Consider the following 144179-nt stretch of genomic DNA (forward strand, 5'->3'; position numbering starts at 1 on the left):
AAAAAACAAAACAAAAAACATCGAACAATTAAGTGTAAAAATGGCTGGAATCAATAACACAATTAATGACGTCATATTTTTAGACGTTACTCCATGTCAATTTGACGGCGCCATTTTGAATGGACATATCAACGCAATTTAAGCGTTTTCTGCTGTTATCGGAACATATCAACACAATTAAAGCGTTTTCTGCTGTTATCGGAGATTATATGGATGGATAGCTAACGTCAAGATAGTAATTTATCAAAAACTAGTCTGAACATTTCAGAAATACAGCAAAACACCAAATTTATCTATCTTCGCTTAGATAGGAAAAACTGGCAAGTTTCAATGAGGTGAATACAAAGGTTGGCTTCGGTTGATCAAAAACGAAAAACTTAATATTTTCAATTCCCATCGCTGCTATGAAACTATAATTTCATTAGTTTGATAAATGTCTATATTTCACTTGGAAAATTTCAATAAGAGTATTTATTAGAAATCTGACCACACAACATATAATATTAGCTTATTTTGTTTACATAGTATGGTGATAGCCCGCTGCTGTACTGTTTTGACACTACACGATTCAGAGTCAACGGATGGATGAAAAAGGCGCGAATTCTACTAAAGCATGACGCAAATAAAGACTTGAAAAATATGGTACTGATTTTCATATATTAATATATATATTTCTCGCTCGCTTCCCTTGCTTTGCTGAAAATTGAATTAGGTTTATTTGGCCCTGCCTATGACAAACTTAATCAACCTCGTTAACGTTTATTTGTTACAGCATAGCGAGATGGCGGTAGATCACTTGCACACCTTCCTACAAATTATTAGGAATGGCAAAACATTCGAAAATGAGATCCAGAACTCTGATGAACTTGCAGAAGCCTATCACCTGTATGACGTTCTCACTGAGGTAACCCTTTTTTGTTCAATAAAAACAGTAGTAGTAGTAGTAGTAGTAGTAGTAGTAGTAGTAGATGGAATTCAAATTTTACACAAATGATTGGGCCGACTCCCATGTGGCCTGATGAGCGGGGCCAAAAACTGTGTGCAAACTAAACAAGAGCCCCATGTGGCCTGTATCGCTCACCTTGTTGGATAAGACCAAATGGTAAAATAATGTTCATATTCATGTTCCATTCGTTTTCTTTGTCAATCTCAAACAATGCTATATATGTTTATGGTGTGGAGATCCAAACTGCTTTAAAGAAATAACGAAGTCAAGACTCTGTAAGGGTCTGAAAGACCTCAAGAATTGTTTTTAGAACATCCATTTATAACTTTATTGCTAGTAGCGATTTTAAAGAATAAACTCTATTTCCCTATGGGCCCCGCCCCTTTGGCCCCTCAGGGGTCAGAAACATCATTTATATAAAATCTGTTCCTCTTCCGCAATGATGTTTTTGACCAAATTTGGTTCAAATCCATTCATAACTTTATGACTAGTAGCAATTTGAAATAAGTACCTCTTTTTCCCCTATGGGACCCCTCCGATTCAGCCCCTCAGGGGTCAGAGTCACCATTTATGCAAAACCTGTTTCCCTTCCCCCAACTATGTTTCTGACCAAATTGGGTTCAAATCCATTCATAACTTTATGACTAGTAGTGACTTAAAGGAATAACCTCTATTTCCCATATAGGGCCCCGCCCCTTTGGCCCACGAGGGTCAGAGTCACCATTAATACAAAACTGATCCCCGTCCGCCAAAGATGTTTCTGGCCAAATTTGGTCAAACTCCAATAAGAACTTTTTTGACAAGTAGCGATTTTAAACAAATGTTCACGGACGACGGACGCCGCAACATGGCATAAGCTCACCAGACCTTAGGTCCAGGTGAGCTAAAAACAAATTTCCTTTCAAGAGGCTTGCCCGCAGAGAGATCAGAAAAATTGGCTAATAGAAACAGATTTTTTACACATGACAGATTGTTGGAATTGTTTAGTTTTTCATTTTATTTTCCTTATAAAACGCTGAAAAGTTATATCAAAACCTCATTTTTAAATATTATTTATTTAATCGCAACCCGCAATAAGTCTAATTTGATTGACACATCAAAGAAACAAGCACGTGCACAGTGCCGCACAGTGATAACTTCAAAGGCAGCGGCGATTTACAAAGAAGATTTGCCGTTATATCCCATACATTTCCCTCTCAGGTTGAGTTTTAAAACGTCTTTTAAATACATATTCTGTAATTGTTTTCAAGCAATAATTTTGTCACATAGAAACGTGAATGAAGTTTATTTAGTGATCGGAGATGTACCGTTTACCGGTCCGTCTGCGGGTAAGACTCTTTAAATAATCTTTTTAATTTGAAGGCTACGTGTTTATAATTTACATAACTGCATGTCAGCGTACTGTGATGACAGATCCAGCACTGGAAAAGTGTGTGATTTGTTTAAATTCAAGGTGAGCGATAGAGGCGGTGGGCTTCTTGTTTTAAACATTTGATTATTTTGTATTTCATAGTATAAAATCAGTCCTTGTCCCTGTCAAAATGTCAATCATTCTCTTGGTGCAGTTCGTTTAGAAAAGCGCCAAGTGGGGTTGGTTTGGTTTTGTTTTTAAGCCAACACAACAGTTAAGGTTATTAGGTCATCTGACCCCAAAGGTCAGGGACATATAGCCGTCGTGCTACGTCCGTCGTAATACGCCGTCCGTAAACTTCTACTGAAGTTCCAACAGTTGGATTGAGCTGAAACTTGCCAGAAATTATTCTGCGATGGTCCTGACCAAGTGTTATTATTTTTTAGACCGATCCGAAATCCAAGATGGCCGCCACCTGACATTGAGCTGAAACTTGCCTGAAATGATCCTGATATAACCTCGACCAAGTTTTTTTTATTTTTCGGACAAATCTTAAATCAAAGATGGCCGCCATTTTGAAAAAAAAAAACATTTTAAACTTCTTCCCCAGTTTAACTCGGGCCATTGAACTGGAAATTAGTGAGAATGTTAAGGTAGGGAGCCAAAGAAGTGTTGTTATTTTTCGGCCTCATGGTTTTCCTGAACAACACCTATTTCAAATTTCTTCTCATGTTCCATTAGTGGGATTCAAACTTATCTCAAATGACCCCGAGAATCAAAAATCCAAAATGGCCGCCATCTTGAAAAACACATTTTAAATTTCTTCTGAAGTTCCACTGGTGAACTGGAACAGGTGAGGATGTTAAGGAAGAGGGAGCCAACAAAGTGTTGTTATTTTTCGGCCTGGTGAAAACTTTGAAATGGCAGCCATGGCGGTCATTTCATAACACGATTGCGCAGTCATGGTTTTACTGAACAACAGCTAGTTCAAACTTCTTTCCTGAACACCTATTTCAAACTTCTCAAGTTCAACCATTGGGATTCAGCACTAACTTACCTGAAAATATCCTGATATGATTTTGACCAAGTGCTGTTATTTTTCGAATCTGTCTGAAATCGTAGATGTCCGTCATAGCCGCTATCTTGAAACACACGATTTAAACTTCTCCAGTCTCACTGGTTCCATTGAACTGAACATTGGTGAGAATGTTAAGGAAGGGAATCCAACTAAGTGTTTTTTTCATTACGTGTAAAAAGAAAATGTCAAACACACACTTTCACTTTCAAACATGTTGAAAAGACATCATCATAAGTATTGTTCACAATCATCATCACCATATCACCATCAGCATCTGAAATTCATCATCATCAAGATTTTTCGTTCATCATCGTTATCATCATCATCGAAATCATTAATCAACAATCATCAAAATCATAAATTAACAATCATAATGATCATCATCATCAACCAAATCATCATCATCAACGTCATCATAATCATCCTCTTCAAAATCATTAATCAACATCATGATCATCAATATCTTTCATCATTATCATCATCATCATCATCATCATCATGAATCAAATTGTTCATCATCTTCAAAATCATTATAAAACTTATCGTTATTGTCATCATTGTTATCATTCATCAACATTTCATCATCATTGAAACATTATATATAATCGCCATCCTCATCAATATCCTTCCACACATAGTCATGACAATTTACACCATCATCTTTACAATTCAAATCCAAAAAGGCCTAACAGCCATTGCCCTCATATCATTACATCAACACATTCCATTACTATCATCCTCATATACTCATCATCATAACGTATAATTTGATTCATTCGATAAAAACTCACACGCATACTTTCACAAGATATACAAGATAGGAATCTTTTCTACGAAAGCCGGTTGGGACCATTTTCGTAGAAGAAAATAAAAAAAAAATCGCGTTATTACGCGAAACTATCGCGTTATATCGCGAAACTTTCGCGTAATTACGCGAAACTAACGCATTATATCGCGAAACTAACGCGTATTAGGCTATGATATGACTGTGATATTCCCCCTTTCCTGATTGGCCAATTCTTAACATTCTCACTTTGCTCAAATATTATTATCAACCCCGAAGCCGTGCTACAGTGTAGGACAAGACACTCGACCCCGACCCCCATCCCCGGACTTTAGCCCGCCACCCCCGGACAAACGCCCCGTTTATATAAATTTAGTTGGTACACTTTATATACTATTAGTAAATCTGTATTTTTAATAGTAAACAGTTATGTTCTAATACAAGTAGTATTTCATCAATAATCGTCGATTACATGGTGCCAGCAGGTTCCTAAAACTTCTCCTTTTTCATCCGTATCTGTGTCTCAAATGATAATATAATGACCGCCTTACCCAGCATTATGCAATCCTTGACGTGAAATCCAGGGTGACATAACAATCCAACAACTCAATTACGCACCAAAATATAGTAACAAGGGAATTTCCAACTATCCATGTCGTCAAAAAGGTATGCTTACATGTACATGTAGGTATGTGCTCCCGGACAGAGTTTAATAGACTGAATTCTTGAATGTTTTAGCTTTTACATTTTGTTGAATTTAAGCAATAATAAATGATATAGTTAAAATTCATTGCTGACTTTGACTTATTAATTGTCATTTTGAACTTTTGTCCGGTTGATCACTCTTATTTTTTCAATCCTATGACAGGTAATGATAATCATTTTGTAATATAAAAATGTATCAGTTTTGTCATATAAAAGAGCAGTTATCTACCTGTTTTCAGATGAATACGATGACCTTTAGCCTCGGGAAATATTATTTTCTCGAGTTTATAAATCATAATATTCACCTGAAAACAAGTTGATAATTGTATAATATCACGAAGCGTTTGCTTTATTATGTGCAGCAGGTTATATAAGACGATGAAATGGTTTCAGAGTATCAGATACTGACTCTAAAGATGGAGGGCGAGAACGAAGTTGATCTTCTGTCCAGAATTTTGTAATTTATTGAGAATGAATAATGCAGCATCGGATATATCCGAGAACTCATTTCCTTATTGTTAAACACTTTCGTTTCAAATATCGTTTTAGTGTTGAATTGCTGAAAACAACACTATCCACTATTGTTAAAAAAACTCAAAATTTCAGCTTGGGATAGGCCAAGCTCAAAATAAAATCTCACTAAAATGTCGTGCCTCATGTCAATACTCTTCAAAAGTTGCCGATACATCTTATAGTTATCTATATATATTCGTGATATAACACGTTAGTTTCGCGTAATTATTTAAATTGTAGATAATCAGTTCCACAATTAGCCAACAAATCTTTATCTACATGTTTTTAAGATAGCTTGCCACTTCGATGAATTTTGAAAAACTCTGGTTATCTAACATACTTTGAGGGATTATATAAAGGCTTTAATATTTACCATTTTAAGTCCACCATAAGTGTAGTCTTGAATAACAATATCTCTCTTAACTTTATCTTTTTTACTATTCAAAAAAACTTATAAAGACTGGATTTCAGTTTAGAAAGAAATTTTTCATCTGGATTGGGTAGCAAGATTAACAGTTATGTGGATTCTACCAATTGGAGTTGATATTCTTCTATTCGATGATCCGATAAGTGACTTAAGTTTTATTAATTTTTGTCATAATTCAGCTTTGGTATCTTGTGTAAATTAACATGAATTTCTTTTCCCAGAAGTGTGAAATTTTCTCTACCCCATTGTAAGTTTAGTTCTGGAAGAAATTTATCTGTTACATTCTCTGGGCGATCTTTATGTACCATCTAGAGCAAGTGATAAGAGTATCGGACAGTTATCAACATCAATATTTTATCATTATGTCTCAATATAACAGCCAACATTTCTGTACATAGAATAAAGATATATGGTGCAATAGGATCTCCTTGATCCAACTAAGTGTTGTAACTTTTCGGCCTCGTAAAAACTTTGAAAAAGCAGTCACGGCAGCCATTTTGTAACATGATAGCACGATTATTGTTTCCTTGAACAACACATATTTGAAACTTCTTAACAAGTTTCCCTAGTTGGATTCAGCGCTAACTTATCTGAAATGGCTCTGAGATGGTCCCGTTCAAGTGTTGTTATTTTTCGGACCAGGCTTATTCCAGGATGGCTGTACTGGTCAACATTGCCACTGTACTTGCTATAGAGTATGTGTACTGCAAATAATAGTTTAAGGGTCATTAGAGTCAGATGACCGTTAAGGCCCATGGGCCTCTTGTTTCAGGAAGGCATCCCCTGTGTCACATAAACAATATTTAATATAACATTATTACACTCGGAATGAGGAATCCCAATTCGTGGAACAGACTCGTATGAGATTCTACTTTTCGCTAAATATAGCATTACGTAATCAATCTACACAATAATAACACACGCTTACAAAGGAGTAAGTGCAAAATTAACCTTAGTTTATAAAATAACACAATGATCACCAAAGGACGTTTCTTCCATGCATTCCGCACAAAAAAAAGTGTTTTATGAGTTTAACGTAAAGAAATGACAATGTAAATACGTCTTGGATTTGAAACAGAAACAAATTGGTATGAATATCCCTTCATTCACGTGATGAATTAATTTTGTATTTCTTAACGTCCTACAACACCTAAAGAACATTGATGCCGACTTTATAGTGATATCTCATTAAAGCATGACACAGTGTTGTTTTATACTTTAAGGTACCTGGGAGTGGAGAACAGTTATTGCTGGATGTTATACAGTCACTTGACAACGTCCAAACTCCACCGATGCATCATGGTCAACCATTGAGGGAAATGTGTGAATCTGCTTTGTTGGTATTGCGGAATCGGGTATGTCTTGATGTTTCTTCTATAATCAATGACATCTTGTGGAAATTATTTCATTTCGTGTTTTATTTCTTAACGTCTTTACATTGCTATGATCATTAAGGACTGTCCTCCCTATGTACGATTATATTTATTATTGAGAGTTGTGTTAGGTTTTGTATTTGTCTCCATGTGCGAACCTGATACCAAGTTCGTAGTGTTGCATACAAGAAGAATAGTGTCAAAGGTTGCTCCAGTTGTAAAACTATTAAATGCAGATGAAATTTTTTTGTTCCTATTATTAGCATGCCGTGGCGCGGCGTCCGTCGTCCGTCCGGCCGTCTGTCCGGCGTCGACTTTTCCATTCAAGCAACTTCTTCTCAATAACCAAAAGGCCAAGAGACCTAATATTGGGCCTGTAGCATGCTGGGGTGAAAGGCTACCAAGTTTGTTCAAATGAATAAAGTTTACCTTCATTCAAGGCCACAGGGGTCAAAAAGGCTAAACTCTTTAAACGACTTCTTCTCAATAACTAAGAGTCCCAGGGAGTTGATACTTGGATTGTAGCATGCTGGGGTGAATGGCTACCAAGTTTGTTCAAATGTATCTAACCTTGACTTTCATTCAAGGTCACAGGGGTAAAATATGATAAAAAAAATTCACGACATCTTCTAAATAGCCAAAAGACCCAGGGACTTGATGTTGGGTCTGTAGCATGCTGGGGTGAAGGGCTACCTAGTTTGTTCAAATGAATGACATTGGCCTTCACTCAAGGTCAAACGAGTCAAAAAGACTAAAATCTTAAAACGACTTCTCAATAACCAAGAGTCCCAGGGAGTTGATATTGGGTATGTAGAATGATGGGGTGAGGGCTACCTAGTTTGTTTAAATGAATGACCTTGAACTTCAAGGTCACGTCGATCAAGTATGCTTAAATCTTTATATGACTTTTAGTGAATAGCCAAAGTACAGAGAAACATTATATTAGTCCTGTAGCAGGCTTTCTAATAACTGCAGGATCCATATATGAAAAGATCACTGCATTGCAGGTGAGCGATTTGGGCCCATTAGGCCCTTGTGTTATAAATATAACACGCATTGATCGTTTAAATCGTGATTCATAAGTTAAAAGATTTATAATTGTGTCAGATTCTATGTAATACTGTATTTAATCAGTATAATCAGTGCATTCATAAAGTGCATTTAAAAACTTTTTTTTCAATTTTAGGATTGGAATTTACCATGGGAAATTTTGGATGGTAAGGAAAAGTATACAAATTCCTTTATCAAAGCGCGATATTTAGACAAAACTATAATAATAACTAAAAACAATGGAATAATAATAAGAGTTAAAATAATGTCGACCACAGAGAATATGTCAAGAGAATATGTCCAGGAGAGTAAGCGTCTTCTGCCTGATACAAATCTTGATGTAATCAAGTTTAAGTCACTATCACAAAATAAGGCAGTGATAAAATTAGAAAGTTTTTTGAAGACGTGTATTTCTTTGCTTGCATAAACAATTATGCATAGTTTAAAACCCATCGTGAACCCTACTTTGAGAGCGTGACACTACAGTATTTGACCTAGATCTATATGACAGGTGCCATCGTTGAAAACCTTTACCCTTTTCCTATCGCAAGGGGCTCTGTGAACCTCTAACTTTTATATCTTCTTATTCTAATCATTTTTAGGTAACTTTTTACCAAGTTTAGGTTAACTAGATTGTTCAGATGAATGGCACTGATCCCCATTCTAGGTTACAGAGGTCAAATAAGATAAAAGTATTAATTGACGTTTTCTTACGTATCTAGATGATACCTTATAACATGCTAGGTTGAAGAGCAGACAAGATTGTTCAAATTCATGAAATTAATTCACAGGTCAATAAACTTAATTTGATAAAAGACTAAGCAAGTGGCTCAAAGATTTGGTATTTGGCATTTAGCATATTTGGATGAATGACATAGAACTCAAATTCAAGGTCACTGGAATCGAATCATCCAAAATATGTCAAAACTCGGGGGACCGTTAAGGCACATGGGCCTCTTGTTAATGTTATGTTTCCTTTATTTTTAATAAAATGTAAGTATTTTAGAAGTTTCTTTTTGTTTAATATTCAAATACCATTTCAATATTTGGTTAATTTAGAGTATGCTTCAAAATTCAGTTCGATAATTATAAAAGAGGAACAATGGGGGAATACTATCATTTATATATTCGATTGTTTTACATTAAGGCGTTCCCAGCGAAATACGGCAGTTAGGATATATCACCGAGGATGCATTTCTACGCTCGCTTGAGACTAAACACGCACAGCCAAAATACATTCGATTGATGATTGTTGGAGACGTTGGTGTGGGTAAAACGTCACTCTGTTTGAACCTCATTGAAGAAGATAAAGAAGCTATCCCAACCGACGGAATAAACGTCTTCATCCAAAACTTCCTTGTTAATATGAAAACGGGAAAATGGCGAAAGCTTTCAGATGAAGACATTCAGAATCTACCTACGAAACTTTTATCGACTGTGTGTAGAGCTGAGAAAACATCAAAAAGAAAAAACCTGTCAGAAACAACCAGCGTAAAGGAGGAACTGAAGGACCGCGAGAAGGAAACAGAAGTGTTATACTCGAGTGTGCATCACGTACCACAGGAGCAAAGTAAGTATACTAAAATAGTATAGATATTCCGCAAAACTTTACGGTCACCTCGAAAACATTAATAATCTTACAGGCGAACGTAGAATTGGTATTTTCACGCCCATTTTCAAATCAACACTCACATAAAAAAAAAATGGCGATACTTTTAATTGCCTTTTCCAAAAGCAACATATTACATTTTTAACAGCCTATTTTCAAAGAAACATATGACATATTTCCGGTCGCCTGGCTCTTGAACTTTATTTTTGCAATATTTAGAATTATCAATGAGACATTTGATATTACGTATAGAAGATTGTGATAGTTACATAGGTTATATCAGCTTTATCATTGTATTTAGGTTATATCAGCTTTATCATTGTATTTTTTAAAATGTTTAAAGACTCGGAAATTGTTTAATTGTAAAACATACAACTTCAACTAAATCAGATTTCGATCCTAGAAAGACTAATAAAAAAAACATTGTAACGAAACATCCGATCGTTTCTGTTTTGCGTTTAAACGTAGCATTTATCATTTTATACGTCAGAGAGTTCATCCCCTCAAGTCAAAACGAGAAGGAATGATTCTGAAAAAACAAAGAGTAAACTGAAAGGAGTTAACGCCACTGGTATCCTGAGAGACGACGACGCTCTCCTGTCCGTGTGGGATTTTGCAGGTGACGAGATTTACGAGGCGACACACCACATCTTCCTGAGTCCTGACGCCGTATACATCATTGTTTTCAACGCAGATGCCTGCCTAAAAGATAAAAGCAACCTTGGTATTTACACTATTAATCAAATCAATCACAATGGATTTTGAAACTTTCTATTGGTCCTTAATTACTGTATTGATGTACTGTTAAACACTACAGAAATAATTGGTAAATGAATATAAAATAGTTGCTAAATAATTTTTTTTAATAATGCTGGTTTTTCTTTAAACTTTTCCGTCTGATGTAACGTTTAGGGTTTAGTTTATATGAAAGTTCACGTGTAGTTGTTTTTAACCCGCTATCATCCAGATGGGCTAATCAAATCGCCCTCCGTCCGTGGTTTGTCCGTCCGACCCTCCTTAATAGCAAATAAATCTTGATATAGCTATTTCTCAAAAAGCACTAAAGGGATCTTTTTCATATTTAATATGAAAGTTTCCCTTGGTCTGTAGACTGCACATTGCATTTTTGGGATTTTGACGATTGAAGTTTTAATCGCTATTTTCAGAAAGCACTAAAGGGATCTCTCTCAAATTTCATAGATCTCTCAAATTTCATAGGTTCCCCTAGGCGACCATCTTGGAATTTGACAACTGAAGATCCGCGGTGGCCGTTTGGGTTGGGTTGGTTAATTTTGTTTAACGTCCTGCCATTTAAGGACGGCCTCCCGTGCGTGCAACATGCATGCGTGTGGTGAGTGCGTATGTGTGTGTTGGGAGGGCTGCGGTATGTTCGTGTTAAGTCTCCTTGTGATAGACCGGAACGTTTGCCAATTTATAGTGCTACCTCATTAAAGCATACTGCCGTAGACACCAAGCAGCACACCCCACTCGGTCACATTATACTGACAACGGGCGAAGCAGTCGTTCCACTCCAAATATGCTGAGCGTTAGGCAGGAGTAGCAATTACAATTTTTAAAGACTCCGGTATGTCTCGGTCAGGGGACAAAATCCTAAGCCTTCCTCACTGGGACGAACGCTCAACTAAAGGCCAAAAGTGAGGCGTTGTCAAGGGAGACATTAGGAAGAAGAAAGCTGTTAAGAAAGAAGAGAAAATATTAGATCCCAAATGTATTCGCCTCTTACGATCATGCAATAGGGGCAGCAGGTACAATTCGTATGCCGTACCTGTAGGGCAGCCGCCATGGCCGAGTGGTTAAGGTGTCCCGACACTTTAACACTAGCCCTCTACCACTGGGTTGCGAGTTCGAAACCTACGTGGGGCAGTTGCCAGGTACTGTAGGTCGTAGGCCGGTGGTTTTTCTCCGGGTACTCCGGCTTTCCTCCACCACCAAAACCTGGCACGTCCTTAAATGACCCTGGCTGTTAATAAGACGTAAACTAAAATCAAACAAACCAATTGAAGATTTCTTTTTCTCCTTTATGGTATTACAAAATGTTATTAAACGTGTTTTGACTGATACGGACCATTCAATGGTGGGCCCCAGGATTTTCACTATTAATTTGGATTATTTTTAAATTTATCTTAGAAAAACTATACACCTGGCAAGAAGTGATCAGAACCTATTCCACGAAGTCCACGGAAAAGGGAACATCAAACAAGACGCCGCCAATCATACTTGTAGGATCCCATCTTGACAAGCTAGGGAAAACAGTATGTAGCATAATAATGTGTATTTGTTAACGTTCACGGGACTGTTTTTGAAGAATCTCATATTAACCATATTACTTACAGAATATAATATAAAATAACTAGCATTGCTCGAAATCACCTAGAAGTACTCACCCTGCATGTTGTGCCGGGGACCTGGTAAAGAATAGTAAGATGAAAGTTTAGACGGTCAGCTAAAGTAATGAAAACTGCCGATATTAACAGTTCCAATCCCAGCTGTGAAGAGAGCATGGCGATCAGAAAGAAAGAACGCGGGAAAAGAAATATGTCCAAAGCATTACACGCGAAGTGTTCGTGGTCAGTCAGTCTTGTCAACAGAACAACATGATTGACATCCCGAGAACAATGTACGGAGCGCGGAATAATATAACCGTGAAGTGAAGTAAACGGTGTGCTTCATAAATAAATCATGACACAAGTTTTAACGCACATTCCAGGGAGCACTGTAGACGGCGCGAAGAAAACCTTCCATAAAAAAACCTGTATTTGTTTAAAAGCACGTGATAAAAATTATCAAACATAGAAAACAAGGATAAATCAGCCCTCGTGTACGAGTTTGACTGGCCAGCACACGGCAAGCCCCGTGCTGACTGGCCAAACTCCTACATTAAGATTGAGATATCCCTGTCCACGGAACATACCCATGATTCTATTAATCCCGTGTTGTTTTACAGGAGTGCTTCAATTCGAATCAGTTATTTGTTACCTGTGCAGAACGGGTAAATAATATGCCTGCTGTATCTCATTGCATGTCGTAATAGGTTACTAATTGACGGGATCGTTTCTCATTTGTCTTCTGTTAGGGGGACATTGAAAACCACAAGACCCGCTGAATCACTCTGCATCATGATCGTAGACAGCCATTTACGTGGGCTTTCTGAAGAATCGGGGAATTTGCCTCCGTGACTTTTATCAAGGGTGAACAGAACAGACCAAAATATATACTTAAACCCCACTGCACCACTTGAAATCCGAGATTACCTTGATATCCGTCCTCATATGACCCTTTCTGTTACTAGGACGTTAAATCCCTTAAACAAACTTGTAACGTTATGTATGAACTGTTCTTTAAAATTTCAAACACTCGTGCTTTGAATGCTAAAGTTAGTTTCCTTGCTATTCAGACAGAAGAAATAGAGGAGAGCAAAGCCAAACTGTTTGACGTAATGGAACACATTTCTAGCGACAGTCAACTGTACTTCGTAGACAACACGAGCAATGATGACCCTGCTGTACACCGAATCAGAGATGAAATAGTGAAATTAGCACCATTTCAAAAAAATTGGAACAAGCCGATACCAGCAACGTGGATGAGCCTCGATATGGATCTACGAATGCTGAAACAACAGAAACGATACATTATACAATTTTCTGAAGTCATGGATATTGATAAAAGGAACGAAGTTTCCATTGGTGACTCAGAGGAAATAAAATTCTGTTTGAGGTAAGATTTACTGAATGGAGACGGCCATTGACATTACGAGGTATGTATAGCTTTATTTTTAGGTATAGACAAAGACCCTGGGGAAGGTTCATGGTCGACATCAAGATCTTATGGAGAAATATAATATTTCATTGTGTGATAAGAAGTCAGACGTCCTTTTATGTTTTTGATCATTTGCATGATGGTTGTCTGAATCACAAAGCGATTACACTTACTGAAACTCCTTGTTCTATTCTCCTTTTACTTTTTCAATAGTTTCCGTTTCTCTGTCGATTATGAGTATAACTTATGATTCCGTTGAATGGTCAATCAGATTCTTATCTTGCACGGTTTATGATGCAATAATCCAATTATTGAAGGTGTTTTGGTTACGATAGTAACACTCATCTTTAATATACGCATCCGTGTTTCAATTCAAAGGTATTAACCTTTGGACTGGTTATTTTAAATGATAAAATCATACGAGAATACTGAATTCTCGAATTTTATGCAGTCAGCATGTATTTGATAAAATAAATCAAGTTACCTTTATACCAACCCCTTTCACATTATTATCTTATCATACAAATAATTAAATGGAATAAAAAGAAAGGCAGCATTAACCTTTGGAATAGAATGTTTTAATTAACTTGGATATTGAGAAGGCAGCCCAGGTAGGGCGTAAGAATTGTAGCTGCTGTCCCCATTGCATGATCGTAAGAGGCGATTAAATTTGGGATCTTATATTTTCTCTTCTTTCTTACAAACTTTCTTCTTCCTAATGACTCCCTTGACAATGCCTCATTTTTGGCCTTTAGTTGAGCGTTCGACCCTGTGAGGAAGGCTTTCGGTTGTCCCCTGGCCGAGACACACCAGGGTCTTTAAAATGGTAGTTGCTACTCCTGCTTAGCGCTCAGCATATTTGGAGTGGGACAACTGGTTCGCCCGGTAGTATAATGTGACCGGGTGGGGTGTGCTGCTGGGTGTCTTTGGCAGTATGATTCAGTGAGATAGCACTATAAATCGGCAAAAGTCCCGGCCTACCACAAGGAGACTTCACACAAACATACCGCAGCCTCCCAAAACACACATACGCACTCGCCACAAACATGCATGTCGCACGCACGGTAGGTCGTCGTTAAATGAACTTAGCTGTTAATAGGACGCTAAACAAAATAAATCTGATACTGATTTTGATATTTCTTTCGACCTTTGAACTTTTTGCATTGCCTCCAAGTCAAACACTGATGAATACTTTTCGTTTAATTCATTTTTGGTCAACTGTATCTACCACAATTAATGGCGAATTGATATAAATCAAATTCCATGTGATATTTTTGCACCAACGTAAAAATCTAATATATTAAACGTTTTATTGTGTTTGCTTATAACAGGTACATGCACCTGACAGGCAGCATTTTGTTTTTTGAAAACGAAACGGATAGTGTAGATACCCAGGAGCCTCTAATCGTCACACATCCTCAATGGATAGTTGATGCATTTCGTTGTATTATCAAAGCAATGCGATTTATTGACACACATGAAGATGATAGTACACATCTACATATCAGGCAGTTTCTAAAATCAGGCATTCTGACTGTCGGATTACTGGAAAGACTTATGGAAAAATATCAGGACAACCAAGATGTTCTTATCCAAATAATGCAGCGCCTGCATCTGCTGGTCGTCGTCACAGAGAAGACGGATGAACATAAGTGGATAGTTCCAGCGCTACTTCCCCCAGGAGATGCTCCACTCTTCGTCATATCCCGTCGTCATGCGGTGACATCGAAAACCTTGTGCTTCGTGTTCAAATCGAAACTTCTCCCCGCCATTTATGACAAACTTTTAGCGTTATGCCTTTCATCAGTCCTTAGAATTGAAAAGGATGGGAAAGGAAATGCTATCATGAAAAGAGGATCTGCATGCTTTATAGTAAACCGGGCTTGTGATCTTCTTCTTAGTTGTACTGGAGCCGTTGTGAGCTGCACCCTTATCAATAAGAACGGGGACAGAGACTTCAAATGGAAATGCTCATTTGTACGATCATTATTGTGTGACTTTATAAAAGAGATTTCCACGCAGTTTCATCACGGGAACCTCGTATATGAACTGTGTTTACATTGTAAACACGAAATTTGCAGCGACTCCTGTCCAATTCCGATTTCGGACATCAGAACGGAAACGCGAGTGCGTTGTTGTGAGACCTCTTCTGACGATCTACATTGGCTCGATAAGTCGGAGGCAGAACCTTGGATGGAAAAGGTCAGAAACGTATAGTAAAAGTTTTCTTATTAAACTGTCTGATTTCATTACGCCGACGTTTCATTAAACACACTTAAGTTGTATACAGTGAAAAATTTAGCGCATTAGTTAATTTAAAAGGTTAGCGCAATGACGGATAGGCAATCAAACCTTATTTGTGATGAATATATAGCAAAATGCTTTCAGAAAATAAATACTAATCTAAGGAAGCAAATATTGGACGTTTAAGACATTTAAATGAATTGCTATAAGTGATTATGTGAACAAAGGTAAATTTTTAAACCATGCGGGGGGAAACAGAAGGATGAAGGCAAGTTTGGTTCAGTTTATTATTGGTAAAAGATCATTTAAGGACGGTCTTCCATGCGTGATGTGCTTTTTAGTTATATAATCCTTAAAGAACCGAAAAACAGCGAAATATTTGTCAATTTACCAGTATCTGATAATTATAACTGATACGATAAGCCTCGTATTATATATGAATCACATAAGATTCGTATTTCAGGGAGGACACTATTCATGTATGTTACATCTTCGCCATGCATTTTACTAGCAAATATGAATATTGTGTTTACAGAGAAACAGGGAACTGGGCAATGGTAAGTTTTGTTACTTTTGCTTTTGACTGGCCAAGGGGAAACCTCTAAGGCAGCTATGTTGTCTTTGTGTTTAATTTGCGTAAACTAAAAACATATAATTCTGCTGTTGCCACAAATGGCATCAAAAACAGGTATTTAATGGTATGGTTTTCAATGATATATACTGTAATAACCTTAGCTGTTTATATGGCATTCATTAAACCTAAACCAATGAATGAAATGTCGATTGGTACCATCAGGCCCCGGCTACATCAGCGTTCCTTTTCAACATTTTCAAGAAGAAAGCATTATTGGATTTGTTACAGGTGTGGGTTTATAAATTAACAAAAACCACTTCGTTGTTCATGATGCCTTTATTGTCCGTTAATAAAACCCTACAATTGCAAGAAATACTTATCATACACACATACATATTAAACTACAGACATGACAATCAAGGGACATAACTCTTACATGTAACATATTTGAAACGATAACAAAGCGATGGCACGAACGAAATATAATTTGATGATGATAAAATAGACGACGCACGGAAGCGAGATATTGCATCGAGCAATACAAGTAGCGAACCAAAACGGACCCCCCCCCCCCCCCCCCCCCCCCTCTTGATTCTAGATATGCAGTGGATCCCGATAGCAATGAATGGATTATCAAAACAATGAACAAATGTAATACAAAATGGTTAAGTCGCTGTCTCTAAATCGTAGTCATTTGTGTTAGGCAGCTTCCCTTTTAGTTGGGTGTCATTCGGTACGGATATTGTACCAACGGAAAAAAATCAACGAATAAACGCAAGTTTTCTTATCATTCCACTTACCTTTATTACGAATATATTCATCCCAAACACAAAATTTAAAAATCATCTTGGAACATTTGTCTCATGTCAGTAAACTGGTGAGATTTCGTGTAAACACACCGACAAACGTAAACTACATAGAATCTAGGCCTAGAACTCTATATTGCTCAACACTCCAGCTCGGTTTCCGAAATATTTGTTGAAATGCACGATGTCTTGTATGAATAAATCTCAGAATGAACATTTAACATCACAATATCTAGTAATAGCATACCTACGAAATCCAGGTAAGGACCGATAATTGAATCTGACAATGATTAGTCTAATATTCAGCGGTGACGTTCGACTTCGCGATGACGGTGTCGTCTTCGAATATATTTTGTCCCGTAGTGATTTGGTTCACGGAATTTAGTTGCTATGTTGGGAGAATTTGAACTTGACATGCTTACATTTGTCAGTAAAGAAGTTATGGGATAAACAAGTTCCCCTACTCGTGACGATTGTTTATTATTTTTATCCAACTCTCGTTAGTTAATTTTCTAATTCTGAAAAGACACTCGCTAAAGCTCGTGTCTTTTCAAAATTAGAAAATTAACTAACTCGAGTTGGATAAAAATGATAAACAATCTCCACTCGTTGGGGAACCTCTATATATCAAACTAGTTATTCACCCTATAGATACAATAGACGTAAAGTAATCACCAGCTGTAGTCAATGAATAATCTGGACTAATATATATACAAATAAAAAGATAATTTACAAAATATATTGTATTATGTTATTTACCAATTTCAATTAAACATACTCATAACTTCTGACAAAGCACCAGATAATGCTTTCCACCCAGATATTTTCAAGATACTTATTAAAACACAATATTACATGTTTTTTAATAATACAACATTAATACATACTTAACAAAATAGTATCAAATGCAAGTAAAACCTCACCAGATTTTCAATGTAATTTAAGCTCTGACTTCTAATATGTAGCATCAGCTAGAGTGCCAGAGGAGAAGTGATTTGAAATACTAAGACGATTAAAAACATCCAATACAGGTAAAAACTGCCCGATGAAATCATCCATGTCAGGTCACATGTCATATTAAGGTTGATCACTCCAAACAAATACCAAAAATACATTAAACAAGAAATATCTTTAAAAAAGATAAACGGCATAGTTTTAATGCTGGTGGTTATAATGTAAAACTATACTGGTGAAATATCTACATTTTAATTAATAAATATGTAGTTTCAACACGGATAACAAAATTATATCAGTTTGAATCATTTTTGGTGATAATAGGACTGCAAATGTGTCATTTGAATAGATGCATCCACTTATTCAACTTGCATTCAATTTAAAAGGGACATCATGGTAACAACGTTGCAATTTTCACTGAATGTACGCGTTTTGTTCCTTTCCAGTTATGTTTCTACATGTGCTGTCCCAATGTTCACAGTCAATCCCTATGTCCAGCTTGACCAATCGATTTAGTTGGGAATCCCCCTCTTAATTTAGAGCAGAGACATACTAAAGTATATAGGTCTCAGTTTAGAGCGAAAATTATTTTTAAATGATTACGTGACTGTTTTGAAATCGTGGCAACACAAACAGACGATAGTTTACAAGGCGATATCTACATTGTATATTCCGTCTGGGTTAGTTGGATAACGATATTATACAGTGGTTTAAATGTTAAATAACACGTTCTGTATATATTACGGCACACATATTTATGTGTAAATAAGTGTAAACACTGTTCATACAGTATAGTGACAGTAGCGATGTACTGGTACAGACTGTGTAAATATTACCGAGCTTGTGGAACTATTACAGAGTTTGTGTAAATATTACAGAGATTGTCATGACCTACTATCAAACAATCAAGCAGAATACGAGCGGCGTCCGCATTACTGCTGTTTTTATGTTTGAACTGTTACAGTCTATTGTACTGCTTCCCAAGTTTAATTTTAGGATTTGGTTTGACCAATTTCCCTATTATTCTCTTCATTGCGGAAGCTGTTATCGTTTCCAACCGCAGTCGATTCACAATGGAAGCCATTTTTTGTTTCCATGTGTTTTAGTTTGTTGTGCGCATGCGTTTATCGTATATGTCACAAAATTTGCATAGAGTGATAACCTTTTAATAATTGATAATGGATGTTTTTATGTACATACATCATCAAATTCGAATGGTTATTGTTCAGAAGGTTATTTTTTTAAAAGATATACCCAATAATATGATAGAAAATACAAAATAGATATTGGTTTACCGTGAGGTCCCTTTAACTTTGTTTCGTTTCAAACTGAATATCTGCATTTTGCATTGACCGCTACATTGACCAAACACGTACTTCATTTTGACAGAAACGCCACCTGTCACGTCATATCCGGGGCCAAAACAAAATTAGACGGCTATGCCGAAAAACACACTCCATGAAATATAACATATACTGATTTTACACACAATATAACCCTGTCACAGATTGAACGGGAAATGTTAATGAACATGTATTATCGCTGTAATCTCTCAGTGCTTTTCTTGCTTAAAGTATCACGCTTAATTATAATCTTAATTAAAGAGTAAATATGTTAATGTCTGATTATGGAGGAAACAACGTTGTTTTCTGTTTCCAGATTACAAGCTTCTTGTTGAAATCCTCGATTCACAACCCACTGAAAGGATGATGGCGTTATTAAGCCGGCGTCACATTGGTAGCCAGTATAAGCTTTTCTTCTCTTTTCTCGGATTAAAGCCGGCTACCATAAGCTCCCACACAACTCCGAACACTGAGCTACCGACTATCATTTTTCATCTCTTTGTGATCTGGAGAAATAAAAAGGACAAAGAGGCAACTGTCAGAGAAATTCTTAACGCTATGAAATTTGTGGAGCTTGATTTCATGGATGCTGCGGCTGAGCTTGATAAAGAATTTATGAGATCATCAAATTCGACATAAACCACACGCCATTATGTTATTGTGTGCAAAACAAGACTGTTTTAGAGGACTACCGGGGGGAAAATTACGTATGTGTTTCTTTTTGAACCATTTAATGTCTGTGATTTCAGATATTTTACCTTTAACATTTTGTTTGAGTTTGATGTGTTTTCTGTCAGTGCGTGTCATTTCAATATGTTTGGCTTTAAATAACTCAAAATGTCGTAGGGCGAAATGACAAAGTACAGATCAAGGGGTTGACAGATCGATAACTTGAAACGTTCTGTTTTTCATTGATTGATAAAAATACATATATGTAAGAACATTCAACAGTTGATGTACAATGGTACTACAATATGATTATCTATATCGATTTTAAATTTGAGAATCTGCCGGGAAAGGAAATACAATTCCGATCACATATCTGAGCCCACATTCATGAAACCATTATCATGCTCAAATACATACACATTTATGTTCCAATACTTTTTAGTGGTAAATGATCAATGTGATTAATGAATTCATGTCTCAATGATTTGAAGACATTTCGGGAAATTCCCAGTAAGATGTTTACTTTTGACTGTTAAACTACTATTTCCTGATATCAGCGCGACTTTCATTTGTAGCCCTCAATAGTTTTAGTTATCAATGTTAACTTATAATAGAACCTTTTTAGCATATGTAATATCAGATATCAAACTCTTGATAGTGATACCACACCCGCTCCCCCCTCATTTCCGAATTTTGCCGCTTCTGCTTATTTAAAGCCTCTTTACTGTTTTTTGTTTATTGCAAAACTTTACAGAAAGCTGTACTTCATTATCCCTTAATGTAATAAACATCTCAAATTAGAACGTAACGAATCCCTGCGCGCGCCAAATTACATCCCCGGATAATCAACAGAAAAAAGCAGGATTTGTTTATTACGGACACACTTCACTCAATGTCGTGGTTGATGTCGTGGTTTTGCCCTTTCTTTTCATTCACAGCAGTAACAACCAGAAAGACTGATATACTTTGGAATTCTGCTGTCATTTTTCAAAACAAATCAGTTTGGGTAAACGTATATAATATTTTCTGCGGCTCCTTTACACATCGAGGTGGTGCATCGCATTCGAGTTTCATTGTAATCAGCGGATAGTTTTCCGTTTTAAATTGCAATTTAAAAACTCTGGTATTTATTTTATGCAATATATCATCATTATGGTAGATTTGTTTAGATGTTAATAGGACGTTAAACAAATCAAACCAAACCAATCTGTCATGGCAACATTTTAGTTTTTTTTTTACTTTTGTCATAATTTATGTTTTGAAAACCTAGAGAATCTTTAGTAAAAGCAAACGAATTGTTGGTATTGTCTTACTGAAAATTGATTAAGATTGATTTACAAAGAGCCATTACAATTTCTCGATAGCGGATATGGATTTGCTTATTATTTTTACACATGCTGTCTTCGTATAAAAACGATATTTACTTGCGTAGAGATTTTGGAGGATTTGGTTTGGTTTGTTTTTGTTTACCGTCCTATTAACAGCCAGGCTCATTTAAGGACGTGCCAGATTTTTTGAGGTGGAGGAAGGCAGGAGTACCCGGAGAAAAAACACCGGCCTACGGTCAGTACCTAGCAACTGCCCCACGTAGGTTTCGTGCTCGCAACCCAGTGGTGGAGGGCTAGTGTTAAAGTGTCGGTACACCTTAACCACTCGGCCACCGCGGCCCCGAGTGATTTGGAGGAATTTACAGCAAATGTGGATGTTTTGTATATCTTACGGGGGAACGCAGGATAAAAACTCAATTATGTGCCGAGAACTGATCGGGACTGAAAGGGATGATATCAGATTTGTTTAATATATCTTCAAATATAATATATTAACAGGTATTTACAGCTGTATTATTTAATATGTTAGATTAAAAAATATATGTTCAACAGATGAAGATGCTCTATTCAACGGCTCCTTTATATATTTGCTCTCCCTCTATAGCAATGTTCTGTTCTTAGGTTTGTGCGAATTATTAAGATGCTTCATTGATAGCGCTGCGTTGTTTACATGTGTTTTATACGGAAATATATGTACAATATAGATATGCTCCATGTGTGCATATGTACTACATTTATAGATATTCCATTTGTATAATAATAAAATGGTAGTAAAGACTGCACTTAACCTATTATAGCAAACTATTTCCTTCTTAGACTTTTTATTTTCATATGAGGAAAGACTAACTTCATCGATAATCTAATCTGCCACCAAATACCTTGAACGTTTCTGACTTTCATTTAAAACTATTATTCTTTTTTATGAGATAATACGAAACGTATTGACCGTTAATATTTTTTTTCGTAGTATCACCATTCTGATATTAGAGTTCGACAGATGAAGGAAATATCAGGGATAAGGGTGTGGTGTACTGTTCAAAGTAAACTTGAAAACAATATTATTTACAACACTGGCGAAACGTTAACGAAACTCCAGTAGTCAGGCAGGTGACCCCATACCTTTCTTAGTCCGATCGGGTAAACCGAACCCTGGCCGCCTAGGTGAAAGGCAAGTAAGTTACCACAGTGACAACCGACAGCCCTTGTTTAAAGTCCTATCAACGACTGAGTTCTAGGTTGATTAGTTCAGTAAAGTATTGTTTAGAATCATAGCATCTACAATATTCATTTATGAAATGATTTCTATTTTTCGAGCAAAAAACCCTTACATTGAATATATACCATCAATAATGCATTACAGTAATTTACCAGATATTGATTATAGTTGCCGGATGGAAGAAACACGAAGCTGATTGGTCATGCATCGATGATATCACAGAAGCCAAAGCACAAACCTATAATTGTCAGCTAGATCAGTGCTCGTCATAAAGAATAGCCATCTACATAAAGCTTACATTGTTAAGAAACAAAGAAATATCTGCTAAGACCTTCATGATACGATACGGTGTTTGCCGATTATTTTTTTACACGGGACAACGTCTCAGTTGATCTATTGCGATTACCTTTGTCCGGCGCCGGTGTCGTGCGTCGTAAACAATTTACATTTCAACTTCTTCTCAATTACCAACAGGCCCAGATACCTGATATTGGGTATGTAGCATGCTTGGATGAAGGGCTCCAAGTTTTTTTTAAAATGGATGACCTTGACTTTCGTTCAAGATCACAGGGTCAAATATGTTTAAATCTTTAAACAACTTCTTAGTAACCAACAGGCCCAGAGACCCCAAAAGGGCTACACAATTTGTTCAAATGGATGACCATGACCTTCATTCAATGTAAAAGGGTTCAAATATGCTTTAACTTTAAACAAATTCTTGATAACCAAAATGCCTAGAGACCCAATATTAGGTCTGTAGTGTGCTTGGATAAAAGGTTTACCAAGTTTGTTGAAATGGATGACCTTGACAATTGTTTAATATTACAGGGGTAAAATATACAAAAATGTTTAAAAGACTTCTTTTTGATAACAAAAAGGCCCAGAGACCCAACATTAGGTCTGTAGTATGCTCTGATAAAGGGTTTACTGCGTTTGTTCAAATGGATGACCTTGTCCTTTATTGGAGGTCAAAGGGTTCAAATATGCTAAAATCTTTAAACGATTTCAGGCCTTGGCCTTCATTCAAGATATATCAAAACTCAGGTGACCGTTAAGGCCCATGGGCCTGTTTTAAATGAAAGATTCCAAGGTAGTCCGGATAATCTGGTTAATCCTTTACTAAAATGGACATGTGTATTACGAAAGTTTGTTTGGTTAAAGACATAAGCTGCATTGTTCTGTGTCGTTAATGTCAAATTTAGTTAAACAGGCAATCGGATAGACATACGATAACACAGAGATTTGTCAAACAACGAAACTAAAAAAAGTGATTATCTGTCACTTGCTGCGACTACTACCCTTTGGCCCCTGTGGGTCAGAGTCACCATTTATGCAATATCTGTTCCCCTTCCTTCAAGGAAATTCCTGACTAAATCGGGATGAAATCCATTCATAATTTCATGACTAGTAGCGATTTAAAGGCATTACCTCTAATTCCCTTATTCGGCCCCGCCCCTTTGGCCCCTGTGGGTCAGAGTCACTATTTATGCAATATCTGTTCCCCTTCCTTCAAGGAAATTCCTGACTAAATCGGGATGAGATCCATTCATAACTTGATGACTAGTAGCGATTTAAAGGAATTACCACTATTTCCCCTATTTGGTCCCACCCCTTTGGCCCCTTGAGGTTCAGAGTCACCATTTATGCTAAATCTGGTCCCCTTCCTATGCTTCTGATAAAATTGGATTCAAATCCATTGATAACTTTATGACTAGTAGCAATTTAAATGCATTACCTCTATTTCCCCTATTGGGCCCCGCCCCATTGGCCCCTCGGGGGTCAGAGTCCCCATTTATGCAAAATCTGTTCCCCTTCCCCTAAGGATTTTCCTGACTAAATTGGGTTCAAGTCCATTCATAACTTTTTGACAAGTAGCGATTTAAAGGAGTTACCTCTATTTCCCCTATCAGGACCCGCCCCTTTGGCCCCTTGGGGGTCAGAGTCTACATTTATGCAAAATCTGTTCCCTTTCCCCCAAAGATGTTTCTGACCGAATTGGGATGAAATTCATTCATAACTTTATGACAAGTAGCGATTTAAAGACATTACCTCTATTTCCCCTATTAGGTTTGGTTCGGTTTGGTTTATTTTGTTTAACGTCCTATTAACAGCTAAGGTCATTTAAGGACGGCCTCTTAGGCCCCGCCCCTTTGGCCCCTTGTGGGTCAAAGTCACCATTTATGCAAAATCTGTTCCCCTTCCCCCAAGGATGTTTCTGACCAAATTGGGATACAATCCATTGATAACTTTATGACTAGTAGCGATTTAAAGGTATTACCTCTATTTCCCCTATTGGGCCCCTCCCCATTGGCCCCTCGGGGGTCAGAGTCACCATTTATGCAAAATCTGTTCCCCTCTCCCAAGGATGTTCCTGACTAAATTGGGTTCAAATCCATTAATAACTTTATGACTAGGAGCGATTAAAGGAATTGCCTTCATTTGCCCTATTGGGCCACGCCCCTCCGGCCCTTTAGGGGTCAGAGTCACCATTTATGCAATATGCTGATTCCCTTCTGCAAAGGATGTTTCTGGCCAAATTTGGACAACATCCAATAAGAACTTTTTGACTAGTAGCAATTTGAAGCAAATGTTGACGGACGGACGACGGACGCTGCGCCATGACATAAGCTCGGTCCAGCCAGGTGAGCTAAACATGTAAACTTTATTTATTTTGCAACAATTACGAAACAAGTTATATCAACTTATATTAATCACGCTTGTTGAAAACCCACGTAGTCGGGCAGGTGACCTCAAACATTTTCACGTCCGATCGGGGAATCGAACCCCGGCCGCCTTGGTGAAAAGCAAGTGTGTTACCACTGTGCCACCCGACCACCCATTATATTATTAAAGGGTTATATAACTGACTATGGTATTGATATATTTTTTAAACGATATCATTGTTAAAATCGTTGACATTCGACAGGTTTTATATAATGATATCAGAGCTTATTGAGTGCATCATACCATGAAATCAACGCATTGTAGACAACGCTTTGATGCAACCCTATCCTTTACTGGCGTGTTATAATAACACTGTACACACTACAGCCGATGCACAATTAACGTGTGTATACCATTAACCAGGGCTGGTTTACCTCCCCGAGTATCACAGTTACGACATTACATGTGGTACACAATCAATAATTCATTGAATACAAATAGTCAGAATGAAATTCACTGAAAATGATAATCTTTATCTGGACCAATAATACTTGTGTTAAATTAAGGATTCATCATGTATGACTTCGACAACAGTGAGAATATACCTGCGTTTGGTGAGGTAAGTGAATATTTTGGGTTTGCCTAGAATTGTGTAATGTCCTTTCAACAACTATCGCTACCCAATGACTACCTCCCTGTGTACGAGATACGTGTGGTGTGTACGTGTTCGTTATCTGTCTACAGGTGTTTTTTCCTTGTGAGAGGTGTCCTTCTTCGAAATTATGGTTATGCTGTCAATTATACTGTCGTTACGTAATCAACATCATTTGTTCACTCTCACAAGCAGACAAACACGGAAATACCACAGCCATCCGCAACACACAGGTATGCAATACACGCATGTGTCTTGTACACTGTTGGGAGGGGGGGACCTGAGCATTCAGCAGGATACCTCATTGCGTCACATTATTCGGAAAAAAATATCAACCAAATCTTTGAAGTGTTTATTTCGTCAATGGGATCAGAAAAAGTAATTTTGATTTTTTTTTTATAATTAAAAGACTAAGACAACATGCATAACCAAGACGATGGCCTGTTTTTCATCGAAAAGACCTCGTTAGACAACAGCATAGTTAATTTGGGTATTGGTTAGAATAATTGAGTTGCTGTATGGCACATCTACATTTTAAAATAATGTATAATTTAAGTCAAAATATGGATTTCTGTAAATGTATTATGATGTCAAGGATGACTACCCGGCTAGTTTCTAGAGTTCAATGGCAAACGAACATTTGTTATTTTTCTAGTAGGGGTATTTACAATAAGACGTATACGGATACGAGTACGTATACGCATACGTATTTGGAGGGGAGCAATCTCCTTCGTGTTTTTTCTCTTACTCTTCTTTGTCTTTTTCTTTTCTTTCCCCAATCGCTTGTCGATATCTATCCGAATATCGTTCTCCGACAAGTCGCTGGTCTCACGCGTTCCGGGATTTGGATTCTTAGAAGGGTGATCCGGTTCTGTGGCTTTCGTACTGGTTACATTTTTTGTCTCAATCTTTTTTATATCTTCTACCTCTTTTCTGTCAGGTAAAAATAGTTATTCAAACATTAGTAAAATTGAAATGATGGATGGAGGGAGGGAGGGAGGGAGGACTTTTGTTCTTTAAATTATAAACGAGGGAGGGAGGGATGACTTTTGTTCTCTAAATTATAAACGGCGATAATAAATTAAATTAAATTCCGCGTATACCATATTTCTTCATCTTCTATTGACTTGTCCATTAGAAGACGGCCGATCTTTTCCCTGATCCTCTGTATGAGTTTCTTTTTTGGATGACCCTCATAGAAACTCTGTACATCTTTGGGTAGTAAATTAACATTTGCTAATACCTCATCCAGGATCCTGGATGAACCTGATACGACCTCAAGATTAATAAGGTTTCCATCTTGTGAATTCTAACTTTCTCCTTGGGCAGCTCTATTGAAACGAATGAAAAATAGCATAAATACTTATGTAGATATACAATTTCATTATCTTGGAAATATTAAAAACAATCTACTAAACAAGAGGCCCAATGGGCCTGTATCGCTCACCTGGCTCTACAGCAACTTTGAAGTTGATTGAGGTCATTTCTAAAGATACTATGTTGATTACCTATTTATTCAAATATCATTGTAAGCTAGTTTTATTCATATTAAAAAATTTCTAGTCCTTCATTCCAGCATTCTATTGGCCTAATATCAGGTCTTGGAGGCTCTTGGCTATCGCAAAATTATTGTTTACAGATTTAAGCCGATTTCACCCCTGTGACCTTGAATGTAGGTCAAGGTCATTTATTTGAACAAAATTGGTAGCCCTTCACCCCAGCATGCTACAGGCCCAATATCAAGTCCCTGGGCCTCTTGGTTATTGAGAAGAAGTTGTTTTAAGATTATAGCCTATTTGACCAATGTGACCTTGAATGAAGGTCAAGGTCATTTATTTGAACAAACTTTGTAGCCCTTCACCCCAGCATGCTACAGGCCCAATATCAAGTCCCTGGGCCTCTTGGTTATTGAGAAGAAGTTGTTTAAATGAAAAAGTTGACGCCGGACGGCCGGACGGACGGACGGACGGACGACGGACGCCGCACCATGGCATAAGCTCACTTGCCCTTCGGGCAGGTGAGCTAAAAATCAAATTATTTTCCTTTTGTTTATTGTCCACGTTTCGAACTAGTAACGCGATATCTCAAATAGAACACAGAAGATAACCTCATCACTACAAGCACGTGCAGTTCTTTGCTGACCACACTCTTACAGTGACATAACGAGTCATCACTGAAACAACCTTTTCAGCAATTTAGTACAGAAAACCATGGATATGGTATGTTATATTATCTTACAATTTTCCGATAAACATTTATATATATACAGGAGTTATGCAATTATAAAATAATACATGTATGTTAAGAAATTTACAAGAAACTAAATAACTTACCTTTACTGAGTCGAGGCATGGTGAGTGTTTATCGGCCACGTGATACGTATGGAAACGTATACGGGGCCTATTCAATTTACATGGAAAATGCAACATATATTGTTAATAGTTCACGGAAGGACGAGCCTTTTTTCACGAAAAAAAAATAGTAGTTTGCTACGTAATTTATTTTTAAAAGTAACGTCATCACTTTGTGCAAAGCAATATCAAAAAACATACGCTAGTACTGTATCAGTTTCTATGGACAGATAACTCTGCAAAATGAAATGACGCAATTTCCGCATTCGTGACGTAACGTCGTTATTCATATTATGACGTCAAAATGAAACTCCTCATCTACTCAACAGATCAAAGCTACTCGGGAAATATCACACTGCTACTGACTATATTGCAACCGCCGTTTCTGCGTGCAAGAGAAATGATCTTAATAGATGACGATCCAACTGATTACGTCGGAAGAAATGTTTGGGAAAGTCTCAGCCAACGTAGACGACAACTTTAAACAGTTACAGGAGACACCGGGAACTTTTCTGAGCTTATATGGAGATATTGTTCAAAATCTATGTCCACCTATTCGTAATACAGAGCGACGATGTATATCTAGAAGAAATATGCTTTTGATCACACTTATGTGGCTTAGGACATATCCTACTTACAATACGTTAGCAATAATATTTGAAATAAGTGACGTAACTGTAAATAATGTAGTCAATAGAGTTTGGCGTGTTTTACATACACACTACCGTGGTTTCATCACTTGGCCATCGCGACGGGAATGCCGCCAACAAAGGGGGAAGTGGCATCGGATACCGGAAGCAGTAGGATGTATAGACGGTACGTCACATGCAATTTACATGCCTTCTGAAAATCAACATTTGTATTTAAGCGGCCATAGAAGATACCACTGTATCCATACCCAGGTTATCATAGATAACGACCTAAATATTAGACCCTATAAATATAGCTCCAACTCTAGTGAATGGATTTATTTATTGACCAAACTAAAATTGTAACCAATACTTTACATAGACTTTGTTACAATTGCTTTATTCAACAGGGAATTAAATTATTAATATTTAGCAAATCAAGTACATGTGTCATTTTACTGAATCGCATTACGTACGAGCGTACAATTTTGCTACTAAGCCTATACACGTGGTGTAAAAGTTGACCGAGGTACGCCGATTGTAAAATAATATATTGATAAGTACGACGTGCGTTCGAGGTCAACCTGTAGGAATTGGGGGGTTGTTTACACAAAATAGATTCTAATAGCACGTGCTTCATTTGGGATTCGCTTAATTTAGATACAAAAGTAGAAATAACTGTTGCCATAGGTGAATAATGACCGCTCCCCTCCACATACATATGCGTATTCGTATTCGTATGCGTCTTATTGTAAATACCCCTAGTATTAACAATAGTCTCGGTTTTCCATCGTAACGCGTCGATGCACACATCAACGTTAAAGCACACCACCTATTAAATTATTTACGGGCGTTCTGCTGATCAAGGTAACTGCATATGTTTCCTTGTATGTACACCAAACAAATCATGCTCAACTCAATATCAAACGTACAAATCATGCTCAACTCCATATTAAACGTATTAATTACACTACTTAAATCTGAACATATATATTTTTCTGACACGTGTGGAAGTTTAGTGTCAGCTATACGGTTAATTTGATCTGCTCGGTAATCGATTGTTATGGTGAACACAATTAGTATATCGTATCTATCTGTGCAACGCCACTGCACACGAGTGAACACTCCACTAGCACAAAAGAAATAATCCATGTCTGCGCGTATACATGTACGTGTACTGTAAAATGACAATAGGATAGTGCATATACGCTATCATACTGCGTAATGTTTCTTCATTTAATCAAATTTCATTGAAAAAATGACATATCTGGTTAGACAAACAGTTAAGTCTACATAAATAATTTCTTGTCGTCAAAATGGCAAACGTAGAATAAACAATGAGGCATTATGTTAGAAAAGAGAAGAGTAAAGGGAGGTAACTCGCGAAGGAAATGCCGCAAAACACATATTAACAAGTACAAGCATCTTCATAGACCGATATTGGCAAATTTAGACCAAAACATATGTACATGGATTAGTCATAATCACAAGCATCTTCATAGACCGATATTGGCAGATTTAGACCAAAACATATGTAAATGGATTAGTCTTAGTCACATTAAACTAAAACACAGAATTTTGAATCAGAATGTTTAAGTATTAAAAGGGTTTTTACAACATTAAACAATGCACACCATCAAGCGTCCGTCTATAGTTTGGTTTGGTTTGGTTTATTTTGTTTAACGTCCTATTAACAACTAAGGTCATTTAAGGACGGCCTCCGTACGTGCGACATGCATGCGTGTGTTGAGTGCGTATGCGTGTTTTGGGAGGCTGCGGTATGTTCGTGTTAAGTCTCCTTATGATAGTCCGGAACTTAGTCGATTTATAGTGATATCTCACTGAAGCATACTGCCGAAGACACCCAGCAGATACCCAGCACAATAAAAATGTACTGGGGAAGAAAGTTCATATCAGTGTCATTGTAGTTGCCATAACTATTAAGTTATGATCACTACAGGGTAGCTCCTTGATAAATCCTTAGTTGTTGAGAGGTCGTTAAACAAATAATTCAAACCAAACCATGCTCTTTGATAAAATTAGAGTATTCACAAAAGTTTCATGTTCAACAGAGCATGAACAATCTGGACTATAAGGTGGTCATGGTGTTAGTCACAATTAAACTACAAGAATAATTGAAGTCAGCAAAAGCTGATCGAGATAAATCAAGACCGCACTTGATAAAGATCATATTAGTCATATGTTTTCCCATTATTTCACTGAAGCATGATGTAATTTGTCTGGAGTTGATTGCATTAACCATTGTTTGTTCCAGATATTAGGTATAATACCAGATACTAATGTGTTATTGAAATTATTGCGGGGACGTTTAACTTCTCAAAATGGGAAGTAGCATCAGAGGTAATTCAAGAGCAGCTCGAAGCATCAGAACAGGAGTTAATTAGTGTGGATATCATTAATTTGATCGAAAACATCTTCTTCAGTGATGTAGTTGTTATAACACATTATAGTGATATATTTACATTCTGTGTTACATTTGTCTATATGTCGTTTGTAAACCAAATTGTATTCATCAGAGTGTATACTATAATTTATAGTGATTCGGTCAGAGTAGGGATACAGCCCCAGGTGTTGCTAGTCAAAACAATGGTCCCCAGTTACATTCGGCCAGGAGAGATTTCGAATGCTAGCATTTATCTACGTAAACCACCACAAAAAAAGCAACGCAAGTTATAAGAGTAAAATTTAATAATAGAAAAAATGAAGTCGACCGACTCGACACAAAATTATTATAAGCTCTATTCCTGATCTATAGGAAGTAATCAAATTGTCACTGTCGTCACACAGGGGCTCGTTGTCGAATTGTCAGAAATGCTAGACACGACAACATTTAAAGTCCAGCATTTGAAAAAAAAATCTTGCGAAAAATCGGCAGTATCGACATGGTTTCTGGTTGTGTATGCATACTGAATTATATTTATGTGGTTATTCACTGATGTCAAAGGCCTACCTTACTCCAAAATCGAGCCCCTGTAGAGTTGAACATCGTCTGCTAAGTTAGCGACACTGATGTGACCGGTTAGACTGGATTCTGTTTCTAATGAAATATCCTTGGAATCGTTTTCACCTACTGTCAAGACGACGTTCATTTAGAATTTAAGAGATGATATTCCTCTGAAAATAACGTAAATCCAGTCGATAGAAACATAAGTGTTGCCGAGGAATCGAGTCTGTCCTGTGCAGTACCCATTCAACGCCGCTTCACTTCTAAATGTTAACCGTATATCATGCGCCGAAAAACGGCTTTATTTTTAAACAATCAGAAATTATGCAATTGTTAACAATTTGAAGATATCTACAAACGTTTATAAAATATAATATAAAGCCAAATTGTGCAAAAAACATTTCATGTGATTGCTATTGTTAACGACATGAGGGACTATATTATTCCTTCTGGAAATTTCGGCTGTTCCGGTATTTGAACTTGATGACGTCAGTGATAGGAGAAGCGGCAAATTTAAACGCGTCTTAAGCTACAGTAAATAAAATAAAATTATGAATGTAATAGAGTATTTACGGAGTTAACTATCTTTTAAATAATCATTAACATTATCATACATTTAAGCATTGAACTGTTACCAAATGGTAGTATACAGTCGATATGAATACAATTTGGGTGACAGATAAATATTTCATTCTATTTATCTGTCACCCAAATTGTATTCATATCGACTGTATACTACCATTTGGTAACAGTTCAATGCTTAAATGTATGATAATGTTAATGATTATTTAAAAGATAGTTAACTCCGTAAATACTCTATTGTATCTTAGTTCTCAGAATAAATATATACATTTATGGTAGAGAATAGGTGTTATATGATTTTGTCGACGGAAGTAATCCTTTGTAAGGTTTTGATGTTTGGATTTGTATTGATTAACGTCCTATCAACATCTATGGTCAATTGAGGGCGGCCTTCCCCGTGTGCGAGACGCATGTGATAAGTGTATGTGTGTTTCTGGAGGTTGCGTGTTTCTCTCCCTGTAATAGCGCGAAAAGGACTTTATAATGCTACCTTACTGAAGCATACAGCGGAAGACACCCAGCATCATACCCTACGCGGTCACATTATACTCAAAACGGGCGAACCATTCGTCACTGTCTCAAAATACTGAGCGTTAAGCAAATGCACTTTATTCGTTACAGTGGAGACCACAAAGGACAAAACGGCATAGCGTAATGTCTTGATATAGAAAGAAGCGTGCGCTTATCCCCGATGTGTAAGCATATGCTATATTTATATATATATATATATATAGTCTGTTCTCTGATACAGGAAGTACGTGATGCCATTGACAACGGGGATATAGTAGGACTAAGAAAGGCCCTGGATAAAGGAGCACGCATCAATATGAAGTTTGGAAAAGTATGTAAATATTTTATTACATGTTTATGTAGCATTTGCAATACTAAACCAAAACTGTCTATATGTATATATTTTCATCCTGTGTGGTATTTATTACAATGATACTGTACAATTAAATTTCCATTGAGTATATTAATACATCTAGAGGTTTCTAGGTAAATAAACATGGCCGCCGGTCACTTTCGGATATGTTCAAAGTCGTTAGCCTTTAGCTTTATACGCCATCAAGTGCAACTCAAGCAACCAATTATAATATTTTATATTTATTGTCACAAAACCTTTATCAGACGCCTTCTTTCTGACACTCAAATTATACTTATATCGAATGTATACTTCAATCTTGTAAAAGTTCAATTCTTAAGTACAAAAATTGGAGAGAATAATGTTCTTTTTATTCATGGCTGTTACTGCCGTTTCCAGATATGATATTTCAATCATGTTTGCAACCTTTATAAATCGTGAAGAAAATTGTAATACTTTGGGATTTTTAGGTCATCTGACCCGAAGGGTCATCATGCTTCGTCCGTCGTCGTGCGCCGTGCGCCGTGCGCCGTCCGCCGTGCGCCGTGCGTAAACTTTTCACATTTCAATCTTCTTCTCAAGTTCCACCAGTGGGATTAAGCTGACACTTGCCTGAAATGATCCTGAGATGGTCCTGACCAAGTTTTGTAATTTTTCGGGTCAGTCTGAAATCCAAGATGGCCGCCATAGCCACCATTTTGAAAACACATTTTAAACTTCTTCTCAAGTTCCACCAGTGCTATTGAGCTGAAACTTGCCTGAAATGATCCTGATATAATTGCGACCAAGTGTTGTTATTTTTCGGGTCGGTTCGAAATCCAAGATGGCCGCCGTAGCCGCCATCTTGAAAAACACATTTTAAACTTCTCCTCAAGTTCCACCATTGCTATTGAGCTGAAACTTGCCAGAAATGATCCTGAGATAATCCCGACCAAGTGTTGTTATTTTTTGGGTCGGTCCGAAATCCAAGATGGCCGCCATAGCCGCCATCTTGAAAATCACATTTTAAACTTCTTCTCAAGTTCCACCAGTGCTGTTTGGCTGAAACTTGCCAGAAATGATCCTGAGATGATCCTGACCAAGTGTTGTTATTTTTCGGGTCGGTCCAAAATCCAAGATGGCCGCCATAGCAGCCATCTTGAAAAATACATTTTAAACTTCTCAAGTTCTAACAGGCTATTGAGCTGAAACTTGCCTGAAATGATCCTGATATGATTGCGAACAAGTGTTGTTATTTTTCGGGTCGGTCCGAAATCCAAGATGGCCGCCATAACCGCCATCTTGAAAAACACATTTTAAACTTCTTCTCAAGTTCCACCAGTGCTGTTGGGCTGAAACTTGCCAGAAATGATCCTGAGATGATCCCGACCAAGTGTTGTTATTTTTCGGGTCGTTCCGAATTCCAAGATGGCCGCCATAACTGCCATCTTGAAAAATACATTTTAAACTTCTTCTCAAGTTCCAACAGTGCTATTGAGCTGAAACTTGCCTGAAATGATCCTGATATGATTGCGATCAAGTGTTGTTATTTTTCGGGTCGGTCCGAAATCCAAAATGGCCGCCATAACCGCCATCTTGAAAAACACATTTTAAACTTCTTCTCAAGTTCCACCAGTGCTGTTGGGCTGAAACTTGCCTGAATTGTTCCGGAGATGATCCCGACCAAGTGTTGTTATTTTTTAGATTGGTCTGAAATCCAAGATGGCCGCCATATCCGCAATCTTAAAAAACACATTTTAAACTTATTCTCCATTTCCACTGGTGTCATTGAGCTGGAAATTTGTGAGAATGTTAAGGAAGGAGGGCAAACTAAGTGGGTTTTTTTTTTTCGGCCTCGTAAAAACTTTGACATGGCAGCAATGGCGGCCATTTTGTAGCATGATTGCGCAATCATGGTTTTCATGAACAACACCTATTTCAAACTTCTTCTCAAATTCCACCGGTGGGATTCAGCTCTTACTTACCAGAAATTATCCTTAGATGGTCCAGACCAAGTGTTATTATTTATTGGGTCGGTCAGAAATCCAAGATGGCCACCATGGCCAACAGTGCCACTATATACTTGCTACAGAGAATGCATACTACAATAATATAAGGATTTTAATTTAGAGTCAGATGACCGTTAAGGCCCCTGGGCCTCTTGTTTCAGTATGAGACAACGCCAATACATTTCGCTAGCAAGAAACAAAATCTAGAAATCTTAGAGGAATTGATCAAAAGGGGTGCGGATATCAATGGAAGAGATGCCGTGAGTTTTTCGTAATATTTTCATCTGTGATCATGCCATCCATTTCAGTAAAACATCAAAATTCCAGTTAGGTTAACACTGGTCTAACTTTGTAGTTTTCTTTTTGTTTATTGTTTTAACGCCATAGTAACAGCCGAGGTCATATTGTCGTGAAAACATTTTACAGAGAGGTTGTGTTTATGGTGTGATCAGAAGGAACGTTTCAGATATATGCGTCTCTGGTGTCATGAAATTATATTAATAACTTCATCAATGTTTGCTGATATGTTTTGTAGGGACATTTGGAAGAAGAAACAAAAACATTTAAATTTAAACAAAGTTGGTTCATTTCTAGGCAAAACAATTCGAAAGTGAAATTACAAAATATTTTTGGCACTTTACGAACATTTGTCGACTTTTGTAGATAAATGACCGACCGTTGCATGAAGCAGCTCGGTTCGGATCAGAGTCCGTATTATCTTTCCTTTTGGAGAAGAATGCAGATCCCGACGTCACAAATAACGTAAGAAGTTGTTAAAACTGTACATCATGTTTGGTTTGGTTTATTTTGCTTAACGTCCTATTAACAGCTAAGGTCATTAGATTCTTCATATAAGTTCAATGGAAATCGATAATCTGTATGGTAATTATGGGATAAAAGCTACATTCTAGAACATTCTGATGAGACTTTGGTAACAATGAAATTATTAACCAAGCATGATTCTATTTATCTACCACCAAGATAGTATTGATATTGACAATAAATACCATCCGACTGCCAGCCTATGAATATTGTTTTCTTATATATATGAGATGATAATAAAGTTGTATTAATATCAAAATAGGTTTCTCATGCGATGATTATAAAGAAGATATCTAACAATGTATTTAGTAATAGCAAATATATTTCAGTCGTTTGGCTACGATTTGTGAAAAATATCGAAATCTAAGCCACACGAGTAAAATATATTTGGTGTAATTGAAGATACTGTTAGAAATTATGTATATTACAGTTGATAGCAAAATATGCTGAGGCAGCTCAGTCTTTCATTCATTCCAAATTTGTTGCAGATTCCCTCTCAACGACTCACAAATGTACGCCAAATCGTGACGTTATGTACCTTATTGTATTCTATCTGGTATTATGATGTAATATAACATGCCGGAGAGCTTTATGGAAATCTAAATTTTCACCATTGTCGCTTGAAAGCAGTGTAAATCAGAAGAAAGTGTTATTTTTCATAAGTGAATATTTGTTATGTAGATGAAATGAGAGAGTTTCGCCATTATAATTAAGATATGAAGGTGAGCGATATATGACCACAGGGTCTCTTGTGTAGTTTCTATCAAATATCAGGTGTAGAAAGTCAAAACTTCCAAGAAATATCATAACACAGCATATTCATATTTTCATATAGTATGGTAACAGCCCGTTGATGCACTGTTTTGACACTTCAAGATTTAGAGCAAATGGATGGACGAAAAAAGCACAGACTCTTCTGAAGCATGGCGCAAGGAAAGATATCAAAAATATGGTAAACATTTTCTTCTTTTATCATCTCCTATTTAATACAATTTTACTTTGCCATCTGAAATAATTCATATTTCTCGTGTATATTTTTCATATGCGGAAAAAGCATAAGATTAATCGATTTAAGGATTGGTTATCACAAACTGAATATATCTCTGAATGTGTATTTGTAACAGCATAGCCAAATGGCATTGGATCACTTGCAAAGTTTCCTGCAAGTTATTCGGAATGGCAAAAACATCGAAAGGGAGATCAGAAACACTGAAGAACTTGCGGAAGCCTATTACCTACATGACGTTCTCACTGAGGTAAATGATTGGTTAAGTGACCAAATTCCAACACAATCTTAACAATGATAGTATACAGGGCCCTTTGACTGAAGTGCTCAGAAAAGGTTGGTTTGGTTTCGCACTATTTTACACCAAATCAACAGTGGTAGCTAAGGATGGGATAACTTTCTCGTACAAGCAGGGGAGGAATCTGAAAAATTGTACCTGCTGCCCCCATTGCATGATCGTAAGAGGTGACTTAATCTGGGATCTTATCTTTTCTCTTCTTTTCTGAACAACTTTTTTCTTCCTAATGTCTCCCTTGGCACGGCCTCACTTTTGGCCTTTAGTTGAGCGTTCGCCCCTGTGAGGAAGGCTTTGGGTTCTGTTCCCTGGCCGAGACATACCAGAGTCTTTAAAAATGGTAGTTGGTGCTCCTGCTTAGCGCTCAGCAAATTAGGAGTGGGACGACTGATTCGCCCGTTGTCAGTATAATGTGACCGGGTGGGGTGTGCTGCTGGGTGTCTTATGCTTCAGTGAGGTAGCACTATAAATCGGCAAAAGTTCCGGCCTATCACAAGGAGACTTAACATGAACATACCGCGGCCTCCCAAAACACACATACGCACTCACCACATGCATGCATGTCGCACGCACGGGAGGCCGTCCTTAAATGACCTTAGCTGTTAATAGGACGTTAAATAAATAAACCAAACCAAACCAAAGAATGTGGAACACACGATAACGCTACTCACAATAGAACTGCGTCATAATCATGGGTGCAATTGTGTCGCTAATGTCGATGTTGCGAGGAATATGTCTCACAACAACTTAGTTTTTAAGAAAAATAATAAAATATTTGCCAGCAAGCCTCCGGCTGAACGGCAAAAGTCATGATATATCTCGTCCACGGAACAGACTCATATAAGGCTCTATTATTCAAGGAAACCCTAAATACGTTACACGTAAAATAACTACAAATCCACCACTCGCTTGCATCTATAACACATCAACCTTTTATTAATGACCTTAGGTAATGCGTTTCAAAGTACTAACCTAGAGAACTGTATTCACTGCATACACCACAGGGAAGCATTTATATCGGTTTGATGAATGTTCTGTCCCACATACCGGGGCTGATATTTCGACAGAAAGTATAACCAACTCATCACTTCTCATCTTCTCAACACTTGTATTTCCAAATGAATATGAATAACAATCAGTATCGAGCGTACGAGTGTGGGCGAGTGCGATGCGGTAAAAGGCTACACCAAACCAAAGTAAACATATTAAACTATTTCTCTATAAATGGACAGATACATGAACAAAAATGATTCGCGATATGGATTAAATTTAATTAATTAATATGTCAACAGTAAAAACTTACATTGTGGTAGGCCGCAGATTGCAGCAGTTTACACAACATAACCATGCTGCATGCCAAACGTATATGTTTTCGAACAGTAAAGAGTTCTGTAGCAAGGGCAGTAACTCTGCCCGACAAATAAAAATATTAAAGATGCATCGACATCACAATGAAATATATCCTTTTCTACAGCTCATATGATCTCGGTAACAATAATTGATGACGAAACACGTATTGAATTTAAAACAAAAAACAGTTTTTGATTTGCATTTTGGTGAATGAACATGTACGTTTTTCGAATTTCAGAAACCTGGGAGTGGAGAGCAGTTATTGCTTGATGTAATTGAGTCACTTGACAACCGCCAAGAGCAAACGCCAACGTGTCATGGTCAAAATTTTAAGGCAATGTGTGATTCTGCTTTGTCGGTATTGCGGAACCGGGTATGTCTTTCTATAACGAGAGCAATTTTATGTAAATTATTTAGTATTATATAATGTCCCAACTATGCTATACATTTTAATGACGGCCTTTCCTGTGTGCGATGTATGTGCTTTGGCAGGCTGTGTAATGATAATATTCGTGTTATCTCCTTGGGTTAATACGGAAATGATGCAGAGTTCCTAGTGTGGCACCATAGAAGTAAATTGTCGATGGTCGCAACAGTTGTCCACTTTCAAAATGTAGATAAATGCTTTATTTTTGTTGTTTTAATAACACGTTGAGATACTTATATCTAATCATGATTTTTAAGTTGAATTGTTAATCATGGCTGATTTTATGTTATTTCATACGGAAAGATCACTGCAGGAAGCTATAACTGAACTTAATTTTTATGCAACTATATCAGGATTAAAGATAAATATTTCAAAAACTCAAGTTGTTTGGATTGGCAATACAAAAATTAGCTCAGATAAATTTCTTCCAGAACTCGAGTTGCAATGGGGTACGGAAAACTTTACATTTCTTGGCATTGCATTTCATGTTAATGTACATCTTAATGTCAATCTATTTTTTAAAACATATGTTAACATATACATGTTGGCAAATTGTAGCTCAGACTATATAAAGCTATGTGAAAGTAAATGCAAAAACAAGTTTTGGATTGATGTGTTGAAAGCTTGTAAAACTAAATCTGACAAATGAAGTCAATAAATAAACAAAATTGAAACATACCTTAAGACCCCTTTATGGTTTAATGACAAAATTACTATTGATAGGTCAATTTTATGAAAGAGTGGTATAAATAGCGAGTAGTTAATATATGTGACCTATTCAAAGACTATAATTCAGTAACATTTTATACATTTCATGAGTTAACTGAAATCTATCAAATACGCAGACTAATTTTCTGCAATATCAGTGTTTTTTTCTTTAGTGAAACATTTCAACTGTAACCGAGATTTTTCTAAATCTGAATTAACATGACCCTTTATTCCTGTCAACATGGAATCATTCTTTAAACAGTCTAACGGTTCCAAACATTATCTTCTTAAAATAATGTACATGTAATTCCATCGGGTCAGAAGAAATGGAATGGAGTCTTTGATTTTAGTAACTTCTCTTTGCAACAGATATTTAAGTTTTTTTTTGCTAATAATACAATATCATTAAAATCGAGATGGTCATTTTCACTACGTTGCATGAACATGATGTTAGATATTCATGTAACGTAGTGAGAATGACCATCTAGATTTTAATTAGATTGCTAATAATATGAAATCAATTGAACCGATAATAATTGATGATGGTACGACTGATCAATTAATGATGATGATGAGTTCATCTATGGATGGTTTAAAGTTTTAATGTGATAATTGATCTTCTAGTACATGATGCTAGTAGTGGATTGGATGATGATGACGATGATGATGATTGTGGTGGTGATTTATTAAAAATGAAAATATCATAATTATGTGATAGGTCTGTGTGATCAATGTGTTTGATGATGATGATGATGATGATTATGATGGTGATGAGTGATTGGCCATCCTTTATGTTTCAGTATAAATGATAAAAAAATAATAATAAATTATTTCATACTTTTTTAGAATAATCAATGCATTAACAACTTTTCAATTCACCTGCTTTCAATTTTAGGACTGGAACCTACCTTGGGAAATTTTGGACGGTAAGGAAAACGTAACAATTCCTTAGCCAAGTTTATTGTGTCTTGCTAAATATTAATACTTATGTAGTGTCAATATGGCTCATCTACACAATATGTGTTGCTTTTATTTTAACAATTTTAGTAGTATTTACTTGTTAATTAAATAAATGCAAGAATATCTTGGATAATTATTAAACAACATCGTGGTAAAACGTTGATTTGTTTTATATTCAGATGTCCCAAACGAAATACGCCAACTAGGAACTGTCACGGAGGACACGTTTCTACGTTCGCTAGAGACGAAACACGCACAGCCGAAATATATTCGATTGATGATTGTTGGAGATGTTGGCGTGGGTAAAACGTCACTTTGTTTGAATCTCATTGACGAAGATAAAGAAGCTATCCCAACCGACGGAATAAACGTCTTCATCCAAAACTACCTTGTTGATATGAAAACGGGAAAATGGCGAAAGCTTCCAGATGAAGACATCCAAAATCTACCTACGAAACTTTTATCGACGGTTTGTAGAGCTGAGAAAATGTCACAAAGAAGGCTATCAGAAACAACCAGAATGAAGGAGATGGAGGGGGAGGTCAACGACGAGCAGGAAATAACAATGGTATACACGGATATGGGGCAAGGTTGGTATACTAAAATATAGACATATCGCAGTTCTTAGCTGTTACATTCCAAAGATACTAATCTTACAGGAGAACATAGGAATTTGTTTTTTTACGGATTTTCTTGACTGACATTCGGAATCCTTATTTATTTTCAAAATATAACCCGGGTTTAATTTCATTTACATTTAAGCTCCTTAACAACTTTTAGCGATTGCTTATAAAAAGTATATTAAATCTCGATTTAATTTTTCAAATTTTGAAAAGACACGAGCATTAACGAGTGTTTTTTTACATTTGAAAATTAACTGGACGAGATTAAGATACACAGGGTAAACAATCGCCACACGTTTGGTAGCATGTTTATGCAATAACTTGTTTTATCTACCAATGACGCGGGTTCAAATTCTCCTAACGTATCAACTTGTGGGCCGAATCACTACCCGACAAAATATGTGTAACATTGGTATTGCAATAAGTTCGTTCGCAGTTTTATTAACATAACACTTATTCAAATGATTCCGACCAAAGATGAAACTGCGAGGTCATCACTGTAAGATTCAAATATCGGTATTTCTCTCGAAATTGTAGGTATGCTGCCATTGTTTATAACGGTGAGACAATACGCATTTGAATAACTTTCGGAAACCGAACTGGAGTGTTGAGTAATGTGTGTATTTCACGTTTCTCTTTATCTGTTTGGGAAACAGAACGCTCGAGGCTTAGGCCTACGTTATCAAAATTCGATGCCGCATCCGCTTCATTCAAATTATTACGGTTACGAACCATTTGTCGACATTTATTATGTGTTGCTTTGATGATTCGTTCATGGATAGCGATGTCTACTGCGTATACGTATCGAAGATCACGTGGGGGGGTTCCGCTGCCGAGTAGTGTATTTTTACTTTTCGACAAAACACTCGCTTGATATTAGCTTTTTTTGTTGTACAGAGATAATCAGGTAAAAGGAGATTGCGTAGATCAGTCTTTTGAAAATGACGTCGTCTAGTTGACGATCCGGTAACGTCACAAAGAAACGACGTCATGATTATGTTACTGATTCCCGCTTTTTAATAAGTATCGCCGAGCCTTTTCTCACTGCTTTACGCTGATTTTAACGCAGACTTTACTAAATCTGAATGAGAGAGAGACGTAGATTTATATGTATAACACACATCGATGGAAATGATCAATATTGTATCTATTTATGTTTAAATCCAAGGAATATTACACAATATTGTACCAAATTTCTAATCGTTATTGTTACACATGTTATTCATCGAAGCAATCTGGTATTCTTTTTTAAGCATCAGAAGGTCCATCTCCACCTTCAAAACGGAGAAGGAATGATTCGGAGAAACTGAAGAGTACACTTAAAGAAGTTAACGCCACGGGCGTCCTGAGAGACGACGACGCTCTTTTGTCCGTGTGGGATTTCGCCGGCGACGAGATTTATGAGGCGACACACCACATCTTCATGAGTCCAGACGCCGTGTACATCATTGTTTTCAACGCAGATGCTTGTCTCCAAGATCAAAACAATCTAGGTATATTACATTTCATGAAAGTTTAAACTCACTTATTCACTAGCCCTAACGACTGTTACTTTCCTGTGAAGAAGCGCCCTTCTTTCTTCGTTGCCTCTTACTAATCTGACGACATAAACAAGTGGAACCAACATGTGAAGTTTGAGAAATCCCTCCAGTTCTTCCAAGAAATAGCAATACCAAACTGTCGGCCAATCCGTTTCGTTTTTCTGACCAAGGATCTAAATTGAATGGGCACAACTGAGTACTCCAAGGGGAACCTACCCATGACGTTTATGTAATTTCCCTTCTGATTTTTCAGAACAAGGAATGTTTACGGACAGACGGACCATAAACGCAGGACCAAAAAGGGTCAAATTGACAGAAATTGCAAAAATATCTAAAGATACAATTTTCTTCGTAGATGGATGGGTCTTTAAGGCGATTTTATAATAATGTAAAAACCATTGGGTCTCTATTAGGGAAGGGATAAACTTTGCTATAGTCAATATAAGGAAATCACCTTTTTGGTAATAGATTGTCTTTTTATCATTTGAAATAGTTAAAACTTTGTTAGAATTATCAATATGGGATGGAACTTTAATGGTATGCACATGTATGTCGGCCCCGACGGATCCCCAGGTGATGTTGTTTTAACAATTGTTTCCTCTTTAGACCCAGATATGTTAGAATCTAATATTCTTCCGAATGCGAAGACAGTGATATAATCATAATAGTTATAAATACATGTATATATATAAATAGTATCGATAGTATAACAAATGCTACGACAGAATATCCTTTTATGAGGGTGCTATATATTTTAACCAAAAATAATTTAATTGGTCTCTAATATGAACAGAAAAGCTGTACACCTGGCAAGAAGTGATCAGAACCTATACCACTGAACCCATGGAAAAGGGAACATCAAACAAGACGCCGCCAATCATACTTGTAGGATCCCATCTTGACAAGCTCGGGAAAACAGTATGTAGCATAATAATGTGTGCAGGGCAAATATTTGCATGAGTTACACGTTGATAGGACGTCATACAATACTAAACCAAAGCTAAGTTTTTAGTTTGATGCTTTATTTAATGATCACGAAAATAACGAATCCTACGCGTATTTCAAACTACACTTACGATAAAACAAAAAGCTTTATAGGTAAACTTTACACGAGACTCTCAAGTAACGCTCTCAATCTGAAATGTGTTCATATTTTCATTTTCAAATGTAGCCCTGCACATCTAACATTATGTTCGTATAGTGCCCTAATTAGTCGATTCGAGTTGGAATAATGATTTTTTTCTAGCGTAGCACCACTATGATAACCATCTTGTTACACCATTTGTCCGTTTTTGTCTGCCTCACCTTCTTGATTTGGGATCCCCCTGTATTGCTTTTTGTTCCTATTCGATTTCCGAGAAAGTTAGGGTTTTGTGTATGCATGACCGTTAGTATTGCCTAGATTTGCACGGCTGGTGTGGTTGCATGACCGTTAGTATTACCTAGATTTGCATGGCGGGTGTGGTCGATAAAGCAGAAAACGCTTACTCTTCAGGAACACCTGGTGCCTGTGTACTTTTGCTCTTAATCCAAACCTATATGTTTTGTTCATACTTTGCCCTCGTTTCGCCACATTTGGTAGGGGTTACTGTTTACTCATTTTTTCTTTCGTTTTAGGTGTATTGATTCGTTGTTTTGCTCCGGAATATCTACCGTTTATTTGTGTTTATGCATGTTTCCTTTAAATGCTTTTGGTTATTTAGAAAGAAGAAAGGAATGAAAGCAAAATCAAACTGTTTGACATAATGGAGAACATTTCTAGCGACAATCAACTGTATTTCGTAGACAACACAAACAAAGACGATTCTGCGCTCCAACGAATCAGAGACGAAATAGTGAAGCTAGCACCATTTCAAAAAAATTGGAACAAGTCGATACCAGCTACTTGGGTGAGCCTCGATATGGATCTTCGAATGCTGAAACAACAGAAACGATACATTTTACAATTTTCTGAAGTTCTGGATATTGACAAAAGGAACGAAGTGTCCGTTGGTGACTCAGAGGAAATAAAATGCTGTTTGAGGTAACATTTTCTGAATGGATTATATACACTACGGCGTACAACTTTGGGCGTCAATTATACTTGCTTTCATTTTGATTCACAGACAATTGATGGTCGATCATTAACTAAATACTTTATTTCCTTGTGCAAAATGAATATGTTCATGAAAGTTGAAATAACTTGCATTTTCACAAGCCTAGTTATTAGCAGAAGAATGTGACTTAATCCTAGATATGACGGTTGATGACGTAGTAAATGTTACTCACCTGGGTCACCTGGTCTTATTCAGCAAATACTTTTTGCTATTTATTTTTCCAGTTCATATTTTCCTTTCGTCAATTATGAGTGAACATTTCGATTTCGATTCAATGCAAGTTTTCTCGTCAGTTTGCCCAGGGAAGTTATTTTTCAGACATATCTTGCATGAAAACTGAACAGATATACGTATTGATTAATATTGTATATATTAATAAAAAAATTGAAACAAAATATACAAGCGTATACAAATCACGTGTTAAAAATGCGATGATTCATGTAATAAACTTGAGTACCCGGAGATAATTTACGTGGTTGAGCAGGTGACCCACATTCTTCTTTTTTATGTCCGATTCGGGTAACTGAATGACAAGTTCGTTAATTTATCACTGCGCCGCCCAAGACTTTGTAAATGAGACGATTAATTGACCCTGTAAAATAAGCATAAGTTGTTTTCTCGTTACACGAAAAATAGTGCAAAATAAAGCGGGAATAATAAATTTTCGAAATAATTTTATTTAAGCACCTCCAATGCTTTATTTATTTTTAAACCAAAAAGAAGAGAAGGATTCAATAAAACAGCTAGATTTTAAATGCCAATATTTCACGTAAGCTTAATCATATACACCTATGTTTGATATCGTTACTAATCCAATGTGAAGCTTATAAAATTTATAATTGATGGGTCAATTTTGATTTTTCTTCCTATCCTTTTTTATTTTTATCGCTTCAAATTCATCACCAACTAACAGCCCCTGACAGCTAAATGATAAATTATTGTTGTACGAAATAGTTGTGTGATGCAGTGTGATAAATAGTTTATTCCATTTTACCATTTCGCACTGAAATATATTAATATGTAAATGTTTATTGCAAGTTTAACAGATAAATATCACATTTCATTGTCTTACTGTTTAAACAGGTACATGCATTTGACGGGAAACATTCTGTTTTTTGAAAATGAACCAGAGGGTGGTGATAACCAGGAACCTTTCGTTGTTGCACATCCTCAATGGATAGTTGATGCACTTCGTTGTATCATCAAGGCAATGAGATTTATAGACACGCACGATGATGATAGTACAAAGCTACATATCAGACAATTTCAAAAGTCTGGCATTCTGACTTTGGGATTACTGGAAAGGCTCTGGGGAAGATACCGGGACCATCAAGATATTCTTATTGAGATTATGCAGCGCTTGCATCTGCTGGTTGCCGTGACAGAGAAGATAGAGATACGTAAATGGATAGTTCCAAGTTTGCTTCCGCCGACAGATCCTGCACTCTTCAAGGACACACTATCCCATCCACATGCAGTTACATCAAAAACCTTGTGCTTTGTGTTCAAATCAAAACTTCTTCCTGCCATCTATGACAAACTTTTAGCGATATGTCTTTCATCGGTCCTTAAAATTAAAAAGGATAAACGAGGGAAAGCTCTTATGCAAAGAGGATCTGCATGTTTTATGATTAACCGAGCGTGCGATCTTTTAATGAGCTGTACCGGAGCCGTTGTGAGCTGTACTCTTATCAACAAGAACGGGAAGACCGATTTCAAGAGAAAATGTTCATTTGTACGATCTTTATTAAGTGACCTGTTAAAGGAGATTTTTACACGGTTTCATCACGGAAGCATCGTATATGAACTGTGTTTACATTGTAAGCACGATGTTTGCAGCGACTCCTGTCCAGTCCCGATTTCAGACATCAGCACGGAAGGGCGTGTGCTTTGTTGTGAGAACTGTCCCGATGACCAACATTGGCTGGAAAGATCGGAGGCAGAACCTTGGATTGATCAGCAAAAGGTAAATCAAATACGGCAGTAGTATTTTAAAGCAAGACGTCTTTTATAAACATGCGTTTTATGATGGGTTGGTGTTGTAGATTGAATATAGTCCATTAAATTGCTTCCATAGGTCTATGTAGTAGCTATGTCATTAAGTCATTAAGTCCAATGTAGGAAAAGTGTAAACATGAAAAAATGGCATTTTTTTCTGACTAGGGCATGCTTGATTTTATATGGATATGATAAACTCTGAAGAGTATGATGCACATTTTATATTAACTACGTTTCTATTTGGAAATATACATGTATTTTAGTATCAGAAATGTTCGTAATAAGAAAATAACACAAGGAAAACACGAGGAAATTATTAACTTAATGCTTACCTCTTACTTCCTCACCATGCATTTCACTGACAACAAATCTCTTTACAGAGCAAGAACGATTCTGGTAAGTTCTTCTACTTCAAAATGTCATGTTTAACTTACTAAGGGAAATAATCGCTTTGACAATCTTTTTTATCGAAGTGATGATCAAACATAAACCTTCAACGAAAAGTCTACGAGTTCATCAGGCCCCGATTTCAATAATGTTCAAATATTCGAGCGTAAAGCATCATCGGATTAAAGGGGGAAACTAAATAAGGAACCTTTTTCGACTTTGAAATACTGCACTGTATTCCTCTTTAATTAAGGATAGTAAAATCTAGATTTTTTAACCATAAATGTAGTGTATCGCCACATAAATGTTACGAGAACTGTCGAGTAAAAAGTATAAAGCAAAGGTAATAATTTTATCCTTAGCGGTAAAATTTGAAGTAGGATTAAATATCAATGTAAATGTTATTGTAAAATTCAGAAATATAACACCGTCGGTAAAAATGAAGAGTAATCAACGAATGTTAAATATACCAAAAGGTTGATTTAAAGCGCAAAACAAATTATTTTAAACGTGCGTATATTTGTGTAGTCCTATTTGGTATATTTCGGAACTACACAATTCGTCTTAATCGTAATTGTTTGAATTACAATTTAAAGGGGCATTCCTTGGTTCAGAAATCTAAAAAAGCACTATGCCTTTTGATGAAATATATGTCTGATCGATGATTATTTAAGTGTTAGTGTCTACAAGTAATGAAATTAACGCCGAAATGTACAGCACAAAATGCGTATTGTAGACAATTAGCGATACTTCGGGTCGAATTAAGAATGTTCATTACTTAATAATTAAAGTAAATTTGTCGTATTAATGTCAAGATTATACCTTCTTACGACATGTACATAAAAAAATACATATTTCAAATAATAAATCGTCAAAATTAGTTGATTTACAGTATGGTTAATGGTGTTAAGTTATACATACAATATATCTGGTCCACTACGTTCGTTTATCCTGTTTCTTTTTAAACAGTAAACATGTTCCCTCCTGATTGTTCTTATCTAGTTATACAGTCACATTTTTGTTTCCAGATTACAAGCTTCCTGATGAAATCCTCGATTCACAACCCACTGAAAGGATGATGGCGTTGTTAAGCCAGCGTTACATTGGTAGCCAGTATGAACTTTTCTTCTCTTTTCTTGATTTAAAGGCGGCTATCATAAGCTCCCACAAGACTCCGAACACTGAGCTACCGACTATCATTTTTAATCTCTTTGTGATCTGGAGAAATAAAAAGGACAAAGAGGCAACTGTCAGAGAAATTCTTAACGGAATGGAATTTATGGAGATTGATTATATGGGTGCTGCAGATGAACTCGGTAAAGAATTTAGGAACAGATCAACAAATAGTACTTAAACTATACGTCATGAGTGCCAGGCAAGACTGTTATAGAGGACTACGGGATAAACGGTATATCAATTTAATTTATTAAATATGAATTTTGCATTTACTGATAGTAATATTCTTGTTTCCCGTTGTTTGTGGTACACACATTTTCGATTTAATACAATGTTTGAAAGTTGTTTACTCAAATATTATGACTTCATTTTTACATGTCAATTTCTGACAAATAAACTTACATCAAGAGAATGCTTATTTCGACTACATTCAATTGAGCTATATATACAGTATATAGAACCTGTGTTTCAACGGTACATAGCTGAGGAGTTTACAAGGGGTCGATAGATCTAGTAATTTGAAGCATGATTTACATTACTTGACATACAGAGGTTTTTGAACTTTATTTATTTGACAATTACGAAACGGGTTATAATAACTTATATAGATCACTCTTTGTCCGAATGGAAGCGCGCGAGAGGTCTTACTGCGGGAGGAAACTAAAGTACCCCGGTAAAACCCACGAAGTTGGGCAGATGACCCCCTACCTTTTCACGTCATATCGAGGATTCGAACCCTGATCGCCTAGGTTGAAGGCAAGTGCGTTAACACTGTGCCACCCTACAAATGTGAAACCACACTTAAGTATCTATTTAAATTCATTTATTTGATTTTATCTCTGCCATTCCGAAGTCATATTTGGGTCCATATTTACCAAATCGTAATGATAATCAAATACACATTTTGTTTCCCAGCTAAAATATCTTTGGTGATCATAAATGGGTAAATTAATTTGGTCAGAAGTATCATATGTGTAAGATGAATAATTTTGCAGAAATGGTGAATCTGGGCCCCCTTAGACTCTATGTACCAGGCCAAATAACTGAAATAGAGTAAAGTTCTTTTGAATCGCTGCAGGTAATGAGGCGTCAATAGATTTTAACCAAATGTAGTCAGTTGATCTTTTTCCTGACCAGTAGACGCTGAAGCCCAAGAATAACGCCAACTGCATGTACATCGTAGAAGACGACTTAACGTCGCCCCCCTGAAGAATGACATTGAAGAGACCAACATAAATCTCACTTCATCCCTCCCCCTCCAAATCGCATTGCATCACATGCAAACATAAAACGTTCTTTTCTTTTCTTAACCTTTGTAACGTCTTGACTTCCGTCCACATATGGTCCTGGCTATTCTATTGCGAGGACGTTAAAACCCCAAAATGTAAAAAAAAAAAAAAAAAAAAAAAACAAAAAAAAAAAAAAAACAAAACACACACACAACTATCACAGATATTTACTGTCTGAAAATATGATTTTATTTAAAATGTATACATATATATATATATATTACGCTGAGGTATTGACTACCCAGATGCAGGCTCCGAAATGTCCACATAGCGGATATCAATACCGGCGGAGTTTGACGCGTTACAGGAGTAATTTCCATAGTTTTCAGGAGTGACTCCAACGATGTAAACATCAGCTCCACCATTCCGTACCATGAAATTGTTAGGGAATTTATCTGTCGGGACCTGTACAGACAATGCTAGCATAAATTACAGACAGTGTTATCATAAAATACTGAACTCAAAAGCACAATCACTAGACAGACTGCTACTCGACCCTTCCTACACTCCATATGTGCGAGATGCATACCTGTGACGAGTGTTTTTGTGTTAGGAGGAAACGGAATATTTATCTCCTTGTCATATCGCAGAAAGATGCAGACGTTATAATATCACCTCAATGAAGTATACTGTCGAAGACGTTTAGTAAGACTTATTTACCTGTCAAATACAAATGGCAGTCGTCCAACCCCTATATTTGGTTTGGTTTGTTTTATTTAACGTCATATTATCAGCCAGGGTCAACCACCGCGGCCCCCCAACCCCTATATCACTGAAAACGCATTTACAAACTTTACATAAAGGTACTTACAAAAAAGTTCCATGAAATTGAAGGAGGTGGATTACCAGTTGCCCTACAGGTGAGGTGAAGCTGTGCTCCTAACATAACTGCATGGGATCTGGAGACGTACGTTATCACTGGTTTCGAGACTAAAATAGATTATAGTATAAACGGTTTTCATTAACTGTCGTCCATTTGATAATTTATTATGTAATCTAAATATCAACTTCATTTTAGTATCTCAGTATGACTTGTCGAAACCAACCCCTGTCTAATCCCGGCGTTATTGCTTCGTCCCGGTATTTTTAACTCCACTGGCCCGATATGGATTGGATATGTTTGACATGCTAACAAGTAATTTACCGGTTAATAATTTTCTTAAATAGATTCTGTAGAAAGTATAGATATATGGAAAGTTTTTTAAATGAGAATATAATATAGACCGTGATAACAACTATAATAATTTGAGTTCACAATATTGATTAATTTTCAATTTTGTAAAAACTTTGCCCGCTATTCTTACTAAATGTATCACTACGCTTACCTTATGTATGTCAATATGACATATTTGGTAAATTTATACACAGTTAACTGATAATTGATTTTTAAATCTATATTACTTGTGTATATTATTTACTTTTTTGTTAGGTTACACACTTCACTCAACATAGCGTTATACAAAGAGATCCACTACGACTATCGGTTGATATAATGATTAACCATTTATACGATTATGGTTTATTTTATATATCCATATACGGTGAAAAAAATCAAATGATTTGGAATTGGGGCCGGCGCTAATATTATATTTCCATAGGCGTTGACCCCATCTTTCATCAAATTCCACTCAGGCGTCCAGGACTACTACAGATTTAAGGGATTTATCTCACTTCCCCTTTATGGCCCACCCTCCGTTTATACATTGGATATGTTGCTTAGCGCTCAGCATATTTGCAGTGGGACGACTGGTTCGCCCGTTGTCGGTATAATGTGACCGGGTGAGGTATCCTGTTGGGTGTCATCGGCAGTATGCTTCCGTGAGGTAGCACTATACATCGGCAAAAGTTCCGGCCTATCACAAGGAGACATAACACAAACATACGGTCCTTAAATGACCTAAGCTGCTAATAGGACGTTAAAAAAATCAATCAAACCAAACATTGGATCTAATTTGCCTAATAATGCTCCAGACATAATGATTTAAAGGATTTACCTCAATTTCCGCTATTCAGCCCGACCCCTTCGGCATCGAGAGAGCCACATCCTCCATTTATACATTAGGTTTTATTTGCGCAATTATGCTCTGGACAAAATATTGAAATCAATTCCATCTTTAAGAACAAGCAGCAATATAAAAAATTTACCTCAATTTCTCCTATTTGGCCCACCCCTCTGGCCCCAGGGGAGCCACCTCCTCCGATTATACAATATAAGATCTTCTTTGCCAAATCATGCTCCAGACTCAAATTTATCTATCCCTCAGATGGTATACAACTATTCACAACATGATTTGGTTTGGTTTGGTTTATTTTGTTTAACGTCCTATTAGCAGCTTATGTCATTTAAGGACGGTTTCCCGTGCGTGCGACATGCATGCGTGTGGTGAGTGCGTATGTGTGTTTTGGGAGGTTGCGGTATGTTCGGGTTAAGTCTCCTTGTGATAGGCCGGAACTTTTGCCGATTTATAGTACTACCGCACTGAGGCATACTGCCGAAGACACCCAACAGCACACCCTACCCGGTCACATTATACTGACAACGGGCGAACCAGTCGTCCCACTCCAAATATAAAAAAAGAAAATCGTCACACATCGTGATTAAACAACGTGTCTTTGCAGCGTACAGTTGATACATAAAGCCTGGAGGTTGATAGTTGGGACCTAGAACATCTTAACATTTGTAAATATTACGTGCGATATCGAGGCAGTGTTAGAATCTGTGGAGACTTCCTAGGGTAGCTAAGCAAATGATACCGACTTTTACACTGCTAGACCGCCACGGCCATAACATACCGAAATCTGTTCTCGCATCATCATATAATATTCTCTGTTATTGTCTGCAGGGAATAAAGACGATTTTCGTATATGTAAAATCTGCTTCTGGCACACATACAACAATTTTTGGACAAAAGTTGAATTATTTCTTTCATAATGAGATCATACCTATAAATAATACATTCCGATCCTCAACCGACCTTTTTTTCTGCTGTAGTTTACAATTAACTCGCTGAAATGTCTTATTTTCTTTATGTCAATTTTTTCAGCTATTTTTTTCAGATTTTGATAATTACTGATCTCTACATCGATCGAACAGCGGTGTAAATCGGCCAAATATGCTGGTCCCAGTGACATCCGGTTTAGACAGGGTAAACTGTATCAAATACTCATTTTCATTTGAGTGATTTTTACAGGATGCTCATAGATTCACAAATCATTTGAAATCATTTCTCGAGAAATCAATAAATACATATAAAACCGAATCCGCATTCATAATGCAGAAGATGGCTACGTTTATAGCTTATAGTGAAGTTATTTGAATCTGAGTCTGCTATTTTAAGTGATGCCAATAAACGACAATTGAAGCCATGCTTGCTACAAGCCTCTGATGCTGCACATTTTTTTTAAAGAAACATTTTCTTACCGGGCACTTTAGTTGTTGCCGGTGCGGAAGTTGTGGTCGGACTCGCTATCGAGCAGTTGTTATTGCATAAATTGCTCGAGCAACACGTTGAGCAGATCACAGAGGACCGTTTCCTACCCACCACACCATCGATAGAAATACCTGTAGCTTTACAGTCCTATTAAAATGAAAACAATGTATTAATAATCATTACCTAACGGATACCGATGCATTACGTGAAAGATATTTCAGAAAAGCCGCTTTGTACGACATGCACGCATGACGATCGAGTCTCGTTCTGTTCCGCAGTTTCAGTACCAAAACTGCATCAGGAAAAAGTTGAACACTTGAAATTACATGATAATATTGAAATCTCAAATAATCGGGGCAATACCTGAGTGACGGTTAACGTAAAAATGACCCAGGAAGGCGGCTGAATGTGGGCTGAATAATCGATGTTTGTTCTCCGTATTTTCTAATATATCCTCTTTCCAAATTGCAAAAATGTGGAATCTTAAATCTACCTATCTTTCTTTACTTTTCTATCTTTCTTTGCTTTGTTAGTCTAGGTGTTTCATTAACTTCAAATGATCCTGGTTGTTGCAAATGGCGTTAGATCAATTTTTTAAACAAGAGGCCCCATGGGGCCTGTATCGCTCACCTGGTTGGATTTGACCAAATGTCAAAATAATGTTCAATACATGTTCAATTTGTTTTATTTGTCAATCTCAAAATAGCCTATAGATGGTTAAAGTGTGGGGATCCCAACTGCATTAAAGAAATAACAAAGTCCAGACTCTCTAAGGGTCTGAAAGACCTCAAAGATTGTTTTTACAACATGCATTCATAACTTTATGACTAGTACCAATGTAAAGGAATTACTTCTATTTCCCCTATGGGGCCCCACCCCTTTGGCCCATTGGGGATCAAAATCAGCATTAATGAAACACCTGTTTCGCTTTCGCCAAGGATGTTTCTGACCAAATTGGGTTCAAATCCATTCATAACTTTATGACCAGTAGCGATTTAGAGGAATTACATCTATTTCCCCTATTGGGCCCCGCCCCTTTGGCCCCTTTGGGGTCAGAGTCACTATTTATGCAAACTATGTTCCCCTTCCCCCAAGGATGTTTCTGACCAAATTGGGCTCAAATCCATTCATAACTTAATAACAAGTAGTGATTTAAAGAATTACCTCTATTTTCCCTATTAGGCCCTGCCCCTTGGGGTCAGAGTCACCTATTATGCAAAATCTATTCCCCTTACCCCAAGGATGTTTCTGACCAAATTGGGTTCAAATCCATTCATAACTTTATGACCAGTAGCGATTTAGAGGAATTACATCTATTTCCCCTATTGGGCCCCGCCCCTTTGGCCCCTTTGGGGTCAGAGTCACTATTTATGCAAACTATGTTCCCCTTCCCCCAAGGATGTTTCTGACCAAATTGGGCTCAAATCCATTCATAACTTAATAACAAGTAGTGATTTAAAGAATTACCTCTATTTTCCCTATTAGGCCCTGCCCCTTGGGGTCAGAGTCACCTATTATGCAAAATCTATTCCCCTTACCCCAAGGATATTTCTGACCAAATGGGGCTCAAATCCATTCATAACTTTATGACTAGTAGCGATTTAAAGGAATTACCTCTATTTCCCCTATTGGGCCCGCCCCTTTGGCCCCTCGGGGGTCAGAGTGACCATTTATGCAAAATCTGTTTTCCTTCCCCCAAGGATGTTTCTGACCAATTTTGGTTCAAATCCATTCATAACTTGATGACTAGTAGCAATTTAAAGGAATTACCTCTATTTCCCTCGGTCCAGGTGAGCTAAAAATGCAGTGAGCTACAAAAGTCATTAACGTTCCCCGCTCCAGCACTAGTGTTTTGGAGTATTCTTTACATTTCAAATCAAATTTCAAGAGTATACAGGTATGCTACAAAGAACACCCGGTTTGGATTCAATCGGGCCGTGGGTTTCCCCCTTTAAAACAATACTACCAATTATTTAATTGAAGTTTGATTTTGAATGAATGTCAAGGTCATTTATCTGAACAAACTTGGTAGCCATTTACCCTATCATGCTACAGGCCAAATCTCAACTCCCTGAGCCTCTTGGTTATTTAGAAGTTGTTTGAAGATTTTAGCATGACCCATGTGACCTTGAATGAACAGGACTAATATCAAGCCTCTGAGCCTCGTGGTTATGAGAAGTTGTTTAAATGAAAAAAAAGTTGACGCACGACGGCATAAGCTCACTTACTCTTTGGGCAGGTGAGCTAATTATGTAGTTTTAGAACGGTTTACCTCACTTCCGTGTCCACATCGACTTGTCCACAACACAGATCCAGATAAACCACTTGCTCTCCGTCCGATGAAGCATTGCTGATTAAATAAAGAATGGCAATGATTATAAGATATTTTCAATTTGATTTTTTTAAACACATAAACATGTATGCTATAATTTTAGTCTTTATAGTGTATAAAGAGCTTCCTTACATACTTAATTAGGGAATTGTATTCTTGTACATGTACATTTGTTATGTCAATAAAAGTTGATCGGCTGTTTCATTAATGATTTGAATTTATTAAATCTGTGGTGGGCTTAGAATGATAAGGGGAATATATATTTGTTATAATAGATGGAAGTAAATATTGATGTCGTGTAGTAGGCTTTTCCTTTCCCCAAGACTTTTTTTTAGTTCTGTCTCCAGACGGAGGAATACCAAGTTTAGAATTGGTAGTAAGGCGTTTTCTCGGACTGTCTGTGTCTCTCACCTCGTGTATTGGACAGGTCCTGACTCTGTCACACTGATCAGGGCTGTGCATGTAGTCACAGGTGTAACAGAGAACCCGTCCAGTCAAATCCAACGCTGCACGAAATATAGAACACTTTTCGGGTAATTACTGCAATTCATCCTTACTTAATGATAAATAATGTAATCCTAGTCGAGTGTCAAAAAAACGAAAGGCCAGTTTGTTGGTTCATACTCGGCATTATCACCTACAATTTAATAATTTTACTTACAAAATAACCATAACCAAAAACTGCACTACACGGATATATATGAAGCGACTCTTGTTTCAGTCCACCTTTATATTTGTTGAGTTAACGGAAATAAAGATACTGCCATGTCACATATTCCCTTACTTTGATTTGATTTTTAAAACTTGCATACTAAGAGCCTGGGCCAACCTGTTGTATGACATACATTTAAACCATGTCAGTTATTTTTATTGACGTGTCAATAACTGAAAATCTACGAAATTCGACCTTGACCTTTTGACCTTAGTGTATGTATTTTCGTAACATATACATCTTGACCAAACCTTATATAAATCGAATCATCAGCCGGGAATAAAATTTGTGGACCAACATGGATAAATATTTGTGTCATATTGGTTTGGTTTGGTTTATTTTGTTTAACATCCTATTAACATCTAAGTTCATTTAGCATGTTTACCGTAGAAGGCGACTTAAAGTGAACCGCCTGAAGAATCAAGGATTCTTATTTCTTCTATTTACGGGACATGAAAGACACCGAAATTAATATTCTAATTTTGTAATATTTCCCCTTGGGGTCCCGCTCCTACAGATCCCGGGAAGCCACACTCTACGTTTATATAATGCATACTTTCAATATGTCAAAATATTATTGGACATCAAGCTGGACATGTCAGTCCTTTCCAAATTCATACAATCAAAATTAATAGTTACGTGGGTTGTTTTGCAGTGTTATCCACTTTCACAAATAAGGGGATAGAACTCCAAATTAATTTTAGTACTATACAAATTTATTAATCAATTAGCATCATACCATTAATTTAGATTTACTTTTAAAGTGCCTCGTACGGATTCTGGAAACAGGTCATAAGTGCCTGTGTACAGACATATCGACCATATACCCATAACAGAGGCATCACAGTTCATCAGCAACACTGCATATTATGGAATTTCACACAAGAAGAGTTTACTCGTTGTTTTCAGTTCTCTCAGATAATATAATGAAAACAGTAAGATTATAAATAATTCTTAAAATGTGCAAAACACTAGTTCTTTCACATCATATTAATGTTGTTAATCATAATTTATATCATGATATATACAAAAATATTGTTTCACTCAAGCAGTAGTTGAGTGTTATCTTATGTTTATGTGGTGAGCAATATTACATTTCAACTATTTTTGTATATATATTCAGTAATAATTTGAAGAATAGAATTTTAGTGGTACATATTTTACATCCATTCAAAAGAGTTTGTAGAGGATAGTGCTCATGATTACATATTTGGATATAATGTGATGCGACTGTCTCCTGGTGTAAGTTTAAAGTTGGTATTCAAAGAAAAAAAATCATGATTACATCTATATGCGGGTGATTCACTCAAGTGATCAATGTATATATCAGAGTTTAGTTAGTTAGTTAAAATGCTTAACGGCCCATCAACACTATAAAGGTAATTCGGGCCAAAATAAGTGATCAAAAATACGAGCCATAAGGGCAAGAGACAAAATGACATAAATCAACGAAAAATGTAGATATATATTGGTTTAGGCTACTAACATTATGTCTGAGTTGACCGAGTAGCAAGTTATATTTTTTAAGTTCAACATATTTAAATACATTGGTAGTTTGTCTTGAGACTTAATGTGTGTTTTAAATATTACCCTAAAGAGTAAATGTTTGGAGCACCAAGTAAGAGTAGATTAAATTCTCCAGTTGGTGATGAACATAACTGTACGCATAATGTTCTGTTCTATATTATTGGGGATAGAATACTCAGCTATTTCTCAAAGGATATCTAGCATTAAGGACTAGTAGCGGATAATAAGGGAATATTGACGGACGAAGCTTTATTGCCTAATTCCATCGGCCCATCTGAGGTAACGAAACACGAAAATTATGCTGGCTATAAGCGACGTGAAGAAACAAGCGGCCCAGGGGCCTTAACGGTCATCTGACTCTAAATTAAAAACCTTCTATTATTGTAGTATGTATTCTCTGTAGCAAGTATATAGTGGCACTGTTGGCCATGGTGGCCATCTTGGATTTCTGACCGATCCAATAAATAACAACACTTGACCAGAACCATCTCAGGATCATTTCTGGTAAGTTACAGCTGAATCCCACTGATGGAATTTGAGAAGAAGTTTGAAATAGGTGTTGTTCAGGAAAAACCATGATTGCGCAATCATGTTACAAAATGGCCGCCGTGGCTACCATGTCGAAGCTTTTACGAAGCCAAAAAATAACCACACTTTGTTGCCTCTCCTTCCTTAACATCGTCACCAATTTCCAGCTCAATCGCACCAGTGGAACTGGAGAAGAAGTTTAAAACGTGTTTTTCAAGATGGTTGCCATGGCGGCCATCTTGGATTTCTGACCGACTTGAAAAATAACAACACTTGGTCAGGACCATCACAAAATCATTTCTGGTAAGTAAGAGCTCAATCCCACTGGTGAAATTTGAGAAGAAGTTTGATATAGGTGTTGTTTAGAAGAACCATGATTGCGCAATCATTTTACAAAATGGCTGCCGTGGCTGCAATGTCAAAGTTTTTACGAGGCCGAAAAAATAACAACACTTTATTGGCTCTCCTTCCTTAACATCCTCACCAATTTTCAGCTCAATCGCACCAGTGGAACTGGAGAAGAAGTTTAAAATGTGTTTTTCAAGATGGTTGCCATGGCGGCCATCTTGGATTTCTGACCGACTTGAAAAATAACAACACTTGGTCAAGACCATCTCAGGATCATTTCTGCTTAGTAAGAGCTGAATCCCACTGGTGGAATTTGAGAAGAAGTTTGATATAGGTGTTGTTTAGAAGAACCATGATTGCGCAATCATGTTACAAAATGGCTGCCGTGGCTGCCATGTCAAAGTTTTTACGAAGCCGAAAAATAACAAGACTTTATTGGCTCTCCTTCCTTAACATCCTCACCAATTTCCAGCTCAATCACACCAGTGGAACTGGAGAAGAAGTTTAAAATGTGTTTTTCAAGATGGTTGCCATGGCGGCCATCTTGGATTTCTGACCGACCTGAAAAATAACAACACTTCCTCAGGACCATCCCAGGATCATTTCAGGCAAGTTTCAGCTCAATCTCACCAGTGGAACTTGAGAAGAAGTTTCAAATGTGTTTTCAAAATGGCGGCAATTGCGGCCATCTTGGATTTCGGACCGACCCGAAAATTAACAACACTTGGTCAGGACCATCCCAGCATCATTTCAGGCAAGTTTCAGCTCAATCCTACTGGTGGAACTTGAGAAGAAGTTTAAAATGTGAAAAGTTTACGCACGGCGGACGGCGCACGGCGCACGGCGCACGACGACGGACGAAGCATGATGACTATAGGTCATCCTGACCCTTCGGGTCAGATGACCTAAAAATACCACAAGATATGTCACCCTAGATAAAGTCAATATGTATAGCACGTTACACAATGAATGGGTTACCTGGACTACTGCAATGTCCGCTAATGACGTTGCAAAGCTTGGTATCGTTACAACAGGAAGAACAAATCTGGATATCTGACAGGGAACGCTCATTTACATCTAGATCCCTTTTTCCGACGAGGGCCTGACAGGACTGAAAAGTAGCAACATAATATAGAGCCTCTCGAGCGTGAAACATTTTCGTGAACTCTCTTCCCAATAGGTTAATTTACTAATAACTAAAAGTTGCATTGCCATTGAATGTAAAGGAACACAAGTAACATAAAATTATTATATGAGTCGAAAACATCGGAGTTCAGTTTTCTCCGAGTGAGATGCATGCAGTGTGTGTTTTTGGAAGCTGCTGTATTATTGTATTTTTCTACTTTGACAGAGAAAAACTGAAGTCTTTGGATCTAAAAAGCACTTACAAAAGATGAGTGGCATCCCACATTATAAAATATGTGGCCAGCGACATTTACGTACTTCTGAACGATGCATTCCTGTAATAGATCGTATAGAAACTAGGTTACATTTGACAACCAAGACCCTTGCAGGTAGGAAAATATTCGTCCACCCGTCCTCCACCAAAATAAATGTATTACAGCATATAAATCATTATATACAGAATAAGTAAACGGTGATATAATGACGAAGACAATTCCGGGGAGGATATCCGAGTATTTACAAGCCCCAACTTTTTTGTAAGACAGTGTATCAATGGTTTATGGATGAATTACCTCATGGTCTCCACATTCGACGACTGTGTCGCAATCCCGTGGGTCGGCGATTTGTGTACAGGTTCCACATAGCTGTCCTCCCTCTGCATTGATATACATATGATTTTAAAATGCCTGCATTGCGGATTTTAATAAAAGTAATGTTCGATAAAGATAACATTGTAGTGGTATGTGTACATACAGGTAACATTGTATTATCTTATATAAGTAACTGTGTAGTAGTACGTGATATATTTGATAAAGGTAACATTGTATTAACTAATAGAAGTTAGGTAGTTATCTTATAGAAGTTAGTTAGTAAAAATGATTATTAACGGCCCATCATCACTATCATATCATAAGGGCAAAAAAGTGATTAAAATACGAGCAAAATGGGCCAGACAAAATGCAACGAAACATGTAAAAATGTAGAAATATATGTACACTCACGATAAGTATTAAATCAAAAAGTTGCTATGGTTAGTCATATTTGTTTGAAAGACCGATCACTTTCAGATAGTTCAAAATTTTGTATATACTATCAGACTCCAACAGAGTCTTCAGACTCGCCATGCTCTTGTAAAAGTAACATTGTAGTAGTAGTGATATGATTGATAAAGGTAACATTGTGTTATCTTATAGAAGTAGCTTTGTAGTAGTAGTGATATGTTTGATTTAGGTAACATTGTATTATCTTATAGAAGTAACCATGTATTGGTTAGGTTAGGTTTATTTTGTTTAACGTCCTATTAACAGCTAAGGTCATTTAAGGACGGCCTCCCGTGCGTGTGACATGCATGCGTGTGGCGAGTGCGTATGTGTGTTGGGAGGCTGCAGTTTGTTCGTGTTAAGTCTCCTTGTAATAGGCCGGAACTTTTGCCGATTTATAGTGCCACCTCACTGAAGCATACTGCCGAAAACACCCAACAGCACATGTAGTGGTACGCGATATATTTTATAAAGGTAACATTGTATTATCTTATATAAGTAACCTTGTAGTGGAACGTTGTATGTTTGATCAGGCAATATTGCATTACCTGATAACGGAACCACAAATGTAGCATTGTATTATCTGATAAAGGTAACATTGTAGTGGTAGTGATTGGTTTGATAAAGGTAACCTTGTAGTGGTAGCGATATGCTTGATATAGGTTAACTTGTGGTACGAAATGCAACACATTATTATCTGATAAAGTTTACCTTGTATTGTTACGTGATATGCTTGATAAATGTAACCCTGCGGTGGTACTGATATTTTTGAAAAATGTAAATTGTATTATCTAATTATAGTAACATTTTAGTGGTAGTGATATTTTTGACAACTGTAACATTTTATTATTGTTTTGGTACGTGATATGCTTTATATAGTCAATATTGTATTATCTGATAAAGGTAATATTGTATCATTAGTGATATGTTTGATAAATGTAACCTTGAAGTGGCACGTGGTATGTTTGATGAAGGTAATATTGTTATGTTTGATAAAGGTAACATTGTAGTGGTCATGCTATGTCTTTTAAAGGTAACACAGGTTCCCCAACGAGTGGAGATTGTTTGACATTTTTATCCAACTCGGGTTAGTTAATTTTCTAATTATGAAAAGACATGAGCTTATCGTCACGAGTATGGGAATTTGTTTATCCCATAACTTCTTTACTTACAAATGTAAGCTTGTCAAGTTCAAATTCTCCCAACGTAGCAACTAAATTCCGTGAACCAAATCACTACGCGCCAAAATATAGGTCGTTATGAACGAAAACTTATTATCTATTTTAGGTGACTCATATCTTCTGTACTATATTTGTAAATGATATTATTTTACAAAACAAAATATTAGTTTGACAATCCTTTGTGTCTGTGTGATTTATTAATAGGTAACTTGTTTAAATGATTCTGCTCAAAATATTCGAAAACGACACCGTCATTGCGAAGTCGAACGTCACCGCTGAATATTAGACTAATCATCGTAAGATTCAATTATCGGTTCTTTCCTTGATTTCGTAGGTATGCTATTACTAGTAATTGTGATGGTAAATGTTCATTCTGAAATTTATTCATTCAAGACACCGTGCATTTCAACAAATATTTCGGAAACCGAGCTGGAGTGCTGAACAATATGTATTTTACGTTTGTCAGTGTGTTTACATAAAAACTCATCAGTTTACTGACATGAGACAAATGTTCCAAGATGATTTTTACATTTTTGTGTTTGGGACAAATATATTCGTAATAAAGGTAAGCAGAATGATCAGAAAGTGTTTATTCATGGATTTGTTTTCCTGTGTCATTTTCTTACCGAAAGTTCGTTCATTTCAGAGCCAGAAAACGTCTAATTTGACACATGTACACACCTAGGATAACAAACAAAATTCCAGGCCCCTGTGCTGACGTAGATGGTACTGTTTCGGCGGTTGTGGTGTCTGACATGTTCTTCAACTTATCTATTTATGGCTTTAATTCAACTTCCTTTCATTACCCGGTGACTGTGTTTTCATGTTTTGTTTTAATGGCAAATGACCAACCTGCTGGGTAGACTAGTCTTCAGTACTGTAACAAGAGGCCTGTAGTTTCGCTCAGAAGAAATGTCTAATCGCTTTACCGTGTTGTCTTTCCAGTTTATTGCTGGTATTATACAGTACATATTTCTTTTATAGTTTAGTTCAACTTTTTAAACCTGACAATGAGGTCTAACAGATGTAAACAAAAGCAAACGACGTGGTAAGAGTTGTCCGCTCTGAAGCACAGGATAATGCTATGCGAGATAGATTTGTCTTACATAGACAAACTCGATCCAACATGGCGTGATATGAGAGAATTAGGCATTAACATCATCCCCGATTCAAACAAAAGAATGGAAATTCCATACAGGTTTGAATAGTGGTGTTTCCATCAGGACGTTAATATCTAAACGAACAAAATACAAGGAAGTCAATACAATTAATTACATCGATTCATGCTACGTTAAGTGACCTTAAACAGTTTTTAAGTTACTCCTCGGAAACGGTAATAATAAAGTTTAAAGAATTTGATTCAAGGATGTGAAACATATAATCATTACATACCAAAGGGCACCAAATACCATTTGGAATTTCGCTTCAAGCAAGGTAATATCTAAGTTTTAAACAATTTTGTTACAGGAAAATTGCGACAAAATAAATTGTGTAAACGGCACAAAGAGAATTCACTACAGGAACACAAGTTACAGCAAAGTCTTAGATTACATTAGATACAACGGATATTCAAACAACTTCATGCTATAACATATGAGGTCACACAGTTGTCTCTCACGACAATGTCTTCATCGCTACATAATCATATTCCTAGATGTTTCCTCGTAGTTACCCAAGTTACATAGGCCCTTTTATGATGCACGTGTATCAATTAAATACCATACAAATATCACAAATGGAACCGTGAGAACATCAACATTCAATGTTCTGGAATAAAATATATACGTACAATATATAAGAGACAATTCGATATTGATTTAATAAAACAATAGCAATGAAAACATTAAGGTCGTTTATATTTTGCATGCTGTTATCAAGATTGTTTTAGATGAAACACCCTGTCGACTGTTTACATGTACACACTAGTTCGATGATGCATTTAGATTCAATGACATGTTGTAATAGTTGTTCCATTGTACTTACCTGTTGTACGGAAGGTGACAATCAAGGCAACAGCAAGGAAACTTCAACAGACATATAATGAGACGTATATTGTGTCAACACTGTATAAAAACATTTTATATAAATGTGATTATTTTCCCCTGAACACATAATTATGATAACAATATACTATGACATCATGAATAATAATAAAAATTAAACAAGTCGTTTAGGTTGGTCCTGTTAGGCCTAGATAGTATAATGTCCTATCAACAGCATTGGCTATCTAAGGACGACCCTAATGCGTGTACGGTGTATGCGTTTGGTGTTTGTGTGCTTTATGAGGCTGTGGTATATGGTTCGTCTCCTTGTCATAGCGCAGTACTTTAATGTGCTATCTCTGATGAACACCATCGAATACACCCAGCAGGACACCAAACCGAGTCATATTACATGACACTGACAGGAGTCGAACCAGTTGTGACACTCAAAAAACGCTGAGCTTTAAGTAGTAGGCACTACCAATTATACATATTTTGCTGTCCATGTCGGACGAGTCGTCATAGAACAAATTCGTGTTTTAATTTGAAACCCGTCACCTATGCATAAATTTATATAAGTAGTGTAGAACCTTACTGATTCTTATCGGTTGATGATGAACGCTTTAATTTCTTTATCACATAACTTGCCCGTTCTTCCATGTCATCAATATCGTAAGACACATGTGTAAAACACTATTGTGACGTGATAATAAATATGTGACGTAAAATAAATATAAGACATCGCGCGATTATCTGAGTAGACGGAAATATACCATCCGGGCCGGAATTCGGCTGTCTTATATAGTAACGAATATCTGTATTTTTTTTGCTTATATTTTAATAAATAGTAGCTATGTAATAATAAAATCTTACACCTTTACCTCGTTTAAAAGGCTCGTGGCATATCAAATTATTGAACTAAATTCCAGAAATAGTCACTCATGTAAGATACTCTATTTTTTTGCATAACTAGTCTGAGATACAGAAATCCCATTATACATCTAAAGTATATACATTTTAACATACGTAAAATATCGTTATCTCGAAAACTGTTTTTCAAATATCAGTGAAGATACATTTAATGTTCTAATCGCTATTGCCATTTTTGTTTAACTAACGTTACATAGAAAACAAATCTTCAATGCATTTCAGTTTAAACTCTCCATATGACTTATAACACACCCTTAAATATTTCTGAAGTTCCACGTAAGTTGCTAACGCAATCAGTTATACTTTCCTTGCTTCAACAATAAGATGCAACAATTTCTGCAATTGGAGCGACATGAATTCGCGAATAAAGGTTACAATATTGATCGCCCGATTTCAATCAATGAGTTATATAATTATTATAAAAACTTTACTATAAGTATAAACAGGAGTATCACGGGTCAGAGCAATATTCACCTATTGAATCTCGTATAGTTTTATTTTCTATTTTGCATTAAAACATTTTTGGATGATGTGTAAAAGTGAAGCTAGCTGTCAATGTTGTAAATCTAAAATTTCATTACAAATTAAATGTTGAATTATTCAATAGTTTTTGGGGAAAATAATCAAAAATATCTCAACTAATCAAACAGAACTTGGCACCATGACTATAAAGTCTTCCCAGTTTTAAAATATTCGATATAAACTATGAAAGGAGATATCCGGTATCTCGATTACTAGAAATTAACAAAGAGTTATTACCTTTGCAAACAAATAGTTTTGCATGGAAACAACTGTATATCAGGAGTTTCATGTATTCAAAATGTCAACGAAAACGGCCGAACAGTGTAGATCTCCGAACAAAAATATAATACCAAAGGGAATAAAGGGACATGAAAAGTCCGATCGAACTTCTGTTCAAGTGAAAAAAAATTCATATCATGCATGTAATGTATACGACGAGATTGGTCAAACAATGTAGGATCAGATCTCCGGATAAAACTAACGTAAGGGCAATAATGTTTGCAAAATAAGTCTAATCGAAATTTTCTGGGCAAAACATCATAACAAATCTGACACAGTTTCAAAGAAATCGATTGAAAATGCAGGAGCTCTTCTCTGGACAAAACATCAAATGCTGGAATAAATGAAGGGAAATAACTGTTGACAAATAGTTGAATAAAAATTCTTCTCCGGCTAATCTACATATCATGATTATAACGTATACAAAGTTTTAACAAGATTGGTCTACCAACAATGTAGAAGGAGATTACCGGATAAACAAAAGTTTACGCGGAACACCAGACAACACTATACCATAATACTGCCGTTAGATACGAGAGGCGTATACAAAGAATAATGTTACAACTTTATATTTGTGAATAAAATAATATAAAATTCAAACCTACACTAAATTTGGATACGTACCAAGTGCCAGGTGACATGATTACAGGTTACGTCTGTAGTCGGACATGTGCGCGATAACAATCTGTAATGTTTCTTATCTGCAACCTTTATGACATCTATTCTTTCTACGACACAACAAAAGTATACATAACAGAAAATACCCAAACGTTAAAAACAATTACTGAACAACGTTCTTCGTCCTAATGTTTCCATTGATAATTTAGTTCGGCCATTTTTAGCTCACCTGGACCGAAGGTCCGGTGAGCTTATGTCATGGCGCAGCGTCCGTCGTCCGTCCGTCGTCCGTCCGTCCGTCCGTCAACATTTGCTTCAAATCGCTACTAGTCAAAAAGTTCTAATTGGATTTTGACCAAATTTGCCAAGAAACATCCTTGGCAGAAGAGGAACAGATTTTGCATAAATGGTGACTCTGACCCCTGAGGGGCCAAAGGGGCGGGGCCCAATAGGGGAATAGAGGTAATTCCTTTAAATCGCTACTTGTCATAAAGTTATGAATGGATTTGAACCCAATTTAGTCGGAAACATCCTTGGGGGAAGGGGAACAGATTTTACATAAATGGTGACTCTGACCCCCGAGGGGCCAAAGGGGTGGGGCCCAATAGGGGAAATAGAGGCAATTCCTTTAAATCGCTACTTGTCATAAAGTTATGAATGGATTTGAACCCAATTTAGTCGGAAACATCCTTGGGGGAAGGGGAACAGATTTTGCATAAATGGTGACTCTGACCCCCGAGGGGCCAAAGGGGTGGAGCCCAATAGGGGAAATAGAGGCAATTCCTTTAAATCGCTACTTGTCATAAAGTTATGAATGGATTTGTACCCAATTTAGTCAGACAAATCCTTGGGGGAAGGGGAACAGATTTTGCATAAATGGTGACTCTGACCCCCGAGGGGCCAAAGGGGTGGGGCCCAATAGGGGAAATAGAGGCAATTCCTTTAAATCGCTACTTGTCATGAAGTTATGAATGGATTTGTACCCAATTTAGTAAGACAAATCCTTGGGGGAAGGGGAACAGATTTTGCATAAATGGTGACTCTGACCCCTGAGGGGCCAAAGGGGCGGGGCCCAATAGGGGAATAGAGGTAATTCCTTTAAATCGCTACTTGTCATAAAGTTATGAATGGATTTGAACTAAATTTAGTCGGAAACATCCTTGGGGGAAGGGGAACAGATTTTGCATAAATGGTGACTCTGACCCCCGAGGGGCCAAAGGGGCGGGGCCCAATAGGGGAAATAGAGGTAATTCCTTTAAATCGCTACTAGTCATAAAGTTATGAATGGATTTGAACCCAATTTAGTCAGAAACATCCTTGGGGGAAGGGGAACAGATTTTGCATAAATGGTGACTCTGACCCCCGAGGGGCCAAAGGGGCGGGGCCCAATAGGGGAAATAGAGGTAATTCCTTTAAATCGCTACTAGTCATAAAGTTATGAATGGATTTGAACCCAATTTAGTCAGAAACATCCTTGGGGGAAGGGGAACAGATTTTGCATAAATGGTGGCTCTGACCCCCGAGGGGCCAAAGGGGCGGGGCCCAATAGGGGAAATAGAGGTAATTCCTTTAAATCGCTACTTGTCATAAAGTTATGAATGGATTTGAACCCAATTTAGTCAGAAACATCCTTGGGGGAAGGGGAACAGATTTTGCATAAATGGTGACTCTGACCCCCGAGGGGCCAAAGGGGCGGGGCCCAATAGGGGAAATAGAGGTAATTCCTTTAAATCGCTACTAGTCATAAAGTGATGAATGCATGTTCTAAAAACAATTCTTGAGGTATTTCAAACCTTAGAGAGTCTGGACTTCATTAATCTTTAAAGCAGTTCGGATTCCCACACTATAACCATATATAGCATTGTTTGAGATTTACAAATAAAACAAATTGAATATGAACAATATTTTGACATTTGGTCTAATCCAACCAGGTGAGCGATACAGGCCCCATGGGCCTCTTGTTTTAAATAGAATGGGACTAGATGAGGTGTCAAGCTGGATGTTTTGGCAGTATGCTTCAGTGAGGTCGCACTATATAAGAAAGAAACATGAATATAGCACAGCCTCCCAAAAAGGCACATGCACTGCCGCCCGCGCCTTGAATAATACTAAACCAAACCGAATTGAAAATAGATAAAATGAAGATACAAGAGGCCCATAGGGCCTGTATCGCTCACCTGGTTGGATAAGACCAAATGTCAAAATAATGTTCATGTTCAATTCGTTTTATTTGTCAATCTCAAACAATGCTATATATAATTATGGTGTGAGGATCCCAACTGCTTTAAAGGGTCTGAAAGACCTCAAGAATTGTTTTTAGAACATCCATTCATAACTTTATTACTAGTAGCGATTTAAAAGAATTACCTCTATTTCCCCTATGGGCCCCGCCCCTTTGGCCCCTCAGGGGTCAGAAACACCATTTATGCAAAATCTGTTCCCCTTCCCCCAATGATGTTTCTGACCAAATTGGGTTCAAATCCTTTCATAGCTTTATGACTAGTGATTTAAATGAATAACCTCTATTTCCCCTATGGGGCCCCGCCCCTTTGGCCCCTCGGGGGTCAGAGTCACCATTTATGCAAAATCTTTTCCTCTTCCCCCAAGGTTGTTTCTCACCAAATTGGATTCAAATCCATTAAAAACTTTATGACTAGTAGCGACTTGAAGGAATGACTGTTTTTTCCCTATGGGGCCCCGCCTATTTGGCCCCTCAGGGGTCAGAGTCACCATTTATGTAAAATCTGTTCCCCTTCCCCTAAGACTGTTTCTGACCAAATTTAGTTCAAATCCTTTAAGAACTTTATGACTAGTAGCGATTTAAAATAATTTCCTCTATTTCCCCTATGGGGCCCCGCCCATTTGACCCCTCAGGGGTCAGAGTCACCATTTATGCAAAATCTGTTCCCCTTCCCCCAAGATTGTTTCTGACCAAATTTGGTTCAAATGCATTGATCACTTTATGACTAGTAGCGATTTAAAGGAATTACCTCTATTTCCCCATTAGGCCCCGCCCCTTGGGCCCCTTGGGGGTCAGAGTCACCATTTATGCAAAATCTGTTCCCCTTCCCCCAATGATGTTTATGACCAAATAAGGTTCAAATCCTTTCATAACTTTATGACTAGTAGCGATTTAAAGAAATTTCCTCTATTTCCCCTATGGTGCCCACCAATTGGCCCCTCAGGGGTCAGAGTCACCATTTATGCAAAATCTGTTCCCCTTCCCCTAAGACTGTTTCTGACCAAATTTGTTTCAAATTCATTCATAACTTTATGACTAGTAGCGATTTAAAGGAATTGCCTCAATTTCCCCTATTGGGCCCCGCCCCTCAGGCCCCTTGGGGGTCAGAGTCACCATTTATGCAAAATCTGTTCCCCTTCCCCAAAGGATGTTTCTGACCAAATTTGGTTCAAATCCATTCATAACTTTATGACTAGTAGCGATCTAAAGGAATTGCCTCAATTTCCCCTATTGGGCCCCGCCCCTCAGGCCCCTTGGGGGTCAGAGTCACCATTTATGCAAAATCTGATCCCCTTCCACCAAGGATGTTTCTGATCAAATTTGGTCAAAATCCAATAGGAACTTTTTGACTAGTAGCGATTTGAAGCAAATGTTGACGGACGACGGACGACGGACGCCGCACCATGGCATAAGCTCACCGGACCTTCGGTCCAGGTGAGCTGAAAATGAACAAAATATATCACGGGGAGAACTCTGATATAATAATGAAGATATATTGCAGAAGACTAGGCATCTTATTGCCGCCTTGATCCCTTGATCAACTAAGCCTCCATCCAAACGTATTACTGCCATTATTAATACAATCAAATCAGACTGAATAACGATAGTAGATGTGAATAGGACCCAGAGAAAAAACAAGGAATCGTAAGAATGAGTTGGCTTTTTGTTATCCATCGCAGGGAGATATACAAATGGGTTGTGTCCTTGCGGATTCGCTTTCCGCATGATATCTTTTGAAAAAAAATGATCGAATGTTCATGAAACTTTCTTGGTAGACTAATTACCTAAATCCCTTGCTCAAGCTCGATTATCGTCATATTCCGCGCATATTAACCTGGCTGCTGTAATCTGATTGCTTTCTGCACAATATCTTTCGACAGAATGATAATATTTTAATGAAACTTGCTTGGTTGCCTCATTACATCAATCCCTGGCTCAAGTTCGATTTTCGCAACATGTAATGATTCTTAATGCTATGCCATGTATTTCATGTTTAATGCATGTTGCCCACTTTAATTTCATGTAATACAATATCATCATGACGGGAGGTTTTGCCGATTATGTGCTTGTTGTTTAGTGTTGTCCAACGTCATATCAAGAACTATGCAACTGGAGCAGCAGGTACAGTTTTATGCCCTACCTGCAGGGCATCAATATTATCACAAAGGTGAGACTATACCATAAAATATTAACACACATACTTACTTCCCTTGTCAGAAGATTTTACAGCCCCGCAGGTAGGGCATAAGAATTGTCCCTTAATTTGGGACCTTATCTTTTCTCTTCTTTCTTCTGAATGTCTTCCTTAACAATGCCTCACTTTTGGCCTTGAGATGAGCGTTCGCCCCTGTGAGGATGGCTTTGAGTTTTGTTCTCTAGCCGTCAGAGTCTTTAATAATGGTAACCGCTCAGCATATGAGGAGTTGGACGACTGGTTCGCCCGTTATCAGTGTAATGTGATCGGTTGGGGTGTCCTACTGGATGTCTTCGGCGGTATGTTTCAGTGAGGTAGCACTATAAATCGGCAAAAGTTTCGGACTATCACAGGAAGACTTAGCACGAACATACAGCAGCCTCCCAAAACACACATACGTACTCACCACACGCATGCATGTCGCATGCAGGGGAGGCCGTCCTTAAAAACAAAGTCAATCCAAACAGTAGATTACATCGATGTAAATGCAGGTATCCTTATAGTAAATATCTATTTATAAAACGTTAAACAATGTTAAAAGAAAAAGTCACTTAGGTATGTTTGATTACTATATTTCATGTCAGGAAGATGTTTCCAATAGACTAACTCCAAACCCATCTCGACTTTTATTGACGGGATTTTCATAAAGGAAATATGCTGAAATTGAAAACAGATTCTGACATATTGCGTCACAGCTAATCAATATATGCATGTCATGTGAAAAACTTGGTGTATAGAGAGCCAATCACTATACTCCCGATAGCGTTATGGCTATTCTAATTGACACCACTTCGCTTTGATACTATTAACATTTGTGCTATTTCAGGTTTTGAGTTTCAAATAAATTCTGCGTTGACCATATCACGCGTGCAGTTCCATGGAAACTATGCTACATGGACAACGGCTCTAGGACACTGTGCAGTGCTGGGATGATTCACATTTTTTAATACATCACTATGGATATTTTAAAGTTTTTGTCACCGAGTTTCGTCTTTATTGCAATCATCTGTGCAGTCCATCAAGATACATATTCTAATAAAAATGCAGATAGTTCGGGCAGATTTATTCGGGATAGTGGTCAAGGGAACATTGAAGCATGTAAAACAGGATGCTCAACTGTATTTTCACTGTTCTCTGGCAAAAAGACGATAAAAGTCAAGGAGGCAGCAATGTCAACTCCTGAACTGTTCACGACCAGCAAGGTCATAGGTGATGAGGGGACAGCGGAATCAACTACTGAACTGTTCACGACCAGTAAGGTCATAGGTGATGAGGGGACAGCGGAATCAACTGCTGAACTGTTCACGACCAGTAAGGTCATAGGTGATGAGGGGACAGCGGAATCAACTGCTGAACTGTTGACGACCAGTAAGGTCATAGGTGATGAGGGAACAGCGGAATCAACTACTGAACTGTTGACGACCAGTAAGGTCATAGGTGATGAGGGAACAGCGGAATCAACTACTGAACTGTTCACGACCAGTAAGGTCATAGGTGATGAGGGGACAGCGGAATCAACTACGGAACTGTCCACGACCAGTAAGGTCATAGGTGATGAGGGAACAGCGGAATCAACTACTGAACTGTCCACGACCAGCATGGTTTCGCGTGCTGGGGGACACCAGGAGACAGGTACTAAAGAATGTCCAAAGGGTATGTTTACTTAATTATCACTTTATATTAACGATTGCGTCTTTTTCTGACTGGATAACTAAATATAAAACGTGACTCCGTTTATCTCGTTGGGGTTTCTTCAAATGTTCGAAGACTTCATTCCTCAAACGTACTCGTGTATAACTTAACATTAAGTATTAAATTAGTATCAATAGCAAATGATCTTATCCATAAATTATTGAATTACTAGGATTTAAGGTCAGATTACTCTTTGTCCGTCCGTAAACAAGTTTTAGTCAATATTTGTTAAAGGAGTACTGAAAGGAGTTTTCTCAATCCTCATTTGTAAATTCTTTTTTCTCTCCCCGATTTGAATTGATGTCCGATCCAGAAAATTTAATGTCGAAGTAATGTTTGATTTTGGAAAGTTGGGTTTCATTATTTTTTGAGAAGTACTGTGAGGACATCTCTAACTCCACATGTAGGTTTTCCTTGGTCCGCACTTGTGAGAAATTATAGCTATTTTTTATATTTCAAACCATTTTTGTGTGTTCAAATATATTTTGTACATATTTTTTTCCAGTTCTACTTACTAACTCTTGCAATAATAGCATTCAAAATGATAATACGCACAGGCAGGCATGGGAAGGAGCCATACAGCCCGGTGTATATTACCCATTCCACGGCCTATTGTCTAACCACCTATGGGCTTAACATTCCTCATTAGAAGCTGCTCCATTGCAATATCAGTCGATAGTCCTGCCCAATATCTCTCGCTTCGCATTAAATATGGCATATATATATATATATATATATACTGCATTTTATGCCCCCAAACCGGGTTTTAAATGGCGGTCATGGGACATCTGCACATTTAGACATCATATTGAGAAGTTTTATTGTTGTTGGCTTTCTGATTTAGGAGCAAATGCGAGGAAATGGCATAATAATATGTCACTAAGCATATCGTAATTATGAACTTAACACACTCCAAAACTGGAATATTGGCTTCCATTGATTTTTTTGGGTCAAACTAAGAGTTGTATAGTACCAATACACCCACAACCCGACAAATTCCTCTAATATCAAATACAATAGTTATTTTTTATTAGGTGGGCTATTCAAATCGCCTTGCGTCCGAGGTCCGGCCGTAAACAATGCTCGTTGTCGCTATTTCCACGAAAGTACTGAAGGGATCATTACAATATTTCACATGCATCTTCCTCTTGGTCCCTAGTTTTGGAGATTTTATTTTGAGAGCGATCAAAAAAAAAAAAAAAAAAAATGGCGTACAGGCGGCCATCTTGGATTTTAACATTTGAAGTTTGTTATCGCTAAATCTCGGAAAGTACTAAAGGGATCTTTCTCATATTGCACATGCAGGTTTCCCTTGGGTAGCAGTGTACAGTAAAAATGCCAAATTCTGAAAAATATGGCACATGCTTTAGATATGTAAACATTGCCAGTTAACCTTACATATAACCTCTAATAAAGTATATATATTTGAAATCTGTACAACATTTGCAATTTTAATAGAGCTCTGAAGGATAAGTAAACTGATATTTTCTGTGATTTTTAGAGCTGTGAATACCATGGTAACAGCTTAAAAAATTCTCAAAAATTGCAAAATATTATGATATTTGACCCAAAATGGCACAATTCTCTACACAATTTTTTTTCTGAAACCTATTTAAAATTAAATATCTCTATCCCAAAGACAGAATTAATCTTGTTTGGACATATGTTGTAAATTAAGTTTTTCCGCTATCTTACCTTTTCTGTGGGCTTCCATTTTGCGCTGTAGGCCAAACTAAATTTCCTGTGTAAACACACGTTCGGAAAATCCGGATATTTAAAATCCGGAACCAATTTATTGATTTTTGTTTTAATAAATGTGAAGCCTGTATGTACTACTTCATACTGGATATACCAATTATAGTGTACATTTATTTTTTCATTTTTTATACATATCATAATACAGGAGTTATTTGCTTAACAAAAAAATTGCCCATGGCCAGGCTGTCTTACTGTGGTGTGCTACCTTATACATCACTTTTGTTAATTCTAATTTTACTAAAAAGCCCATGAATGTCTAGAATATGTTCCGACGAACAAAATGACATATCAGGTTACTGTGTATCTTTAATAGTCACCGAGTATTGCTGATTTCCCTGAGAGGTGTATTTTGACAACTTTTTCTCCCAATCCAGTAATAAGGGGAGGTAATTTTAAAGATGAAAACTCCCATAATTCTGTATATCTCTTAAATAAAGTTGTGTTTTGAGTTGAATGTGGTACTTTGAGTCTCTGTGCATGTAATCAAGCAAAAAATACTATACAACTATCAAATTTAGCCTTGTAATATGACGTCATAGTTACCATGACGTCATCAGTAACTAGGATGTCATCAGATGGTATCTATGACGTCATAAATACTCAATGGTGTCATAATAAATAACCAAATTTCTTTCCAAACCTCAGCTTAGCAACACATGCAATATTCTAACTGATAAATCATGACATGACATCCAAGATTTCAAAATGTCATGCCTATGACATCACAGTCATCTGTTTCCACCCCGGTAATTCAGATATGTACCAATGATCATATGAAAGTGTCCGCTGATCCCATTTTATGCGGAAAATGCTATTTTTTCTGCTTTACCGAAGGAAGTGACAATAATTGACAATATTGTATCAACCGTACACTCCATCAATTGAAATTACATGCTTACCAATGTATAAATAAATTGAAAATAATGGTTTCACCAAATATTTCAAAAAATAACACTTACTGTAATAGTTTCCATGGATACGGGGTAATAAATCAGGTAAAACAAACCAGAATTCAGTCTATATGGTTTGTTAGATACCCAATAAGTTATTTTGGGTTTGTTATAAAACATAGAATATCTTTTCAATTTACACTGACTCATTAACATTATGCTTAATTAACCCACCCTTAAAATGGGTAAATATGCGAGTTACCTCCCTTGATTCCTCTAATATGACAAGCCTGATAATAAACAAGTTTTAAATTGTTTTTATGCATTTTTGAGCAATAATGAACTAAAATGAAGCTTAATCAAGCATAATTAAGCACAATTTCCAAAAAATAACATTTTTCAGCCCTTATAAGGTAGCAGTGTACAGTAAAAATGCCAAATTCTGAAAAATATGGCACATGCTTTAGATATGTAAACATTGCCAGTTAACCTTACATATAACCTCTAATAAAGTATATATATTTGAAATCTGTACAACATTTGCAATTTTAATAGAGCTCTGAAGGATAAGTAAACTGATATTTTCTGTGATTTTTAGAGCTGTGAATACCATGGTAACAGCTTAAAAAATTCTCAAAAATTGCAAAATATTATGATATTTGACCCAAAATGGCACAATTCTCTACACAATTTTTTTTCTGAAACCTATTTAAAATTAAATATCTCTATCCCAAAGACAGAATTAATCTTGTTTGGACATATGTTGTAAATTAAGTTTTTCCGCTATCTTACCTTTTCTGTGGGCTTCCATTTTGCGCTGTAGGCCAAACTAAATTTCCTGTGTAAACACACGTTCGGAAAATCCGGATATTTAAAATCCGGAACCAATTTATTGATTTTTGTTTTAATAAATGTGAAGCCTGTATGTACTACTTCATACTGGATATACCAATTATAGTGTACATTTATTTTTTCATTTTTTATACATATCATAATACAGGAGTTATTTGCTTAACAAAAAAATTGCCCATGGCCAGGCTGTCTTACTGTGGTGTGCTACCTTGGTCCCTAGTTATGCATAATTTATTTTCAGATCAGTTTGTTTGTTTTATTTTGTTTAACGTCCTATTAACAGCTAAGGTCATTTAAGGACGGCCTCCCGTGCGTGCGACATGCATGCGTGTGGTGGGTGCGTATGTGTTTTGGGAGGCTGCGGTATGTTCGTATTAAGTCTCCTTGTGGTAGGCCGGAATTTTTGCCGATTTAAAGTGCTACCTCACTGAAGCATACTGCCGAAGACACCCAGCAGCACACCGCACCCGGTCACATTATACTGACAACGGGCGAACCAGTCGTCCCACTCCTAATATGCTGAGCGCTAAGCAGGAGCAGCAACTACCATTTTTAAAGACTCCGGTATATCTCGGCTTTGGGAAAGAACCCAAAACCTTCCTCACAGGGGCGAACGCTCAACTAAAGGCCAAAAGTGAGGCAGTGTCAAGGGAGACATTAGGAAGAAGAAAGTTATCAAGAAAGAAGAGAAAAGATAAGATCCCAAGTTTAGTCGCCTCTTACGATCATGCAATGGGGGCAGCAGGTACAATTCTTACGCCCTACCTGCAAGGCAGGAAAACTGGAGTACCCAGGGAAAACCCAAGTGGTCGAGCAGTTGACCCCATACCTTTTCACGTCCTATCGAACCCCGACAACCTGGATGGTACATAAATTCACAAACAAAATGTTGCAAAACATGTAAAAAAAAATCCATTTTATTGGTAAACACACGTAATGTAATTGAAAGAAGTGTGGTGAATCTTACTAATACCTTGTTATAATGTCTCTTGTTGACAGTATATGAATGCAAACCAATAATATTGCATGAGAGGTACCCAGGCAGGTCCTCCTGCTTCAATGAATAAATTGCGTGATATATGTCTGGCCCGCCCTAAGACGGATAACGACATCAAGTCTCGATGATTGTCTTTGTAGCAAGAAACTATACACTAAAGTTGCTTTAATAGAGAGTAATTTGTTGTCTGTAATATTAAAAAAACATTACTTCACATGGTTAACAATCGTACTAATGTAGTTTACTCTCGGTGGATGGAAGGGACATTGTCGCTTTTTCAGCACGATCCACGTTTTCATTATAGAGACCAACCAACCAATTGTTTTCCCATAGACCTTAGTGTTAACGTTTTGGATTATTTCATTCAAATTCTTGAATTGAATATGACGATTATGGTTTATAACAAAAGTTTAGGGTCTGATATAACACCTAATCAAAAAAAAAAGTTGGGTCCTTCAGCTCAAATTTTCTCCAGGGTAGCCATTTTGAAAATAGGTGAATTTCGCAGTAAAAATTCTCAAAAATCTTAAATGTTTACCTGTTTACTATTATTACGTGAACTTTTGGGAAAAAAAACAATCGGACTTAAGAAATTTATATCAACATTTCTTATTGATAGTTACCTATCAGGCTACATATCTATATTCTCACTTCATAACATACTGGCCAATCAGTGGCTGCCAGACATTTTATCCTTGGCTCAACGTTCTATACACAGGGACCGTTTCAAAAATATATTTTTTCAATTGGTTGGTTGTTCCCTTATATGATACTCCCCTAGTCTATCCGGTTTTTTAGCAAAATATAACATGACATCATTGAGGTAAGATTATTAAGTAAAATTAATGCATGTGTTAATGAACATCACTTGTTTCTTCAAGTCGTATGGCAACTGTTTTTGTTATGCCAAGGTATGAAATTATTCCTTTACCGTTTATTTAGGAAGAAAGTATTATTCGAGAGTATGTCCTGAAACATACTGTCAACATGTGAAATACCGATGTACCCTACACTGTCACGGAACAGGAATAGAGTGTGGTAAGTACATTAATCCTGTTTTAAACCGATAAGTGATCATAACGCGATATTAAAAGTTTGTTTCTGTACTTTTATATTTGTCTACTTCATCTCCTCTGGTCTCTTAATAAACATCTGTTCTTTGAACATCTATTAAAAATATGCCTGAATTTCTCTGTATGTTTGGTGTCCTTTGATATTTCAAAGACCTGTCAGCTAGCAAGTAAAAACAAACGACATACAAATATATCTCAAAACTGACAAAAACATTATCATCTTATAAATTTTGATTAATTAAGTGCATATACCATGCTGTTTGAAGTGCGTTACATATCAAAATAAAATTAATTTCATATACAAAAAGACAGTTTGTACATATACCAGATTCAATAATTTAAATTAATAAAGTGAAACCGCCATGTGCCTTGAATTATTTATCACGAAATGATGAGGTCACATGTTAAGAGAAAATGAGTTAAAGAAACAAAAAATAAAACAAAATTTGTTTTTAGTGGCCTGATTAAAAACGGAATGACGCCTTGAAAAGCTTTTAAACCCCAAATCTACGCTAATACCATAAATACATTAGAGATATACTTCTCAAATAAGAGAAACAACAGTGTTCACCATAACATGTTTATCTAAAACAAAAACGAAACAATATGAAATTGTTCAAATATCACTAGATTTCATTATATTGTATTGCATATTTAGATATGCGAGCAGTAGAAATGCAAAAATAGAAATTCATGAAATATAGAAAATAAAATATGATTATATTGCTTTGGTTCTGCAAGTACAAAATATTTTACAAAATTTAAATAGATTGGATCAAATTTAATATCAACTTGCATATTGCATATTTGGATTTGATTTTGGCGAGTTTCAGACAATTTAGTGGTAATTTAGAATTTCCATAATCGTAAAATTTTAGCTTATCTGACCCTGACCTTTCTAATAATCGTTACTTGTAATAAAAGACTAAACAGATTTTTACCAAATTTGGTCATAGGTACCCTTGAGTGAAGGAGAACCAATTTTGTATAAACAGTGACTTTGGTTCCCCAGAGGCCTTTGGGGAGTGCCACGATAATGGAAATATAGACACCGCTTATTTATAATCCTTCTGTAGGAATGAAATGATTTGGTCCATATTTTGCCTGAATCATGTCTGGTCCAACATTAATGGAAATATAGTTAATTCTTTAAAGTCCTTGGTAAAAACTATGGGTCTCACCCCTCATGAGCCTGAGGGATGGGCCTAATAAGGGGACTACATTAAATTCTTTTAATTCCATATTCTGTAACTATGAAATGATTTAGTCCATAACTGGCCAAAAGCGTCCTTGCTTAAGGGGGATCGATTATGTATATAATTTGGTGGGGAATTAAACCAAAGGTTTAGGTCAAATTGTGTTTATTTTCTCTGATGAACATTTTAATTATGACACGAAAAAAGTTGGTCAGAATTAGACACCGAATCAACGGAGTAAAGACCCAGTCTAGGGTCTAAGGTCTAGGGCTATTTGTTTTATCTCCTCACTAATAAACATGTTACGATATAAATACAATAGCAATTTACTCGGAATTAATCACCGAGTCAACTGACTACATGTCCAGGGTGAAGGTCAAATTTTCTGCGTTTAAATATCAAGGTAAATTTTCTAACTTTTCACTGATGAACATTTTATCTTGACATAACGAAAACAAGTTGGCTGGGATCAAAATTGAAACTCATTAAATATCTATCTTGCTTGACCAAACTTCCGAGGCAATTTGGTCAAGGACAATGTTTGATCTCTAAAAATGGTCCCGGATAAGATAAATAATTTTTTTTTCACATGAATAGTATACCAGTATGTGGCGGTGGAAGGAAAGAAAGAGCCACATTATTGTGTATTTCGTTTCCTGCTTGCAATTATTTCATTATTTATTATTTCAATTACCAAACTACTCCTCAGCGATATTGGCAGATGACTTCTTGAAGAATGTGGGTATTTATAGCCGCATGACTGGGGTCCTCTGACCTGTCACAATTCTAGATTTTCATTGGAACTAGAACATCAAATTTAAAGAAAATAATTGACAGAAAAGCATGGTAATGAGAGGAAGATCACAAAATCGGAAAACCTTCTAAGGGCAAAGGTTGAGGTTCTACCTCCTTAAATGTAAGACATTTGTTCGCACAAGTGTGGCATTACATTCATATTGATAATAGGAAATTCAACCATCAAAAATCACTGGGGCAGTGTGATATCACATTAGTTATGACATAATAAATGCAATATTGATTAAAAAAAAGAAAGAAAAACATATCAATAACTCAAAATAATGACCTGCACTTGACTTTTCTGGTTGGCTTATTACTATTTAACGTCCATCAACAGCTAGGGTCATTTAAGGACTTGCGCCATGAATACAAGTGGTGAGTGCGTATGTGTGTTTTCGAACGCTAAGGTATGTCCGTGTCAAGTTTCGTTGTGGTAGTCCGGAATTTTCGCCGATTTATGGTGCTACCTCGCTGAAGCATACTGCCGAAGACACCCAACCCAGTCGCGTTATACTGACAACGAGTAAACGGGTCGCCCCACTCCAAAACTGCTGAGCGCTAAGTAGGAGTAACAGTGTATTGAAACATGCTTGAGTACAAGTAGGCAAGTTTCGTAGCTACATGCTATAAGAGATATAAATTTACCTCTTCAATTGTAAGAACGTTTTTACATGGCAGATTGGTAAAGGGTGTTTCAACGACGAAATTTTAAGGGGAGATATCTGTCTAAGTTGCTGCAATTACTTGTATACATGTATGTTTTTAATTGTTGTATTTCTTTTGTGTATGTCTTTCCTATGCAAACTCTACAAACTTATATATATATGTATTATTAAATCTTAAAATAACCTAAATATTGTCATTGACACAGACAGCCTAAAGGCTTTTTATTTCTAAACGTAAAAATTAATGCAGAATATTTTATCAAATTTCTTATTTTCTTTCACGTCTCCAATAAAGACAGCATTATATAAATTACGTTGAAACAAAGGAGGTAGACGAGAAGAGACAACTCGTCCATGTCGTATATCCAAGATTTTGAGATCATGTTACAAAATGGCTGCATAATTTGGTTTGGTTTATTTTGTTTAACGTCCTATTAACAATTAGGTCATCTAAGGACGGCCTCCCGAGCGTGCGACATGCATGCGTGTGGCGAGTGCAGGTGTGTTTTGGGAGGCTGTGGTATGTTCGTGTTAAGTCTCCTTGTGATAGGCCGGAACTTTTGCCGATTTAAAGTGCTACCTCACTAAAGCATACTGCCGAAGACACCCAGCAGGACACCCCACCCCATTATACTGACAACGGGCGAACCAGTCGTCACACTCCTTGTATGCTGAGCTCTAAGCAGGAGCAGCAACTACAATTTTAAAGACTCTGGTATGTCTCGCCCAGGGGACAGAACCCAAAGCCTTCCTCACAGGGGCGAACGCTCAACTAAAGGCCAAAAGTGAGGCATTGTCAAGGGAGACGTTAGGAAGAAGAAAGTTGTTAAGAAAGAATAGAAAAGATAATATCCCAAATTTAGTCGCCTCTTACGGTCATGCAATGGGGGCAGCAGGTACAATTTTTACGCCCTACCGGCAGGGCAGGGCAGGAGGGCAGGGCAGGGCAGGGCAGGGCAGGGCAGGGCAGGGCTGCATAATCGAAGGCTTTATGAGTTCGAAAAATAACGTTTGGTTTATTGTCGCTTAAAATCTTATCAACAGCTAAGGTAATTTCAGGACGCCCTCCCGGGCGTGAGACCTGCATGCGGGTGGTGAGTGCGTGCGTATGTGTGGTTTGAGAGGCTGCGATATGTTCGTGTTAAGTCTTCTTGTGATAGTCCAGTACTTTTGCAAATTGATAACGCTACCTCACTAAAAACAACCTGCCGACCACACCCAGAAGAACACCTCGCCCGTCACATTCTACTGACGGCGGGCAAATCAGTCGTCCCACTATCATACTGCTGAGAGTTAAACAGGAGTAGCAACTACCATTCTTAAAGACTATGCTATGTCTCGGCCAGGGGACGGAACAGCCAAACATCTGACGATAGTTGACTAATAATTAATGTATTTAATGTGGTAGGTTTTATATTTAAAACAATTCACTATTCCAATAAAAGTACCTAACAAAACACGATCACTCATTATCATGTCAATTAGTCAATATGTTGTCTTTGCTTTATTGTAGAGCTATACAACTGTAACGGAATCCAATACTGTTTAGGACCCACCATTCCAGTAGATGGGATTTGTGATGAAAACAGGCGATGTCCGCAATCTGACGACGGAGCTGCTTGTACCTGGTCATGCCCGCTATTTTGTATGTGTATTGGTGTTCAGGTCGACTCGGAGTCTTCCTACGAACAATTCAAGAACACCTACAACACCAGGAGTGATCTTGTATCGCTACCACTTTCCCATTTGCCATATGTTACTTATTTATACATGAGAAAGGTAAATTCTATGCCAGTCGATCTCATCCAACAAATGTTGAACCTTAAAGTACTGTATCTAACATATAGCGGGATATCGTCCCTCACCGATGGGACCATCAATCAGCTGTCAAATCTTGTATCACTAAACTTACCATCCAATAAGATAAACAATATCTCAGATAAGCTATTTAGTGGACTGTCGGCACTTACGTATATGAATCTAGGTTTTAATGAAATCAGGGTTATCACTAATAACTCTTTCAATGGTTTATCCACACTCATTACTCTAGACATGAAAAGAAATCAGATAGCGATGCTCCCTGATAACGTTTTCAGTGGCTTGTCTGCACTCGCCGATCTAGACGTGAGTGATAATCATATCGCGATACTCGGTAGTAAAGTGTTCAGTGGTTTGCACAGACTCACCACCCTAGATTTGAGCGAGAATCAGATAGCGATGCTCCCTGATAAAGTTTTCAACGGTTTGCTAATACTCGCCATCCTAGATTTGAGCCAGAATCGGATAGCGATGCTCCCTGATAAATTTTTCAGTGGTTTGTCCACACTGACCGATCTAGACGTGAGCGAGAATCAGATAGCGATGCTCACTGAGAACGTTTTCAGTGGTTTGCACAGACTCGCTACCCTTGATTTCAGCAGGAATCAGATGGCGATGCTCCCTGATAAAGTTTTCAGTGGTTTGCACAGACTCGCCGCGAACCCTAGATTTCAGCAGAAATCAGATAGCGATGCTCCCTGATAAAGTTTTCAGTGGTTTGCACAGACTCGCCACCCTAGATTTGAGCAGGAATCGGATATCAGTGTTCCATGATAAAGTTTTCAGTGGTTTGCCAAAACTCACCATCATAGATTTGAGCAGGAATCGGATACCAGTGTTCGATGATAAAGCTTTCAGTGGTTTGCCCAAACTCACCACTCTTGACCTGAGCGAGAATAAGGTAGCGATGCTTACAGATAACGTTTTGAGTGGGCTGCCATCATTAACAACTTTGAACTTGTGCAAGAATCAGATACCGATGCTTACTAATAACATTTTTAGCGGTTTGTCCAAACTTACCGACCTATACTTAAACAATAATGAAATAGTATTGCTTACTGATAATGTTTTTAGTGGATTGCCATCACTAACAACTCTAAACTTGTACGAGAATCAGATAGCGAAGCTAACTAATAACGTTTTCAGTGGTTTGTCCAAACTCCTCACTCTAGACTTGGGCAGGAATCAGATAGCGATGCTCACTGATAAAGTATTCACAAGTTTGTCGACACTTACATCTCTAGACTTGAGCTGGAATAAGGTAGCAGTTCTCCCAAATAATGTATTCAGCGGACTCTCTGCTCTTACCGATCTTGATCTTACAGGGAATCAAATAGTGATGTTTCCCGATGATACCTTAATAGGACTGTCCGGAGTAAAATATCCGGCACCCAATGAAAATTACATGGAAGAAAATCACAAGAAGATCATTTATAATAATATGTTCAGAGGCCTATTTCAACTCTCCGTTCTGAAGCTTAACAAAAATAAGATAAAGGTGATCCCAAATGACACTTTTATTGATTTGTCTTCGCTTACCTATCTTGACCTTGGCGAAAATACAATAATGTTTTTGCCCCATAACGTCTTCAATGGATTACCAGTACTCACTACTCTGAAACTGAACGAAAATCAGGTAAATGTTCTCCCTGATAACATATTCAGTGATTTGCCTTCACTTGATTACCTGGATTTGGGAGGAAATCGTTTAGAGATTCTTTCAGATAATTTGTTTACCGGACTGTCATCACTTGTATCTCTAAAACTGTACAGAAACAGGATAAACGTTCTCCCTGTTAATGTCTTCAATGGGATGTCTAAACTTAAGCGTCTCGATCTAGGAGAAAATCGGATAGAAATTCTGCCTGAACAAGTTTTTGATGATCTATCCGCTCTTTCGTCTTTAAGACTGGGCACAAATCAGATAGTTGTTCTTCCCGACAATCTTTTGCATAAACTGCCTTTACTTCGGTCTCTAAATCTTCAGGAAAATCATATACGGACTCTCCCTGATGGTTTTCTCGGCAAATCGTCTGGTCTTGACTCCCTAAATCTTCGCAGAAATGATATTTCCGTTCTCGGAAATGATGTCTTTAGTAATCTATCTAGTCTTTCAATTCTGAAACTGAGTGAAAATTCTTTATCAAATCTCCCCGACAGGCTATTCAAAAGATTAAATATACTTTTTAGCGTGGATCTCAGTGGAAATAGATTATCCAATCTTCCTGAAAACATATTCAATGGATTATACAAGCTAATTGTAATTAAACTAAATAGAAATCGAATATCATTTCTTCCTAAACATTTATTTTATGGATTATCGGAACTTTCAGAACTGTATCTTGATGGAAATGAAATTTCATTTCTTCCTGAAAATATATTTTTTGGATTATCTGAACTAATAGATCTGTATCTGAATGAAAATCAAATATCAGTTCTTCCTGTAAAAACGCTTATTGGACTTTCAGCAATGCAGACCTTTTCGATAAATAATAATAAATTATCAGTTTTCCCTACTTTACCGTCATCAGTAACAGTTCTTGATATATCTTTCAATTTGATAACGAATTTACCTGTTGGGACATTTGCTAATAACAGCCAGATGAGAGTGCTAAATATTATTGGTAACAAACTAGAAGTTAAAGAAAACCTGTTTAAAGGACTAGACAATCTACGAACTTTACTTACAGATACCCCCTTTATGTGCTGTTTTAAACCAATATCAGTTCCTGACAACAGATGTTCCGGTACAAATTTAGATCTTTCGCACTACGAAACTGTAAATGACTGTTATATTGGTGGCCCTTTATGCGAATCAGAAAGTGATGCGATATCTTCATGTTACGCCTTGATAAGTTCATTTCTACAAAAAGTTTGTCTATGGATCATTGGAATATGCGCTGTAGTTGGAAACTTTGCTGTTTTATTCTTCCGGCTATTTGTCGACAGAGAAAACCTTTCGAAAAGTTATTCAGTTTTTGTGCTTAACTTGAGTTTATCGGACTTACTCATGGGAGTGTATCTGATGACAATTGGCGCTGTTGATATTCATTACAACGGTGTGTATGCTAGCAATGATCATAAATGGAGAAGCAGCATATTATGCACTGTAGCTGGAATTCTGTCAACAATATCCAGTGAAATGTCGACATTTCTGATTTTGATGGTTACCATAGACAGATTTATTGCGATAGTATTCCCCTTTTCTCGCCTTTCTAGATGGAGTATCTCATGGGTTAAGGCCTCCGTGATATCTTTGTTCTTGTGGTTAGTATCAATAACTCTTGCACTTATCCCTGTTCTTGCAATGCAGTCCTATTTTAATGGAGAATATTACTCTCGATCAACAGTGTGTCTAGCTTTACCACTGACAGGCGGCCCTGTCATACCAGGTGCGGACTATTCGTTCGCAGTATTTGTTTGTCTCAACAGCATAGTATTCATTGTCATAGCTACAGGCCAAATCTGTATTTTCCGAGGCATGACGAAGAGTGGTGGACTGACTGCCTCCTTACAAACCCGTCAACGAGACATATCTGTTGCAAAGACTCTTCTGATGGTGGTGGCGACGGACTTCTGTTGTTGGTTTCCCATCGGTGTCTTGGGTACGTAACTGTAGATAAAACCTGTTATAATGCTATTGCACGTTTTCTTATATCATATGCTTATTCCTTCTCGGATACCGTCTGCGTCTTCAGTTTCTTTTGATATGAATCCATCTACCCCCATTGTTAGCTAATGGAAACGTTATAGGGAACAACTAACCAACTGAAAAAATAGACTTTTGAAACATCCCCTGTGTATAGAAAGTTAAGCTAAGGATAAAATGTCCGGTAGTAACCGATTGGGCAGTATATTATGAAATTACAAAATAGATATGTAGCCTGCTAGGTTACTATCCATAGGAAATGTTGATATAAATGTTGCAAGTCCGATTGAATTTTTTTTCAAAAGGTCATGTAATTATTAACAGGTAAACATTTCAGATTTTTCAGAATTCCTACTGCGAAATTCACCCATTTTCAAAATGGCTACCATGGAAAAAGTTTCAGCTGAAGGACCCAACTTTTGTTTAGATCAGTTTTATATGAAACCCTTAACTTTTGTAATAAACCATAATTGCCATATTGAATTCAAGAATTATAATGATATACTTCAAAATGTCTACACTGAAGTATATCGAAAAACAATGGGTTAATTGGTCCCTATAGACATAACGTTTAGGATTATCATTGTTTAATGCCCCCTCAATAGCTAATGTCATTTAAGGACGGCCTCCCGTGTGACATGAATGTGTGTAGTGATTGCGTACGTCATAGACATTAAGAATTGAATCTTGAAATCATATGCCAATAACAGTCAAAACATTGTTTTTATCAAAAGGAATTGATTTAAACAGAACGAAAAACAGATGAGATAATGTTATATGCCTGAAAGTCAAGTCGTGTTTGATTTTGTATTGGTCTAGATTTACGATAGTCTTAACACAATCACGTGGTGTCTACGTATGATCAAGTTTTTACAGTACCATTCCACTGAAATACCACATCTGGACACGATAGTATAAAGAAGGTCAGATTATAGTTACAATGACGAATTAGTACATATATTTCGTCACGACTATGGAGTAGTCGCACTTAAAGATAAGTCGATTTCTATTGTTTCATATCGCATGCACAGTAGGCCGTCCTTAAATGACGTTAGCTGTTGATAGGATGTTAAACAAACAAGAGCCCAATGGGCCCGAATCGCTCACCTGCAATGCAGTGATCTGTTCATATATGGATCCTGCAGTTATTTGAAAGCATGCTACAGGACCAATATGTCTCTCGGGCTATTCAGAAGTTATTTAAAGATCTAAGCATACTTGATCGACGTGACCTTGAATGCGAGTCATGGTCATTCATTTGAACAAACTTGGTAGCGCTTCACCCCAGCATGCTACAGACCCAACATCAACTCCCTGGGACTCTTGGTTATTGAGAAGAAGTCGTTTAAATATTTCAGCCTTTTTGACACCTTTGACATTGAATGAAGGTCAAGGTCATTCATTTGAACAAACTTGGTAGCCATTCACCCCAGCATGCTACAGATCCAATAACAACTCCCTGGGACTCTTTGGTTTTGAGAAGAAGTCGTTTAAAGATTTAAGCCTTTTTGACTCTTGTGACCTTGAATGAAGGTCAAGGTCATTCATTTGAACAAACTTGGGAGCCCTTCACCCTAGCATGCTACAGGCCAAATATTAGGTCTCTGGGTCTCTTGGTTATTAAGAAGTCGTTAAAAGATTTTAGCCTTTTTGATTCCTGTGACCTTGAATCGAGGTCAAGGTCATTTATTTGAACAATCTTGAGAGCTTTTCATCCGAGCATGCTACAGGCCAAATATTAGGTCTCTGGGACTCTTGGTTACTGAGAAGTCGTTTAAAGATTTTAGCCTTTTTGACTACCAACTTTGTTCAAATGGATGACCTTGACCTTCATTCAAGGTCATCCATTTGAAAAAAGTTAGTAGCCTTTCACCCCATCATGCTACAGACCCAATATCAACTCCATGGGTCTTTTGGTTATTTAGAAGTCGTTTAAATATTGTTTAGCATATCTGACCCCAGTGACATTGAATGAAGGTCAAGGTCATTCATTTGAACAAACTTGGTAACCCTTCACCCCAGCATGCTACAGCCCCAATATCAACTCCCTGGGGCTTTTGTTATTGAGAAGTTGTTTAACGATTTTAGCCTTTTTGACCCCTGTGACTTTGAATGAAGGTCAACTTAAATGAATAAAGTTGGTAGCCCTTCACCCAAGCATGCTACAGGCCCAATATTAGGTCTCTGGGCCTTTTGGTTATTGAGAAGAAGTTGCTTGAATGGAAAAGTTGACGCCGGACAGACGGCCAGACGACGGACGCCGGCCCCACGCCAAGTCACGGCATAAGCTCACTTGCCCTTCGGGCAGGTGAGCTTATAAAACCAAACCAGAACCAGACATCAACAAAACTTATACCATGTGATAGTTGAAATTCTATATTGCACTTAAGATGTGATTTTGTATCATCCTCGTCAATGTCTAAATATATTTCTAACACATTTGCAGGCGTAATAGCAAGACTCGGATACCAGATTCCGGGTAGTGTATATGCATGGGTAATGGTGTTTGTATTGCCAATCAACGCTGCTATCAACCCGTTTTTGTATACTGCTACGGCTATCTGGAGGAAACGACAAAGAGTAAGTTTACATTGAATCGGATACCAGATGGAGTTTTAAAACGATACCGTAGAACATTTTGTTCTTACAAAATATCGATTTTAGAATTTCGTAAAAATTTAAAATCATTTTCAAATATTTGGAAATTTCACTTTTTTGATTGGTCTCATTGCATGTCATAAGAGTCGGCTTTTTGTGACCCCTCCACCCCATCCCTGTGCAGGTCGGTGATGTTTTCACCTCTGTATTCTGCTTAGGGAACAATGGTTAGCCCCAGAATAAGGCCCGCTGTATCCCTACGCATGTTGATCGTAGAAGGCCTACTATTTAGGGGACATTCTGCTCGCATTGCAACAAATCTTTCCTTTGTTTCACGGGTGCTGTCTTTTCCTATTTCGTTTTCTTAATTTAGGTGTCTGCATGAACACGTCCTCATAGATCAATGGCAGATATGAGGACATTAAACCACTAAAACAACAAGAGGCCCATGGGCCTTTAACGGTTAACTGAGCTTTCAAATATTTAAGTTGATTTAATTGATCTTTTTTGGCCCAGCCCATCAGCCGAGACGGTCAGTCAGTGCCAAGATGTGCATACCAATCCAATGCTGATAATGTTTACAAAGTTAGAATAAATCCCCCCCCCCCCCCCCCCCCTCAAACCAAGCAATTGATATCTAGTCGAAAATATATTTTCCCTATATATACTATAGTAAACTTTTACCCTCCCCAAGGGTAACTATGATTCCCCATGGTCATGAAATTTACAATTTTGGTAAAGGAAGACACTTTCATATATTAAGAGTATTTAATTCCTTTTTAGGCCTTGATAAGAATTTTCATGGAATTTCAGTCAATTTGACCCGCCAATACGCCCCTGCGGTTCAGGTAGTGCCAATATACATGTTGTTTACAACAGGCATCCCATAGTGATAATTCTAACCAAGTAAATATTATTTGCAATGGCAACTGGGACAAATAATGCTCAAAAATATGATTTCCCTATATAAACTATAGTTAACTTTACCCCCTCCCCAAGGGAAAACATAAGACCCCAGCGTCATAAGTTAATAAATTTGGTAAAGGACATTAAGAACTTTTTATCTGTGAAGAATATTTTTGAAAATTTTAGTCACTTTGACCCTTTTTTGCCTCGCCCCTCAAGCCCCTGCGAGGGTCGGGGCCATATAATTCACAATGTTGGTTGACCTATGGCCATGTAAGCTTCCTGCCAAATTTCTTTGAATTTGGTCCAGTTGTTTTTCCGAAGAGGTCCAAAACGTATTTTTTTACGGACGCACGACGATGGACAACATGCGGTTACAAAAGGTCATTTGAGACTAATTTGATATCCAATCCTTAATATTTTTTGCATCGTGTGCCCTCCAAAGGGTGTGAAGATCCTTTTTTGGACAGAGTTAAATCCATCAACCCAGTTAGGCTTCAGATATAATTTTATGAATGTCATCATATGCTTTGGTTGGTTTCATCTGTTTTGTTTGAGTTCTATCAACAGCTAATGCCATTTAGTGACGGCCTCCCATACATGCAATGTGCATGCGTATGGCGAGTGCGTATGTCTTTTGGGAGGCTGCGGTATGTTCTTCGGGCAGGTGAGCTAACAACGGTACTGAACGAGTTAAAGCAGTATATTGTAACCATATATAGCATTGTTCGAATTGACAAATAAAGCTATGTTTGGTCAAATCCAACTCAACTAAAGGCCAAAAATTAGGCATTGTCAATTGAGATATTAGGTAGAAGAAAGTTACGAAAGAAGAGAAAAGGTAAGATCCCAAATTGTGTTGCCTGTTACGATCATGCAATGGAGGAAGCAGGTACAATACTTATTCCTTTCCTGCAGGGTAGTCATCATAGACGGAGCAAAATTACAACGCTTCACAGGGTGGCAATGATGTATATACAAAATGTATATATTTTTTTGTAATTTGACCTTATTTCCATACAGGGAAAGGGAAAGAAGTAACGAGGACAACAAAAGCCTTATCACAGTTGGGAAAGACGATCAAAGTGAACAACGTTACCTGCGCCTGCATGAGTGACTGGTACATGGATACGTTTCGGCATTTATGATATACATGGACCGATATGTGTGTACGTGTCTACTGGAGTTGTGCGTTGTGATATGGGTACCAAACCCAGTGACTTGATACGCGTGTAAATCTATTTAAAGTTATTAAACATTTAGTTCCTGTAACATTAGTTTGAATATCATTTGTCACAAAAATCGGCGTTCCCATCAAAAACATTCGTAATATTTGAGTTAAAAATGTATAAGCAAATATTGAAGTATACAATGAATGATGAATTCACAGTGTTATTTTCTATTAACTGATAACTGAAAAACTTCAAAGGAGGAGCGAAACCAATTCCTGGTTTGCCACATATTTAACTGTATCAGACCTGTAATGTATGTGTCAACCTCGATACATGTAACTATCAGACCATATCGGACCTGTATCAACCATATATTAAACTATATCAGACCTATATCAACCCCAATACATTTACTTGTATCAGATCTGTATCAACATAGATACATTTACCTATATAAGACCTTTATCAACCCCAATACATTTAACTGTATCAGACTTGTATCAACCTCAATTCATTTAACTGTTTCAGATATCTATCAACCTGAATGTATTTTAACTGTATCAGACCTTTACCAACCCACATACATTTAACTGTATCAGACCTGTATCAACACCAACATTTAACTTATCAGACCTGTACAAACTGAATACATTGTATTGTACAAGACCTGTACCAATCCAATAATTTCATATTCGTTATAGAAGAAACCATTCTTATTAAATAATCTCGAACTGTAATCCCGAACGACGCCAATTCACAACCCACGAGAAATGATATGGAATGATGTTGGCCTTTTCCTTGGGGAAATTACTACCCGATACAGACACTAATTACGAAATACTGACAAATCGACATCACAAAGTGGTTTATTTCTTTCGTGTCATCGATTCAGGACTTGCACCGGTGATATTTTCAATATGACAACCAACTGTTTATTGCAGGCGAGATTTGAATTTCATAAAAGACCGTTTGTGGACCATGGTTTTGATTTTGCATTGTGTAACGTCCTATCAACAGTTGAGGATTGCTTCCCTTTATGCGAGATGTATGTCATTAATAGTTATTCATATTTGTCTCCAGGATATCTCATACATGAATAATTATTCTGTCACCTATTATAAAATGTGTATCACCAACATACCAAAACATATCAGTTTTGAGCGTAGGAAATCTCGATTGTATTGAAATTGAACGTACCGGGATAGAAGCCTTGCTTGTTGTTTGTATGTATACATTGGATATAACTAGAACACTGATACATCTAGGTCAGCAAGGTCCTTGCACTGTGGTAATAATATTCCATAATCATCAAAAGACATCTACCTATATAGCTGAAGTTTATGTTTGACATTTTGGCTTCAAAAATAATCGCAATGAAGCAACGGTATACATTTGACAATTACTATGACGTGACTCTTGACTGCTTTAACCTCCAAAGACTTTTTTTATATTTCTTTTTTTTTCAAACATTTTACATGGTATACATAAATAGACATCAACAAACAATCACTTGCACACTCGCACCCACAGCATTCAAAAGATCATTGTGTATGCTATGATAGGTCATACATACATACACACATACATACATACATACATGCATACATACATACATACACACACACACACATACATGCACACATACATATATATGTATGTATGTATGTATATACATACATGCATGCATACATACACACACACACATATACAAGCATACATAGATACCTACATACATACATGTACATATATACAAGCATACATAGATACCTACATACACACACACACACACACACCTACATACATACACACAAACACACATATATACTATATACACACACGCATCCTTACACACAGCCAGAAAGGCAGAAGACACACTAAGGAAGACAGATAGAAAGGGAGAGAGGGGGAGGTACCATTTCTTAATTACATACATGTAATTATTGCATACATGCATGTACAAGAATATTGTAATACAATATGTATTAAAAGATAAAATACTGATACAATTTTTTGTAAATCACTGCGCTAGTCAGCGATACAGACCACAACAGTCAGTGTTATGATATACAACAATAGAAGATAAGTAAAAGAAAAGTAAGTTACCTGTATTTATATAATAATACAGTGTATATAACAATAAGTTTAAGACCAGGGTAGGATGTGTAAAGAACTAATACAACTCATAGATCCAATAAAGGCTTCCACTTCCTCCAGCCTAAATCAAATTGTCTTTTACCATGGTCACCAAGACTGTTATACATATATTTTTGGACTACAAAATTATCTTTAATTACATTAATGAGAGCATTGATATTCAAATAATTGCTAAGACATCTGGTTTTATATATGTAATGTTTCATAATGATTAAAATTTCGTTGTCAACAGAACTACAATTTTGTAAAACTATTCCAAAAAGAAATGAGTCTTTATTATATGCAAAAGGTATAAACAACAAATCTAACAAAGTTTCAAATTTAAGAAGAAGAGTTTGCACCTCCCTGCATTCCCATAAGCAATGTATAATTGTCTCCCTTTCCATATTACATAAAGTACACATAGGGCTAGGATTTATTCTTATCTTATGAAGGAAGGTATTTGTAACTAAGATATGATGAATAATTCTGACTTGAAACCATATCAATTTAGAATTGTTTGTTACCTTAAAAGGAAGATTATATATTTTTAACCACATTTCTCTATCAAAGTTAAAGCTCAAATTCCATTTCCTAGTACCTGTAGGAGTTGTTGTTGGAGTTATTATAAACCTGTAGAAGTCTTTCACACCCTTTTTGTTCTTAAAAAAATATTTCTAATAATTGTGGTATAAAAGGGTGTGAAAGCTTCTCTGGTTTTAACTCGAGATTTCTTAAATAGCGTTTTATTGTCAATATTAATCCATGATATTGTAAAAAATTAGTATTAATTCCAAATTTTTGTATAAATTCGTCAAAAGAAAGAAAGGCTAGATTTTCAGAATTTTTCATCAAATCATTTAAAGTTAAGATACCTGTCATATACCAGTTGGGATAGAAGACAAATTTGTTGTTAACTTTAATGTCATTATTGTACCAAAGAGGTGTTTTAAGAATACAATCTTGTCTTTTTAGCCTCATATCTTCAGAAAAGTTTAATTTATCCCATGCTTTAAAGACATCTTTCCAAAATGTATTGTGGCACCTTGATATGCATAATTTTACAAAATCTTTCCCACAACTATATAGCCTATTTAAATCTAGAGTTGACTTGAGTATCAGATACCATTTGCCTGAAGACATAACTAATCTTCTAATCCAACCTGGCTTTAATGAATGAATGAAAGCATACACGTCAATCATCTTGAGTCCACCATCTGCAAAATTTTGAATAACAACGTCTGTTTTGATCTTATGGCATTTACCATTCCACAAAAAGTCAAATAATAAAGAATTTATCATAGTGATATATTTTTCTGGTGGGTTTGGTAACGTAATGAATAAATAATTTAGTTGTGAGATTAGTAAAGACTTGATAATATTGATTTTACCAATCGGAGTCAAGCTCCGCCTCTTCCACGATGTAAGAATTGATTTGAGTTTTACAATTTTTTTGTCAAAATTCATTTTGGTATTTGATCCAAGTCAACTGAAAACTCAATCCCCAAAAATGTAAATCTATTTTTTCCCCATTGTAAATTCAAATCTGGCCTATATGTTATATCACTATATTTACAGCTCCCTAACCATAGTTTTACTAGTATTGATATTTAACCCTGAAATTTTAGCATAATTATCAGCTCTGATAAAGACTCGTTAAGTGACCTCTCTGACCCATCAAGTATCAACCCGGTGTCATCAGCATATTGTACATTTAAAATTGGTACATTATCTACATCAATACCTTTAATAAGATTATTATTTCTAATTCTTGCAGCTAGCACTTCTGCACATATAATAAAAATGTAAGGAGCTATTGGGTCCCCTTGACGACAACCTCTTTCAATATTGATACGTTCTGATAGATTTCCCCCTTGATTAATTGAAGCATATACATTATTGTTAAATAATTTTATCCACTTTCTTATTTCTGGCCCAAATTTAAAATACTCTAAGACTTTATCAATAAACTTCCATGAAACCGAGTCAAAGGCCTTTTCGAAATCTACTAACATCAACATACCTGGAATATTTAAATCTTCAAGATATTGCATCACATCATACACTGTACGGATATTTTCGCCTATATACCTACCAGATAAAAAGCCTGTCTGATCTTCATTGATAATTTTACTTAATACTGTTTTGATTCTTTATGAGATTACCCCCGAAGCAATTTTATAGGTGATATTCAGGAGTGTAATTGGCCTCCAGTTTTTTAAGAAGTGGCGTGGCTTATCTCCCTTGGGAATACATACAATAATTCCATGTCTTTGGGTAACTGAACATTGACCGGCTAAAAAACCATGATTTAAAGAGCGCACGACAAAACAACCTAAGTTTTTCCAAAAAACTTAAAAAAATTCTGAAGTAAAACCATCTGACCCCGGACTCTTATTATTTTTCATACCTCTAAGCACTCTCCCCGCTTCCTCAAAAGTTATCTTACCCTCTAAACTATCAGAATCAATATCACTTAACTTTGGAATATTAGTTTTCTAAATGTAATTCTAGATTAATGTTATCGGTCTCTCTAAACTTATATAGGTTTTCATAAAATAATCTTACTTCAGACATCCTCTTGTTTAGACATAATATCACCATTATCTGCTTGTATTTTAGGTATGATCTTAGAAGTGAAATTTCTATTTTCTAGGTTTAAAAAGTATGATGATGGTTTCTCCCCCTCCTCAATCCATTTAGCCCTCGATCTAATTAGACTACCCTTAACTTTTTTAACACGTATCGTTTCCAAATCCTTTCTTAATCTGTCTAATTTTTCATGGTCAGGATCAGTTTCTGCCTCTAATAATTCTATGGACACCTTAAGATTGTCCTCATGTAAATTAGCTTGTTTTTTCTTAAAAGATGAATAGGATATAGATCTACCTCTTATTTCCATAAGTAATGTTTCCAAAAATAATTTATCGTTTATTAAAAATTGTATATCGCTGTTACAAATATTTTTAAGAGAGTCAAAATTATATACAGGTAAACAGTACTGCAGCTTAACCTCCTCAATACAAGATTTAACCATTTCCAAATATTCATAATCAAATAATATAGAGTTGTTGAATTTCCATAGCCCCTTCCCTTTTTTAAATTCATTCAAAGTCAAAGATAACGTTGGAATAGAATGATCAGATCTATAGCCTGGTTCAATCCTGGACTTATTAACACTAGGAAGAAGAGTTTCGGAGATTAGACAGAAGTCCAGTCTTGCTTGTTTTATAGGATTTACTTTTCGCCAAGTGTAGCGTCTAGTTTCTGGATGATGCTCCCTAAAAATGTCAATTAGACTAAAGCTGTGAATGATTTCCAAGACTTTATTTCTGGCTGCAGGATTATTTACATGTTTATAATTATTATCGTAGTCTAAATTTGGTTCTAAAACTATGTTAAAATCTCCACATATAATAATATCATTTCCAAAGCTATTGACAGTGTCTACAACTAATTCATAAAAGCCCGGGGTGTCCAGGTTTGGTCCATATAAAGAAATAAGTGTTGTTCTAGACCCATCAATAACTATATCAAGAGCAAGAAAATTACCATTCAAGTCTCTTTTCTCCTTAAAAACTTTAAATTCAAAGTTATTATTCAAAAGAATAGCCACGCCACGTGCGTTAGATTTAAAAGAACTAAAATAAGTGTTAGAACCCCATTCATTTTTAATAATTTGTTCCTGGTCCGGAGAAAAATGGGTGTCCTGTAAACAATAGATACTGTATCGTTTCTCTCTTAAATAAGAGAACACGTCTTTCCTTTTGATCCTGTCACATAACCCCTGGCAGTTCGCTGACAGCACCGTGATATCATTGGTGTTCATGATCGATGTGTATCAGAGAAGAACCTGGTACCTCCCAAGACCGAGACAGAATAACATAAAGAAAGAAGGGAGAGAAAAGTAGAAGAAAAAAGTAAAACACAAACCATTGTCAGAATATAGTGACCCACTATCCACTACACACGCACCTGTACATTTTCACCAACACAAATTACCCATCAACTACACACATGTGCCAAACCGGAAGTAACAGAGTGGAGATAAAATAAGGTAACATCAGGAAGGCGGAAATCGTTAATCCGGAAAAAAAGGTTAACGTTGATCGTTCCTAACACCCACACATGCACACACCTATACTCACAGAAAAATTATTTTGTTTGCTTTTGACATTAACAAAATAGATATATACCCATATAAGCTTTCTATAGTACTTGAAAAACTTGTCACTACGTTATTAATGTTACCATAAGCCGAGATATCGTTATATATGTTTCAAAACAAACAAACAAAAGAAGAAAAATGCCTTGTTTGCTTTTCTCACATAAATCAATACATTTCTCATAAACACATATGTAGACATAATATTGTAACACTATTCTCATATTTGCATGCCCATGTACGTACAAGTATGTATATCCATTATGTACATATACGCACATTAAATAAAACACACACACACACACACACACATGTACGTGTATTGTAGTTAATTTGTTCGAAGATATACTTTTTTGTTGCTACGCGCACGTAAGCATCATATTACAACACATACATGTAACCATGTTACATGTATGTGTATCATGTATATGTGAACGACCGTGTCTCGCTACCGTGTACGTGCATACCAGATACCGTACATGTATGTGTGAGTGTGTGTGCTCGCGCAGACGAACATAATACATGTAGTTCAATCACAACACAACATATACCTTATGACATTGTATGTATTATCTTAGATATATATATTTCTGGTATTATATGACCCACATCAAAGGGTAATTTATATTACACGTTGTACTCTAAACATTTCCATCTACAGATCTAGTACCAGGTATATTAGAAAGATTATAATGTTCACAATGTCAAAATACGTGCGTGCATGCGCTACTTGTAGCTATATATGTATATCTACATGCATATACATGTAAGTACTATTACGGTGTGATATATATATCTAACATTTACAAGGTACACATATATGTAAATGTACAGTAACTGTATTATTTCACACATTTATGGTAGGGTTATTCATATTACATAGAATAAAGTAGAATACACCAAACCAATATAAATACATAAAATGTTTTATGGAACATGATGATAAGCTGAGAATAAATTACTATTTTTTGTAGACCAAATATCTATAAGCACACTAATAAGATGATATCAATTAACTACAATGTATTTAAATTGCCAAATGTATCAATACGCTACATGCCAGAAAAATCAACTTTGATAAATGCATAGTCACGAACAACAGAAAATAAAATTGGGAAAAAGTTATATTTCAGTTCCTGGTGTACATGCAGTACTCACGTATGATGAGTGTATCAGTCTTTACCACTCACGCTTATTAATTAGCTTAATTCGCGTCATTGAGCAGGTACACACTGGTCAACGTAGTGTCATCCGAAATTCTTCGCTTTTTCCCGTTTTTTAGTTTAACAAAGAGTTTACCATCAATAGACCAGGAGTTCTCTACACACTCCAGCTCGTACGCGCGTTTTAAGATTTGCTGGTTTTCCTGGGTTAAGTCCTCGAATATATATATCTTCTTACCCCTCAGTTCTTTCCTGGCCTTCAACACTTCAGACTTTTTCATTCTACGCGTAAATTTGCAAATAGTAGAACGCGGTCCAAGTCTATGGGCGATGTCTATATCGGTAACTTTCACATCCACTTTGAGGTTATCCCTGAAAAATTTGGCACATTTCTAAACGCAGGCCTCAGCCGTCTCAGTGCGATCACTCTCTAGTCCGACAATCCGAACCGAAATTTTACGACCTTGTTGCTCCAATGCATTATCACGCCGTGTCAACTGAACTATTCTCTCTTCAGCCTTCTGTACACTTATCTCTAATTGTCCCACTGTATCTCGTAATCTCTCGTTATCATTCTCAAGGTCAAACACTTTACCTTCAAGTCTCTCTATCATCTCCATGTTTTGTTGTCTTATTTCTTCTCTCAGTTTGTTCATGTGAAAAATCATATCATCTTTTGTCATGAGAGTTAATAGTACCTAATTAATCTGATCGAGTTTCTCATCGGTACTGTCCAAGTTACTTACTAACACTTCACTTGCTCTACGATCAGCTTTCGCTTTATTACTGGTACTAGTGTTCCTGGATTGCGGCATTTTCAAAAATATTCAGTCCAAACAGTATTTCCCTTATTTGGCCCCTCCCTTCAGGCCCCTTGGGGGTCAGAGTCAATATTTATATAAACTCTCTTTCCCCCTTCCCCTAAGGATATTCCAGACCAAATTTGGTTCAAATCCATTCATAACTTTATGAATAATAGCGATTTAAAGGATAAACCCCTTTTTCCCTATTTGGCCCCGACCCTCAGGCCCCTGAGGGTACAAAGTAAAAATTTATCCAAACTCGGTTCCCCTTCTCCCAAGGATGCTCTTGACCAAATTTGGTTAAAATCCATTTAAAACTTTATGGCAAATAGCAATTAAAAAACGAATCTCTATTTCCCCTATTTGGCCCCGCCCCTCATCAGGCCCCTCATCAATATTTATACAAACTCTTTCCCCCCTTCCTCTCTGGATGTTCCTGACCAAATTTAGTTAAAATCCATTCGTAACTTAATAATTAATAGCGATTAAAAGGATTAACCCCTATTTTCCCTATCGGACCCCATGGCCACTCCTCAGTCCCCTGGGGATTCAGAGTAAAAATTTATACCAACTCGGTTCCCCTTCTCCAATAAATATTCCTGACCATATTTGGTTAAAATCCATTTAAAACTTTATGACTAGTAGCAATTAAAAGACTAATCTCTATTTCCCCTACTTGGCCCCGCCCCTTAGGCCCCTAGGGGTACAGAGTAAAAATTCATATAAACTCTGTTCCCCCTCCCCTCAAGGATGTTCCTGACTAAATTTGGTGAAAAGCTATTCAATACTTTAGGACTAGTAGCGATTTAAAGGAGTAACCTTTTTTCCCCTATTTGGCCCTGCCCCTCAGGCCCCTGGGGTTCAAAGTAAAAATTTATACAAACTATGTTCCCCTTCTGCCAAGAATGTTCCTGACCAAATTTCGTTCAAATTCATTCATAACTTTATGACTAGTAGCGATTTAAAGGAGTAACCCTATTTCCCCTATTTGGCCCCGCCCCTCAGGCCCCTGGGGGTTCAGAGTAAAAATGTATACAAACTCTGTTTCCCTTCTGCCAAGGATGTTCCTGACCAAATTTGGTTCAAATTCATTCATAACTTTATGACTAGTAGCGATTTAAAGGAGTAACCCTATTTCCCCTATTTGGCCCCGCCCCTCAGGCCCCTGGGGGTTCAGAGTAAAAATTTATACAAACTATGTTCCCCTTCTGCCAAGGATGTTCCTGACCAAATTTGGTTCAAATTCATTAATAACTTTATGACTAGTAGCGATTTAAATGAGTAACCCTATTTCCCCTATTTGGCCCCGCCCCTCAGGTCCCTGGGGGTTCAGAGTAAAAATGTATACAAACTCTGTTTCCCTTCTGCCAAGGATGTTCCTGACCAAATTTGGTTCAAATTCATTCATAACTTTATGACTAGTAGCGATTTAAAGGAGTAACCCTATTTCCCCTATTTGGCCCCGCCCCTCCGGCCCCTGGGGGTTCAGAGTAAAAATTTATACAAACTCTGTTCACCTTTCTGCCAAGGATGTTACTGGCCAAATTTGGTTCAAATTCATTCATAACTTTATGACTAGTAGCGATTTCAAGGATTAACCCTATTTCCCCTATTTGGCCCCGCCCCTCAGGCCCCTGGGGGTTCAGAGTAAAAATTTATACAAACTCTGTTCACCTTCTGCCAAGGATGTTCCTGACCAAATTTCGTGAAAATCAATTCAATACTTTAGGACTAGTAGCGATTTAAAGGAGTAACCCTATTTCCCCTATTTGGCCCCGCCCCTCAGGCCCCTGGGATTCAAAGTAAAAATTTATACAAACTATGTTCCCCTTCTTCCAAGGATGTTCCTGACCAAATTTGGTTCAAATTCATTCATAACTTTATGACTAGTAGCGATTTAAAGGAGTAACCCTATTTCCCCTATTTGGCCCCGCCCCTCAGGCCCCTGGGGGTTCAGAGTAAAAATTTATACAAACTATCTTCCCCTTCTACCAAGGATGTTCCTGACCAAATTTGGTTCAAATTCATTAATAACTTTATGACTAGTAGCGATTTAAAGGAGTAACCCTATTTCCCCTATTTGGCCCCGCCCCTCAGGTCCCTGGGGGTTCAGAGTAAAAATGTATACAAACTCTGTTTCCCTTCTGCCAAGGATGTTCCTGACCAAATTTGGTTCAAATTCATTCATAACTTTATGACTAGTAGCGATTTAAAGGAGTAACCCTATTTCCCCTATTTGGCCCCGCCCCTCCGGCCCCTGGGGGTTCAGAGTAAAAATTTATACAAACTCTGTTCACCTTTCTGCCAAGGATGTTACTGGCCAAATTTGGTTCAAATTCATTCATAACTTTATGACTAGTAGCGATTTCAAGGATTAACCCTATTTCCCCTATTTGGCCCCGCCCCTCAGGCCCCTGGGGGTTCAGAGTAAAAATTTATACAAACTCTGTTCACCTTCTGCCAAGGATGTTCCTGACCAAATTTCGTGAAAATCAATTCAATACTTTAGGACTAGTAGCGATTTAAAGGAGTAACCCTATTTCCCCTATTTGGCCCCGCCCCTCAGGCCCCTGGGATTCAAAGTAAAAATTTATACAAACTATGTTCCCCTTCTTCCAAGGATGTTCCTGACCAAATTTGGTTCAAATTCATTCATAACTTTATGACTAGTAGCGATTTAAAGGAGTAACCCTATTTCCCCTATTTGGCCCCGCCCCTCAGGCCCCTGGGGGTTCAGAGTAAAAATTTATACAAACTCTGTTCCCTTTCTGCCAAGGATGTTACTGACCAAATTTGGTTCAAATTCATTCATAACTTTATGACTAGTAGCGATTTCAAGGATTAACCCTATTTCCCCTATTTGGCCCCGCCCCTCAGGCCCCTGGGGGTTCAGAGTAAAAATTTATACAAACTCTGTTCACCTTCTGCCAAGGATGTTCCTGACCAAATTTCGTGAAAATCAATTCAATACTTTAGGACTAGTAGCGATTTAAAGGAGTAACCCTATTTCCCCTATTTGGCCCCGCCCCTCAGGCCCCTGGGGGTTCAGAGTAAAAATTTATACAAACTATGTTCCCCTTCTGCCAAGGATGTTCCTGACCAAATTTGGTTCAAATTCATTCATAACTTTATGACTAGTAGCGATTTAAAGGAGTAACCCTATTTCCCCTATTTGGCCCCGCCCCTCAGGCCCCTGGGGGTTCAGAGTAAAAATTTATACAAACTCTGTTCCCTTTCTGCCAAGGATGTTACTGACCAAATTTGGTTCAAATTCATTCATAATTTTATGACTAGTAGCGATTTAAAGGATTAACCCTATTTTCCCTATTTGGCCCCGCCCCTCAGGCCCCTGGGGGTTCAGAGTAAAAATGTATACAAACTCTGTTCCCCTTCCCTCAAGGATGTTCCTGACCAAATTTGGTGAAAATCCATTCAATACTTTATGACTAGTAGCAATTTAAAGAAAAAGTTGACGGACGACGGACGCCGGACGACGGACGCTGCACCATGGCATAAGCTCACCGGCCCTTCGGGCCAGGTGAGCTAATAATAAGACGAGTATAGTGTCAACAACGAAATCGGGCAACACGTACCTGTACGTATATATATATTACATATACATGTAGCTCCACAGGAACAGGTGCGCGCGTGGATAGTGTTCACTATGGCGGTCACTGAAGCATGACAAACTTCTCACCCATATCACAAGAGATAATTTCAAATATCTCGAAAACAGTCACTTTTTTCAAAATCCAATCAGTTATGAATGTTCCATATTGTCTCATAGCTGTGCTTCGTCAAAATGATTCCAAATGACTCTGTCCTATTGTGCAAAAAGAGACATTTTGTAGAGACAGAAATACACCACAACTTCACGCTTTCTCGGTGACCACGTGACCTCCAAAGACGTGTGTAATCCTCATTTGTTGGTGTTGATTACACCAACAGCGAAGGTCATACAGAGATTTACTTTGTCTTTAAACTTTCGACACTGATGACCTTGACCATTGACCAGTGTTGGGCAGCGATATCAGTTTATTGGAAATTTGTCAACACTCCCTGCGGTTTGTGTTTCCAAGAAGTTATTATAAAGACACTTCATTAAAACACATAATCCTAATGATCTAGATGACATGAATCAGGTCTCACCTATGTTGTATATCGTTATGGCCACAACTACTACAAGGTGTGCCTTCCATAACATAACACTAGCTTGTCACGTGGTGATTTACCCAACAAACTATAATATAGTGACATTGATCTTTCTCAGTTGATTTACTCTTTAATTCAGAACAATAATGCTTCATAATGTCAAAACAAATCACATAAAAATTACATTTCATTTAATTCGGTTGATTGATTTATGAGAAGTCAAAATGTAATTGTCACACGACAGGGGACACGGGAGGCCGTCCTTCAATGACCCAAGCTGTTAATAGGACGTTAAACAAAATTAACCAAACAAAAACCAAACCAAATCTTAGCTGTTAATAGGACGTTAAGAAAATTAACCAAACTAAACCAATCACTCTCTAGCTCTCGAGTGTCGGGCATTAAGTACGTTCCGTGTTTCAACCAGCCGGGTCCTGGCGAACATAGGGGGTTAAGATCGCAGAAAAAAGGTGTGAAAACTGCAGCTGGAGACGTCGTCGTGGTCAAAGTCTTGAAATCTTCCATCTTTACCTGTTCCGATTGTTTGACCATGTAATAAATCTTTGACTTGCTCCGTCGCATTTCGAGAAAACGTTTATACAGTATAGCCGTAGATTGGCTGAATGATCATTAATTCATACGTATTTTTTTAATTAATTTGCCAATACCTCGTGTCTTGCTATTACTCTCACGGACGTCAATTATCACAAATATACCTAGTCAGGCATCAGTGCGTGGGATGATTATAAACTTAGACAAATATTTCTGGTGTTTTCAAAATAAGCACTTACTCGGCCTATCATAAGGAGACTTAACACGAACATAACGCAGCCTCCAAAACACATACGCGCTCAACACACGCATGCATGTCGCACGCACGGGCGGCCGTCCTTAAATGACCTTAGCTGTTAATAGGTCGTTAAACAAAATTAACCAAACCAATGTACTTTGTTGCAACTTCAACATTCCGATGACGTCAGATTGTTGATAGGTTCCGCGTTGTGTCTGCACTGCCGGACACGAAGGCTGCACTTTACATGTTGCAGTGTTTTTTGTCAGTAGTCGATGTTTTTTATTGATTAGATATAGTACAGCAACATGAAATGATATTAGCTACGGATATAGTTTAAGGCGAAACGGCAAGTTAAGTGTAAGAATTCTCTTTTCACTTTGTCACCGCATTCCTGACTGATGCCGGGATCGATTTTCATGGCGACGACGAAGGCCGTGGTTTTAGCAATATATTATGTCACGAACCCGAGGGCCAATACCTTTACAGACCTGGAAGCTACCAACAGATAACTAAAAGCAAATATGTAAACTTAACAATTTATTTACACAAGAACAATTAACGACATAACACACAATATAAGTACTATCTATCACACCAAATAAACCCTAATTCTCATCATACTACGGGATCCCTCACACACTCGACACTTCATCATACATATAGGACTGGGATAATTTTTTTCTCATACTCAAAAATCTATCCAGAGTATATGCAAATACCAAATATCACCGAAATATCCTATACCACTGGATATTTCTCTCCAAATTAATCACTTAGTTATTACTGTGAATGTTAATTGATACTACAGTTCATCCTAGATGATCAAAGTACTCTAACCAGTACAAAACACTACAAAGACCATAATCAGCTGAGAATGTAAACATGGAAACAGTTCGGCAACACCACCACTTCCGGTACACTTGTACACACAGACTGTTCACAGTTCGGCACTAACATTACCGTACATGTAACCTAGTTCTACTGGGTTGGCACGATCCTGTGCTCTCCACAACACCTGTCTTGGGCCGTATCGTGTTTGTATGCGACGACGATCATCCCGAAGCTGGAATTAGCTGTCCTAGGAAAAGCCGTGGGTCATACAAACGGGCGACGAGGACATCACATGTGGGCACTCCTCCGGAACACTACCTGTCGCCGGACGGAAACATGGCACCCATATCCAGGCGTCCGGGCTACTCACTCAGCCGGAGCCCATACTGTAGTCTGGTCATATCAATTGAACTATATAAAACAAAACAATAACATTTCTCACTACTGTGCCGTGACCAAACAATACCGCAGTTCGGCAAAATCTGCATTCAATACCGTAACTTACTTTTACAACTTATATTACAAAAATAACTTCTAACCTATCTTGTCTAGCTATATAAACAGTTTCTAGAGCTAACATTTATTCCTTTTGCCACACAGTGGTCATTATATTACTTCAAAACACAATTCCATAGATTTCCTCACGTGAATTTTACACCGCTGTTTCACTAAGTCATGTTATGTAAAAATACACAAAAATATGGACTTGACAGCTTATACAATTGATACCAATGGAAAATACAAGTTTTACAGATTTTGACTCACCCCTGGGAACGTCCCGAACTCCCTTTTTATCTCATCATAATGAGTATTTTCTATGGCATGTGCTTCACCCAACCAAGAGCAAGGCGTGCTCCGATTGGTTGACACTCTTAGCATAGGCCAATCAGAACTGAGTAAATAGGCCATGCTGTATTATAGTTAAACCCCATAAAATACCGTAATATATCTTGTAATACATCTATTCAAAACTCATTCTAGGCTCAATACTGAATTACCGTAAATAACCTATCACTAAAAAAATTACCCCTTCAGTTTTACAATCACAAAATAGAGAAGTCACACATTATATATATACAAATGTCACGACTTCGTGACATATTAAACGTACTAACTTATACGTAAAACTTAAAATGTTCCATATTATATAGTATGTCTTTGAAAATTAACTGCAAATGATACATTTTAATTAATTACGATTTGTTGCGTTTGTGTAGTGATGTTTGTTCGTTTCAATGCCGCCTTTCTACACTAAAAACACTGAAGAGTTCCAATATCGGGGCATGAACATTAATGACGATCGGAGTTTCGCCAAAAATGCAACCTTGTATCAAACTTTAAAAAATATCAACGGAGAATTTTTGGATAGGAAATTAACTCATTGATGTAGATTTCGCTGTGCATCCGCATGATTTCTGTGCTAAATAGGAGTGTGATTATAAAGCCAAAAACGCCGTAGTTGGGCCTTTCTTCGAAAATAAATCGACGGTTTTGAAAGGAATTGTTAAAATCAATCACGATGTATAGGACTTTTTAGATGTATATTGATATAGCCTTTCCATTGATTTAAGATACTTCATTGAAAAAAGTAATTTAGAGGTTGCATTTTTCAAAAAATATACAACGCTGTTCATGTTACCCCATATGCGAGTGACCTGAGAGGGCCGTCGCTATACAGAGGGCAATTTGTACCTTCATTTGAAATGCTAACCGAGCTCGTACAACATTGTAAATTGGGACATAACGACAAGGAAAAATAAGTGTCAAAGTTAAGTTGCTTATTTGATCGAGGACAACATTAACAGTGATGCGTGTTGTCATCATTGAATGATCGTAAAACTCTACACAATATGGCATCCTTTCTTGTTTTTCTAAACAAAACTTCCTGCTGTTCCCCGTTATTGTCTCATTCTTTTACTGTTAAGTGTTTTGTTAAGTATTACTGAACGATTCTTCAACAGCAATGGTCGTCTAAGGACGGCTTCAACTGCATTTTACACTCACGGCTATTGAGAGGGATTGTGTTTTTTTTTGGGAAGTTGCGGGCAGTTCGCCTTGTGCAAGTAAGTTTGGTTTGGTTTATTTTGTTTAACGTCCTATTAACAGCTAAGGTCATTTAAGGACGGCCTCCCGTGCGTGCGACATGTATGCGTGTGGTGAGTGCGTATGTGTGTCCTGGGAGGCTGCGATGCGAGTAAGTCTTAAGATTATATTGTCAAGCCTAGACATACTAGTTTATAAAAGTGATAGCTGTTAGTCCTTTTATTCAATTTTGTGTGACGCTTGGTTCGCCTGTTGTCAATATGTGTGCGGTTTGGTTTGGTTTGGTTTATTTTGTTTAACGTCCTATTAACAGCTAAGGTCATTTAAGGACGGCCTCCCGTGCGTGCGACATGCATGCGTGTGGTGAGTGCGTATGTGTGTTTTGGGAGGCTGCGGTATGGTCGTGTTAAGTCTCCTTGTGGTAGGCCGGAACTTTTGCCGATTTATAGTGCTACCTCACTGAAGCATACTGCCGAAGACACCCAGCAGCACACCCCACCCGGTCACATTATACTGACAACGGGCGAACCAGTCGTCCCACTCCAAATATGCTGAGCGCTAAGCAGGAGTAGCAACTACCATTTTTAAAGACTCTGGTATGTCTCGGCCTGGGGACAGAACCCAAAGCCTTCCTCACAGGGGCGAACGCTCAACTAAAGGCCAAAAGTGAGGCATATGGGGTGCCATGCTAGATATCTTTGGCAGTATGAGGAAACATGAAAATATCGCAGCTATCTAAAATACAAACACATACCCTTCACAGAAGCATCTCGCAAACAGGAGATGCCATCTGTAAACGACCTAAGCTGTTGATAGCTTTGGTTTGTTTATTTAGTTTAACGTCCTTTTTAACAGGTAAGGTCATTTACGACCGACGGCCTCCCGTGCGTGCGACATGCATGCGTGTGGTGGGTGCGTATGTATGTTTTGGGAGGCTGCGGTTAGGACAAATCATAAGGAATCTTCGTTGAGGACGTAACAGAACATATATTTGACATTTGTTTTTTTCCTATTAATAGCAACGGTGACTTTAACATTTAACATAAAAATACTTCTATCCGACAGAAGCACTAGATATTTTCCGAGTACAACTGGCCTGACGTACTGTAGATGTAGCGCAGAAATGAAACTCATGGACAGACAACAAAAATATGTGAAGCACTAATATAACTATCAGTCTTCATTGATGATACTGTAGTAATCTAGGATTTATAAAGATTATATTACTGTAGATGTCACTAGGGAGATTTAATGTATGTAAAGGTACGAGTTTTTTTATGTGGTGTACACAAATATCTAGTGTGAAAAGCCGATGTATACGCGCTATAGTAAGTCAAATCTTTTTGAATTGTTCCCTTAGATTATTACTAAACGGGTGTTAATTAACCCATGTTAGGTTTACGTCCTTCGTTCGTGCTACTAGCTTAATGTAGCACCTGAAAGTCGGTCGTTACATTATATCACACGACCCATTGGACCAGTGGTCAGTGCCTAGGGATTTAGGGTTAAGGATCAGGATTGGTCATTACATCACATCCTCATCTTATACACATTAATTGATCCTTATAAAAAATTTGCATAGGGAGTTTTCCAGTAGTACTTATGATTAATAGACCTGAAAGCTGTTCGTTAGGATGTAAAGACATAAATTTGTCTAAATGTGTGTGAATTCGCCGACGAATGTGAATGACTGATGGAGCGTAATTGGATAAAGTTGTACCTTCCGGATTTGGATTTACTGTCGTGTGAGTTACAATGTTGTTCCGTGGATTAATACATATGTTAACTTTATATTATGTGTTGAATTATGCTTATCGGACCACAACCATCCGAAACGAACTGACACGTCTCGTGATTATTCAGCGGACGTTACAATACATTACGTTTATTTTGATGAAGTTACTAAACAGATCGTAAATATATACGATATGTATGTTTCCGTAATTGGTCTCTATTACGTAATGGCGTGTTACCTATGGCGGGAAAAGAAGTAACATCATATGCAATATGGCTTATCCATGTGGTATTAACTGAATTGCACTAATCACAATAAGACTGTATCTATTGATAAGGTTTCTGACTAATACCATTTGGCTTTAAACAAAAACGCGGTATATATTACGATTAATGTCGAAAAATAGTAATTGTGTAAAAACAACTGGACTGTTGGGTGATCATCTAACCTGAATAGTCATTTTTGTAAACAAAAACATATGTAATTATACAAGTTAGAAAAGGTCACACAGTCTCTGTATATGAAATGAGCAGACGGACGCTAGCACACAATACTGTATATGGAGTTTCTTTGGACTAGTTATTAAATGTCATTTGAAATAGGACAACAATATCATACATAATTAATTAGTTTGGTGATATCCATTCTCGTGAACTTTTGGCAATAGAGAAGGGAGCTAAACCTCGAGCTATGATATTGCAGGTGCATTACTAGCATTACAAATTATGATATCGGTAAACTGAATCCCTTGGTCTAGAGACCAATTGAGAACGTGTCATTGATAAAGGCTAAACCATCTGTTCAAAAATATTTTTCGATGACATTTTCTAATTGCACATCTCTTTATTAAAATTTTAGTACCTTAATGATTTTTAAATCATCTTAAAAGGTCAGCTAGAAAATGCTGAAAAAGTTAGAAATGCATATTTGGTTCGGTTTGGTTTATTTTGTTTAACGTCCTATTAACATCTAAGGTCATTTAAGGAAGGCCTCCCGTGCGTGCGACATGTATGCGTGTGGTGAGTGCGTATGTGTGTTTTGGGAGGCTTCAGTATGTTCGTGTTAAGTCTCCTTGTGATAGGCCGGAAGTTTTTTTTGCCCTGCAGGTAGGGCGTAAGAATTGTACCTGCTGCCCCCATTGCATGATCGTAAGAGGTGACTTAACTTGGGATATTTCCTTTTTTCTTCTTTCTGAACAACTTTCTTATTCCTAATGTCTCCCTTGACAATGCCTCACTTTTTGCCTTTAGTTGAGCGTTTGCCCCTGTGAGGAAGGCTTTAGGTTCTGTTCCCCTGGCCGGGACATACCAGAGTCTTTAAAAATGGTAGTTGCGGCTCCTGCTTAGCGCTCAGCAAAAAAGGAGTGGGACGACTGGTTCGCCCGTTGTCAGTATAATGTGACCGGGTGGGGTGTGCTGCTGGGTGTCTTCGGCAGTATGCTTCAGTGAGGTAGCACTCTAAATCGGCAAAAAATCCTGCCTATCACAAGGAGACTTAACACGAACATACCGCAGCCTCCCAAAACACACATACGCACTCGCTACACGCATACATGTCGCACGCACGGGAAGTAATGATTGTAATAAACACATACCACGAACATTAGCCAATCAGAAACGTCGACAAATACAACCGGAAGGAATTCCCCAACGGGAATAACCCGGATAACCAATATGGAACGATGATCACAACAACACGCATCCTGGTTTACGGGCTGTAAATATGAAATTGTGCACAACATAAATTTTTTTAAAAACCCAAACATTTTACATTGACAATAGTAAGTACCCCGAACTATCTACCATCAGGTAACGGATACATCAGCTACTATCCCTCTCCTGTTCCACATGAACAAGACACTGCCTTGAAGCATGCTAGGCTACAAAGTGTGTTCAAATGACAGAACTTGACCTACACTCAAGGATATGGAGTTAAAAATTGCTGAAATATTTAAACGACTATCAGATATTTGAATTAAACGGAAAACAGCTTAGCAAAATTCCATTAGAAACAGATGAGCGATACTGGTTAAATTGACATATTTATATACATGCAGGTTGATTTTTAGAGTATACTCAACAGTACTTACTTGGACCTACAGAGATGTTATGTACGGACGTCTTTAAAACTCGTTATACATAATATTTCAAATTGTGTTTTACATGCTCTTTTTCTTAGGTTGACTTAGAAGAAATTATATTTTATATTCATGACTTTCAGTGGATTCTATAAATGTTTTAATAGAGTCCTTTAAAACACTATGTGAGTTAATTATCAAATACAAACATTTAGCCGATTCAGCCACTTTCCATATTTATATGTTTCTGAGATAGTGTTGGTTAATACGATAATTGCGGATTACTCGCAGCTGACGGTTGGAGTCGTTGAAACTTCATTAATGGCTAGAACAGTGGGCATTGATCTTGTTTTCTACCATATGCTACGACAAAACTTCGTAAAGGTCAAACAGTTCCAATATATGTAAATGAGTAGACCGAGATGCTTACACAGCATACGACATATAGAGTTTCTCCACAGCTCGTTAGTAATTGTCATTTGGAATGGGACAATATCATTCATAATTAATTAGTTTGCCTATGTGTATTCTCGTTTTTTTGTTTTGTTTATTTTTTGAGGAAAAATAAGTTGAGAAGCACCTCGAACTATGATATTACAGATTCATTAGTACATTATAAATTAAACCGATAAACGGTATCCCTTAGTCTCGAGATCAATGAAAAACATGTAACTGATAATGGTAAAACCATAGGGTTTCATTACACATACAATATATATATACAATATATCTCGATGATTTTTTTCTCTTCTTGAAAATGTTGTTTTTAGCTCACCTGCCCGAAGGGCAAGTTAGCTTATGCCGTGGCGCGGCGTCCGTCCATCGTCAAATTTTCCATTTAAACTACTTCTTCTCAATAACCAAAATGCCCAGATACCTTATATTGGACATGTAGCATGCTGGGGTGAAGGGCTACAAAGTTTGTTCAAATAAATGATCTTGACCTTCATTCAAAAATCTTTAAACGACTTTTCAATAACCAAAAGCTACCAGAAAAAGGAGACCTGCAATAATACAGCCACCTGATTCCAGGTAGATAATTAACATTAGGCTCAATAACTCCACATTCCGATCTGTACGAGTCTATTGCATGGATATCTGTGTTTTTAAGAAAATGTGTTCCATTTTGCTATGATTATCACAATTTACATTTATCAAATAATGTGAAAATTTACGGTAAATGAGAATACTTATGTAAAACAATAAAACCATGACAATCTAATTAAAATTAGACTTACATTCGTAGTGGAGAGGAATTACAAGTCTTACGCCCTACCTGCAGGGCAGCTGGTAAATTAAACAGTATAGGTTAATTGTTTACACTCTTGACAATCTAATACACTATTGCAGTCTTAAATGTAGGGCTATCACACAGACACTTGTTTCACTTAATACACTGTCTGAACATCGGGTTGATAACGTGCGGGTAGGGCGTAAGAATTGTACCTGGTGCCCCCATTGCATGATCGTAAGAGGCGACTAAACTTGGGATCTTATCTTTTCTCTTCTTTCTTAACAACTTTCTTCTTCCTAGTGTCTCCCTTGACAATGCCTATCACAAGGAGACTTAACACGAACATACCGCAGCCTCCCAAAACACACATACTTTGGTTTGGTTTATTAAGTTTAACGTCCTATTAACATCTAAGGTCATTTAAGGACGGCCTCCCGTGCGTGCGACATGCATGTGTGTGGTGAGTGCGTATGCGTGTTTTGGGAGGCTGTGGTATGTTCGTGTAAAGTCTCCTTGTGATAGGCCGGACCTTTTGCCGATTTTAAGTGCTACCTCACTGAAGCATACTGCCGAAGACACCCAGCAGCACACCCCACCCGGTCACATTATACTGACAACGGGCAAACCAGTCGTCCCACTCCAAATATGCTGAGCGCTAAGCAGGAGTAGCAACTACCATTTTTAAAGACTCTGGTATGTCTCGGCAAGGGGACAGAACCCAAAGCCTTCCTCACAGGGGCGAACGCTCAACTAAAGGCCAAAAGTGAGGCATTGTCAAGGGAGACATTAGGAAGAAGAATGTTGTTCGAAAGAAAAAAACGCATTCACCACACGCATGCATGTCGCACGCACGGGAGGCCGTCCTTAAATGACCTCACCTGTTCATAGGACGTTAAACAAAATAAACGAAACCAAACTAAACCAAAAATAACATATCTTAATACACTGTATTGAGCTATATTATCCACCGGTTGGGCACAACCCCTCATATGAGTAATAGTCCTGCATATGGGAAACTTACCAATTTGGATGACAAATTTATACCTTTTTTTAAAATTAAAATGCATAAATCCTTTCAATAAAGGGTGTCTTTTATAAATTGACATAGCCAATAACTAATGCAACACTGAACATTTCTACACAAAAAAATACCATTGCAGATGTCTCGATTTCTATATAAAAATAACAAACTCACCTCCATTGCTTTACATTGTGGCTAAAAATAGAACACATGTTAATTCATGCTCACCTGTGACATTTGCACTAATAGCCCCCAATGACTGTAGTGTAAATAGTCAATAGAGGACTGTCCCAGTAATATAAATTGTTCATTTTAGCACAACGTTAGACAATAGAAATGAATATTTCTAGTATGGATACAAATGTACAACATCGCAATAACAATTTGTATACGAGTTAAATGTTGACAGGGTGTTCACGTATTCATAGTGGGCCCACAGGGGCATGTCTAGTTTTACATTAAAACTAATCAGAAAATACCTATATATATATATAAGGGTATTGACTATTTTTTTTTTAAATATAAAACTAGACATGCCCCTGTGGTAGGCCTAATTCATTTTAGTAAACCACTGGCACTGCACAAAATCGGAAGTAAAACACTGAAAATGGTCCTAAGCTACGTATACTATACATGCCAGTAAATTAATCAAACAATATTTGAGATTTGCCTTTGAGCAAATGTATGTGTATTTTTATATCTTCTCAGGCGTCAGACGGCTGAAACGACTTTGTTTACATGCAGCATTCGGACGGCCACAAAGCGAAATCCATCTCAAACACTTCTGTAAATCTTGTGAAGGCTTTACAAACAGAATAAACTTAGCACCGTCTAACTTTTCAGGATACCGTAAATCCGACCGACAAAGTCCGAAAACACAATGCTTGTAGAAAAACTCAATAAACGAAATAAAAACTACTGCTGTCAATGCATATGGCGTCGTAAGCATACGATATTTTGTCCGACTCGGAAGCGCCGTGCAAGTTGGACACGTCACGGAATAAAATAGAATTGCGTGATTGGTATATTGTTGTGGAACCAGTGAGTTCACTCCTTATTCCTTCAAGGGTATTTCTCCTATGTTAAAGTGTTGTAGGCCGAATAAGAGACGCTCACTTCCCATTCCTTAGTTATTGGCTATGTCAATTTATAAAAGACACCCTTTATTAGAAGGATTTATGCATTTTCATTAAAAAAAAGTTATAAATTTATCATCCAAATTGGTAAGTTTCCCATATGCAGGACTATTACCCATATGAGGGGTTGTGCCCAACCGGTGGATAATATAGCTCAATACAGTGTATGTTATGGAAGCAATAAAAAAATCAAATGATTATTCAAAGACTAGGACTTCAAATATTTGTTTTCAGAGTATTGCTTTCTTATAGGCAACAGAATATGTCGACAATGCTGTTTTCACCTTTTTAACTTCAGGGATGTACACATTTTTATAACAAGTGTGTACTTTTAAGATGTTTCTATACGTATAGAGAAATAAAAAAAAATATAAAAAAATAGATTTGACCAGTCATAATTACACAAGAAAAATCTCTCAACCTCGCGAGTCAAGACAGGCAGTTTTATCTATAAATGCCACTGTGGGTACTCGTATACAAATTGTTATTGCGATGTTGTACATTTGTATCCATACTAGAAATATTCATTTCTATTGTCTAACTTTGTGCTAAAATGAACAATTTATATTACTGGGACAGTCCTCTATTGACTATTTACACTACAGTCATTGGGAGCTTTTAGTGCAAATGTCACAGGTGAGCATGAATTAACATGTGTTCTATTTTTAGCCACAATGTAAAGCAATGGAGGTGAGTTTGTTATTTTTATATAGAAATCGAGACATCTGCAATGGTAATTTTTTGTGCAGAAATGTTCAGTGTTGCATTAGTAATTCCTCCTCAGTAAAGGCCCAATATCTGCTCCCTGGCCCTCATAACTATCGGGATACCGCTGTTTATAAATGTCTGCACATTCGACTCCTATAACCTTTAAAGTCATAAAAGGACATTCATTTTAACACACATAGTAGCTTTTTACACATCATTCTATAGAATTAATTTCAGGTCCATTGACATCTTGGTTATTTAAGAGTTTGTTTTAAAGATGTAAGCACATATTAACCCTGCGTCTTTTAAATGTAGGCATAATGTCAAGTCCCTGAACCTTTTTTATACAAATTTGACTCCTGTGATAATTAATGTAACTCAGGTCATCAATTTGACAAACTTGGTAGATTTGTGATAGACCAAATACGATAGCTATAGGTTATCATGACCGTTTTGTTTCTGATTTTGGACGAAATATCGGGATATAGCATCATTATTCATGAAAAAAGGCTTATGGAAATTCATTGGTTAATATAAACATGCAACTCTTTTAGGACCCCGGGGAAACTGCATTCTTTATCTGAAAGATTGTCGCAAGAGGCGACGAATTATTAGGGCTTTTCACTTTGTGGTAGAAAGACCTATTGTTTTCGTTCTGTTTCTTCTTCTTATTAGGGCTTTTCAAAAACCTATTGTTTTTGTTATGTTTCTTCTTATTATTATTATTATTCTTCCGTTTTTTGTGGAGTGTTTTAAGGTTGATTGGAAAAAAGATAGCTAAAATGTGTTTTTAGTATGTTATAAAGATTAAAATGTAGCTGTTCAAGAAAACCTTTTATAAGTAGGTCACAAAATTCAATATGGCCGACATGACGTCATACCTAAAAAGTTTAAAATGATTATAACTCGAAATATAATTAATGTACCGAGGTAATTTAATAATAGTGTTGTAGACAATGTCTGGGGCTAACTTTTATATCAATACAAGTTTGAGGTCAGAGATCAAATAAAAAAGCTCGCCTGGAACTCAAGTTAGTCTATTTTAGAAATTTTTCATTTTTCATTTTTTTTTTTTAAATCCTTTCAATATATGATGCAGTATATCATATCGATGATTTTGATGTCTTTCGTTTTTCAGTGACATTTGCCGTTAACGCGGTACGCCATTTTGATTATTTCTATTGTTCTTTTGGGTATGCAGACCATTCACATTTTAAGTTTCTTCTCAAGTTCCACCAGTGGGATTCAGCACAAACTTTGATAATATGATTATGAGATGGTCATGGTTGAGATTTGAATTTTTCGGATCGGTCTAGAATCAAATATGGCCGCCATGACGTCTTACCTTAAAAGTTTTAAAATGGTCATAACTCAAAAAATATTCTTTATACAGAGGTCATGTGATATATTATATGTAGATTGTGGCTGGGGCTACCTTTTTACAAGTGTTAAGGTCAGAGGTCAAATAAAAAAGTTCACATTGGGGTCAAAGTTCATCCAATTTTCAACTTTTTCATTTTATGAACTTTTTTATATTGATCGACGCAGTATGTCATTCTAATGATTGTGGTACCTTCGGTTTTTCATTAGCACTTCCGGTCCAGGAAGTACGCCATTTTGAAAATTTGCATGATTGCGCAATCAATTATAAATCTTTAAAACGACATCTTCTCAATAACCAAACAACCCAGGAACTTTATATTTGGCCTGTAACATGCTTGGTTGAAGGGCTACCAAGTTTGTTCTAATGAATGACCTTGACCTTCTTTCAAGGTCACAAGGAGTCAAATGGTCTTAAATCTTTAAACGATTTCTTCTCAGTAACCAAGAGTCCCAGGGAGGTGTTATTATGTCTGTAGCATGCTTGGGTGAAGTACTACCAACTGTGTTCTTATGAATAACCCTTGACCTTCATTCAACGTCACATGGCGTCAAATAGTTTAAAGTTTTTGAACGATTTCTTCTCAATAACCAAGAGTGCCGGGGATTTGATATTGGGTCAGTAGCATGCTTGAGTGAACGGCTACCAAGTTTGTTTAAATGAATGACCTTGACCCACATTCAAGGTCACAGATTTCAAATTGGCTAAAATCTTGAAATGACTTCTGAGAGGCCCAGGAAGTTAATATTTGGCCAGTAGCATGCTTGATTGACGGTCTAAAAATTTGTTTAAATGAATGACCTTTACCTAAATTCAAGGTCATAAAGGTAAATGTTCCCTAAGTTTGTCAAGGGCGTGAAAAGCCCGTCAAATTGTCCATGACAATTTTTAGGTATTATTATTATTCCTAATCTTCTGCATTTCATTTTGTAGAAACTAATGCCAAACTGGTTAAAGTTATTCAGATTTCGTTTTCAGCCTTTATTATAGAATGATTTGAAGGGGTGCAGGAAATAAAGATTAAGTAGGTCGAAAAATTCAAAATGGCCGCCATGACGTCAAAGCTTATTTTGCTTAAATGGCCACAACTCAAAAACGGTATGAGGTTAAAAATATTCAAAGATATATTCATGTAGGATTCATCTGGGGCCAACGTTTACATAATTACGGCTTTGAGGTTAGAGGTCAAACAAAAAAGCTCGCTAGAGGTCAAAGTTATGCTATTTTTAGAAATGTTTTGTTATATTTTTTTTTTGAAAAAATTCTTTTACAAATCAATGGTGTATGCCAATCCGATCATTTTCATACCTTCTGTGTTTTCATATCACTTCCGGTTAAGGCATCTTGAAATTTTCAGTGATTGCCCAATCATTGCTAAATCTTTAGAGGACAACTCCTCATGAACCAAGAGGCCCAGAGAACTGATATTTGGTCTATATCAAGCTTGCATAAAGGACTACAAAGTATGTTAACAGAAATGACCTTGATTTTCATTCAAGGTCAAAGGGTTCAAATGAGTTATTTTTCATTCTTTTTTTATTCAACAAACGTTTTCTCAAGCTTCAATGGTGTGACTGAGCCAAAACTTGCCAGAATTAATCCAAAGATGTTTCTTATCAAGAGTTATTATTTTTCAGTTTAATTGAGCTGAACTTTGGCTGAAATGATTCTCAGATAATCGTGACCAAGTTATGCTATTTTTGGAATCGGTCCGGAATCCAAGATGGCCAACATAGCCGAGGTCAAAAATGGCTATTTTAAGATTTTTTTTAAATTTCTATTTATTTTCAAAAAGTATTTAAATATGAATGCAGTAGGTCTTTCTGATCATGTTGGTGCCTTTGGCTTTTCAATAGCACTTCCGGTTACCGAATAAGCAAGTTTTGAAAGTTTCCTTTGATCTTTTCAGTTTCCCGCCAAAATGTTTAAGTCGAATTACGTCAATCAGGATGACTTAAATTTTAACCATTGTGACAGACAAGTTTCCCAAGCTGCCCTTAAACACTTAGTACAAGTTTCCTCATCACTGAAAAAACAAAATGGCCGCTTTTACCTCATTTCCGGTTTTTATTTTAATTGCTATAACTCATTAACGGTTTAATGTATGTTTTGCAGAATAACATATAGAATTATAGGGAAACATTTTTCTGTAAAACTTCAACTTCCGGTTTAATGGAGGGGCAAAAGGGCAAACTTTGACCTTCATCTAAGGTCACAGGGGTCAAATATGTTTAAACCTTTAAATGACATGTTCTCACTATCAAAGAGGCATAGACACCTGTTAATTGGACTGTAACATGCTGGGATATAGGGCTACAAAGTTTGTTGGGATAAATGACCTTGACCTTAATCCAAGTTAACAGGGGTCAAATATTCAAAAATCTTTAAAATAAGACCTTCACAAACACCAAGAGGCCTAGATGCTCTATTATGAGTCTGTAGCATGCTAAGAAGAAGGGCTGCGAAGTATGTTGCAATTTATCATTTTCTTTCAAGGTTAAGCAAGTCGTGAAAAGCACGTCAAATTGTTCATGACAATTTCTAGTTGACAAATATTTTTGTTTTAGCTCACCGGCTTACCTGGGCCGAAAGGGATGACCCCCGGGGCCAAATAGCGGAAATGGAGATTTCCTAAAAATCGCTACCTGTCGTATATTAATGAATATATTTTAACCAGATTTAGTCCGTCACATTTTTTTGGGGAAGGGGCCCAATAGGGGAACTAGACACAAGTTCATTTTGTTAAAACCATCGAGATCCTCACCTCATAACTAAATACAGCATTGCTGGGTATCAAGAGATAAAAACAGTTATGATGTTAAAATATTCTCAGGGGTCTTTTCACAACCCTACGTAGTCTCGACTTCGCTTCTTTGTTTTATCTTTAAAGCAGTTGAAATAGCCACGCCATAACCATGTAGATCATTGTTGGACATCAACAAATAAAACTATTAACGAGCTGAACATTATTCTGATGTTTGGCCAAATCTAACCAGGTGAGCGATACAGGCCATCGGGGCCTCTGTGCCTCTTGTTATTCTTACTCTATGTGTCTCTTTGAAACCAAGTCGTATGACACTGTGTGTAGCGAGGACCTATATATATTTACTTGCTTATATACAAGTTTCTAATTTTTGACATATCCTTTTATAATAAAGGGCCTGATAACACGGCATTTTCTATAAAAAGAAAAGAAAGTTCACTTAATCATTTAATGTTTATTTGTAAATGTAAATACTAATTTCCAACTAAAATGGTGAAATATTAAACAACTTATCGGCCATGCCATGGATATTCCGTGCTTCGCATCTGTAGGTACCATAGTTAATGTGTTGAAAACCATTGATGTGAAGCTCCTGGCCAACCAAACTCAAATTGTCAGGTGGGTTGGCCTGTAATGGAAAGATTAATTAAAATGAAAATAACGAGAATACAAATTTGTTTGCACAAAGCTTACTTTTTGAAGATCTGGTATCAAACAGAAACTAGATAAATGGACGGCCGGTCTAAAATAGAAAGATATAACTCAAGTTAACTTAATGGTCTAAATATATTAATATATATACAACCAAACTCAGGTTATATAGACGGTTGTTACCGGTCTGTCTGTGTGTGTTTTGTACGTTATTCACAAATATAAATACACCAAGCTAAGATCTAAGAACTACAATCATGAACAAACACCAGATGAAAATTACGTTCACAGTAAGAAACACATAAACTAAATTGCTTAAATGTAATACTATTCTATGCATACAGGAAACAGTTTTCTGGTTAAAACATCTGACAATGAATCAGATTAATGCTTTTGTAATGATGTTTGGTTTGGTTTATTTTGTTTAACGTCATATTAACAGCTAAGGTCATTTAAGGACGGCCTCCCGTGCGTGCGACATGCATGCGTGTGGTGAGTGCGTATGTGTGTTTTGGGAGGCTGCGGTATGTTCGTGTTAGGTCTCCTTGTGATAGGTCGGAACTTTTGCCGATTTATAGTGCTACCTCACTGAAGCATACTGCCGAAAACACCCAGCAGCACACCCCACCCGGTCACATTATACTGACAACGGGCGAACCAGTCGTCCCACTCCTTGTATGCTGAGCGCTAAGCAGGAGCAGCAACTACCACTTTTAAAGACTCTGGTATGTCTCGGCCAGGGGACAGAACCCAAAGCCTTCCTCACAGGGGCGAACGCTCAACTAAAGGCCAAAAGTGAGGCAGTATCAAGGGGAGACGTTAGGAAGAAGAAAGTTATTAAGAAAGAAGAGAAAAGATAAGATCCCAAATTTAGTCGCCTCTTACGATCATGCAATGGGGGCAGCAGGTACAATTCTTACGCCCTACCTGCAGGGCAGTAGCAGTTTAAAGGATTTCCTTCAAATTCCCCTGTTGGCCACGAGCATTTTTGGGGAAAGGGGATCAAACGTTGTATAAATGGAGGATGGATGTTATACGTTTGATCCCCTTTCCCCCCAAAATGCTCCAGACAATTTCATCAAAATCCATTTAACCGTTCATCACTAGTAGGGATTTAAAGAAATCGGTTGCCCCGCCCTTCCGGACCCAGGGTAACTGCACCAGTAGGGATTTAAAGGAAATGTTGACGGACGACGGACGCTGCACCATGACATAAGCTCACCGGTCCTTCGGACAAGGTGAGCTAACAACACAAGCTATAATTGGTCGACCATTCAGGCTGTTCGATTTAAAACAGCTCTAAAAAGACTACTTCCATTTTACCGTCGATGCTTTGTCCGATCTTCAAGTATTACATATTGTTGATATAGTGGGGCAAAGGGCTTGTTCTACGAATACTAACAAGATACGGACGGCTTGTGTAATGACATAGGCAATGTATGCAAGACAGTCATTGCAAGGTCAACACTAAAATAAGAATTTCTCTTCTTTCTACACATCTTCCCGTCTCCCTTATATATCTCTTTTTACACTGCCCCACGTTTGATCTTTAGTTGAGCGTTCCTCGTGAGAAAGTCCCCAGACATAATTATACCACTGCCTCCTGCTTGGCGCTCAGGATTTGGGGAGAGAGATGTAATTTTCGAAAATGTTAATAGGTTGTAAAGTGACACAAAACCAAACCGACCTTAATTGGACCGGGGGAGTTTGTAGTTAAGTGTTAAGGTATAAGTACATCGAATTGTTTATGGCGGAGTTTTTGGTACAATGTCAGTTTTATTAGGTGACAAGGCTAAAGTAAAATAAAGTATAGTATGATACCAGCTGAACGGATGCAAATTTCTTTTGAGATGCTTCTCTGATCAAGATATTCTACTGCCTATTTAGTCCGACAATACAATGCCGAATTTATTATTTTATCTGCGTAAGTGGGCAGAAGCAAAGTCATGACGGCTGAGGAAAACACTGTATCCCCCCTCGTCATCAGACACTAGGGGATACAACGAGAGACAGGAAATAATCAAAACAACCTTACTGATGTTAGGAATGACCAGGAAATGGTGGGAGTCGGCAGCCCGGATGCAACACAATACAGTCTAACGTGTGTCCCGATCCGTGCATGATGTATGGTGGTGCTGTATATGATCATTGGAGGCGGTGACACTGCAACAAGAAACGGCTTGTATTCTAAAAAGTTAGAGACTGGTAGCATTTCCCCTCAATATTTTAACAAAGGCAAACTTGAACGATTTTTCATGTGCTTCGTCTGTGACTAAACGTAACATAGAAACAATTGTGTTTGCGTGGTCATAAAGGGTTTTCTTCGGGCAATAATTAATAGCATATATCAATAATTTTGGGGTCTCATCTTTTCTCTTCTCATATTACCCTTCGAAATTCTCTCGCCTCTCTGGCCTATAGTTAAGCCTTCAGGTCGAGATATAGTTTCTACATCTGGTAACACTTTGTACTTTGTCAGTATAATATGACAGCTTTGTGCATACTGCTAGGTGTATTCGGCAGTATGCTTAAGTGAGGTGTCTCTATAAAGTCGACATCAGTTCCGCGCTCTCATAAGACGTCAATCACGAACTTACCGCAGCCTCACAAAACAAACGCTCTCACTATATGCATGCATCTGCATATGATAGTCATTTAATGAGCATAGATGATTATAGTATGTTGAACAATACAACACAATAACTACAAGATGGCCGATACACAATACTTACACTGTGCTGAGGTTGTGGTGCCGATCGTTGTAGAAGCTGTTGTAGGTCGTTGTAATATACATGAAATATTAAAAAAATCACTTTTATCTGATATGTCATTCAAATGTGGGGAATAATGGATACCCTGATGTGATTGAAATGTCAATCAAATTACCAGCGTGATTTAGTGATTAATCCTTAGAGCTGTATTTTAATCAGAGCTGTGAATTGTTTTAAGTACAGGTTGATTCATTTCTGTAAACCTTCCCGAAATAGAGCTATATTATGTTATGGTTAAAATAAATATGTTAGCTGTAGGTAAATGCACGTACATATAATTTTATTAAGCAATAAGGGGGTATCACAAAGTAGAGAATGAAATAGAAAGCATCAAGTAAAACCGTTGATAAAACGGTATACAATAATGTTACAACATAATCCAAACAGCAGTATATTAAAAAATAGTATATATCGTAGTATTGAGATAGGTGTCCTTATAATAATGTTTTATTTAGCAATAAGGGGGTATCACTTAATAGAGAATGAAATGGAAAGTGTCAACTAGCATACGTTAATAAAATGGAATTCAATAGCGCTTTAACATGATCCAAACAGCAGTATATTGAAGATAGTAAGTATACATCGTAGTATTAATAAAGGTGTCATTAAAGGCCAAATTGTTGTTTATAACAATATTGCTTTGCTAAAACTTTCATTCGAAAAGGGTTGTGATTGCTCATTCGGCTATTCGGTCATGTGACGTAACAAAGATCCGTGGTGCGTCGTTCGATGCTCCCTACTCGTCTCGGTGATGTTTTTTTAGTGAGGTAGTCACCAACGACAACAAAGTGACTTAACTAGCTGTTCATGGGTCAATTAACCCAGCAAACAAACAAATCCTTCAAAAGTATTGTTACTCTTCTACAAGATATGTAAAAAAAAGGACTGTACATGAAGTCTTATAACAAACAACAGGCTAGAGGTCAACATAGGAATGAATGTCAACGAACCTGTTGTGGCGGGTGAAGTTGCTTGCTTGACAGACAAAGCCTTGCTGTCGGTACCTTGGCTATTGGTCGCATAACAAATATACAACCCGGCATTAGCGGGTATAAAGTGATCGATATGCATAGTGTGTCCATTGCCCAGGATCTGGGTGTTGTTAGGCTTGGATCCAATGGCATTGAAGTGCTGTAGAATGAAACAAAATGTATATTTATAGTACCGATCCCAGCACGACAATATTATATTGGTCTCTACCACAGATTTTGAGCAGCCATAGCCACATTTGAGGTCACTCGAGACAAAATCTCGAAGTCTCGAGTGACCTATTCTAATCGCCTTTTGTCCGTCGTCGTGCGTCCATCAACAATTTACATTTTCGACTTCTTCTCCGAAACCGCTGAACCAAATTCAACAAGAGGCTCACCTGATTGGATTTGACCAAACATCAAAACAATGTTCATGTTCAATTTGTTAATATGTAGCTTTATTTGTCGAACAATGCTATATCATGGTTATAGTGTGGGGATCCAAACTGCTTTAAAGAAATAATGAAGTCATGACTGTTTAAGGGTGTGAAAAGACAACAGGTATTGTTTTTACAACATGATTGTGTTTTAACTAAGTCCCTTTGGGTGGGTGAAGACCCTTTCCCCTATTTTCACATCAGAATTGTGTTTATCCCTTAACGTCCAACGATGCTATACATGGTTATGGGATGGAGGGTCACGGCAAAATCTGTTCCCCTTTCCCGAAGGATACCTCTAGATCTGAGCAAAGTGGGTTCAAATCCATCCAAGACTTATAACAAGTAGCAATTTAAAGACATCACCTCAATTTCCCCTATTTGACCAGCCCCTCTGGCCTCTTGGGGGTCAGAATCGTCATTTATGCAAAATCTGTTCCCCTTCCCCCAAGGATGTTTCTGACTAAATCAATTTAAATCAATTCATAACTTTATGACTTAAGTAGTTATTTAAAGGAATCACCTCTAATTTACATGTTGGACCCCGCCCCTTTGGCCCCTAGGGAGTTAGTCACCTTTTATGCAAAATATATTCCCCTTCCCCCAAGGATGTTTCTGACTGAATTGGGTTAAATTCAATCCGTAATTTAACTTTATTGCAAGTAACTATTTAAAGGAATTACCTCTAATTTACATACTGGGCCCCGCCCCTTTGGCCCCTTTGGAGTCAGAGTCACCTTTTATTCAAAATCTATTTCCCTTCTCCCAAGGAGGTTTCTGGCCAAACTAGGTTAAAATCCACCCACAACTTTATTACAAGTAGCGATTTAAAGAAATTACCTCTATTTCCCCTATGTGACCCCGCCCCTCAAGCCCCTTGGGAGCAAGAGTCAGTTAGAGTCACTGTTTATGCAAAATCTGTTCCCCTTCCCCGAAGGATGATTCTGGCTAAATTAACTTCAAATCCATTCAAAATTGTATGACAAGTAACGGTAAAGCGGTTTAACGGCCCCTTGGGGGTCAGAGTCACTATTTATGTAAAATTTGTTCCCCTTCCCCCAAGAATGTTTCTGACTAAATTGGGTTCAAATCCATTCAAAATTGTATGACAGGTAGCGATTTAAAGGAATTAACTCTATTTTTCTATTTGAACCCACCCCTCTGTTTCCTTTGGGGGTCAGAGTCACCATTTATGCAAAATATGTTCCCCTTCCCCAAATGATGTTTCTGACTAAATTGGGTTAAAATCCATTCATAACTTTGACAAGTAGCGATTTAAAGGAATGACCTCTATTTCCCCTATTTGGCCATACCCCTCTGGCCCCTTGAATGTCAGAATCACCATTTATACAGAATCTGTTCCCTTTCCCCCCAAGAATGTTTCTGACCAAATTTGGTTAAAATGTTGACGGACGACAGACGGACGGACGGAACAGACGCCGGACACCGCACTATGGCATAAGCTCACCGGACCTATGGTCCAGGTGAGCTAATAAAATTTAATTGGAAGCTTCAATGGCTAAAGGTCAACCAAAATTGTGAATTATATGGTCCCTTCCCCAGGGGCCTGAGGGGCTGGGCCAAAAATGGTCAAATAGTTTAAAACTTCAAAAATCTTCTACTCTACTCTCAGATATGGTGGAATCAAACACTCTTCATAGATGGAAAGGTCTTGAGGTGCTTTATTGGAATTGTGAATTTAATGCCCCTGGGGTTTGGTTTGGTTTGGTTTGGTTTGGTTTGGGTTATATTGTTTAACATCCTATTAACAGCTAAGGTCATTTAAGGACGGCCTCCTGCGCGTGCAACATGCATGCATGTGGTGAGTGCGTATGTGTGTTTTGTGAGGCTGCGGTATGTTCGTGTTAAGTCTCCTTGTGATAGGCCGGAACTTTTGCCGATTTATAATGCTACCTCACTGAAGCATACTGCCGAAGACACCCAGCAGGACACCCCACCCGGTCACATATTCACAACGGGCCAACCAGTCGTTCCACTCCCAAAATGCTGATTGTTAAGCAGGAGTAGCAACTACCATTTTTTTGACTCTGGTTTGTCTCAGCATAGGGACAGAACCCAAAGCCTTCCTCAAAGGGACGAACATCGTGTTTCAGCCGGCGCAATCGTCTTAACATTGATTGAACATTATATTTCACAAAATTTCAAATGCAAAGAGAAATAATGATTGTATTTGACATTGTGGTAGTTGGTATTCTCAATTTATTGTGTATATTCTAGCAATTTTACAGGAATCCTCCCAAAATAATATTTTTATCAATAACGTAATGTAATGCATGGTCATATGCCTTATGCAGTACACTTCGACAAAATATCAAAACAGTATAAGCATATGAAAAGGGAAAAAAACTTTCACAAAAAAGAGTGCTCTAAATTTCACTTAAAACAATGACAACAACCGAAAAGGAATAGAAAATATGACACTTAATTGTATTCATCCCCCTTTTCCCAGTGTTTAATGTATGGATAATAAAACAATTTTTGAATTATCTTGTTTCTAAAATATACTGGTTGCTTACCAAAAATATTGTTGCAAAAGGCTGAGAAATCATGTTGAAGCAAAATGTGAATTTTTCAGTTCCATTTAAAAATCGTTGAAGTTAAGGGGTTAAGGACGACCTTCCCTGTGTACAAGGTGTATACCTATAGTGTATGTGTTTTGGAAGGCTGCAGTCTATGAGTCTATCTCGTGTAGTGTCAAAAATGAGATGTTAACGTTATAGTGCTACCTCATTGAAGCATTCTGTCTAAGACATCATTCCTCAACCAGTCACATTATGCCTGTGGTTGGACTTAGTTTGCTCGCATTGATCTTTGCTAAATAGATATGAATTATATATTCCTGAAAAGTCCCTGTTTAATTCGCAGTGATCTTTTTGCTAGTGATTGATCATCTACTACATTCTGTGAAATGTCACCGAACGGCAACGAACGAAGTTGTACGTACAAGGAGAGGTAATTCCAACAGCCGAATTTGTCTTTATTTCCAATACGATTTATACAGACGAATTACACGTAGTTATTATGTCTCGCCTGCATGATTTGTAAATGTTGATTTGTTTTCACTCAAAAATTACAGCACGCTTTCCAAAGACCTCCACTGGATAGTTTTGAAGCTTCCTAAAAAAGGTACTGCTGAACACACCTTATTGCGTAATTTACCTGTCTACATTAAAACTACGGGTTGAAGAGAGTTCAGCAGTTTTGGAGACGGACGAATGGTTTGCCCTTTGTAGGTATCATGTGACCAGTTGCAGTTTTCTGCTGGATGTCTTTTGGCAAAACGCTTAAGTGAGGTGCCAAACTAAATCCTATATAATCTTACAGATTACAGAAACATATTTACCGTTACACCCCAAGCTATTTTTGGTGACGGGTTTCCTGTGACCGCACAGTAAAGGAATATTGATGATCCAAGTGAAACTTCCCTGGATGGTGATAAACTGGTAATTGTCGGTTTACTGACTGGGGAAAAAGACGACTTTCGTTAGGTCTTCTTACAAAACTGCACATGGTCATTATCGCAGCTTAATCGTTTGCCTACGGGCAGAATGGTACATGTTTTGGCATCAGTAATTAATTCTTCAAGTTTGAGAATGATTTCAGTCACTTTTTGGGATAAAGTGAGCACCAATATCACAAAATGAACCTATATATTAAATCTGTGAAAGATGCAAAAAGAACAATTACTAGGTTTAAGAAACTTCAAACTGATACAAGCTGAGTCCCGATGAAATTTAAAAACAATATTCATTTAATCCTTTCTGAGAAAACATCGAAATGGGCGGCTGTCCGTTCAGTCTCAGAATTCAATAGGCACAAATAGGGACCATGCGGAACTTATTTCAGAAATAACGGCAGCCAGCTTAAACTGCCAAAATTATAAATTGGGGCTTGTCAGCCATCTTGTTTTCCGAACAGTCTCAAAATATAATTAATAATAATTAATTAATATAATATAACGGGAACCTAAATATGAAATTTATTAAAGATCCGTGAAAAATTGTCAAAGAAAGTAGCGATAACAAGAATTATTTAAATGCGGACAGTGTTTATCTCAAAGTGGTTTGAAATCATTGTTTATGGATATCTTTCTTATATTCAGTGAATATTTCTCAAACCGATAATGAGATAAGTTATGGAGAAAGCAAGCAACAACGTGACAGGAACGTGCATTATAGCGCAAACTATTCTGCATTACAGATTGATTCTTTCATCTGACCTATAAACAGTTATGGTTGTATTAGATATGAACAAATATATACTAGTACGTAAACGTAAATTTAAAATTATATACTATTTCAACCCAGGAGAAAATAATATATTTTCGAAATAACGAAAATGATAATATGCATAACAAACTAGAACTGTAAGCCGATGGCTGACGTAAATCCCGCCCTCCCTGTTATTAGCAAAGTACCGTTTTTTTATTATTTACAAATTAAGAATTAATTTTGAGTGAATATTTAATATGCCAAACGGCGGAGAAATTGGACCTCTCTTTCGGAAAACCTGTTTATAGCTTATTTCGATAACAACCATAATTCGGAGAGAAAAAAGTTGCATGCACATATACATATGGTCTTTTATATTTGTGTCAAGTTACATTAGAATCGGAACACCAGTTTCGGAGTTGTCCGCACAGGAAAACCCGTTGATAATGACCGGCTACCATGCCAACCACAAATTTGGAATTTAAGCTGCTGTATGCACAGCTGCACACGTTCCCACATTCCTGTGAAGTTTTGCGAAAATCTATCCATAGGTTTAGGAGGAGTTATCCGGACAGCAGCGGATATTGACCAGTGACACATGGCCCTTATTTGTGTAGAGTTGCATTGGTATCTGCCCACCAGTTTAGGAGTCGTTCGGACAGAAAACATGTTCACAGAGATCAGTTACCATAGCAACCAAAATTATATTGTATAAGTGTCAATCTTTGTCGTGCCAGGCTTTTTTTGTGTGAAAAAGCTCAAATTAGACTGTTTATTTGGTTTTTCATGACTACAAATAACAGTTTTTATCATGAAAATTATTTGAGCAAAAACAAACCAAATCTAACTGGTTCACAGATATATTTTAGATAAGATTTGTGAATTCGATAGTTTTTTTTCAATATATGCCAACTATAGAATAGGTCATTTTATCTAATTCAAATAAATTTATAATGAAATATCTGTTTTTAATACTTCTGTAACTATCCCTAAACAAACAAACCATATCAAAACATTCGTGAAGGGGTTCAGCATTGATTACAATCTGTTTGCTTATTTCTAGAATCATTCTCGGCACAAGTGAACTGAAGCACCTTAAACTAAGAGCAGAACAAAACTGAATCTTACTGCATCGTTCAAATCTATAGTTATTCTAAACCTCGTTGTCGGTATAATGATATATACAGAACTGCAAGGATGCTCGACAAAAGGAACATGCATACACATTAAAGGAAAATAATACACAATTTTGCACATACGCGGTGTCATAGCCAAAGTTGATTGTGTCACCGTTGATGACGGAGTTGTCGTTGCTGGTGTTGTGGACGTTGATGTGGGTGGTCTTGTTGGAAAGGTGTGGGCTACAACGGAGTCTAAACATTTGTCGTTACAAAAGTTACTGGAATTACAACATGTTCCACAAAATGGCGAAAGTCTTTTCCCTACTATAGGAACAGGCCTCGCTATCATTGGTGTTGCCCCCAAACATTCCTGAAACGTTAACAACATAATTCCGTAATTATACAAAAGAAGTTATCAGGGTCGTGATGGTGTTTTTTATACATAAAATTATAACGTTTTTTAAAATTCAACTTGATATGTAATACTGCTCATTATGCCACCATGACACCATATAAAATAATAATTTGCTGTCAATTTTCTGGTTGAATACATCATATATTGATAATAGTTGGTTTATTATATATCGAGAAAGCCGAAATCTATTAAGATGAGAACGCGATGCCTTGTGTCATGCTTATCCACGATAATAGATGATTATGCTATTTTATAGTATTCGTTCAACTTATTAAAAGGCGACGGTTTTGACTTGCGTTTCAACGCTTGTTTCCATATCAAAATTCAAAAGGTTTTTTTCTTCAAAAAGTCGTCATGTAAGTAAAATGTAGTAACTGACCTGGGCGTTGTGTCCACACCGGCTCTCCCATAACGTGGTCCCACTCAAAAGGTTTACTTTTTGACCCACGTAACATTGCTTATAACGTGATAAAATTGGACAAGTACAGCATGAAATGATAAAACGGAACATTGATTAAATTTTACTATTAAATAAATAAGATTCAATAAAATATAACTTACCAATCACAAAGCTGAATAAGGGAGCAGATCTATTCAGTAACGATTTTGATTTGAACTATGGGCTTAAGCAGAAGACAGACAAGATATCAGCACTTTTAAGAACAATTGAAGAGTAAGAAAAATTAGAACAAAAAAAAATGATTTAACTGCCGCATTATACATCTGTCCTTCTTGGACTCGTCAATGATGCCAAGGACCTAAAAAAGTTGATAAATAGGAAATATCTTAAAATATAAAAGAGAAGGAAGGTCCTAAGGATTAGCTATTTCTGATATTGTATTTCAAAGTAACATCAAGGACATTTGTATGTCAGAGTATTTAGAGATATGTGTTATGATTAAACCGTCGAGCTACAAGTGAAATAGGAATTTTACCGTTAGCTTCTCTAACGAAGCAGCGTACCTGGTGGAGGGGGCATCTTGCAATACTATCACACTGGTTTGGTAAGGTCATTTGGTCGCAATTGTAACATAATATATAACCATTGGTATTTAGTGCTGAAATAATAATAATAATATAATTCAATGTTCATTTTAGGATTGTTTCAATTATGGAAACATGTCTTTGTCTGAAAACAAGAAAGGGCATGGAAATTATACCCCTCCCCCCCCCTTACCCCGACATATTTTGGTTGACATTTTTGAAGCCGGGGAAAATATGTCATAGTTCGACAATGATAATTGGATATTTGTAAGGGTTATGTTAAGGAAAGTTTTTTTTAATGAACCAATGGGCCATAACTCCATCAAATGAGTCAGGCAAAGTAGCAATCGAACGTGTCCTTACTCTTAAGGTATTTAAATCTTTTGATTTAGAAGAAAATTTGTATGAGCTATTCCACAGGAACAGGGGCATAATAAAGAAAGAAACTTAAGAACATAAAAACAACGGAGAATACAGACATAATGGGACCTTAATTCTAAACTCAATTGTATACGTTATCTCATAACCGCACGCCACATTGGTCTGTATCAAAACATTAGAGTAGCCATAGACATTTTATTTGTCATTCTAAACTATATATGAGTGTACAAATATATCTTTGCCGGTTTCGTTTTTGACGTTGTTTCTAGTTTTTGCCCATTTCACTCCAAATATCTGTTCACCTTTTTCGGCTTGAATATTGATAGTCCATAATGTATACCGTACTAACTGTGCCATGGGTGTCATTTCACATTTTTCTGTTTCAGTGTTAAATCTTTTAATATATACGTACGCTGTGAGTTACATAACCCTTGCATTGTATTACATATGTTAGTGTCGTTACAGCAGCTCTGACAAAGGGTTAAGGTGCCATCATTGCTCCTTGCGTTTAGCGTTACTTCATCTACACTTTGTCGCTTCCCAAAATGAGTACACCGCTGAAACAGAAACATATCGCAGTTAAAAAGAGGAAAACAAAATATTACGGTGTATAAATATACAATAAAGCCAACCAAGGATACTATTCAACATAGGATCAATATTCTGGGTCAAAAATGGTAGCCGTCCTTCAATAACCATAGCTGTTGATATTGTGTGAAACAATGAAAAACAGAACAAATAATTTAGACTGTATAAAATAAGATATTCCAGAAGATTAATTGTCTTCTGCTCTAGGTCTGAAGGCTGAGGCCAAACTTGGAAATATTGCAAACCCTTCTTTCGATGGAAGGATTCTGTCCATTTTTGGTCTGAACCATCCTTAGATTGAGGGAAATTATTCTTGTATATCGCTCTCACAAGGAGACTTAACACGAACATACGCACTCACCACACGCATGCATGTCGCACGCACGGGAGATCGTCCTTAAATGACATTAGCTGTTAATAGGACGTTAAACAAAATAAACGAAGCCAAACCATAGCTTGTATAAATGTTTGGTCTAGGTCCAAAAATAGAAATAATTGTGTTTATTCTCTTAAATCTTTATTTTGTACGAATGACAGACTTTTGTTTAAATTAGGTCTGGGTTTTCCTTTGGCTCTTGTTTTATCTGTCCATCGACGCATATAGTTCCCGATTGTTACCTGAATTCATTGACTGATTTGCATGAAATTGAGTCATTTATTTATTACACAAAATCAAGGTCACTAGACAAAAAGGTTACGGTAAGATTTCATCTTTTCACTAATGGATATTTCCTTATGTCCTTATCATTGGTTGGAATTGAATAAGGAGTCGACTGACAAAGACCAATATCGTTAAGGTCCAAAGGTAAAAATACCTGTTGATATGACAAATCACATAAAACATAAGCATTATAATGGTATTTACATTTCCATTACGCATGTTGGTTAATATTGCGTCCAATTCTGTTGCTCATTGGAGTATTCATGTAACATATACAGTTGTTCATTGTTGCAATTTGTACATTCCGATGACGTCACATTGTTTGCAGATCCCGCGTTGCGCCTGACACGAAAGCTTCATTCTGTTTCTTTAACGTTTTTGTAAGTTTTCTTATATTTCAATTGATATTATATAGTAAAACAAACAAAATCAATATTAGGAATGAATGTTGTTTTACGAAAACAACTTCCTGTTGCGCATAAGACTTCGACTTTGTCGGTGCATTCGTGATCGCAACTTAGATCGGCTGTCATGGCAACGACGAAGATGGTGGTTTTACTACAGTGTAAAATTTACAAACGTGCATGTACACGTGAAAACTTCAAACTATACCTGATGTCTTTGGAAATCACCTGTAAATAATTAACTCAATACATAACGATGCATTGTATTCGTCTTTCAACGTTTGTTCGTTTTTATATGCCGATTTCGATACTTAAAACACGATAGAGTTCAAATACTGAAGCATGAACATTAACATTTACTCTGGAAATCGTCCTTCAGCACCCAATTACCTAAAAGAAATTCTTGAGTAATAGAGAAGAGCGTGAAGGTATTTGAACATGAACAACGAAAAGTGCTGTACAATCTTACGAAAATGACGTACACTGTAAAAATTATTTAAAAAGTAGTCAATTAATTGGCATTTCGTCAATTAATACCAATTGATAACGCCGTTCCTAAGTTTCAAAATACGATGAACAAGTGTATCAAGTTTATTTGTACCAACAAATACGTTATTCGGGTGCTCGTGCCATATTTACCGGGCAAGTACTATTGACGTTCGACACCAAATTTGATATCCGGTCGTGAAAACTAACGGAACAGACGAGAAAATTATTAAATAATGTATCTTTAAAAAAAACATAATGAATTTTGTTCTGTTTAATTATAAAAGCAACATTAAACCACATGCGTAGCCCAACAAATATGGAGGTGGAAGGAAACAAGAGTAACATCATATTACATTTATACTGTATATAATGACGGCAATGAACGATATGTAGTGGCAATTGGGAAAGTATCGTACGCAACTTAATGGGAGTTATGTCGTAATCACTGAAATATCAAGGCGATTGATACCAGCTCCCTGGGTCTACTGCTCAATGGGACTTTTTATAAGTGGCGATATACATTACTTTCTATTTTTGTCCGTGCTTCTTTAAATTGTGTCAGTTAAGCTGTTCTATATTACAGTGATACAAATATGAAAATAACTTGTTGAATTATGTAAACTAAAGTATGCCTTTAGCATTTAACTTACGAACGATGCTATACAACCGGTGTCGTACATCACATGTCCACCTGGTGTCATATATTGTGAAACCATACATTCCTGAAACAAACGATAATAATTATATACTAGTGTAAACTGTTGAAGCTTTCAACTCTGAAATACACTATTTAAATGATATTGCTATGTACAATGTAGAGCCACGTTGTCACTATTATCCACTTGAGCTTAATTGTATATTTTGACATAAAATCTGTAATTTGCTATTATTAAAGGATTAAAGAAGGTAAAAAATATGAAGTATATTTAACCTCGTGATCTCCACATCTTGTCACGTGATCACAGTTACTAGGGTTAGATATACGTGTACATGAACCGCATAGTTGACCTCCCTCTGAAAAGACAATAAAATCATCAAAATCCAATACTTATCAACTTTCAGCTGTAACATTACCTTTAATAAAAGATCTGTATTGGTCAATTTTTCAGTATCAAAAGTACAACGATCACAACATTAGCAAATAAAAACGAATGGACGAGTAAGAAAAAGACAGACAAAAAAGAGAGATCCTTTTATCAGTTAATGTCGGTCGAACCAGTCAGCAGTCATACGATCCATGATAACGAAATAATAGTCACGAGGACTTTCCATGTTGCATAAGTGTCTGTTTATTTATAGGAATGATAATTTAAAATATCATAAACGACCTATAAGATTTGTCACCGAGATACGAAAACTGATGTCATATAAATAGAAAAAAAATCTGAAAATATTCATGTCAAAATAAGTCATTATTTATCCTTTCGATATATTCTAAAATAATTTTGAACTAGTGCAGGTTAGTTTTATCTGTAACTGCGCGAAATTACACGAGTTTTAATTTTCATGTGATTAGTGATTTACACTATATCGCACCCAAGTCTTTCATTAAGATAATAAACGTTGCCTCACTCATAATTTTTGAAAAATCTGATACATTAATGTCTATATCTTACCAGATAACTGGATTAGTCCGAAGAAACAAACAGAAAGGAGCAGTCTGCAAAATAAGACATCTATTTCAGGCGACAATATCGAAGATGTTCTCAAGTTTCCTATTTGTGTTCCGTCTATATTATATCATTGTGGAGACTTATTTTATCAATTTATCAGAGATATAAGTCCTCCTTTCAGACTGTTCGAAAACTCGTTATACAAAATACATAATCGACAAAACAAGTTTAATTGAACATAGGAAGAGCGATACCTTTTTTTTCTTTTTCCTTCCGCTTAGTGCGGGTTTAGTTTAGTATTGTTAAACGTCATCTAAACAGCTATAGCCAATTAAGAACGACATCCCCTGCTTTCAAGTTATTCCGTGTGTTAGAGAGGATGAGTTATGTTTGTGTTTGGGTTCTTGTAATAGCACGGAACTCATGCTAATTTTATAGTACTATCTCACTGAAGCATACTGCCAGCAAGACACCCCAACCCGGTCAAATTATACTGACAACAGGCATACCTCTCTCAAGAATGCTGAGCGCTAAGCAGGAATATACATTATTAAGCAATGTGTTTTTCGAACAGTTCGTTTGATATTAGTCTTTTTAAAAGATTTTAAACCTTTAACATTTGAAGTTTAGTATGTCTTTTTATTCTGTGAACGATCTTAAATCTGGCGATTGTCAGCCCTTAATGACTCAATTTGTCGATGGGACGCAATACATTTAAATACTAGGTCCTATATGATTCGGGTGTTTTTGATAACGGAGGACCATACCATGATTAAGATTGTGTTGTCAAAAGAGTTGATTTTGATTTTGTATTGGTTTAACGTCCTAGATTTTCAATATGTTCGAGATATTTCGGTTGGCTGCAGCCACTTTTGTAAACAAGAGATCCCAGAGGTTCTATGTCAGATTGATCTTCTCTCTACTTTTCCCTTCATTTTACTGATCTGTGCAAATTGAGAAACATCCCTCCAGTACTTTTCAAACAAGGGAATCCTAGCTATATAAGAAATTTGAGATTTTGCGATAATGGCTGTTTGTTTGCCAGGTTGTTTTCAGGACAGACTGGTCCCAAACGGAAAAACGAGAGACCAAGGGGAACCTACATATGAAATTTGAGAGATTCCTTCAGCACTTTCTGAGAAATAGCGATAACAAACTTCAATTGTTAAAATCCAAAATGCCTGCCTGTCAGCCATGTTGTTTTCCGATTGGTCTTAAAATGCAATATGCATAACTAGGTACCAAGGGGAACCTACATAAGAAATTTAAGAATGATCCCTTCAGTACTTTCTGCGAAATAGCGATAACAAACTTCAATTGTCAAAATCCAAGATAGCTGCCTGTCGGCCATGTTGTTTTCCGATTGGTCTCAAAATGAAATATGCATAATTAAGCACCAAGGGCAAACTACATATAAAATATAAGAAAGATCCCTTCAGTACTTTCTCAGAAATAGCGATAAGAAACTTCGATTGTCAAATTCCAAGATGGCTGCCTGTCGGCCATGTTGTTTTCCGATTGGTCTCAAAATGCAATGTGCATAATTAAGCACAAAGGGCAAACTACATATGAAATTTGGGAAAGATCCCTTCAGTACTTTCTTAGAAATAGCGGTAACAATCTTCAATTGTCAAAATCCAAGATGGCTGCCTGTCGGCCATGTTATTTTCCGATTGGTCTCTAAATGCAATGTGCATAACTAGGCACCAAGGGGAACCTACATACATTGTATGATATTTGAGAAAGATCCCTTCAGTACTTTCTGAGAAATAGCGATAACAAACTTGAATTATCAAAATCCAAGGTGGCTGCCTGTCGGCCATGTTGTTTTCCGATTGGTCTCAAAATACAATATGCATAACTAGGCACCAAGGGCAAACTACATATGAAATATGAGAAAGATCCCTTCAGTACTTTCTTAGAAATTACGATAACAAACTTCAATGGTCAAAATCCAAGATGGCTGCCTGTCGGCCATGTTGTTTTCTGATTGGTCTCAAAATGCAATATGCATAACTTGGCACCAAGGGGAACCTACATATGAAATTTGAGAAAGATCCCTTCAGTACTTTCTGAGAAATAGCGGTAACAATCTTCAATTATCAAAATCCAAGATGGCTGACTGTCGGCCATGTTATTTTCCGATTGGTCTCTAATTGCAATGTGCATAACTAGGCACCAAGGGGAACCTACATATGATATGTGAGAAAGATCCCTTCAGTACTTTCTGAGAAGTAGCGATAACAAACTTCAATTATCAAAATCCAAGATGGCTGCCTGTCGGCCATGTTGTTTTCCGATTGGTCTCAAAATGCAATATGCATAATTAAGCACCAAGGGCAAACTACATATGAAATTTGGGAAAGATCCCTTCAGTACTTTTTTAGAAATCGCGATAACAATCTTCAATTGTCAAAATCCAAGATGGCTGCCTGTCGGCCATGTTGTTTTCCGATTGGACTCAAAATGCAATATGCATAACTAGGCACCAAGGGGAACCTACAAGAAAGTACATATGAAATTTGAGAAAGATCCCTTCGGTACTTTCTGAGAAATAGCGATAACAATAATTGTTTCCCGACGGAGGGACGGACGGACGGACGACGGACCACGGACGCAGGGCGATTTGAATAGCGCACCATCTGATGATGGTGGGCTAAAAAGAATATCCATGGACAACCAATTGTTTTCCCGTATACGTTCGTGTTAACGTTTTGGAGTATTTCATTAAAATTCTTGAATTCAATAAGACAATTATGGTTTATAACAAAAGTTTAGGGTCTGATATAACACCTAATAAAAACAAGAGGCCCATGGGCCTTAACGGTCACCTGAGATTTGAAATATTTCAGTTTATTTAATTGACCCTTTTTGCCCCCCCCCCCCCCCCCTATCAGCCCCTAGGGGTCAGTCAGGGCCAACATATGCATATTATTAAACTTTCATTCCATGCTGAAAATGTTAACCAGAATGAATTCCAATAGAAATCAAAACAAATCAGTCAAAAATGTGATTTCCCTATATAAACTATAGTAAAATTTACCCCCTCCCCAGGGGTAAACTTGTGACCCCGGGGTCATGAAATTTAAAATTTCAATAAAGCATCATAAGACCCTTCAAACTATAAAGAGTATTTGATTCCACCTTATTTCAGTCTTGAGAAGAAGATTTTTGAAATTTCAGTCAATTTGGCCCTTTTAAGCCCTGCCCATCAGCCCCGGGGGGTCAGTCAGGGCCAACATGTGCATGCCATCAAACTGTCATCCCATGCTGACAATGTGTACAAAATTAGAATGAATTCCAAAATAAATAAAACAAATAAAAGTCAAAAATGTGATTTCTCTATATAAACTATAGTAAAGTTTACCCCCGCCCCAGGGGCAAACTTGAGACCCCAAGGTCATGAAATTCACAATTTTGATAAAGCACCTTCAGACCCTGCCATCTATGAAGTGTATTTGATTCTATCATATCTGAGAGTAGAGAAGAAGATTTGTGAAATTTCAGTCAATTTGGCCATTTTTAGCCCCGCCCATCAGCCCCTGGGGGTCAGTCAGGGCCAACATCTGCATGCCATCAAACTGTCATCCCATGCTGACAATGTTTACAAAATTAGAATGAATTCCAATAGAAATAAAATAAACAAGATAATTCAACGAATTACAGTCCCCCACCGGGTTGTTATCTCGAGATCTTTATAGTGTAGGAGATAGAGCCCGGACAAGGTATTTGTGTAACGTAGGTCAGAGGTCAAAATATAGGTCACTGTGACCCGGTTTTGTTACGCGACACACCGCCTTCCCATAGGGAACTATACTACCAAGTACAAAGTTATAATCCTTAATAGTGTAGGAGATAGAGCCCGGACAAGCTTTTACTTAAATGTAGGTCAGAGGTCAAAATATAGCAAAATAAAGGTCACAGTGACCCGGTTTTGGTACGCGACACACCGCCTTCCCACGGGGAACCATACTACCAAGTATTAAGTTCTAAGTGCCTTATAGTGTAGGAGATAGAGCCCGGACAAGCTTTTTCTTTAATGTAGGTCAGAGGTCAAAATATAGGTCACAGTGACCCGGTTTTTGTACGCGACACACCGCCTTCCCACAAGGAACCATACTACCAAGTATTAAGTTCTAGTCCTTTATAGTGTAGGAGATAGAGCCCGGACAAACTTTTACTTTAATGTAGGTCAGAGGTCAAAATATAGCAAAATAAAGGTCACAGTGACCCAGTTTTGGTACGCGACACACCGCCTTCCCACAAGGAACCATACTACCAAGTATTAAGTTCTAGTCCTTTATAGTGTAGGAGATAGAGCCCGGACAAACGTTTACTTCAATGTAGGTCAGAGGTCAAAAAATAGCAAAATATAGGTCACATTGACCCGGTTTTTGTACGCGACACACTGCCTTCCCACAGAGAACAATACTACTAAGTATTAAGTTCTAGTGCTTTATAGTGTAGGAGATAGAGCCCGGACAAGCTTTTTCTTTAATGTAGGTCAGAGGTCAAAATATAGGTCACAGTGACCCGGTTTTTGTATGCGACACACCGCCTTCCCACAGGGAACCCACACACTAAGTATGAAGTTCCAGTGTCTTATAGTATGGGAGATAGAGCCCGGACAAATAGTGTGCGGAAGGACGGACGGACGGACGGACGGACGGACACAACGCAAACCTATAGTCCCCCCCGGATTCCGGTGGGGGACTAATTAAAGTAAAAAAAGTGATATCCCTATATAAACTATAGTAAAGTTTAGCCCCTCCCCAGGGGCAAACGTGAAACCACTGGGTCATGAAATTTACAATTTTGGTAAAACACCTTAAGACCCTTCCATCTACACCTTAAGACCCTTCCATCTATAAAGAGTGTTTGATTCCAGCATATCTGAGAGTAGAGAAGAAGATTTTTGAAGTTTTAGTCAATTTGGCCCTTTTTAGCCCCGCCCATCAGCCCCTGGAGGTCAGTCAGGGCCAACATGTGCATGCCATCAAACTGTCATCCCATGCTGACAATGTTTACAAAATTAGAATGAATTCCAATAGAAATAAAATCAATTAAAGTCAAAAATGTGATTTCCCTATATAAACTATAGTAAAGTTTAGCCCCTCCCCAGGGGCAAACGTGAAACCCCTGGGTCATGAAATTTACAATTTTGGTAAAACACCTTAAGACCCTTCCATTTATGATCCCAGCATATCTGAGAGTAGAGAAGAAGATTTTTGAAGTTTTAGTCAATTTGACCCTTTTTGGCCCCGCCCCTCAGGCCCTGGGGGGTAGGGACCATATAATTTACAATTTTGGTTGACCTTTAGCCATAGAAGCTTCCTGCCAAATTTCATAGAATTTGGTTTGTGGGTTTTGGAGAAGAAGTCGAAAATGTAAATTGTTTACGGACGCACGACGGACGACGCACGACGCACGGACAAAAGGGGATTAGAATAGGTCACTTGAGACTTTGTCTCAGGTGACCTAAAAAGTTATATCAACATTTCTTATTGATAGTTATCTATCAGGCTACATATCTATTTTCTCACTTCATAACATACTGGCCAATCAGTGGCTGCCTGACATTTTATCCTTGGCTCAACATTCTATACACAGGGGCTGTTTCAAAAATATATTGGTTGTTCCCTAGTACCCCGATGGCTTGGATCTTTTAACTTCCTTTCAAACAGATGATAACTGATCTTACCGCGTGATAAAGATATCTTTCATGTTAAGTAAATGCAAAGTACATGGGGCAAACACTTTCTGATTAAGGTTTTATGGTTTCATGTTAAGTAAATGCAAAGTACATCGGGCAAACACTTTCTGAGTAAGGTTTTATGATGGCGAATAATATTGCATATCTGTCATTTATCATGATATCATCTGATTATGACAAAACCCCTCTCAAATTGGATAAAACAGAGGAACCAAACCATAATAAAAATGTGTTTGTGTTAATTAACCCATCGACATAATAAAAACGACAAGAGCAGAGGACAGGAAATCACTAACTTATCATAAAAATTCTTTGTGAAAATGGATGTTACCGGAACCACATGCTCACCAAAATGTAAAATTTCGTCACGAATTTCAAAGTCTAATCATGTTTGAAATCAAAATTAATTTAACTGGATTGTGAACAGAAGATTTTTCTCGAGTAGTAAACATTATGCTTCATTGAACTACATGTATTATATTATCGTAGCTTTGTATATCATTGAACTAACTAGTATATTACCGTAACTCTGTATATTATCAAACTTATATTACCGAAGCTTTGTTTATCATTGCACTAACTATTATATTACCGTAGTTTTGTATATTATCAAACTATTATATTATCGTAGATTTCTTAATCATTGAAATAGTGTATTATTGTAGCTTTATATCTCACTGAACTATCATATTACCGTAGCTTTGTGTATCATTAAACTAACTATTATATTACCGTAGCTGTGTTTATCTCAAATCTATTATAATATCGTAGCTTTGCATATCATTTAACTTATTATTACTTTACCGTAGCGTCGTGTTTAATTAAATTATTATATTATCGTAGCTTTGTTTATCATTGAACATAACACTATATTACTGTACCTTGTTAAGTATGTCGAATCCATGCCTCGCCTGCCAATGCCGTATCGAGAGATAGGCTTACATGTAATATAGATAACGAGTAATGGATCGATGTAAAATGACAGACACGGCATATGGTGTTACTTCAATAAATAAAAACGTTAAATCCATACAACGGTATTATAAAGCGATAGAAATGCAAATTAATTATATTTATTGTTATTGATTTTATATGTTCTTTCATTGCAATATTAAGCTATAATGGGTATTCATATTAAACAGAGATTTCCAGAACATTTAAATGTGGATTCAATTTTGATCTGTGAACAGGAGACTAGCACTAAGAACTGTAGGGAAACATATAAAAAATATCATTGTCTTTACCGAAGGTCTACAGAGATAACACAATGAGATAGTACATATGTTGATGTAAATGATGTAATGTAAACACTGTATTACGTTCAGCTGTTCAATTGTAAGATGAGAAGTTTACCTAGGAACTAGTTCGGCCCTTGTCACTTTAATATGACCTGATGGTGTATGTGTGACGGTACTATCACAATGTCAGTCAGTGGTGACACCATTTCTGGATAGTCCTCAAATAACCTTATATTAATCAGACGTAGGTCGATACAAATCTTTAACTCCCGTATAAAGGTTTGGTTTGGTATTGATGTATCGTTTGTTTGTCTTATAAAATATCTTCCAATCGTATTTAGTGTTATTCAAAGTCCACTTGTCGTTCACTCTGTCAAATTTTGGTTTGTATTCTGAAACGTCCTATTAACAACTATGGTCATTTAAGGACGATTTTACCGGTGAGCGAGATGCAGGCGATTTTGGTAAGTGCGTGTATTATAGACGTTTTCTGTCCAATACCACGGATATAGCATTAGTTTTATCATATCTGTTCTATAAAGACGTTTTATGTCCAATACAACATATATAACATTATTGTTTTCATATCAGTTCTATAGGGACATTTCATGTCCAATACAATATATATAACAATAATAGTGTTATCATATATGTTCTTAACGGACGTTTTATGCCCAGTACAACAGACATAACATTAGTGTCATCATATCTGTTCTATTGGGACATTGTATTTCCAATGCAACATTTATAACATTAGTGCTGTTCTATAGGGACAGTTTATGTCCAATGCAACATATGTTACATAAGTATTATCATATCTGTTATATAGGGACAGTTTATGTCCAATGCAACATATGTTACATAAGTAGTATCAGATCTGTTCTATAGGGATATTTTATGTCCAATACAACGGATATAACAATAGTGTCATCGGATCTGTTCTATAGGGACATTTTATGTCCAATGCAACATATGTTACATAAGTATTATCAGATCTGTTCTATAGGGACGCTTTATGCACAATACAACGGATTTTACAATAGTGTCATCATAACTGTTCAATAGGGACGTTTTATGTCTAATACTCGAATAGTCCTGCGGTTCTTGCACTAGCAGAAAAGGGGATCTATTTGTCTTATCGGCACGTGGGAGCAAGTAGCACGTGCTGGTGTGTACACGTGTGTCGGGTGGAGAGCACATGTGGTTCTCTAGCCGTGCACCCGAGCAGTGCGGACGTATGCTATTTAGCTCGTTATCCAACATACGATTATGGATACTTCTAACATTAACTCAGTTATCCACGAACAACTTCAGGGAGTTATAAAAGAGTGTCGGAGTGTAATTCTGGAAAATATACAGTGTTTTCCTAAGAGCCGACCGCAGGCAAAATTGTCCGCTTACAATGACGAAATTGCCGGCTACAAAATTGAAAGGTTAAAAAATAAAGATACTGTTTTGTGTTTTCCCGTTATATGTATAATTAATTTAAAATTCCAAACCTAGAAAGATAGAAGCACAGAATGTAAACAGTCTATTCTCATGTCGGAAGTTGCGATTTATAAAAAGCGTTTGCAAGACCTTGACGACGAAGCGCTTTCAAGGCCTCGCCTTAAAACGAAAAAAAAATTTCAAAAAGCAAAAAACCCTTATTAGGTTTTTAGCTCACCTGGACCGAAGGTCCTTTGGGGAAGGGGAACAGATTTTGCAAAAATGGTGACTCTGACTCCCGAGGGGCCAATTGGGCGGGGCCCAATAGGAGAAATGGAGGTCATGCCTTTAAATCGCTACTAGTCATAAAGTTATGGATGGATTTTGACCAAATTTGGTCGGAAACATCCTTTGGGGAAGGGGAACAGGCTTTGCATAAATGGTGACTCTGACCCCCGAGGGGCCAAATGGGCGGGGCCCAACAAGGGAAATTGAGGTAAATATTTAAATTGCTACTAGTCATAAAGTTATGAATGGATTTGAACCCAATTTGGTCAGAAACATCCTTGGAGGAAGGGGAACTGATTTTGCATAAATGGTGACTCTGACCCCAAGGTTCCAAAGGGGCGGGGCCACATAGGGGAAATAGAGGTAATTCCTTTAAATCACTACTTGTCATAAAGTTATGAATGGATTTGAACTCAATTTGGTCAGAAACATCCTTGGAGGAAGGGGGACTGATTTTTCATAAATGGTTACTCTGACCCCCA

The 144179-nt window shown here is 37.1% G+C and overlaps 5 protein-coding genes and 1 long non-coding RNA gene across 7 annotated transcripts; 3 read left to right on the top strand and 3 right to left on the bottom strand.

Annotated features, from left to right (window-relative positions):
- Positions 1 to 13261: 13261 nt before the first annotated feature.
- On the top strand, positions 13262 to 22332 carry LOC117315501. The gene is made up of 4 exons (XM_033869712.1): positions 13262 to 13571; positions 14945 to 15815; positions 16393 to 16414; positions 19851 to 22332. Exons 1-4 carry the CDS (start codon positions 13294 to 13296, stop codon positions 20171 to 20173), a joined length of 1494 nt encoding a protein of 497 aa, XP_033725603.1. The 5' UTR covers positions 13262 to 13293; the 3' UTR covers positions 20174 to 22332.
- Positions 22333 to 25842: 3510 nt separating this feature from the next.
- Positions 25843 to 49221, top strand: LOC117315502. 2 transcript variants are annotated; one of them, XM_033869713.1, is made up of 15 exons: positions 25843 to 26030; positions 33342 to 33431; positions 35602 to 35700; positions 36104 to 36202; positions 37098 to 37214; positions 37387 to 37518; positions 39152 to 39286; positions 40944 to 40974; positions 41188 to 41598; positions 42885 to 43124; positions 43966 to 44090; positions 44876 to 45195; positions 46352 to 47234; positions 47647 to 47662; positions 48682 to 49221. In XM_033869713.1, exons 1-15 carry the CDS (start codon positions 25986 to 25988, stop codon positions 49005 to 49007), a joined length of 3069 nt encoding a protein of 1022 aa, XP_033725604.1. In that variant the 5' UTR covers positions 25843 to 25985; the 3' UTR covers positions 49008 to 49221. The 2 variants fall into 2 exon arrangements, with proteins under 2 accessions (XP_033725604.1, XP_033725605.1); XM_033869714.1 differs by lacking the exon at positions 35602 to 35700.
- Positions 49222 to 50273: 1052 nt separating this feature from the next.
- Positions 50274 to 64357, bottom strand: LOC117315504 (neuronal growth regulator 1-like). The gene is made up of 9 exons (XM_033869715.1): positions 64326 to 64357; positions 60694 to 60776; positions 60385 to 60456; positions 59975 to 60107; positions 56293 to 56387; positions 55822 to 55899; positions 53540 to 53696; positions 50930 to 51048; positions 50274 to 50523 (listed from the first exon to the last, which is right to left on the bottom strand). The coding sequence occupies exons 5-9, from the start codon at positions 56341 to 56343 to the stop codon at positions 50356 to 50358; spliced, it is 573 nt and encodes a 190-aa protein (XP_033725606.1). The 5' UTR covers positions 56344 to 56387; positions 59975 to 60107; positions 60385 to 60456; positions 60694 to 60776; positions 64326 to 64357; the 3' UTR covers positions 50274 to 50355.
- An 18725-nt stretch (positions 64358 to 83082) lies between these two features.
- LOC117315158 (leucine-rich repeat-containing G-protein coupled receptor 4-like) lies at positions 83083 to 91349 on the top strand. The gene is made up of 4 exons (XM_033869303.1): positions 83083 to 83488; positions 83661 to 86453; positions 88944 to 89077; positions 91025 to 91349. Exons 1-4 carry the CDS (start codon positions 83083 to 83085, stop codon positions 91040 to 91042), a joined length of 3351 nt encoding a protein of 1116 aa, XP_033725194.1. The 3' UTR covers positions 91043 to 91349.
- Positions 91350 to 104906: 13557 nt separating this feature from the next.
- On the bottom strand, positions 104907 to 106040 carry LOC117315971. Its single transcript, XR_004529793.1, has 2 exons — positions 105979 to 106040; positions 104907 to 105624 (listed from the first exon to the last, which is right to left on the bottom strand). It is a non-coding gene; the product is annotated as an uncharacterized LOC117315971 (long non-coding RNA).
- A 13711-nt stretch (positions 106041 to 119751) lies between these two features.
- Positions 119752 to 141672, bottom strand: LOC117316021 (interference hedgehog-like). Its single transcript, XM_033870509.1, has 13 exons — positions 141625 to 141672; positions 135034 to 135077; positions 134349 to 134431; positions 134068 to 134139; positions 131688 to 131832; positions 130874 to 130968; positions 130290 to 130367; positions 129634 to 129865; positions 127507 to 127625; positions 123685 to 123865; positions 122696 to 122731; positions 121999 to 122126; positions 119752 to 119940 (listed from the first exon to the last, which is right to left on the bottom strand). The coding sequence occupies exons 1-13, from the start codon at positions 141645 to 141647 to the stop codon at positions 119797 to 119799; spliced, it is 1380 nt and encodes a 459-aa protein (XP_033726400.1). The 5' UTR covers positions 141648 to 141672; the 3' UTR covers positions 119752 to 119796.
- Positions 141673 to 144179: the final 2507 nt, after the last annotated feature.

Source organism: Pecten maximus, chromosome 17, assembly GCF_902652985.1.
Source record: "Pecten maximus chromosome 17, xPecMax1.1, whole genome shotgun sequence".
Taxonomy (NCBI): Eukaryota; Metazoa; Mollusca; class Bivalvia; order Pectinida; family Pectinidae; genus Pecten; species Pecten maximus.

What these genes read in the sequence shown, in the direction of transcription:
- LOC117315501 (XM_033869712.1), top strand. Translation starts at nt 13,294, where the DNA reads ATGGAACACATTTCTAGCGACAGTCAACTGTACTTCGTAGACAACACG. An exon ending in GAAATAAAATTCTGTTTGAG is followed by an intron (nt 13,572 to 14,944) that starts GTAAGATTTACT and finishes TGCTTATAACAG; the next exon opens with GTACATGCACCTGACAGGCA. An exon ending in CAGAACCTTGGATGGAAAAG is followed by an intron (nt 15,816 to 16,392) that starts GTCAGAAACGTA and finishes TTGTGTTTACAG; the next exon opens with AGAAACAGGGAACTGGGCAA.
- LOC117315502 (XM_033869713.1), top strand. Translation starts at nt 25,986, where the DNA reads ATGTATGACTTCGACAACAGTGAGAATATACCTGCGTTTGGTGAG. An exon ending in ATCCCGACGTCACAAATAAC is followed by an intron (nt 36,203 to 37,097) that starts GTAAGAAGTTGT and finishes ATTTTCATATAG; the next exon opens with TATGGTAACAGCCCGTTGAT. An exon ending in ACCTTGGGAAATTTTGGACG is followed by an intron (nt 40,975 to 41,187) that starts GTAAGGAAAACG and finishes TTTTATATTCAG; the next exon opens with ATGTCCCAAACGAAATACGC.
- LOC117315504 (XM_033869715.1), bottom strand. Translation starts at nt 56,343, where the DNA reads ATGCACAGCCCTGATCAGTGTGACAGAGTCAGGACCTGTCCAATACAC. An exon ending in GATGTGGACACGGAAGTGAG is followed by an intron (nt 53,697 to 55,821) that starts GTAAACCGTTCT and finishes TCATTTTAATAG; the next exon opens with GACTGTAAAGCTACAGGTAT. An exon ending in GGCAACAACTAAAGTGCCCG is followed by an intron (nt 51,049 to 53,539) that starts GTAAGAAAATGT and finishes AATCTATTTTAG; the next exon opens with TCTCGAAACCAGTGATAACG.
- LOC117315158 (XM_033869303.1), top strand. Translation starts at nt 83,083, where the DNA reads ATGAAAAGAAATCAGATAGCGATGCTCCCTGATAACGTTTTCAGTGGC. An exon ending in CCCTGATAAAGTTTTCAGTG is followed by an intron (nt 83,489 to 83,660) that starts GTTTGCACAGAC and finishes TCACCATCATAG; the next exon opens with ATTTGAGCAGGAATCGGATA. An exon ending in GTTTCCCATCGGTGTCTTGG is followed by an intron (nt 86,454 to 88,943) that starts GTACGTAACTGT and finishes ACACATTTGCAG; the next exon opens with GCGTAATAGCAAGACTCGGA.
- LOC117316021 (XM_033870509.1), bottom strand. Translation starts at nt 141,647, where the DNA reads ATGGATTCGACATACTTAACAAG. An exon ending in AGGGTTATGTAACTCACAGC is followed by an intron (nt 130,969 to 131,687) that starts GTACGTATATAT and finishes TTATTATTTCAG; the next exon opens with CACTAAATACCAATGGTTAT. An exon ending in CCTGGTCATTCCTAACATCA is followed by an intron (nt 119,941 to 121,998) that starts GTAAGGTTGTTT and finishes TTTCCATTACAG; the next exon opens with GCCAACCCACCTGACAATTT.